Genomic DNA, 144,179 nt, shown 5'->3' on the forward strand with positions numbered 1-144,179 from the left:
TGTGTTGTCCTGATCGTCATCATTTCATCTCCATCGACGAGCACGTCGCCGAAGTGGCGTCAAATCGAAAGACCTGCTTCCGGCGAACAGTCTACCCGACGGGAAGCCCTAGTCACACGACTTTTACATTTTACGTGCCTTGTCGGACACACAAGGTATCCACCACCAGAGGAAACCTTGAGTAAACTGTGGACAATAATAAACGGCATTGCACAGGTGATTATGCCGACCACACTCAAATGCACCCCTAAAATTTTTGTTATTAATATGTTAAGGCGGGCGAATGTAACAAACGCTGGGAGGAAAATTTCCTATAAGCTGTGGTTCTACACAGCCCAACGTTGGCCTGCTTTCGTACACTATCGGATCAAAAGTTTCCAGACACTGTTAAGTGATGCAGAACTGACGACTACATGTCATGAGAGACGGACCCGCCAATATAAAAGCAAATGTTGTCAGCTGACATGTAGCAACAACACGAAGGGTCGTTCAGGAGAGCTACGTGATTAGTGGATTAATCACTGGATGTCATCTGAATAACAAATCGGTCAGTGATATTTTAACCCATCTAAAGCTGCCAGAGTCGGCTGATGGCGATGTGACTGAAGTGGCAACACGAAGGAACTGTCACAGCCAAACCAATACCAGACAGACGTCATGCACTTACGTAAAGAGACCGTCGAGTAACGACAGAAAGTGGTTGTAAAAAAAAAAAAAAAAAAAAAAAAAAAAAAAAAAAAAAAAGCATAATCAGTGGGAGCAATGAGTCGTGAGTTCCAAAGAGCTACCACTATTCCGGCTAGAACAATTATCTTGCGCAGGAAAGAAAAAAGAATGGGATACAAAGATCGAGCAACTTCTCACAAGCCACACATTTCTGTAAGGCAGCGCTAAGTGACGCCTGAGATGCTGTAAAGAAAGACGTCACTGGACAGTGGAAAACTGAAAATACCCGCTATAGCCTATGGAAATCAGATGGAACAGTTTGGGTTTGGCGAATACCTGGAGAACGTTACTTGCCATAAACGTGTATTATCAACAGTGAAGTATGAAGAAGGTGATGTTCAAGCGTGTGTGTGTGTGTGTATGTGTGTGTATGTGTGTGTGTGTGTGTGTGTGGTTTTCATGGGTATGGTCCGCTCATCGCGCCTAAGAAAACGCTGAAAGGGAAAGGACATGAACACATTTTGTAGCGTTGTAGATCCTGTTCTGTATACAGAGGAGGAACAGTTCGGAGACGACAATTGTTTGTATCAGCTCACAACATACTGTCACAAAGCAGCATCGGTGAGCCAATGGTTTGTGTGCAGGAACAATCCTAAAATGGACTGGATTGTCCAGAGTACCGACGTGAACCCAACGGAAGACCTTTGGGATGAGTTTACCACGTCGACTTCTCTCCAGACGCCAGCGCGCAATATAACTATCTTCTCTGGTTTCTACTCTTGAGGAAGAATGGTCTGCGATTCCTCCACAGACATTCATACGCCTTACTGAAAGTGTCCCTAGCAGAGATCAAACCATCTTATATGCGTGATGACACCACACATTAATGTAAATGTCTACTAATTGGTCTCGCGATGCTTTTGGTTAGGTAGCGTAAGAAGCATCGTCTGCGTGGATGATACGCTGTGGTACGTAGTGATGAGCGAGACAATCTTTACGTATGGAGTCTTCCAGTTCCACGCAACTATTATTCGCCTAATGCCGTCGCGTAGTACCATCAGAAGGGGACAACAGACATCAGATCACAGTCATTGAAACAGTTGTTGAAGGCGTCTTGGTGGGATACTGCTCGAAAGTGGCGAAATTGGACTGCGCACAGGTTGGGAATTTGGACGGGCGCTGATAACCGCGCACTTGAGCGCCCCACGAACCAAACATCACCATAATCATCATCAGTTGAACTCGCTGTGGAAGAAATTAATTATCGCTCGTTACACCATTTTTTTGCTCTCCGGTTTTTAGGCGACTCTTACGGTTCCCTCATTGCACCAGTATTAACATTAATGTAACTAACAACACAACAATCTACAATGATTTTGTTTGTCAAAATCCTATGCTGTTGCTCAGCCTGTTTTTTACTGATTTTTTACACCTTTTGATAATTCTTGTTTATGAAATACATTGGTCCTTAGCGCATTGTGATCTCCTCTTCAATATGACGTGAACGTCGCACGATACGAAAAGGAATGTGTCGGCTGTTTGGCCTGGGAATCTTTCGTTGTCTAGTTACTATTGATAGAGCACTGTAAAGGGTAGCCAAACAAATTTGTCCCAGTAAGTTTTTTTCTGTCTGTAATGACGACATAATGTAGACAAGAGAGGTATCATTGTAAAGCGATATTAAAGGAGTCCAGCACCAGAGAACGTTTATCACCTCATAGGGCAGGGAAGCCCAGCAAAATGATTCCGTTCACCGTCCCTGAAGATTATTACGTAGAATCTGCGTCTATATTCTTACAAATTTACTATTGTGCGTAAATTAGAGTTCCTGACAAGTTATAGCAGTGGACAGTGGTTTCTAACCGAATTGTTATCGGTATATTCTCCGGTTTTTAATTCTTCCGATATTGTTCATATTCCCTGGGTATGTAACTAACAGAACACTCACCATTATCACGACTAAGTTGAACAGCCGTTCAGTAGTACTAAGGTTGCTATTTGGTGCACGATTTCTGGGCAAATTTTAGTTTGGTCACTCTGCACAACTGTATTTTATACATTTTCAAGGTTTATCTCATCGGAATTTTTCACAATTGATTGATAAACAATTTATGTTTTCAGAGGGCTGATCTGTCCGATACTCCACCGCCCTATGTTTACAATTCTGTCATCTTGCAATAACTAACGAAAGTTTCAAAGGCATCGTCTCTTGTTTTTATACATATATGAACCCATCGACAAACTTTGTCCAATGTTATTGATAGCAAAGAGTACGAGAGGTACAAAGAAATCATTCGGTCGTCTTGATATCCAGAGAACGGCAAAGTTGGTTTCAACGACTTTTATGACTCCTGCGAAAAAGAAGCACAGAAACACCGTTGGTCGTTGGAAGATCATACTCTATCGTTATTAATCAATGAGTGAACGAATGACTATAGAAATGCTAACAGACGACAAACCATTGGTCTGTTTGTGCTACAACCACGAATGTAGACATCGAAGGCTTGCCTTCACAAAAGTATCAAATACGGAGCAATGTTTCATGACATCGTCACAACAGAGTTCCTTTGACACATGACGGATAGAAATGCACTTGATAATCTAGTGAAAGCGCAGACCACAACTGCAACACAAATGGGTATGATCTGAATACGCAACAGAGGAAACGAGTTGAGGTGAGGTGAGCGAAGGCTCTTGGCATGACACTTTCTTCAGGAGAATGCCGGCTCGACTAATGCCCTGTGCAAGCTACAGACGCCAGTGGTGGCAGCACTCTGCAGCTGGTGGCACTCATCTGGAGATTCCTCAGAACTGCAGTTGTTTCGAGACTGGGCCACGGGCAGTGGCGTCTTCTTGTGGCAAATCTCTTTCTGAGTGCAAACGGCAGTTTATGGCCAGGTAATAGGTCCTCCAAGATTTTAATCGTGGCACGACTGTTTAAAAATTACTGTAAATATTTTCGGCATAAAGCACATTATTTTCAATAATTTTTTCCACATTGCTGACGTCATCATGTTGTAATAGTGAACAACGTTTCAGTCATTTTTGTCAGAAATTCTTTGTATTGTGCTACGTTCACCCGAAATAGGTCCTTCGTGGAGCTTTCCTGATCTGCATGCAAGAGACCTTCGACCTGTCACACACTTACAGTCTTCATATGTCCAACTTAATATAGTACATTGTTTCCCAGTTCGTGTGAAACGATCTCCATCTCAACAATGTCACTCACTGTCCGACCGCTTTTAACTCCCTGCACTTAATCTTCCTGGCAGTTGTCTTACGCAATAACGTCAGTCCAAAATGAAAAGCGTGCCACATTTGCATGGTACTCGTACTGGCGGCCGTATTTAAATTAATTTAGGCAGTAGTAAATATTGTTGAACACTGGTGCAGAGTTCTCAAGAACTTCCTCCAAGTCACTATGCAGTTGGGACACTGTCCGTTTTTTTAAAATGTAAGCATGTCTAATAATTGCAGTATATTCACCTACATCCGTTCGTAGGAAACGAATGACACTGATCACCTGAACTGGTTGTCAGCAAACAACTGCGCGCTATTTTTGAAATTTAAATAAACCCATTATCTGAAAGCCGTGCACGCGCGCTCTTGTGTGTGTGTGTGTGTGTGTGTGTGTGTGCTCGTTCAGTTGTCTTGGTATTAGCGACCTAGCTAGTTAAAGACGAAAATGTCTCAAACAACGCAAAATACCATCGCAGAATCGCTATCAGTCTCTCATTCACGCTCATTTGCATATAATTTTAATTGTTCGGACTGTAACACTTCCTTAAATACGTATATAACAACAAACAGAGAGTTAACGTAACGACATAGAAGAAGGTCGTACCACATTCGTTTCATCCTCTGACATCTCTCATTACCAACACCCCCGTCTTTCATAGATGAAAGTTGGTGACCCATCAAACGGCCTTCTTACCTGTCTGTCTTCATTGTTCCCGGTCTTCTGCATTTCGGAGTAGCTGGCCCAACGTTTGGTTTGCCTTCTCTTTTATCCATTCCATCCATGGTCTCAGTGTTTCTCCTTGTAATCTTTCCCCTTCAGCTTGTAATGTTATGTATGCCTCACTGCTTTCCTTTTAACTAATTTGTGCCTGATTTTATTCTGAGAAGCTCAGTAATGTATGTAAATACTGTAAATGTAAATATGATTATGAACTCTAAAGAAAAGACAATTGATTTATTAAATAAAAAAAGAGGACTGTTAATCTGTATCTTGTGGAAAGAGGGCGTGTTGCTAGGCCGTCGCTCAGAACGTATTGATACATGTAATGAAAATTGACATTTTAGTGATAAAACCGAGTAAAGTATATGTAAGAGTTGCAGAACATTTATGTATACAAATTTTTTGGAAGTGAAGAATAGAAATATCTTGTTTTTGGAAAAAGAGGTGAACTTCATTGTCGTCGCCGTCTATCAATCGACTGAATTGTATGTGTACCAAGTTCACTAAAATACAGGAAAAGAAATGCATTCTCTATAGTTTTCATTCAATAAGTAACAATCTCTCATAATTTCTTAATTACAGTAATTGGTTTATGTTCTCGTACAATAGCATGGTGCCGAACTGCACTGACCAATTTTGATGTAGCAGGACGTGTAGTTTGAAGGAAGTTTGTGTGCCAAGCTATCTCCTTTTCTCACGAAAAGCAGATTGCTGTTTGATCTTATTTACTTACAACAGTGGTCCCTTAGATATGAAAAGCTACGAAAACTTGGGCTCAAAGCTATCCGCGATACGGCCAAGTAACTAATACAGTCGCATTTTAAACCTTAAAGAACAATATCTTACTCCAAATTGTAATACGTCACCAACTGGTGCAGAAGCAGTGAAGAAGAAGACAGCAACCAAAATTCAGGTACCAGTTACGACTTAAAGTAAAAATCTCAATAAAAAATCAGTCTTTCTCTCCAAACACATATGTAAATATTGATATTATTAAGATAAAAGTCATTTTATAAGTTTTGCCTTGGATAATCATCTTTTCCAAGTTATCTTCCTGTTGTCGAACTATGTGACCAGCGAGATGCAGGTTAACTGAAAAGAAGTGGTGGACAGTCTGTTCTCCACCCTAAGTTCATGAAGGATTGATACGTGGTTCGTTCGTCCAGCCATGAAATTGTCACCAGCCTCCTGTATGTCCCCATCTCAAAGCATTAGTTCGTTTGCGATCGCGTTCAGTTATCGTTCAGGTTTCAGCCGGTAAAACAAGAAACCCTCTCAATTTAGTCAGTCTGGTTAGGGTTCGGTCTATCCAAATCACTCATTTTCTATGGAGCATATCTAACCAGAACAGTTCTGCACCGTATTTTCCGTGTAGAACCACCCTCTTTCTGATCCACTTGGTCCAGGTTGATAAAATGATCAATTTCCTCATATACCGAGAGTACCTCAATAGGTGGTAGTAACATACCTCTGTCAATTACCATTATCTGAGGATGAGGGTATACCCAGCAACAACTGGTGTTGTAACCTTAACTGTCGTCGCTGCGTTGGGAACAAATCAGAACTCCACGAGCTACTAGAAATCTCAAATCGTTATAGGTAACCTACTGATAGCTGGCTACAGCCACACATATATTCAGTCGATGTTTCTATAAAGGGCCTAACGGCGCTTGGAAAGGACAGATTAAATGCAGTTAGTCGTGGAGTGCTTACTGATGTCAGAAGTAGTTCACCTTGTAGTGAAATTTATGCAGGTAGTTCCTGTGAGTTACTATGGGCATAGATTTTACTTGACAACCAGTATAAATTGGCGATGTTTTACTGAAGCGGCCGCGCGGGATTAACTGAACGGTCTAGGGCGCTGCAGTCATGGACTGTGCGGCTGATCCCGGCGGAGATTCGAGTCCTCCCTCGGGCGTGGGTGTGTGTGTTTGCCCTTAGGATAATTTAGGTTAAGTAGCGTGTAAGCTTAGGGACTCATGACCTTAGCAGTTAAGTCCCATAAGATTTCACACATATTTGAACATTTTTTTTTTTTTTTTTTTTTTTTTTTTCTGAAGCTCTAAACCTAGCGCGGACCTCAAGAGGAGATGGTTTTAATAGTTTCTGCAACCAATCTCTGTCTCGAAATCTCGTAGGAAATACAAAGAGAGTTTGGCCGTATGTGAAATACACCAAGCTCTAAGACACAATTAATAATTTCACTGTGCAATAGCAGTATTAATGTTACTGATGACATGCGCTTAAGCGAAGTTGCCAAACACAGTTTTCCGAAATTCACTCACCAAAGAAGATAACATAAATATTTCAGAATTCAAACCTAGCTCCGCTGCCAACATGAGAAACTTAGAAGTCGATATCCACGGTGTAGTGTAGAAGCTTAAATCACTTAACAAAGGCAAGGCCTTCGGTCCAGATTGTACAACAGTTACGTTCCTTTCAAAATATGCTGATACAATAGCTCCAAACTTAGCAGTTGCATGCAACCGTTCACTCAACCAAAGATCCGTATCTAAAGATTGTAAAATCAAGAACGGGAACAAGAGTAATTGCAGATCCACGCCACCAACACCAATTTGCAGTAGGATTTTGGAACATATATTGAGTCCGGACATTATGAATTATCTCTAATGAAACTATTTATTGACAAATGGCCAATATGGACTCAGAAAATATCATTCTTGAGATATAGGACTTGGCCTTTTTTCAGACGAAGTAGTGAGGGCTGTCGACAAGGGATCTCAAACTGATTCTGTATTTTTAGGCTTTTGACACCATTCTTCACAAGTGAATTCTAATCAGATAGTGTGCTATGGAGTATCGCTTGAGTTGTGCTAGTGTATTTTCTGGCAAAAAGGTCACACTTCGCATAACTGACAGAAAGTCAACGAGTGAAACGTGAAACCTGGCGTTCCCTGAAGGAGTGTTAGCCCTTCTCCTGTTTCTAATTTAAATAAACGATTTAGGAGGCAATCTGAGCAGTCCTCTTATATTATTTGGAGATGATACTGTGATTTACCGTCTCGTAAAGCCATAAAATGATCAAAAACAAAGCGAAAAGTGGGATTTACACTACATAATGAAAAGTGTGAAGCCATCCATACGAGTACTAAAAGGAATTCGCTAGATGTTAGTTGCACGATAAATCACACAAATCTAATACCGGCTCTCAATTCAACAAAATACCTAGGAATAACAGTTAAGAGCAACTTCAACTGGAACGATAATGTTGTGGGGAACCGAGCCAAGGACTGCGATTTATTGGCAGTACACTTAAAACGTGCAACAGGTCTGCTACAGAGACTGCATACACTATGCTTGTCTGTAGTGCTCTGGAGGGATTCGGGTCAGATAGGATTAACAGAGAATATCAGGAAAGTTCAAAGAAGGGCAGCTCGTTTTGTAGTATCGCGAAATAAGGGAGAAGGTGCCGCGGATATGATACGCGAATTGGGGTGGCAAACTTCCTGGCAGATTAAAACAATAGGCCGGTCCGAAACACGAACTCGGAACCACTGCCTTTCCTGGGCAAGTGCTCTACCAACTGAGCTACTCAAGTGCGACTCATGACTCGTCCTCACAACTTTACTTCCACCAGTTCCTCATCACAGTTTTAACCTGCCATGAAATTCCGTATCAGCACACACTCCGCTGCAGAGTGAAAATTCGTTCAGTTTAAAGATGCTTTGATGAACCCTCTGTCAGACACATAATTGTCGGTTGAAGAATAGTCATATTGACGTAGATCTTGGTCTTTTGTTATTCACTGATAACCCAAGTTTTTCACTTTCTCTTTCAACTCTATCACATAGTTCCTTGACTTTTACTTATACAGCGCATATGGCTCTGAGAACTATGGGACTTAACATCTGATGTTATCAGTCCCCTAGACCTTAGAACTACTTAAACCTAACTAACCTAAGGACATCACACACATCCATGCCAGAGGCAGGATTCGAACCTGCAACCGTAGCGGTCGCGCAGTTCCCGACGGAAGCGCCTCGAACAGCTCGGTCACACCTGCCGGCGATACAGCGCATAGTGTAGTGTATTAGTGAATCTCAAACCATTGATTCTTCTCCCACCTGTTAGGATATCCGCAGTCCAGCCATGAAGATTTTCTCATAGCAACTGTATAGATGCTCGGCAGAACTGGTGCTAAAATGCACCCTTGTCTAATTCCTTTACATGGTTCAAAAGGACTTGAAATTGTCTTATCTAGTCTGATTAGTGCGTTGCTGTCGGAGTAGAGATTTCTGGAAAGATAATAAGGTGATCACGAACACCCTTTACCCTTTTCGCTTAGCACTTACCACAGTTCCTTACATCTATCACAATTGAAGCCCTTCTTATGTCTCAAGAAACAAAGAACTAAAGTAGTATTGAATTCTCAACATTCCTCAATTAGCTGACATTGAGTATCGTGTTTGCTTGTTACACAAAAACCCAGCTTGTTCTGGTGGTATTTCTTTATCTATGTAGAAGCTCAGGCGTTCATGAATGATATGTATTGGTATGTGAAATCAATGAAATAGTTCTGTAGTTATGATAATGCCGTGAGTATTCTGCATCTACGTAAATACTTTCCATGACACTTGACAGTGAATGGCGGAAGGTACATCCTGCTGATAATATAATCAGTTTCGTTTCATACTCCATTCGAGTATTGAGTTAGGGAAAAATGACTAAGTGCCTCCAAGCACATCCTAGTCTCTCATATTTCTCATGATACCTATGCGAGATATGCGTTGTTTGCACCATAATCATCGCACAGTCACCTTCGAATTGAGGTTCGCTAAAGCTATTCAACAGGATTCCGCAAACTCTAGCTTTTCTTCCAGCTATTCCCGTTTTCGTTTCGCAGAGTATTTCAGTGACAGTATCCTAAGGGCTACACCGATCTATTACAAACCTACCAGCGCCTCTCCGAATTCAGTTGATGTGTTTTGTTATAATTACTTCATAAGCAACCCAAATGGTGGAAAAAGATTCTAGACGTTGTGACATGAGTGTGTTATGTGCGACTGAACTGCATTCTCCAGAACTCCTCCAAATAATCTGAATCTGCCATTCACTGATACGGATATGGATTTCATGTGATCGTCCTACCTCACACGGCTGCGACTGAGGACAGAGCTGCAAGTAAAATAACGTCTGTTACCTTGAAGGTAAAATCTTCTGGGTTGTTAGGCCACGTCATATTTCTTCTATTTTATCGCCGTTTCGATCCTTCTTCTGGGTTGTTCTTCAGGATCTTCTGGTGTTCACGGTTACCTGAATGATTACCTGAACGCTTTTGGTGCCCAATAAATGCACTTCTTCAGCATAAAGACGGGAGAACTCCCTTTTATAAGAGAATGATTCACCGGTTTGTGACAGTTTTCAGCTAACTGGTAACACCATAAGATCCTGAAGAACATCCCAGCAGAGGGGTCGAAACGTGGATCGTGTAGAAGACTAGAACAGGCTCAGAAAGTCAAATGAGACAAGTTGTTACCCCTATTGATTGTTCGATCTATTGGACTGCCAAATCATTATCCACTCTCCTGTAATTATTTATAGGAAAAACTCATAATTATATTAAAGACTTTGGTCGTTTTATAGAACGATTAAAATCCTTCAGGCTGTGTACAACCGACATGATCAATTTTAATGTTGTATCACTGTTTAATAATTCCTTTTAATGAAGTGATGTCATAGTTGGAGAGTATTTTCGCTAAGGATATGGTAGATGTCTTCAAACATTGTCTTACATCAAGTTAATTTTAATGGGGCAACAAATTCTACGAAGAAGAAGCCCTCATACTGGTTTTGGTACGTGAATGACACTTTCGTGAAGGAAAAGAAGTCTTTCAATTTCTAAATTTTCTGCATAATATCAGTTCTAACAAAAGGTTCACTGTGGAAAAGGAGAAAGAAAATCAAATTTCATTTTAGGATGTGCACTTACTTAGAAAGTCTGACGGCACTTTATGGCATGAAGACTACTGAAAGCCCACTCACACGGACAGATACCAGCACATAAATTCCAATTACCATCCCAGGCAGAAAACAGGAGTGGTCAAAGCATTGACGAAACGGTTTAAAAGAATACGTGAAAGACAGTACTTGGAGGAAGAACTCGATCGTTTAAGAACAGCCGTTAGAGGGAAACAACTACTCTTACAAAAGATAAAAATGTTACTTCATCCTGAAAGTTCTAAAAATTTTATTAAAAAGGAATTACCCAAAGGGGAAATTTTCCTTCCATTTGCAAAAAAATGTCACAGATGGCATCAGCAAATTACTTAAAAATACAGTACTGCTACAGTGCGTAAACCAACAAGGAAGGTGCGCGAATATTTGAACACCTCAAAGAGGCTACACATGCCGCTTATCACACCATGGGTGTAGAGTGTGAATGTTCAAAGTGGCCTGCATGGGATGTCACGCAATTGTTATGCAGGATACAGATAGTCGTGCTTTGGCTTAAGTAAGTTCGGCGGCCGCATGCCTGGTGCCTCACTGCAGACTGTTAACGAAGGTCCAAGCATACGGAATAGATTCCCATATATGTCAGTCGCTGGAAGACTTCTCAAGTAACTAAACCTGGAGCGTTGTCCTCGACGGCTAGTGTTTGAATGAGACAAGAGTATCGTCTGCAGTAGGCTAGGCAACTGTGATAAGACCGCTGTTATCACCTACATACATAAATGATCTGGCAGACTGAATGGGCAGCAATCTGCTTCTGCCTGCTGATGATGCTGTGGTGTATAGGAAGGTGTAGTCGTTGAGCGAGTGTAGGAGGATACATTAAAGAACTCAATTAGTCTTTCTCCTCTGTTGTTTCGGTATCGTCAGCTACGGTTGACCTATAACACCGTTACGCCATGGTTTAAAGCAGACGGGTGGAATCGGTCGCTTCCGTCGGTCCACATTGTCACCGACCCAATAGTTTTGCCTTTATGCGCTAGGAAAGCTCATGTCGCATCGTCATAAGGCGGTCCGCGAGCATAAGTTAGTATGTGGATCAGGCCCTCGTGTTACGAAAGTTTGTCTATGTCTGCCCTAGACTCTTGCCGGTTCACGAAACTTCCCGCTCTTAGCGGAAGCGTGCGGACCAAGCAGTGGGCCGTAAGCAGCCACAGTTTGAGCGGCCTTCTGAGCACCGCGCTCCCAGCTGCGCCTCTCGTCAGGAGGCAGGTGCAGCCCGCCCGCCTCCGCCGCCCCCGCTACCTACATACTGTACACCACGGCAGCCAGTGTGTCAGCGGCGCATCCTCCACAGTGCGCGCGCGCGACCGCCCTACATAGCCGAGTCCGCTACGTCGCGCAGCTGCTCTCCGACGGACACTCTGTGGCAGTGGCCAAACAGCATTTTACCTAGGTCTCTCCGGAGTGATGCGTCTCTGTGACCGTTTATCTCCAGTGTACATAGACTCTGAGCTGCTACCACACGCAAAGGCAGAGTTCGATCCCTACTTCCAGCCCCTCATTGGATACACACTTTAACTCATTCATTCCTTTATCGTGTTGTGGTGATCGTTAACGCAGGTTATATAAGTTTGTCTTGGCACAAAAAGTATCAGTTTGTGCCTTACTCATCGTATGAATAATGACTTTCAAATAAGTCTGTGGATTCTGGGCATTTGAAGACAGATCCCTTCTCTTTGTCAGTAAAATCCAGAGGGCATATCCATCCAGACTGATGCCGTTTTCCAAGACTCCCGGAAGGTGTTCCGTACAGAGTTTGAACGAACAACAACGTCACCGATTATTGGACTAAATTTGTGGCTCGATACTGGACTTCCTAGCAGATATATCTCGTTGATCTTAGCGGGACCAAATCGGCGGATGTAAAAGTACGTTTTGGAGTACCTTAACATTTTTATTTCTTCTCCCTGAACTTTCATTCCCTTTTGAATTGTTTTCCTTGGATCCCATTACTGCTTCCTCAATGTATTGATTGATTAACACAGGGCAAAATCTGCAACCCTATCTTCGGAACTGCTGCTTCCTTTTCATGTCCATCGATTCTTAAAAGTGTATTCTGGTTTCTGTATAGGTTGCAAATAACCTTTCACTCCCTGTATTGTATTCCTGCTACCATCAAAATGTCAGAATTCTAGTCAATATTGTCCAACCTGTCCCTGTATCTGCAAATACTGTTATCCTTTCCTCCTCTTATCTTCTTAAGATATATTTTGATGGGCCATAAAAACGGCATATTGCCGATGGTACATCTCGAAAATGTTGTCGCGCAACACTGCTGCTACACAACTCCACGTCTACAAGAAGATAGCAGCCACTGTTACACGGCAACACATTTCCAGGCCAGAAATGTTTTTACGGGGCCACACAATTGCCACAAAACGGACGGACGCAATTGATGGAAGTGAGTACGGCTCTATTGTTTATATATCCCCCAAGTAGTAAAGTTTTTGGAAAGAAGAACAAGAGAAATCGGGCCTTGTAGATGCGTTCTTTTGTGAAATATGCGAAATGATTCTGAAATACACTCCTGGAAATTGAAATAAGAACACCGTGAATTCATTGTCCCAGGAAGGGAAAACTTAATTGACACATTCCTGGGGTCAGATACATCACATGATCACACTGACAGAACCACAGGCACATAGACACAGGCAACAGAGCATGCACAATGTCGGAACTAGTACAGTGTATATCCACCTTTCGCAGCAATGCAGGCTCCTATTCTCCCATGGAGACGATCGTAGAGATGCTGGATGTAGTCCTGTGGAACGGCTTGCCATGCCATTTCCACCTGGCGCCTCAGTTGGACCAGCGTTCGTGCTGGACGTGCAGACCGCGTGAGACGACGCTTCATCCAGTCCCAAACATGCTCAATGGCGGACAGATCCGGAGATCTTGCTGGCCAGGGTAGTTGACTTACACCTTCTAGAGCACGTTGGGTGGCACGGGATACATGCGGACGTGCATTGTCCTGTTGGAACAGCAAGTTCCCTTGCCGGTCTAGGAATGGTAGAACGATGGGTTCGATGACGGTTTTGATGTACCGTGCTCTATTCAGTGTCCCCTCGACGATCACCAGAGGTGTACGGCCAGTGTAGGAGATCGCTCCCCACACCATGATGCCGGGTGTTGGCCCTGTGTGCCTCGGTCGTATGCAGTCCTGATTGTGGCGCTCACCTGCACGGCGCTAAACACGCATACGACCATCATTGGCACCAAGGCAGAAGCGACTCTCATCGCTGAAGACGACACGTGTCCATTCGTCCCTCCATTCACGTCTGTCGCGACACCACTGGAGGCGGGCTGCACGATGTTGGGGCGTGAGCGGAAGACGGCCTAACGGTGTGCGGGACCGTAGCCCAGCTTCATGGAGACGGTTGCGAATGGTCCTCGCCGATACCCCAGGAACGACAGTGTCCCTAATTTGCTGGGAAGTGGCGGTGCGGTCCCCTACGTCACTGCGTAGGATCCTACGGTCTTGGCGTGCATCCGTGCGTCGCTGCGGTCCGGTCCCAGGTCGACGGACACGTGCACCTTCCGCCGACCACTGGCGACAACATCGATGTACTGTGGAGACCTCACGCCCCACGTGTTGAGCAATTCGGCGGTACGTCCACCCGGCCTCCCGCATGCCCACTATACGCCCTCGCTCAAAGTTCGTCAACTGCACATACGGTTCACGTCCACGCTGTCGCGGCATGCTACCAGTGTTAAAGACTGCGATGGAGCTCCGTATGCCACGGCAAACTGGCTGACACTGACGGCGGCGGTACACAAATGCTGCGCAGCTAGCGCCATTCGACGGCCAACACCGCGGTTCCTGGTGTGTCCGCTGTGCCGTGCGTGTGATCATTGCTTGTACAGCCTTCTCGCAGTGTCCGGAGCAAGTATGGTGGGTCTGACACACCGGTGTCAATGTGTTCTATTTTCCATTTCCAGGAGTGTAGAAAATCTAAGAAGAGAAACTTTGAACATAGCTGCTACGGTTCAGTGACCGTGTCAGAATTATATTAGAAGAAATAAGCTCTCTGTCACAAATATTAGTCAAAACTGACCAGGTTTCGACGCTAGTATGAGCGTCGTCTTCAGAATTAAAATAACTGTTCTAAAACATAATAGGTATATAAGACATTAATAAACTAAAATGTGTACTGACTGGAAAGAGATGCAGTACTTACAAGTCACATTCTAAAAAAATCTAAGCCGGAAAGGCGACGGCATGAAAAGTTGTAAATAAGATAAGATGGCGAGCCGCTAAGGGCTGCTCGCACCTGAGTGAACACGAGTTGCAACAAATCACTTTAGTTTATTAACGTCTTATACACCTATTATGTTTTAGAACAGTTAGTTTAATTCTGATGACGACGCCCATAGTAGCGTCGAAATCAGGTCAGTTTTTACTTAATATTTGTGACCGAGGGCTTATTTGTTCTAATATATCTAAGAAGGGAATTAATGCTGGATACGTACCTGTTCCAGGATTTCACTGGGATGTCGAGAAACGGTTTCCAGTATCTCGTCCGAAAATTGCCAAAACCAATACAGATATGAGGTACTGTATACCAGTTACATGACTTGCGATCACATTTCGATTTTTACCAACTGGTGATTCGTGTAGAAGCCTGATACATTTATTTAAAACACATTGTTCTTCAGTAAGCATCCTGGCATCAGAAGTATGCAGTGCTTTGGTCGAATCAGTGACGGATTTGATTAAGGTGACATTGAAATAAGAGTACAATTTGTATTTATCTTTTAACTTTTGGATAAGAGCACACTACACGCACGTGAAGATGACAACAAAACTGAAACGTTAATTATTCATCACTGCTGAAGATCATCTGCAATTACGACGGCAGCATTAATAATATCTGCATATGCCTGTCCGTCGTTGCCCAGATTCTTGTGTAGTCGTGCTAGAACCATATGAAGTAGCACTTCCACTGCAAAGCAATGTAAGATCCTCATCGTATAGAAAATTACCAATTATTAATTCCACTTCTGCTCTAATGGAATCATTGTAATGAAGCATTTCATTGGCAACCTTTTCGCCGAAAGCTGAAAACTAGTTGCTTCGCTTCTGAGCCCCATTATGTACTATTTCGACAGAATTCTGAATTGCTTGCTATTTTTCGTTCCCATGACCACCTTTAATGTTTCTTAGGTTCCACTACTTTCATCCTGTGTCATCATTTCAGTGTCAGTCTCTAACTGGGCCTGAAAACAGAACACAAATCATTAATATTTGCTAGGCATAAAACAAAATGCAATAGATTAGGCATTATCTGAAGTACATAATTTACTTTTGAATGTTGCATGATGCTTTTGTATTTGTTGTATTTATTCATTTTTTAGATTCCAATATGAGGTGAAGAATGTAAAACAACTGGCAAAGATTTTCCACTTAGATGGAATTTTCCTACCTCTGTAGATTCCATAGATGGGACGCGTATAGCTGCTGCGTGCCAACCTAATAGTGGTAGTAAATATTTTAACTGTAAATAACATAGGCCAACGATGGAAAAACTTTTTTGCTGAAAACACATTATTCTAATGTTTTTTAGTGTGGGAAATCCAAATATTTTATAATTATTTTAGGTATTCTATTAACCTTTGTAATAATGATTTACCTTGTAAATTTATTAAAAGGAACTTGGCAAAACTGAATTCCACCTGTTTATCAAAAACAAGTCCTATTGAAAATATTTTGAAGTCTGGCCTGCTCACTGAGTGAAATTTTAAAGAGCCGCGGTATTTTTACTGTGTAAAGGTAACATAATCATTAGTCTCTTAATTAGTGGCTGGAATGAATGGCCTGATGAGGAGAAATCATCTGTCTCTTAATAAACTTATGAATTTAACTTTTGAGTCAAAAGGCTTAAAGTCTTCTCTGGGACGATAAGACCCTATAGAGCTTAACGTTTTACTTTTATATAGTTTTTTGTTTGTCTTTCTATATTTAATGCTAATGTTTTGTTGGGGTGACATGAAGAATAGATAATCTCTTCATTATCATATCATTGATTTATGTTTGTTGTTTTGATCCATAATTTATGATCATAAGATTAAGTTACCTCAGGGATAACAGCGTAATTGTTTTTGAGACATCATATCGACAAAGCAGATTGCTACCTCGGTGTTGGATTAAGAACAATTTTGGGTGCAGGAGCCCAGTAATTACGTCTGTTCGATCTTTAAATTCTTACATGATCTCAGTTCAGACCGGCGTGAGCCAGATCGGTTTCTATCCTAAAAATATTAACCCAAATTAGTACGAAAGGACCATATGGTTAAAATATTTTTATTATATTGATTAATTTACTATTTTGACAGATTAATGTGTTGAATTTAGAATTCATTTGTGTAGAGATTTTCTACAAATAGTATTGATACTTTATGATTTATTTATGTTTATTTTAAACTTTATTTTGTTAGTTATTCGTGTTTTAATTAGTGTTGGTTTTTTAACTTTGTTGGAGTGAAAGGTTTTAGGTTATATTCCTATTCGTAAAGGCCCAAATAAATTAAGATTTGTAGGGATTCCACAGCCTTTTAGTGATGCTATTAAGTTGATTTGTAAGGAGCAGCCTGTTCCTATTATATCTAATTACTTGCTTTATTATTTTTCTCCTGTTTTTAATTTAATAATTTCTTTGGCTGTTTGAGTAATTTTTCCGTACTTAATTTATATATGCTCTTTCTCTTAGGGCTTTTTGTTTTTTATGCTGTAATAGATTAGGTGTTTATACTGTTATAATTGCTGGTTGGTCTCTTAATTCAAAATATTCTTTTAGGTTCCCATCGTTCTGTTGCTCAAACAATTTCTTATGAAGTTAGATTGGCTTTGATTTTATTATCTTATTTTGATTGGTTCCTCGCTGTCTGTTAGAATCGCCAAGTCATCTGCAAACGCTAAGTATGGAATGTTCAATTTTCCTTGGCCGCTTCCTAATTCGACTGTCTTCCAACAGTTTTGTTTTCTTAGTTCCATTTCCCATTCTTTCATTACTTTGTCTAAAACTATGTTGAATAATAGTGGCGAGATTCTATCTCCTTATCTTATTTCTATTTGAACTAAGAACAGTTCCGAAATTTCATCTATGAATTTAGTTTTTGATTTGGTTTCTAACTGTTTTGGTGTCTAGTCCGCGTTCTTCTAGAATACTGCTTTCTAGAATATTATGCTTTAGAGTATTGCGTTGTTCATCTATAGAATCGTATGCTTTTTTAAACTCAACAAATGGTTTCAACCTGATTGTTTTAATTTTGAAAATAGTTTTAAGATCGAAGATCTGTTCTGGGTACGATCTATTAGGTCGGTAGCCTGCATGGTTATCTGAAATTGTTTGTTCTAGTTGTTCTTGTGGTCTCTTTTGAAGACACACGGATAAAATTTTGTAAGTCACCGGCAAAAGTGAAATGCCTTTGTAATTGTTTACAAGTGATCTGTCTCCCTTTTTGTGCAATGGACGAATTAGTGCGCGTTTATAATCCTCTGGGATTTTTTCTGTGTGCTAAATCTATTCGATGATTTGACTGATCTCTTTTAAGGAATTTGGACCGAGGTTCTTCAGTAGTTCAGCTACAATTCCATGTTCTCCCGGTAACTTATTATTTTTGAGCTTTTAGTGTGACAACAAATTTCTGCTTGAGTTGGCGGTAGTGAAGTTTCATTCATGTGTTCTGCTTGTAATGTGGGGAATCTCGTACTTGGTTGTGTACAATTTAGAAGTTGTGAGAATTATTTTACTAATTCTTGACTATTTTCTTTGTTAGTTAGTGCAATTCACCATTTTGTGTCCTGACACAGAGGTTTCTGAAGTGTATCATTTGATTTGATTTGCAAACGTTTTGTAAAAGTCGTGTGTTTTGCGCTTCCTAAAGTCTTCTTCAATTGAGTTTAGTTGTTCTTTAAGATATTTTATTTTAGTTTGTCTAAATATTTTAGCTGTTTGTTTTCTGATTTAAAAAAATTTCTCTTGTGTAGTTTCTGATTTGCCACAGTTATAGTTTAAGAAGGCTCGTTGTCTCTTTTCTGTGGCATTATCACAAATTGAATTTCACCATCGGTGCATCGATTTTTTTCTTTAGTGGGATCAGTTCTCTTGCTTTCTGTATACCTTTTGTTTGGAAATCTTTCCAGCTGTCTGTAGTTCGTTTTTTCCCAGTATTCTGTAATTTTCGATTCTTGGTTTTTTTTTTCAAATCAAATTTGGGAATTAGTGGTGTTTTCGTTCGGCATTTCCTTTATGGTGTGAATTTAATTTTGACTCTGGTAAGGTAGTGGTGAGAATTTATATTTGCCCTTCTGCGGACTTGAACGTCATATATATTATAATCGCAGGAGATGGGAACACGGTCTGTTTGAAATTCACCTAACTGAAAGATAGGGGATCTCCACGTTTTTTGCTTCCTAGGGTTCTTTCGAAATGGTATTGACATGATGTTTAGGTTGTTTTGTTGGCACGAACTGATTAGGGTGACGCCATTCTCGTTCGTGAATTTATGTGGAGAGTTATTGTCAACTGTTTTTTCTTTTTTATATATTTCGTCTCTTTGCCAAATTGTACGTTGAAATCACTGAGAAGAATTTTACATCCTCCTTCGGTATTCTGGACATTCCAATTTCAAGTGTTTCCCAAAATTTTCCTGTCTTCTCAGGTTCTTTTTTTGTTGCAAATGTTAGTAGGTGCGTGAACATTAATAACTGTATATGTTTTACTGGTGTGCTTAATTCGCTTGGTCATTAGCCAGTTGCTGTCTCATTTACAACTGTAACAGAAGCAAGGATGTCCTTATCCACGATAAAGGCCATACCAAATAATGCAGCTCCTTTGCATATTTTCTTGTCTGTTTTGCTTTTAAAGGTGCAGTAGTTGTTGTAGTATGTTGTTTCCGAATCGGTGAATCTAATCTGTTGGAGTGCGAGGACTTGAATTTTCTGTCTCTTGAGTTTTGTAGTAAGAGTGTACAACTTGCCAGTCTGAACAAGTGTTTGGTTGTTGTGCCAGTATACGTGTAAGATTTAGCTGGGACCTAATTACAAGCAGAATGATTTGTGCAAGTAATATTAAAATTACCCCAGGCGGTCAATCCACTTGCCCTGTGAGACGACAACCAAGCTATCGGATTCTGGGGAGCTTGGGCACGTACTATAGAGAAAATTTCGTTATCTATTATCGTTCCTGTTGTTGCACATTCATTAGCCAGTAGTGTGCTTGTGGGAGAGAGATCCAGCGAAGTCTGCGAGGCGCTGGAACCCGTGCCGCAGTACACACCCAGAATCCAGTGAGTGACGGTGCCCGGAGGCACAGCGGGAAGCCGAGCTGCCGGCAATATTGCCCGACACAATTGGCGCCGAGGCGGCGTCTGACAAAGGGGACGCACCGCTGCGCGGAAAGGCTCGCAAACACGGCTGCCCTCCTCAGCTCTCCGCCTCGCACCTTAACCCTCTGCCGGCAGCTGCGGGGGCGGCAACACGGCCGCCTGCGCCCTGCCGCGGCGCCCCGAGCAAAAGGCGGGAAGCATGGAGGAGAGGGGGGTGGGGGTGGCAGGGGGGCAATCGCAGACCGCCCTGAAAGCGGGCTGATAAATGAGTTTCCCCAACTGTGTTGCAGGCCAGCTGCGCAGGGCCGCGCACCCTGCTCCTTCATTTGTCCGCTCCGGCGTGCAAAGTGCTCGTTCCGCCGACGCAGCTGACTTCGCCTACTACTACGTGTTTGACTCTTCGTCTGCCGAGGCTACAGCTGGGCAGATTCGTTCATCTTTGGGAACTATTTCACTGATAGTACGACATTTTAAGACCTGTTCCCTTTTACACATTCACCGTTTCTTTTTTTTCTAATCATGCAATACTTATTGATTGTTTAAAGCCACATTTATTTTCATATGACTAATAATTAAAAATAGAAAGACGTTGTTTTTGAAAAATTTAACTCTATATTTGTTAATTAACATTTTCATTCGCTAATACGTATGGAATATAAATAAGAAAAAAAGCACTTTCATCGACAGTTTCGAACCAACGGCCTCACGTTTGCAAAACTACTGCCTCACACAAAGACCTACTCGCAACTATGTTAACACTTTTCAATTGTTCAAAGCCGATTTATGGATTATTTTGAGAATTGGGTCGTATTGCTTTAGAAAACTGATGTCTGCGCACTCAGCTTCAGCTCCTACAAGTAGAAGAAAGTGGAAGAGAGCTATCCGTAAGGTCGGTCCCCCTGTTAGGTAAATAACGTGTGTATGTCAAACTCCAGTGGGATCAGAAGTTATGGAAATTCGAATTAAAACGTTAGTAACGTGAGCCAAAGAAACAGATTACAATGGGCTCTGTGCGATTGGTCCCGGCGGAGGTTTGAGTCCTCCCTCTGGCATGGGTGTGTGTGTTTGTCCTTAGAATAATTTAGGCTACGTAGTGTGTAAGCTTAGGGACTGATGACCTTACCAGTTAAGTCCCATAAGATTTCACACACATTTGAACATTCGAACAATGGGCTCCAAGTAATCCGACCGCCTTCGACCCGTTCAGAAGACTACCAGCTATGCCTCATAAATGAAAATGCTGTAGGAAACGGATTTGATAGATTCAGTCCATTTTAAAATTTTACTTTTTGCCAGTTCGTACAAGACATTTCTTGCCTCTGATAAAAAAAATTCTAAATGTCGGGAGTTAGTATGCTAATTTAAATATATTATTATACGGGGTCGTCCATTGATCGTGACCGGGCCAAATATCTCACGAAATAAGCGTGAAACGAGAAAACTACAAAGAACGAAACTTATCTAGCTTGAAGGGGGAAACCAGATGGCGCTATGGTTGGCCCGCTAGATGACGCTGCCATAGGTTAAACGGATATCAGCTGCGTTTCTTAAAAAATAGGAACCCCCATCTTTTATTACATATTCGTATAGTTCATAAAGAAATATGAATGTTTTAGTTGGACCACTTTTTTCGCTTTGTGATAGTTGGTACTGTAATAGTCACAAACATGTGGCTCACAATTTTAGACGAACAGTTGGTAACAGGTAGGTTTTTTAAATTAAAATACAGAACGTAGGTACGTTTGAACATTTTATTTCGGTTGTTCCAATGGGTTACATGTATCTTTGAGAACTTATCATTTCTGAGAACGTATGTTGTTACAGCGTGATTACCTGTAAATAACCATTAATGCAATAAATGCTCAAAATAATGTCCGTCAACCTGAATGGATTTGGTAATACGTGTAACGACATTCCTCTCAACAGCGAATAGTTCGCCTTCCGTAATGTTCGCACATGCATTGACAATGCACTGACGCATGTTGTCAGACGTTGTCGGTGGATCATGATAGCAAATATCCTTCAACTTTCCCCACAGAAAGAAATCCGGTGACGTCACATCCGGTGAACGTGCGCGCCGTGGTATGGTACTTCAACGACCAATCCACCTGTCAAGAAATATGCTATTCAATACCGCTTCAGCCGCACGCGAGCCATGTGCCGGACATCCATCATGTTGGAAGTACATCGCCATTCTGTCATGCAGTGAAACATCTTGTAGTAACATCGGTAGAACATGACGTAGGGAATTAGCATACATTCCACCAATTAGATTGCCATCGATAAAATAGGGCCAGTTATCCTTCCTCCCATAATGCCGCACCATACATTAGCCCGCCAAGGTTGCTGATGTTTCACGTGTCGCAGCCATCGTGGATTTTCCGTTGCCCAATAGTGCATATTATGCCGGTTTACGTTACCGCCGTTGGTGAATGACGCTTCGTCGCTAAATAGAACGCGCATAAAAATTCTGTCATCGTCCCGTAATTTCTCTTGTGCCCAGTTGCAGAACTGTTCACGACGTTCAAAGTTGTCGCCATGCAAGTCCATAGAAATATGGTACGGGTGCAATCGATGCTGATGTAGTATTCTCAACACCGACGTTTTTGAGATACCCGATTCTCACGCAATTTGTCTGTTACTGATGTGCGGATTAGCCGCGACAGCAGCTAAAACACCTACTTGGGCACCATCATTTGTTGCAGGTCGTGGCTGACGTTTCACATGTGGCTGACCACTTTCTGTTTCCTTAAGTAACGTAACTATCCGGCGAACGGTCCGGACACTTGAATGATGTCGTTCAGGATACCGAGCAGCACACATAGCACACGCCCGTTGGGCGTTTTGATCACAATAGCCATACATCAACACGATATCGACCATTTCCATGGTCCATTTTAGCACGGGTAATGTATCACGAAGCAAATACCGTCCGCACTGGCGGAATGTTACGTGATACCACGTACTTACACGTTTGTGACTATTACAGCACCATTTATCACGAATCAAAAAAGTGGTCCAACTAAAACATTCATATTTCTTTGCATGCTACAGGAATATGTAATAAAAATGGGGGTTCCTATTTAAAAAAACGCAGTTGTTATCCGTTTGACCTATGGCATGCGCCATCTAGTCGGCCAACCATAGCGCCATCTGGTTTCTCCCTTCAAGCTAGGCGAGTTTCGTTCTTTGTAGTTTTTTTCGTTTGATGCTTATTTCGTGAGATATTTGGCCCGGTCACTATCAACGGACCACCCTGTGCGTCTATTATCTAAGGTTAGTCCACGATGTATTTAACATGTCACGCAAACATGAACAGATATATAAATGGGCATGTTATTGTATATCGTGCATTTCAATAAGAATTAACAAGCCTCTGTGAGTGCTACGTATGAGAACATGCCTGTCCACGAGGAGCTTTTGAAGTGCCAATCGTTTTACTATCGGCAGACCTTAGTACAAAGTGCTGTGTTTTATCCACCGTAATGATAACACTGCTTAAGGTACTAACTCACAATTGAACACGTTCTATAAAAAAATCACATTTTTTACGTATGTATATGGACAGTTTCCAGTTCCGTACCTGTAATGTCAAACAAAACGAAGAAGTCAACATATATCAAACAAAAAACATTTTTCTAATTTTTTTTAAAAATCGTACACTATGTGATCAAAAGTATCCGGGCACCCCCAAAAACATACGTTTTTCATATTAGGTGCATTGTGTTACCACCTTCTGCCAGGAACTCCATATCAGCGACCTCAGTAGCCATTAGACATCGTGAGAGAGCACAATGGGGCGCCCCGCGGAACTCAACGGACTTCGAACGTTGTCAGGTGATTGGCTCTCACTTGTGTCAAACTTCTGTACTCGAGATTTCCACACTCCTAAACATCTCTAGGTCCACTGTTTCCGATGTGATAATGAAGTGGAAAAGTGAAGGGATATGTAAAGCACAAAAGCGTACAGGCCGACCTCGTCTGTTGACTGGGTCGTTATGTGTAACAGGCAGACATCTATCCAGACCATCACACCGGAATTCCAAACTGCATCAGAATCCACTGCAAGTACTATGACAGTTAGGTGGGAGGTGAGAAAACTTGGATTTCATGGTTGAGCGGCTTTTCATAAGCCACACATCACACCGGTAAATGCTAAACGACGCCTCGCTTGGTGTAAGGAGCGTAAACATTGGACGACTGAACAGTCGAAAAACCTTGTGTGTGGTGACGAATCACGATACATAATGTGGCGAACCGATGGCAGGGTGTGGGTATGGTGAATGCCCGGTGAACATCATTGCCAGCGTGTGTACTGACAACAGTAAAATTCCGAGGCGGTGGTGTTATTGTGTGCTAGTATGTTTCATGGAGAGGACTTGCACCTCTTGTTGGGTTGCGTGACACTATCAGAGCACAGGCCTACATTGATGTTTTAAGCACCTTCTTGCATCCTATTGTTGAAGAGCAATTCGGGGATGGCGATTGCGTCTTTCAACACGATCGAGCATCTGCTCATAATGCACTGCCTGTGACGAAGAGGTTACACGACAGTAAGATGTCTGTAATGGACTGGCCTGCACAGTGTCGTGACCTGAATACTATAGAACACCTTAGGGATGTTTTGGAACGCCGACTTCGTGCCAGGTCTCACCGACCGACATAGATACCTCTGCTCAGTGCACCACTCCGTAAAGGATGGGTTGCCATTCCCCAAGAAACCTTCCAGCACCTGATTGAACGTGTGCCTGCGACAGTGGAAGCTGTCATAAAGGCTCAGGGTGGGTCAATAACATACTGAATTCCAGCATTACCGATGAAGGGTGCCACGAACCTGTGGCCAGGTGTCCGGATACTGTTGATCACATAGTGTATGATCCAAGTACGTGCATCATGTGACAGATCAGAGGATGACAGTTACACTTGTCGAAACAGGTTGTCAGCAATAAAGATTAATTTATGCGATCTTGGAGACTGAAAGTTTTTTCTGAAGTAAAACATAGATTGCTCCATCTAAGTTCTCAGTGTGAGAAAACTTATTTATGCAATTGTAACAAAGCTATAAATAACCAGTCGAGGACGTAGACAAACTACAGGGTGCGCGAGAATCATTTCACATTTTTTTTTTTTTTTTAGAATTAGTGAGTGAAGCTATTTCTTAAAAATAATATTTCGTAAGTGTCCAACATCCAGAATAACACATTCATGTAGTCTGTCTGGGGTAGATAACATAATTCGTTTCAACTCGTCGTTTGGAATCTTCCGAATGCACTAACGAATTCGGTGTTTTAGCTCGTCGATACTGGCTGCTCGTTGGTCTTAAATTTTCTGTTTACGATGCACCCCTCCTTCTAATAGCGTGAATCTATGTGTGATACCTGTCACTGTCGTGTTCGCAACGGTTTGGTCACACCTAAAAAGTAAATTAAATTAGCCCTGCCACAGACAACCGGCGACCAGAAGTAACGTGTGAGTTAACTGCCCAAGTTGTGACAGTACTCTAACTTGATCAGAATCGGTACTTCGAGTCTAATCCCAAGAGGAGTAGAACAACTGGGCACTGATAATATGTTTATGGTAAAAATAACTCTCAATGAAACATATGAAACGTGAAAAAGTATAGACGCACAACGTTAATTCCTCCTCATTAATAGAAATTTTAGATTGGCAAAGCGTACATGATGGGACTTGAAATGAAGCCCCCGTTTATACGACGGAAGCACTAAGCGGTTGATAGTGATTAGTATCGAAGTTAAGAAAGCCTCCACCCTGACTGGCACTGACGGCAAAGGGCTCTGCGACCCAAAAAACGGACTTTAGCACATTTTCTGTTAAAGATTCCCTATCTGGCGAGACGTGGTGCGTATATCACGGAATTCAGTGCGGCGAAGACTAATTCTGCAGTGATGGCCCGCTCGGTGTTGCCGGCGGTTGTGCAGACGAACTGCACTGCGTAGCTGGAAAAAATTCTGACTACACAGAGCACGTGATACAGCGTCCGCAAACTCCTAGGGTCGAAGCTACTTCCGTGCAATGTCGGACACGAATCAAAAATTGTGCTTGCAAGCAAGCCAGGAACAGAGACTTAAACTGTGTGGCAGTAGAGAAGCACTTTGTAATGTCTCACTCTCCACTGACGCCTTGCCAGAAAAGTCTCAGAAAAAGTTTTCCAGCGAAGCGTGTGGTACCAATTCTCGCCAGAGAGTCCTTCTGCTACGAAGAGCACAGTTTAGAACAAACCTCGCCTCGTTAGCGGGAGGTCTCCGTGCAGCCAGTCGTTGCCCCCGTTACAAACAGAGTACTTGCATTCTACGCGTAATTAAACTGTCATTCAGCTGCCTTCAGCTCATACTGTGTTCGCCAGAAACTTGTAGAACAAACTGCGACCCTTCCTCCGTCTACCATTCTGCCAACCAAGTTTCTGTGTCTTTTAATGGGAATATGACATAGTGTTTGGCATGAGAACTTCTGCAACTGTTGGCCCACACCTGCAGCAGACATTCCAGGTGCATTTCCCCTGTTAAAAAAGGTTCGTCATGGCGCTTGTAAGATACTGTCTACACTATCTTAGCTTTCAGCATCAACTCACCCCCGCCTCCTTAGCGGCCACAGGTGTAATATTACAAGCCCTTTCTAGGGACCACACTACTGGGCTACGGTCTTAGGCAGTAAACGCCACTCGTTCTCTTTTCAGTGTCTCTACGGTCCTTGCTCCGTGTCTATCATGGGGACTGCGAAGGTCTACGTTCGCCCTCCTGTTAGAGACAGTGCCTAATTACACTCAAAGCGTGCAACTCTACAAAAATGTTAGTATACACTACCCGGTATCAACCTATAAATAAAATACGAATTGTAAAAATTATTCATGTATGGTGGCAAAATCTTGGCGTCTTACAACAATAGCCCACAAAAAATACTCAGGTGATATCAGGTCAGGCTAACGAGTGGGCCAGTTGATGTCTCCAAAGCGAGAAATAACTCTGTCTCCAGAGATTTTACTCAGGACTAGCATGGAAAGATGTGCAGCGTATGCTGTTGCTCCGACTTGATAGAACCACATGTGACAACGGGGATTCACTAAACCACACAGATATGTTTGCAACATGGCTGTGAAGCGCTCAGAGCTTTCTGTTACTTTATGGTCCTCATCTAAAAAAAATATTGTCCGATAATGCGCTCGGAGGGAGTGGCACCCTTGTACTGTGCATACGGTGCCCCAGCAGTTCACACATGGTGTGTGCAATTCTGTTTGTTTACATACCGATTCAATGGTAAACAGGCCTCATCTGATGTCAGTATCGTAGCCACAATGTACTCTTCAACTTGCAGACGTTCCAAGAACAAGCTTGCTGCTGAAATGACGATTGAGGACTACGCAAGATCGCGTCCCGACACGATTCTCATTTTGCGGTGTATGTACCGAATGAGGACGTCCTGCGGATTTACAGCCCTCCACAGTTCCATCTTGATGCCATCGCGATACCCATAACAGCACAGTATTGCGACTAGAAGCATCAAGTAAACCAAACGTCGAAAGCTGCGGCTTACACCTGTGATAGATGGTCTCTACAAACTTCTCTCCCGTCGCAATGCGGTGTTCTGCAGACCAGCGCTCCGTGTCAACCAACTCCAGAGAACAGTACCCAACATGTCGACTAGTGTTACAGCGCGTCGTGGTGGCTGTCCTGCGAACGAAAGTTTAGAAATCTACATGTATATCCACACCATTACTCTGCAAATCGCAATTAAGTGGCTGGCAAAGGGTTCATCGAACGACCTTCAGGCTATTTCTCTACCATTCCACTCCCAAAAATAACGCAAGAAAAATTTGAATCTTTCTACGTCTTTCTACGAGAGCTCTGATTTCTCTTATTTAATTATTATGATCGTTCCTCCCGATGTGGTGGGCGCCATAAAAATGCTTTCACCCTCTGAGGAGAAACTTTGTGATTGAAATTTCTTGAGAAGATCCTGCCGCAACGAAAAGCACCTTTGTTCTAACCATTGCCAACCCAATTCACGTATCAAACGAGCTGCCCTTCTTCCAACTTTTTCGATGCCTCCATCGATCCTATCTGATGCGGATCCCACATCGCACAGCAAAACTCCAGAAGAGGACGTACAAGTGTAGTGTAGAGGTGGCCTCTTTAATAGACCTGTTGCATTTTATCAATGTTCTGCCAATAAATGGTAGTCTTTGGTTTTCTTTACCCGCAACATAATCTACGTGGTCGTTCCAAATTAAATTATTCGTAATTGTAATCCATAAGCATTTAGCTGAATTTAAAGTCTATAGATTTGTGTGAATTATCGTGTGACCGAAATTTAGCAGATTCCATTTGGTATTCATGTAGATGACTTCACACTTTTCATTATTTAGAGTCAAGTGTCACTTTTCATACCACACATATACCTTGTCTAAGTTGTTTTGCCATTTATTTCGGTCATCTGATGACCTTATAAGACAGTAAATGACAGCATCATCTGCAAACAATCTAAGAGTTCTACTCAGATTGTCTCCTAAATCATTTATGTAGAACAGGAACAGTAGAGGGCATATAGAAATTCTTTGGGGAACACCGGATATTACTTTTGTTTTATTCGATAAATTTCTGTCAGTTACTACGAGCCGTTAATGTTACTGGTTAGCCGGCCGTTGTGGCCGAGCGGTTCTAGGCGCTTCAGTCTCGAGCCGCGCTACCGCTACGGTCGCAGGTTCGAATCCTTCCTCAGGCATGGATGTGTGTGATGTCCGTAGGTTACTTAGGTTTAAGTAGTTCTAAGTTCTAGGGGACTTATGACCTCAGAAGTTAGGTCCCATAGTGCTCAGAGCCATTTGAACCATTTTCGACGTTACTACGAACTGTGACCTTTCTGACAAGAAATCGCGAATCCAATGGTACAACCGAGGCGACAGTCCATGGGCACGCAATTCGATTTGAATCGTCAGCTGTTTCCGGGGCACCCCACAGAAGTCGATATTTTGGCAGTGGTTTGGGAAAAAAAAAACAACACAGGCGACCACAGTGGTTGAAAGGATCTCTAAGCTGAATGGTGGATCTGCAATGTGGAACCGGGAATCACACGAAAAAGAACGAGATCGGCCGAACGAGACCCAATCGAGAATAGTGGAATGAGGAACGAGACCGAAGGGAATGGTAAGCGACCGATCCTTAGAAGTATTTCCTGGTTCTTTTCGTTCAGTTTAGTTAGCCGTTCCTTTGGATCCGTTCCTTCACGAACGGCCCCTTCTCTACCTCACACAAGGCCACTAAGACGTTTGGTAGTAGCGGTCTCAATGTTGCGACCATTAATCAAAGCGGATTTAAGATATAATAGCTACGAAACAGCATCCAGCCGAGTTGTGATTTAGAACTGTTCTGTGGCCAGCAAGAACTACGTCTTTGTCTGCTCAGTTCTCAGGTCTTCTGTGACGTTTCCATTTCTCAGCAGTATCGCCAAATCCCGAAAAATCAGTCCCTCACAACAGCGGAGCTACTAGGTTTCTATAGCCATGATCCACTAGAATTCAATTTCCCTGTCGACTCATACTGATAGAAACATGCCTATACGAGAAATTATTTTTATGCAGTCTCTTTCTGCTATGACAGCAGCTCCTTATGATACAAGACAATTCAAAACAATTATCTGGGTCAGCCACATGTTTCATTAATATCCGCAATGTCTTTGGAGGGTTTGCACCCTCGTCCTCATATTGTAAGTAGGCTGTTTAGGTTTTTTTATTGGTAACACCGCCGCCACGTAGCGCTCTGTATGAAAATCACTGGCTGTGCCGTGTGCAGTCTGTGGCTGGCTTGCATTGTTGTCTGCCACTGTAGTGTTGGGCAGCGGCTGCTGGATGCCAACAGCGCGTAGCGTTGCGCAGTTGGAGGTGAGCCGCCAGCAGGGGTGGACGTGGGGAGAGAGATGACGGAGTTTTGAAATTTGTAAGAATTGGTGTCATGAACTGATATATATATATAATGACTATTAAGGTAAATACATAGTTTGTTCTCTATTAAAATCTTTCATTTGCTAACTGTGCCTATCAGTAGTTAGTGACTCCGTAGTTTGAATCTGTTAATTGGCTGGCAGTAGTGGCGGTCGCTGTATTGCAGTAGTTCGAGTAACGAAGATTTTTGTGAGGTAAGTGTTTTGTGAAACATATAGGTTATTGTTAGTCAGGGCCATTCTCCTGTAGGGATTACTGAAAGTCAGATTGCGTTGCGCTAAAAAAATATTGTGTGTCAGTTTAAGCACAGTCATGTATAATTGTTCGAAGGGGACGTTTCATATGTCTACCCTTAGCCGACGATACCTCACTGGAATCTTCTGATTTTTTCTTGTAGTTTGTGTAATTAGTGTAGCTTTTGTTTATTGCTAGCGCGTAATTGTAGAGAGAATCTCCTTTGTAGTTGTAGTCTTTCATTGTGGTACAGTAAAACAGTTGTGGCATGCATGTAGATTTGCACCAAGTATTTCGCTGCTGCGCTTGCAATTAACTAGATATTATTTGCTATGTCAATGAGTTCTCTTATTTTTGCTCTTCAAATTGTGTTTTTCTGTGTTGTCGTATGAAATATTGTAACAATATTGGCGTGTGAAAAGCGTAATACTAGGCTACAAAGTAAACTGAGAAATGACAGTGAAGACGAAAGCAGTGTGTTAGAGCCACCGTGTAATGAATTAACTAATGTTCAAAGTAGTAATTTGGTAATTGTGCATAGGGAAATGGAGCGGGCTGCAAATAATGGTGTAGGCAGTGAAACAATTAGTGATCAGGGAAGCATTATCGATCGATCGGTCGGCAGCAGCTCGCGTCAGGAATCCGAAATGACAGGACACGATCTTGCAAATACTGTACATTCAGGTTTTGCGTCCTCACCGTTTTCTCAAATAAGTCAAGACACATTTTCTGCTTGTCAAAACGTGAATGATGCCGGTGCAAATGCACTGCCGAAAAGCATAGAGGAACAGATTCCAGACACTAATACATTGTTATTACAATTAATGCAACAAATGAAACAAAATCAGAGACAAACACAGCAACAGTTAGACACAATGGAACAAAATCTTCAGAAGTTAGACACAACGCTTGAACAAAATCAGAAACAAATGGGACAAAATCTTCAAAAGTTAGACACAATGGAACAAAATCAGAGACAAACGCAGCAAACGCTTCAAAAGTTAGACACAATGGAACAAAATCTTCGGAAGTTAGACACCACACTTGAACAAACACATGAAGATTTAACTACTGAGTTACATAACATTGAATCGAAATGTCAAAAAGTCTGTAATGATGTCTAAACTCAGATTTGTGAGCATTTTCAACCTATTTATTTGCGGCATGAAAATGCATTACTGAATCACCAAGCAGCCATAAAAGAACTGCAAACTGTTGTTCATGAAAATCATGAGACACTGCAAGCCAAAATTGACTCAGTTGCATCTACCGATTTGGTTACGCAACTTGCAAAAACTCAGCAAAACTTAAAGGACAGTAGATACGATTTCAACACAAATGGACACTCTGAAATTTGGTTCAGAAAAACACACGGAGGAAATTAGTTCATTATCAGATAAAGTAGTTGAACTTTCAGATCAGCTAAATAATTTATCTACGAAGGTAGATGATAATCTGAATGACACAAAACCGGTAGTCTTTAATGACACAGAAGAGTGCGAACAAATTAGGAAATTCAAACAAAGTCTGAATCAAATTAGTACACAACACCAAAGAGAAATCCGGAAAGTACAAGACACAGGTAATACAAGAATTACGTATTTCAGAGGACACTCGCCCTGCAATACAGGAAGAGGGACATAGAAATACGGAACTGCATAATAATAACAGAGGGCATTTTGGAGATTATGAAAGAAATTGGCAAAGTACACCGAATTTTGAGATGGAACCGCCGAAACGACGTAACAATGACCGACATGCGACTCGCCGACATGATGATTTTGACTATAAGCTGTTCATTACTACACGTAAATTCAAAATATTTAAGAATTCTGACAACGACATTCATCCACCAGCATGGCTTCATCAATTCTCTCATTGTTTTCCTCCCAACTGGTCACTGCAGCACAGATTAGAATTTATGTGTGACTACTTAGAGAATGAACCAGCTGTAAGAATGCGATCGGTCGTTCACGATTGTCACAGTGAAGGAGAATTTTACCATGCCTTCCTCTCAGCGTATTGGTCTCAAGCCACACAAGACCGAGTAAAACATAGCATCATAATGATGAAACATTTCGAACAATCTGAATTTTCCAGTCTTGTCAAATATTTCGAAGATATGTTGCACAAGAATCAGTATCTGTCAAACCCATACAGCCCCTCAGAACTCATCCGCATTTGCCTAATCAAACTACCTGAACATTTACGACATATTATTTTGGCAGGACGTTGCAAAGATGACATTGAGGCTTTTCACGGATTGTTACAAGAATTGGAAATTGATACTGACAATCGCGGAACGCGGAAACAGGAACACAACTATTACAGGTCACATCGGTCGCAATTCAGCGATGAAAGAAATAATAACTGGACACGACAAGGCTATTCTCACAACACAAATCGTGACCAAAACAGACACCACCCGTATGACAACCACTGGCAGAGTAATAGTTACAGAGAAAAAAGATCGCATTTCCGTAGTAATGAATATGACAGAGACAATCATAGAAACAGACAATTTGGCAACCAGAACAATTATTATCACGGGAGACAGAATAATTTCAGACGCAAGGGTCCACCGCGCAGTGATAATTCAGGGAGAAATTCTCCACCACTTAACCGACAAGAAATAAACTACAGGAACTACCGACATGACGACAGACAATATAATCATAACGACAGACCGGAATTTAATCAGAACTGGCAGGATTCAAACAGGGCTCGGCCCTCTCGGCAAGTTAGGTCTCCTAATCCCAATAACGACGCACGCCAACAAAGAGATATCAGACAATGACTCACACAGCAGGCAGCCACGTGCGCCGGCTGGCTCAGAGAAAAATAACATAGACGCTAACCTTGAGAAAAATTTGAGCATTCCTTACCGATGTACCATATACTACATGATAATTCCGTTGGAGCTAGAGTTCTGCATAGTAGGAAGAGGAAAGGTTTACACCACAGTTCACATGTAAAACCACTTATTGAGAGATAATCTGTTTTTTTTTTTTAACTTAGTCTTTGCTATAAAAATTTTCACTTCACATTTCTAGTATGCTTTGTCAGACTTATAAACTGTTAATATGCAACAATGTTTGAAGTTTACTATCCAGTCTAGAACCTACGGAACATATTTAGACAGTATTTACGAGTGCATTGTTGTAGTGAACAGACGTCACAGTGTTATTGTGTGTGTACATTCTTGCTTGTTAGTTGCACGATTACGTAACGACTATAAGGCTTACATACTTAGAACATTTACCAGTACTGCTAATGAGATTTTAATGCAACATTTTTGTTTACTTGAAAATACATTCTTTATTTGATGTACATTCGGTGAGATTAAAGATGACTTAGCATTTGGTTTCTCTGATAGCTACACGATTATATCACGACGCTACTAATATGTGACACGATTTACATTGTTGCTTTTGCGGTGTATCTGTTTTATATCTGCACAGTTTTTCTGTATTATTCTGGAAAGTAAAACATGTTTTAGTAGTAACTTTTGTGGTATAGCTACAATGAGACAGCCTTTATCATAGCACAACAATACGTTACATTATAGTACTTTCTTGATCACGATAAGGTACGTAATAACTACGATATCTATACGCATAGCAATTCCAAAAGAAATCCGTTGGAATTCGATTACTCGATAAATAGTACAATTCTCAAGGCTGTCAATTCAACTAAGTACCTTGGTGTTAAAATTACGAACAACTTCAGTTGGAAGGACCACATAGATAATATTGTCGGGAAGGCGAGCCAAAGGTTGCGTTTCATTGGCAGGACACTTAGAAGATGCAACAAGTCCACTAAGGAGACAGCTTACACTACACTCGTTCGTCCTCTGTTAGAATATTGCTGCGCAGTGTGGGATCCTTACCAGGTGGGATTGACGGAGGACATCGAAAGGGTGCAAAAAAGGGCAGCTCGTTTTGTATTATCGCGTTATAGGGGAGAGAGTGTGGCAGATATGATACACGAGTTGGGATGGAAGTCATTACAGCATAGACGTTTTTCGTCGCGGCGAGACCTTTTTACGAAATTTCAGTCACCAACTTTCTCTTCCGAATGCGAAAATATTTTGTTGAGCCCAACCTAGATAGGTAGGAATGATCATCAAAATAAAATAAGAGAAATCAGAGCTCGAACAGGAAGGTTTAGGTGTTCGTTTTTCCCGCTCGCTGTTCGGGAGTGGAATAGTAGAGAGATAGTATGATTGTGGTTCGATGAACCCTCTGCCAAGCACTTAAATGTGAATTGCAGAGTAGTCATGTAGATGTAGATGTAGATGTTTATCATGAGGTAAGTACATTGACTTCTGCAGAACTTAGCTTTCGGAGGACGATAACTACGACACCTCCACAGAATTATCTTACAGGAAGACGCACATTTAACGCTACAGGACACACATTTCAGTGATTAATTTTGTACTTGAACCATTTATTTTTCAAGATTGTTGAATTACAAAGGAAGTTTTTTGTGATACATTTCATTCCATTACTGTAATCTGTAACACCTGAGGGTATAATTACATTGACCTTCAGGGGGGTACACGCTTACTTTGTGTACAATGTGTATGGCAAGCACAAGGAGCCCTAGCTAATATAGTATTTGCTTATATAACTTTACACATCGGTACCATATTTCTCTAACACAGAATTACAGAGCTACATGATCATTTAACTGAGAGAGACAAATATCTATTTGTTTACGTAATTACACAGTTGGATTACTTCACACTCATTAAATTGTATTTTTGTCTGTACTTTGTGAAATATTCTTATTTTTTCGGAACCTTTGTGATACTATGAGAGCTTTGAATGATGTATTTGGTATGGGATCATGATTTTTAAAGTACGTTTGAGGTGGATGACACTTTTGACATGAGCAGAGAATTTTTTTTAGGTTTTGAAATTACTGGAGGAAGCTACGACGGTTTTGAGAGTTGACTGAGGTGTTATGATGTTATTATTACGATGACTATGTATATTATGCTGTTGCGGTATGTTTATGACAATAAGCTGATGCTATATGAGTTATTTGATTATGCTATGTATCTGTTATGATGAAATATTGAAGAAGTGTCGACGAATGAGGTAAGGAATAATGAGTAGTGGTTAGGGACTCTGGTTTGTGAAAAAGGTTTTTGGAAACCAAGAATCGTACTTTAAGAGTTATGAAATGTATGTAAATGTGTGAATGTATTACAATGCCGACGAAAATTTTTTGGACACTGTTATATCAATAGGATTTTGTTTCTACAGACGCGTAACTCAAATTCTTGACCTGTGAAATTTTTTTATATGAGACTGTCACTGTAGCGGAAACTGGTGTCGTAAATATTTCGGTAAGAAAGTTAAGTGACCACCTGCACTTAATGCGTCGTGGGCACCCAGCTGGGCGACAGCCACCTGGAAACAAGCCATTAATGTGTGCCTTTCAGAGGCACAGGTAGAAAAAAAAGGCCATTATCTTTGCTATTGACATTCCTTTGTAGAAATCATCGCAAATACGACACGCTCAAACTTGAAAACATATGATTATACTGTGGAGCTCTTAATTTGTGATATTTACTGAAATGAAATGATGAGAAACAATTCACATCTATTGTCTTGCTAGTTGAAAGATAGTTTACTGCATTATGAAATGCCATATGGCTAGTGAAGGACGTTTCACGCCTTGCTTTGCCTATTTTGTTTAATATCTAGTTTCTAGCTGCACTGCAGCATTGGTTAAAATAAAATTTTATAGATGTACTAATATCACTATTTTCTGTCTACAGACCCAGTAAAGAATCGTTTTATGATGTACTTTCTTAGAAAAGAGAACACAAATAGACATTTCCCTTCACAGGAATTGCAAAAATAATTTTTTTACGATTTGGTAACTTATCTGCTAGCGTATGTTCTCGTGATACATCACTCTAGTGTTAAGATGTGACATAGGTATTAAACATTTTTACTGTAATATTTTTCCTGCTTCAGCTTTGTCATGTTTAGATATAAATTATTACATTTATTGCTGCTTGCTTTGCTTACTTGCACTTTTTGTCATTGCTGTTTGTATTAATTGTTTTGTGCTGCTGCATTGCCTCGTCCCTTAGTTTAGCATCTGAGCTCAGTAGATTTAAGTTAGCTTAAGAGGGGGTAGCCTATATAAAAGAATGAGTTGCGATGAACTGGAAGAAATTCACTGAGAAGTAATACAAAAAATGTACTGAGAGCAGGTATAGGTAGGATTTTCTTGGAAATAAATGATGAGATAAGATACTGGAAAATAAATAATAAGGTAAGAAATATGTGAACATATAAATACAAAAAGCATTCTTTGATAGGATTTCAACAAATGTTGAAATAAGACGAAAGATCTATGGAATGAAGTTTTGGGTTGGACTGCAGAACCAAATGTTACACTGAAAACTAACCCTGTCATTTCCTTTTGTGTTTTCCCACTATGTGTTTGTGTGCCCTTGTGTATTTATTTTCTTCCTGTCTCTGTGTACTGTTTCATAGAATTTTTTCTCTTCTAATACTAAGCTACAGTCACTATGATGAGGACTACTGTTATTCTCAAATATAATTTGCATTAAGAACATGTTATTTTTTTTCGTAAAGATGTTTACACATTATTTATTCTGTTTTGTTCTAATGCTCATGTGTGAAGTTGAAGTTTCAAAAGTTATTCTGGTCTTTTATGTATGTATTTATGTCATAATTTTTGTAACACTGATGTATTTGTTATTTCGATTCTTTTGTAAAGCCTGTATTACTGCAAATGTTACCTGTACTATTGTGTTCTTTAATGATATATTTTGTACCTTTGTTATTGTATTCTCATGTTATAAAATTGTAATTGACACCAGTTTATCAAATTAAGTAACTTGTAAATTACATTTCACTGCACACATTTCTGTTAGTCATAGTATATGTACAATATGTGAGAAGAAGAACTGATAGTGTTTGCACGTGTGTTAATAATTCAGCAAGGGACTGGACAACAGCATTGCTGGTTCTAAGGACAATTCCAAAAACTTTGTGCGTGTACAAGTGGTGGTTGATGGACTTGCTATATTCTCCGCAAGACTCTTCGATGGTGATTGTGCACCTGCACAGTCGCAACAGATGGATGCTGGCTATCTCTACAAGGACTGAAGTGGGTCTACACCTTTGATGACTCACCAATACCATTATTTCTACAAGGACTGCAGTGGGTCTGCACCTCTGGTGGCCCACCAATACCGTAATCTCTAGCAGGACTACAATGGGTCTACTCTGTGTTGACCTACCTACCAATATTATTCAAAACTGCGACTGACTCTGCTGTGGGTTTGCTCTGTTGTGGCCCATTACCTATCTGCATGTCAAGAGTCAGCACTGTCTTTCCGTTGGAAGGACAACACTACTTCTTCAAGACTGCATGGATATCCACTGCTTCCGTGTGTATTTTCTTTTATTGCTCAGTCTTTGAGAAAAGCACTGCTATTTTACTGTGATGAATGATCAGGACTGTCTATATGGACTGTGAGAAAATTTTAGCTTTTGACCAACATTGTATCAATAAGTGTGTGCATTTGATTTCTTTGTTATTGTAATCACAATTATAAATTTTTTTTTTCAAATCTGTATTCGCCACTACCCAAAACAATTAGTAAATTTTTTTGTGGGGAGCATGGGGGCTATGTAAGTAGGCTGTTTAGGTTTTTTTATTGGTAACGCCGCCGCCACGTAGCGCTCTGTATGAAAATCACTGGCTGTGCCGTGTGCAGTCTGTGGCTGGTTTGCATTGTTGTCTGCCATTGTAATGTTGGGCAGTGGCAGCTGGATGCTAACAGCGCAAAGCGTTGCGCAGTTGGAGGTGAGCCGTCAGCAGTGGTGGACGTGGGGAGAGAGATGGCGGAGTTTAGAAATTTTTAAGGCTTGGTGTCATGAACTGATATATATATATATATATATATATATATATATATATATATATATATATATATATATATATATATATATATAATGACTATTAAGGTAAATACATTGTTTGTTCTCTGTTAAAATCTTTCATTTGCTACCTGTGCCTATCAGTAGTTAGTGACTTCCGTAGTTTGAATCTTTTTGTTAGCTGGCAGCAGTAGCGGTCGCTGTATTGCAGTAGTTCGAGTAACGAAGATTTTTGTGAGGTAAGTGATTTGTGAAACATATAGGTTAATGTTAGTCAGGGCCATTCTCCTGTAGGGATTACTGAAAGTCCGATTGCGTTGCGCTAAAAAAATATTGTGTGTCAGTTTAAGCACAGTCATGTATAATTGTTCAAAGGGGACGTTTCAATATATACACAGTTACTTATGTCTGTATTATTCACTGATGCAGCCTCTCATTTGCTTTACGATTTGTTTTGCAGTGAAATAGTTTATAAGATAGGATTCAGCGCAACTTTCTGAGTAACATAACTATTCCATAGCTAAATAAAACGCAAAGCAGACGAATTATTGGAAATAACCCACATTTACACTACCATAACCCCATATGATTATGGTGCAAACCATCAAAAGCGTCGTGGGTTTTAATCAGCAATCAACTTCAACATTCATACTCTGAAAACCACTGTAATGTGTATTGGAGAGCGTATCGCGTATTGTACCATTTATTACAGCTTCATGTATGGAGCGTGGACAGGCCGATTGCTTAAACGCCTCTGAGGACGTTGTGATTTGTCTAATTTTGCCTTCATTGCCCATATGGGAGCAATACATAGGGGGTTGCAGAATGTTCCTAGATGCCGTACTTAGAGCTGAGACAGGATAATTGGCATCTATATTCAATGCCCTGTCAGTTAAAGTTTTCGATCATATGTGTGACGTCCTCCTATGGGTCAAGCAAACATGACACTATTAGTGATGCCAATCTTTGAGTAATATTCAATGGGGTGGGTCGTACGAGTGTTTTGCACGTCATCTATGTAGACCTACTTCATTCTTCCAGTATCGTAAAAATAAACCAAAATCTTCAGTCTGTTTTACTTGCGACTAGGCCAATGTGATCATTTCATTTCATATCTTTGCAAACTGTACAAAGGTGTTTGTTGCTTTGACAGTTTCCAGTACTGATAAATTGGTCTTGCATTCATAAGATACTACGATTTTTTGTTTTGGGTAGTACTAAGTTCTAACTGAATACATTTGCAGTCTTTTCAGGCTGTACATTATAGATAAATACATCATTTACGATAATTCTGAGTTACTATTAATAGTGTCTTCTAGGTCATTAATATACAATTTTAATTGGAAATATAGCGACACACACATCAGGGAGTGAGATGTTACTTCTACATCTGTCGATGACTCCATGAAGCGATCTCTTTTCTAAAAAATCCTCAGTCCAGTCTTAAATTTCGCTTCTTACCCATACTGTCGCTCTTCCGCTAATAAAAGTTCTTGTAGCACTGGTCCGCAGCTCGTGGTCGTGTGGTAGCGTTCTCGCTTCCCGCGCCCGGGTTCCCGGGTTCTATTCCCGGCGGGATCAGGGATTTTCTCTGCCTCGTGATGACTGGGTGTTGTGTGATGTCCTTAGGTTTAAGTAGTTCTACGTTCTAGGGGACTGATGACCATAGATGTTAAGTCCCATAGTGCTCAGAACCATTTGAACCATTTTTTTCTTGTAGCACTGATCAAACTATTTTCGGAAGCAAAGAAATACTGCTTATGGCAACTCTCAGCGACTTCCATGATTTCACGCCAGGAAAACTATGTGTGTGACGCACTTATCCGTTGTAATACATATTGCCCTGTCTGCGGACTGTTTTGTCTTCGGGTTGCATAACCTCACGTGACATAAAATGCATTCATTCCGAAGTCTGCGTTTTGGTCGTATGGAGGGTAAACAAAGTCAAATCAGGGAGGAGCTTTTTTGAAGGCCAGTATAGACTGAAGTGACAAGTTATGGGATACCTTCTGTATCATGTCGGACCTTATTTTGCTCGACTTAGTGCAGCAACTCGACGTGCCATTGACTCAACAAGTCGTTGAAAGTCCCCAGCAGAAGTATTGAGTCATACTGCCCCAACAGCCGTCCGTGATTGCGAAAGTGTTGCTACTGCAGGATTTTGGTGAACGAACTGACCACTCGATTATGTACCATAAATTAATGTCGGTCAGTCGCTTAAACTATGCAGAATGTTTTTCAAAGCAATTGCGAACAATTGCGGCGTGATGAGATGGTACACTGTCATCCATAAAATTTTCATCGATGTTTGGAAACGGAGTCCATGAGTGGGTACCAATGGTCTCCAAGCAGCCGAACATAACCATTTCCAGTCAATTATTGTTTCGGCTGGACCAGAGGACCCATTCCATTCCATGTAAACACAGCCCTCGCCATTATGGAGTTGGTTTGGGTTGTTTGGGGGAAGAGACCAAACACTGAAGTCATCTGCCTCATCAGATTAGGGAAGGACAGGGAAGGAAGCCGGCCGTGCCCTTTTGAAGGAACCATCCCGGCATTTGTCTGGAGCGATTTAGGGTAATCACGGAAAACCTAAATCAGGATGGTCGGACGTGGGATTGAACCGTCGTTCTTCCGAATGCGAGTCCAGTGTGCTAACCACTGCACCACCTCGCTCGGTCCATTATGGAGTCACCAGCAGCTTGAACAGTGCCTTGTTGACGACTTTGGTCCATAGCTTCAGGGGGTATTTGATCCTCAGCTCTTACCAACTGAAATTTGGATTCATATGACCAGGCCACGGCCTTACAGTTGTCTACGGTCCGACCGATGTTGTCATTAGCTCAGGAAAGGTGCTGCCGGCGATGTCGTGCTGTTAGCAAAGGTACTCGCGTCCATCGTCTTCTCCCATAGCCCAATAACGCCAGATATTGCCACACTGTCCTAACGGATACGTCCGTCGTACATCTCACATTGATTTCTGCTGCTATTTCACACAGTGTTGCTTGTTTGTTAGCACTGACAACTGTACGCAAACCTCACTGCTCTCGGTCGTTAAGTGAAGACCATCTGTCACTGCGTAGCCCGTGGTGAGAAGTAATGCCTGGAATTTGATGTTATGGGCACAATCTTAACACTGTGGGTCTCACAATATTGAATTCCCTATCGATTTCCGAAACAGAATTTCCTTACTCTCCACCAGTCATTCCGGGTTATAAGTCTGTTAATTCCCGTCGTGTGCCCATAATCACGATGGAAAAAAGTTTTCGCGTAAATCACCTGAGTGAAAATAGCAGTTCCACCAATGCACTGTCGTTTTATAGCTTGTGTATGTGATACTACCTCAATCTGTACATGTGCATATCGATATCCCTTGACTTTTGTGTAAGGATGTAACCGGCGGCTCGTCCTGGACGAAGTGAAGGGCCGAGTGCCAAGCCACCAACACTTCCGTAAGCGGCCGTTTCGCGTTTCGCCCTCAATGAACCCACATGCGGGCGAGCTGCAGGCGTGGCTGTAGCCAGCTGCCAGCTGCTAGCCGTTGCGTCTCCGTGCAGCCCTGACGCATGCGCGCTCACCGGCCAGTTCCAGTGGCAGGCCTGTGAATCACGACATGGGCAGATCGCCGGCGACCGACGCGGAAGCAGTCTTGGCTTCTATAAAGCAGCTTCGTCTAATGAGCAGTAACCACCGATTGTGATACCGGTTTGAAATCGCTTACACTGATATGGCAAGTCAAAATAATCACAGAACGGGAACTAAACTGAATAACATGCCTTTCAGACGAGTTACAAAATCCAAATTTCGGCAGTCGTTCAACAGCTAACTAAGAGAAGAAGTAAGGTATAACTCCTGTATTAATCCCTAAAACACTCTCATTTTTGTAAGATTTGACTCGTGAGTGAAAAAATAAAGTTATCTGACTACTGGTAACGGCCAACAGCCTTGCCGTAGTGGGAACACCTGTTCCCGTCAGATCACTGAAGTTAAGCGCTGTCGGGCTGGGCTAGCACTTGGATGGGTGACCATCCGGTCTGCCGAGCACTGAAGCCAAGCCGGATGCACACAGCCCTTGTGAGGCAAAGCGAGGAGCTACTTGATTGAGAAGTAGCGGCTTCGGTCTCGGAAACTGACATACGGCTGTGAGAGTGTATATGCCCCTCCATATCCTCACCCAGTGACACCTGTGGGCTGAGGATGACACGGCGGCCAGTCGGTGCCTTTGGGCCTTCATGGCCTGTGCGGGAGGAGACCACTGATAACAAAATATATAGTTGTCCGCGAACTTTATAGTGTAACGGAATATGATGGGCTCTTAACATGTGTTAAAGAAGGACAAAATCAGATCCAAGTTCATCTACCATCCTGGTTTTTGTATGGTCTAACAAACAAAGAATGAAGTGCTGGAACGTAGTGTCTCGAAATCTTCATAGCTGATACCCGTCTCTTAGAATTCTCTACAGCCTGCAAAAGTAGTCTAGAACATTACTAAATATTTCACCTGCTGAAGGCATATCGGTCATAGTAAATTGTACTCGCACATGCTACCACTCAGGACAAAGACTACATAAACACGTGGGCCACTATTTATAATAGTTCGTAATCTTAAAGAGTGATATCAGGAGAAAATAGTGCATGTAGGATTTTAAATCAGTTTCAATTATTATTGAAAATGACCATTGAAATTCCAGAACGATAGGTAGAAATTTCCACAAGTCGAGTATGTGTTTGTACAAATACCACACATTAACAAAAACGAAAAAGATTCAAGTATACTTTCAAATCCAAATAAAATTATTAAGTGAATGAGAAAGTTATGTTGTATGGTAGGCTTTACGCACTCTGGGACTTAACTTCTGAGGTCATCAGTACCCCTAGACTTAGAACTACTTAAACCTAAGGACATCACACACATCTATACCCGAGGTGGGATTCGAACCTGCGATCGTAGTAGCAGCGCGGTTCCGGACTGAAGCGCCTAGAACCGCTCGGCCACAGCGGCCGACTATGCTGTATGCAGGGATGACTTAATTAAAGAGCGATATCGATCCTTGCATGTTCGGACAAACCTTGATCGGAAAAGAAACATAACCTTACCCTTATGGGCTGACAACTACTCCTCAAATACCATATAAAATGTGATCACGTAAATGCGGCACAAGCGTGCATTATTCTCACCAAAACTGCTGGAAGCCGCAGTTGAGTAATGTCCATCTCAAATCATTCATTACTAAGTCATCGACGTGCAGTGTGATGTAAACAGCATCTCCATCTCCGGGCGTAGCGAGAAAGGTCGAAGTAGTGAGACTGCTTTGTCCGCGTACGCCATGGGAAAATGAACTCTAATCCAACGGCCTAGAGGGCTCATTGGAAGACAACGATCGGCCTTCAACGTATTGCTTGCATAACCAAAGACGAGACTGTGCAAGCAGGCGAAAGTATGAACATAGCAGTCTTTGCATCAGCCAACTGCCTGACGACCACGGAGTATACGGTGTATGGGTCGTTTGTAACAGATGACTTTCAAGCTCAACAGCGAACAACAAAGCAACTGTTCTTGGATTGAATAACCGCAAGATGGAATATCCAAACTAGAATCATCATAGACCAACAATTACAATAACTCAGAATAAGCATTGCACATTGCTCTTGCCATCCAGAAAACGTTACAGAAGAGGTAATGGAGAGGACGTGAAAGACTCGTAGAAATACTGATTCAGAATCACATCTTCAAATTTTACACACCGCTCCTAAAGGACAACTCATGAGCGTCATGGAATATCTTGAAATCTATGGATATCGGCCGTTAGAAACAACTAAAACACTCAGTCTCCAGTGTAATTTAAGAATTCTGCATACTTCAAGAATTCGGACAACGTACTCAGACGCCCCGCTGAGCAGCAGCACTCCAGATTTACCACGGCTCCACTCTGCGAAAGGCGACAACGCAGCACTAGCATGCAGCTAGGGAGGGCGGTTCAGGCAGACTTAGCACAGAGCACTCAAGTAGAAACACGAACTTCAAGCGGCCTCTGCCCGTAACAGAGTGCACTCGTTGTTTAGAAGCAATATATTAATTTTATTTTTATGTATTCTTTAAATGATATCTAATGTACGAATATTATCTACATTTATCCAAATAGTTCTTTACTTTTAATTAATTTTGGTACATATTTTAAACAATATCTTTGTTACGTTTTAATACTGCAAATTGTCATAATCTACCCACTCCCCCTCCCAACTTCCCCACTATCCATCAACACTAACACATCATCCACGTTCACTGAGTTAATCTGGCAAGATAAAGACCATGAGTTCCTCTACTGCATCTAACCAGGCATTCTACTTATTTTCCATTATATTAATTACATTAAGCGTAAGTTACTCTAGCTCACAACACAATTGAATGTTTATTAATTATTATGATGCATAAAGAGAAAAAAATAAACAGAGTTTACATTCGTTCATGAGTACAAGAACAGAGACAAGTTGGCGCAGTGGCTAGCACAATGAACTCGCATTCGGGAGGACGACGGTTCAATCCCTCGTCCGACCATTCTGATTTAGGTTTTCCATGATTTCCCTAAATAGCTCAAGGCAAATGCCGGGATCGTTCCTTTGAAATGGCGCGTCCGACTTCCTTCCCTAATCCGATGAGACCGATGACCTCGCTGTCTGATCTCGTCCCCCCAACAAACCCCTCAAACCAACAAGTTACAGGGACGCAGTTTTAAACTATGAGGACTAGCAGCACTAGGCATCAGAGAACGGGTGGAAGAGAAGATAGGGGAACATGGTAAAAATACAAGTAATGAAGATGGCAGAGAGGGAAGTACGGTGACTCTTGAAAAGAGAAAGTAGCGAAAGTGGGAGAAGATGGGAGAGTTTGCTTCACTGTTCGACTGAGGGAAAAACTGGACATACGCACTAATTTTCGGGAAACGGTTATGAGCATTTCAGATTCTCCTTAAAAGTGACAGGACATTTAATGGTGCACAGAGTACAAGGTAATTTGTTCCAAAGACGGACAACAACAACGGGAAAGAAGTCAGCGAATGTTTTTATTTTATGGAAGGGCACTGCTAGGAAAATAGATATGTGAGACCCTCCGCTTCGATTATAACTAAATGACACTTACTTTTGTCTCAGATGCAAGATAGTGGGGTTCATGCACACTGAGAAGCCGACGAAGTAAATATAACGTTTGGAAGTGACGCAACTTGTATGGACGCAACCAACGTAAATAGATGCTTGAAGCGCTGACATGGTTATAAGTAGAAGGTGAAAGCCAGTATTGGCTTAGGCAGCCAAGATGATTTAAGCAACGGTGGCTGCTGTGTAAGAGCACAAGAGCACGTGAACACCTTAAGTTTCGGCACCTTGTGGATTTATTGTTATTTTTCTTTGAATCCTATTAAACGTAACATAGAGGCTGCAATCTGAAAGATAAGGCACTTAAATCTACCCCGCTGCTGTTCCTTTAGACTCTGTGAAACTTGGCATCAAGGTCGCGAGTACACCTTCAGTTGCCGGCCGCTGTGTGTGTTGTCCTTAGGTTAGTTAGGTTTAAGTAGTTCTAAGTCTAGGGGTCTGATGACCTCAGACCTCAGATGTTAAGTCCAATAGTGCTTAGAGCCATTTTTGAACACTTTTAGTTGTGCACGTTTTAAGGAGCTTTGCGCATGCGCAACTAGCTTGATGTAATTGACTTACAGGCCAAATTCACGCGGATTTGGTAAACAACGTGCGCGGTTCACGATGTGCACAGCTAGTCCTGGCCACTCAGCTAGAAGTTTACGTCAGTACCACCAGGTGGTAGAACACAGTGGCAGACTTTTACCCCATTCGCTCTTCATAAATCTTGCTAGATAATAAGACACTCCTCAGATATGCTAATTCATTCACCATATACTGTAGCAAAATTATATCGGACATCAGTACTTGTTAAGTTGTACTAACAATAAATCTATTTTGTGGGTTTCTGAATGAGTTACAATACACTGAATTATGAATTTTATCATACAGTAATCCACTTGAGGCACTGCGAATCATATGGGCCTAAGGCACGTCACGGTCGATGTGAGGTTGTAGCATTTACTCATGCTTCTGGAATCTGTTGATCTTATTGTGAGTCAGGTTTATCTGTGCTGTAAGCGCGCACTGACCATATGAATATTTAGGAAAAGCTTTATTACTGATTTCTCTGATAGTCACTCAAATGTCGGATCAACGGCGGTGTGCTTTACACCCTTATGGATCTCAGCGTCTCGTTTGTATTCTAGTCAAGTGAGTATGCTGGTAGACATTACTACTCGAGTTTACAAACGGCACTATGTGTTTGGGAATGGTTGTTTACTGTGCGGAAATCGGGTTTCGTGTGCAGAGTAAACATGGCCAGTGCTAAATTTATTTTGAATTCTAACAGAAAAGTGAAACTGTAAGGACGGCCCGTGAGTTGCGCTTGGGTAGCTCAGTCGGTAGCGTACTTGCCTGCGAAAGGTAAAGGTCCCGAGTTCGAGTCTCAATTTCCACACAAGTTTGATCTGGTGGGAAGTTTCATATCAGCGCGTACTCCGTTGGAGAGTGAAAATTTGGCCCTGGGAACAGAAGAGTAAATTACCAGGAAAAGATAGCTGCAAAGGAACTACGGCATCCGATGACAGATCCTTTGATGGAGAGAGTGACGAAATCAAATAAGCGTGACTACAAGCGAACATTTAACAAGGAAGTTTACAGTTAGTGAAAGTTGTAGTGTGGGTGCAGAGTGAGATTATCTGACTTCCATCCCAGAAATAAATTCGTGAACTAGTACATCTATTACGGATCTTGCACATTTGTCCGAAAAATGGAAAAGCACGAAAACTCTCACTTATACAAAAATTCCAACTGGAGAGTTGTGAAAGCTTGCACATTATGTCGTTATTGCCATAAACTATATTTAATTGTGTACAAACAACAAAATTCCACAAAACAATTCTTTCTTTTGTCAGATAATCTATGCATCTTATTATTGTTATCATTTTTGGCAGTGGTTGTAGCTGTGTACACATATTATACAGCAGATGCTATTAATTTCACATTCTCAAATGTATCTGAATCTAAAAATTTGAGAACACTCGAAAATGCATACTCACGAGCCGCCACTGTCGTAAAGTTCAGGGTGACATCCTTATCTCTGAATCAATACAGGGTCAATGTGCTCAGACAGCTGTCCTCCATGTCTTCAACATCATGGGTCAATGTTCTCCGGAGACAACACTGTCCATTGGTCTCTACAAGCCATCCACTTAGCTTAGCCTTCTTGTCTCATATAAAAACAAGTCAGTTATAATTATTAATTATATGTCAGTCTTATCACTAACATTTATCGGTTAAGTAATGACATGTCATAATTTGTTACTCAATTATAATGATTCTTTATCAAAAAATACGGATATTCCTCTAACATTGCTCTTGTATTACTATCAGACTAACTTCTCACTTGTGTTCAGCACACTGTAGTGAAAGCATCAGCCAAAATAAGAAAAAAGTGAGAAAAACGGGTTTTTTCCTTCCAGTTTATTTCATCAGCTTTAAACTCATTTCCTATACAAATGACTTGTCTTTTTATACATTCATTTGCAGCACAACTGTTACGATTTTTTATATGCAATACAACTACGAATGTGGTTGGGTTTTGAGAACTGAAGGTATCATTTCGTAAATAATAACAAGGAAACAGAGTAACAAATTTTCTGCTTTATTCATCCGCAGTTTGTGTTTAATGTTGTTCACAACGGCATCGTTACTACAATAATAATATATTTTCACCACACAGGCAATTTACGTACAAGCTATAGCGTTTCCGAGGGTTAGCTCAACCTTAACTTCGATGATTAGCACTTTATGGGAAGTCATTTTCTTAACCTGTGGAACAATTTAATAACGCATGTAGCGCCAGCTGATTACCTCCTTCTTTACCTTCTATGGAGGCGCTTTTCGAATGGTATATTATGTCATAAGTTACGTCCTACAGATGCCACATTAGTTACAATTATGTGACTGGCGTTAGTTTAACGGCGCATTACTTGCTGCCAGCCATAAAACAGAGGAAAAGCCGCGCAGTGTAGCCGCGCGATCTGGGCGACTTGTCACGGTGCGCGCGGCTTCCTACGTCGGAGGTTCCAGTCCTTCCTCGGGCATGGGTGTGTGTGTTGTCCTTAGCGTAAGTTAGATTAAGTAGTGTGTAAGCCTAGGGACCGATGACTGGAGCAGTTTTGTGCCATAAGATCTTACCATGTATTTGCCGGCCGGTGTGGCCGTGCGGTTCTAGGTGCTGAAGCCTCTCACTCTGCACCCACACTACAACTTGCACTAACTGTAAACTTCCTTGTTAAATGTTCGCTTGTAGTCACGCTTATTTGGAGCCGCGTGACCGCTACGGTCGCAGGTTCGAATCCTGCCTCGGGCATGGATGTGTGTGATGTCCTTAGGTTAGTTAGGTTTAAGTAGTTCTAAGTTCTAGGGGACTGATGACCACAGATGTTAAGTCCCATAGTGCTCAGAGCCATTTGAACCATTTTTTTTTACCAAGAATTTTCAAAAAGAAGAAAAAAACGGAAGAAGAAAGCACGTGCTCTTCTAATCCTCCGAATGAGCGACTCTCGTATTGTGGCCAAGCCTGAGCTGCGGAGTTTGGTAAGGTGGCGCGCCCGTCACCAGACGTGTTGCTGGGCTGTTAATTAACATGTTACACTGGCAGACGTCTCTCTTCAACAGCCACCTCGCCGGCACTTTGACGCACTCGACACTAATGTCGGCAGCGAAACACAACTATGACAAAAATAAACAAAAAAAAAACAGTAACTCATTCAGGCGTGGTTTGCGCCACTTTGTTTCAACCGTACCAATTTACGAGGTGTGTTCCAATAACTACTGGAATTTTTCTGTTTTGGATAAAATTTTATTTATTAGTGTACATCAATATCATAATCTTCAAAATAGTTCACATTGGATGTCGCGGCGTCTTCAAAAGTTACGGGAATTTTTGAGGTAGTCAACCTAGTCCCTACTGTCCTCTAGACGGCGTTCCACCTACAACACTTTTACATAAAGAATTTCGTAAAAAATTATTATATGCCTTAACTTGCTGTAGCTCTTCTATATACATTTCATAAAATAACTTCCTACTTTATGTATCACCATAACTAGGAAACCGAAGGACGCCTCGAGAATTTTACTGGTTCAGTGGCCCTGAACACTGTGGGACTTAACATCTGAAGTCATCAGTCCCGTAGTACGTAGAACTACTTAAACCTGACTAACCTAAGGGCATCGCACACATCCATGCCCGAGGCAGGATTCGAACCCGCAACCGTAGCGGTCCCGCGGTTCCAGACTGAAGCGCCTAGAACCACTCGGCCACGCCTGTCGGCAAAATTTTACTTCCAACAGAGATACAAGAAGCGGGCGACAGATAAGAAACATTGACTATCCCTGTTCTAAGTCAACATTAGTAACTTCAAAACAGTCACCGTTAGAAATTATACAAGTATGAAAGAACGTTCCCACTCACCGTACACGTCTGCAACTCGACGTTTGGAATAACTTTTAGATGTTCCAACAATGCGTTTTTAATCTCGTCTACGCTTATAGAACGACGTCCTTAAAGGTTTTACATATTTCTCGGGGACAAGCAAATCACATGTGGTCATCTCTGGCGAATATGGAGGCTATGGCATTATTGCAACACTGTTTATCGCCAAAAATACACGAACAAGTAACGAAGTGTAGCAAGTGCATTATCATGCTGCAAAAGCCATAAATGGTTTCACCTCAAATATTGGTTTCTCCGTGAAACGGACGTGACAGTATAATTTTGGTTTGGTCACCACGTTGGTACGGGCATGGAGGGGCCCAATCTCTATTAAAACCTCTCCCTTCTCCCTCCAGCCTCTTACTACCACTGAACAAAATTTATTACTTAATGTAGTTGTTCTGCACGTATTTCTAACCCTCTTCATTTTAAAATAAATATTAATTTTATACCGTTGGAACAATATTTTTAATAATCTGCTGTACTTTATCCTCTGTACGCGGAAATTATTACTCCTAGAGAAAGGAATGAAGAGAACTTTTGCAGTAGAAAACTTAATATAGTTTAATATTGTACTGGGAAACATTTTAACTGGAAGCCGGAGGTTTTCGAGATATTCGAGAAAATCATAGCTCACCCCAAGGCTCATATCCCACTGGTCAGGATTTTTAGTATGTTCGGGACACTCTCTCTTACCATTGTGGAAAAATTTTAAAGTACACAATCGCTTCCCCCACTCGAACTTTTTTGGTCTCTGTTGCGTCTTTGTTGACTTCAGTTTGCTTCTCCTGAGCAACTTGCAATTCACCGTTTTCGTCTGAAAACAATAATTTTGGAAAAATTTTGCTCTCCTGCGTTTAGTACCCAAATATCCTAAGAAATTTCGTCACATGAGCCAACTGATAAGCCGAAACCGGTGACGAGTACTCTGATTGTGGTTCTTCAACATTTGTTCACTCTTCACACGATTTCATAGGCTGATAATATGGTGGGCCGTCCAGGATGATCATGTCCAGCGTCCTCACAGCCTTTCACCAAACGCTTTAACTTCAGACGGAAAATGCTATCCTATTTGCTACTTTGCAGTTTATCTTACTCTTCTCTCAACTATTCTAAATGTCAAGCGACGCAGAGTATTTCAATTGGGAAACCTTTCCGCATACAATCGTGCACAAGCTCTACTATTGATATCTATTTTGTCGCATATACTGATGAATTCGTTACTTGTGTAATGGTGCGTATCATATAACTACCCAGTTATGATGACAACAAAAGATTGAAAAATTCACGTAAATTATAACATACTAATGAGTACTTGTGATTCTTCTCGCAGTTCGAATCCTGCCTCGGGTATGGATGTGTGTGACGTCCTTAGGTTAGTTAGGTTTAAGTAGTTCTAAGTTCTAGGGGATTGATGACCTCAGAAGTTAAGTCCCATAGTGCTCAGAGCCATTTGAACTATTTTTTTTTGTTCTTCTCTGTACGGCTTGTTTACTTGTCTGTAAGGCACAAAACACTACACTAACAGAGTAACATGCAGATGACGTAAAAATAATAATAATGACGCTATACACAAGGTAATCGCTGCGGCGGTAAACAGTCCTACATAGAATGGATTCTCTAAGATTATCAGAATGTCTTTCAAGGACATTTTGCTGTTTCTCAAAGAAAGCAGTAGTCCGCTTTGAAGAAATTGCCGGCCGCGGTGGTCTCGCGGTTCTAGGCGCGCAGTCCGGAACCGTGCGTCTGCTACGGTCGCAGGTTCGAATCCTGCCTCGGGCATGGATGTGTGTGATGTCCTTAGGTTAGTTAGGCTTAATTAGTTCTAAGTTCTAGGGGACTAATGACCACAGCAGTTGAGTCACATAGTGCTCTGAGCCATTTGAACTATTTTTTTTTGTTCTTCTCTGTACGGCTTGTTTACTTGTCTGTAAGGCACAAAACACTACACTAACGGAGTAACATGCAGATGACGTAAAAATAATAATAATGACGCTATACACAAGGTAATTGCTGCGGCGGTAAACAGTCCTACATAGAATGGATTCTCTAAGATTATCAGAATGTCTTTCAAGGACATTTTGCTGTTTCTCAAAGAAAGCAGTAGTCCGCCGGCCGCGGTGGTCTCGCGGTTCTAGGCGCGCAGTCCGGAACCGTGCGTCTGCTACGGTCGCAGGTTCGAATCCTGCCTCGGGCATGGATGTGTGTGATGTCCTTAGGTTAGTTAGGCTTAATTAGTTCTAAGTTCTAGGGGACTAATGACCACAGCAGTTGAGTCCCATAGTGCTCAGAGCCATGTGAACCATTTTTTTTTTTTTTTGAAGAAATTGTAGAACGTGCTTTCATAGTTACACGGGGGTCTTCAGAAAGAAATGCCTCCAATATTTTTTTTTTAGTTTTGAAGAAAAGAGAATGCCACATACATAGAATACCAACTACAACAACCAGATACACCATCTTTGTCTACAGCTTCTATCCACAAGAAACAAGAACTGTGCAGTAACTCAGCCATGTTCAAGAAAATGAGTCAGTCTTGTCTCCAATCACCATAATCGCCAAAACCTACTCACCTTCCACACTGAAGCGCTGCTACAGGATTAGGTGCAATTCTTTTTCCTTTTTTGTTGTGGTCGGACATTTTTTTCGGTACCCTGCGGGCCCAAATATCAGAATAGTCCCGCTGTACAGTAACAGCCATAACACTCACTTTACAGAAGGGTAACGGCAAAATTCATCTGTTGTGACCTTGCGGTCGTCACGCTCACAGGTGATTCGGTTGATGTGACGGATGCGTGACGTCACTGCAATGTCTGTCCGGCCGCTCCTCGTTGCATCAGCCGACTATGTTTGCCCTTCAGCTTCTCTACAGAGATGGACCCACGGTCTCTCACTGCCGACGTCCACACACCTTATTCAGCCTTTAACGAATGCGGTTGGACATTTCACCTTCTGCAGTAACGAATTCCGTCACAGTACACTGCCTTATACGTACTTCAAAGTTGGCCATTTTCGAAACTTATACACTGGTGTCGTCTTTGATGTAGGACGCTGTTACTGAAGCAGAGTGTAGAAGAGGCTTTGCGGAAGTGCACCGAATTCGTGATTAGTACTATATCAACTTAATAAAAGAAAAAAAGTAGAAAAGATTATATTTTTGACTGACACTCTTAGTACACTTCTATGTGAATTCGTGTCATTCGATAATTTTGTAGTCCGGGAATGGTGCCAGCCACGAATTTCAGGTGACTTCTTTATCCTGTAAAGTGCTAGCTACAAACTGAGCTCGACGTTGACGATGGTTATCGGACACAGAACTACAAGATGGAAGATTTGCCTCTTCTGAATTCCCCGATCGTTTGTCCAACGTAAACTGGAATTCCGTGTCATGCCATTAATGAGTCAAACGCAGTGAACGTAAGTACGTAGAGATAATCTCGGCGAAGACGAAAGCTGATAGTTTGAACTGACACTATCAGTCCTGCTGCTGTCGTTAAGATTCGCTGCAGATGAGTTGTATATTGCCGCCGACTTTCAGTGGACTCCACAAAAAGATAATAGCTGTCTCTCTCTCTGCGGTTGCTCGTGAACGAATTTGCTCTTGTCTGTTTCGAGTACCACTTGGTTCCACTCTCCTGAAATTATACAGCGGCCAAGAAACATTTGATACTTCCAGCTGTCGCCGACCACCTGCTACCCTAACAACTGCTCGGCATGCCCCTAATTATTGTATATCACTTTGGTCAGAGCTTAGAAGTGAAAGCAGGCACTAATGCTGACTGCTAGTGGGGTTCCAGTACCTGAACTCTCCTTCCCATGCCGGGCCGTCTTTAAATTCCTACTCATGCACTCAGCAAAGGACGGTTGAGGGTAGTAAAGAGTAATAGTAACATTCCCAACACCATGATCGAAACAAAATCTTCGGAATACCCATGATGCTTCTAGGGGCCTCGGCGGTCCAAAGACGGCAAAGAATTTATACAGATCGGCCACTAGTGACCCCGCGACTGGAAATTAACCAGCTAAAACGGGAAAACCCGTCCACAACCACAGCCACCAAGATGCAATGGTTTCCCTACCCCCCCCCCCCCCCCATCCCCCAAAGTGCTATACGTGGAAGGAGTCGTATGTAGTCCACAAATAGACGATTCGTGGGTCTGCTATCATGTGTAGATTCGAGAAGATCCTTGCATGAGTTAGATTTGGGTTTCTCTTGTTTGAATAACTGATTCCCCCCCCCCCCCCCCCCCCGGACATACACACACACACACACACACACACTAACGGATGTATTTCCTTACACATAGTTGCCCAAACCACATGTTTTCTAATTGTGGCCAAGGTCTTAGGGCAACCGGTGCTGGTACTGCACACGCCAAAAATGCTTGCGCTCCAACTCATGTCTGGTCCTGAGTGAATGCTTCAGTTGAATATGTTATCAGTCTGATGCAAGATCAAACATAATTTGTTTAGTTTTTTAGTCCACCTGTAATAGCGAAAAGTTCCAGAAACATTTCCGCAAACAGCTCGTCGCTGCGTCAAGATCAGAACAGTTTACTCTCGAGGGTTTCCTCGCCCCACAGCAGCTACCGGCGACATGCCATGCGCCTCCTGCCGTCAACGTTAGATGCCTTTCTTATATGAAGTTCTCGTATGTATCTCGTAGCTACGATTTTCAGTTTGCATGACTGATACTTATGAACGTTGTTCATCAGTGGTAAAATATAGTCGCAAGTGGGAAAAGGTCTAACAAACGCTACACGTTGTTCGCTTTGGATTTAGTAGAGGAATTAAGGAAGCAGAGGCAGCTTTGAACCTTTCTATTCTGTGTGAGGCGAGCGCTATTGGGCGAGAAAAGGTCAGAAAATGATTTTTTGCAACAAGAAAGATCGTTCTGGCACGAATGATTTTACAAATTCATGGAGCCTCGATTACAGACATGTGCGATGAAGTGCTATCATTGAAGCGTCGTGCAACTTTTACGTTCAGTAGACATCGTTCAAAAATCGGGAGCAATAGTACTGCATGCTCTAATTTAAAACAAACAAAAAATCAAAGAGGTAACTATTACTGCATTTTTGCTTGATGGTCATCAGTTGTTTCACTGAGAATTCCAATGCAGTATTTCTACAGGGCTCTAGTTATGATGTCTTTATATTAACTTCTGAAGAAGAAATTACGGCTGAGCCCTAAGGGGCAGTGTTAACATAATATTTTGCCTCCGTCGGCTGAAAAAGAGTGTTGTGCATTATGTAAACCTCGCTGGGGAAATTAGACTGCAGCTAATATATTCTGCCAACAACCACTACACATTTCGGTCCCTGTGTAAGAGAAACGACCAAAAATCATCATGTGTTAGTACTAGACAATAATGCATTTTGCCAATTCTCTAACAAATTTATCCAGGAGCCTGAAAAGTCTTACCCCACGCACTTATTTTTCTGATCTCAAACCCTCAAATGTTTATCTGCAAGCTCCATATCGAAAAACAGTCAAGAAAATTCCTGTCTGAACAAAACTATTCTTCAAACCTGGTTTCACGAGATATTCAAATGAGATCCCGTAGGTTTCTACTAGCGTGACGTCGGTAAACTACATGAGCATTTTCAGACTGTTTTAAATAATATGGGATAGTATACTGTAGATAATTTGTCTCCGATGTTTGCTGTTGTGTTCAATGGAATACTGGTCAGTTCTGTTAATATATGCACTTTCCTAATTCAAATGAAATTTAAAGTACTACAAAATCTTTGTGATGGAAGCCCATCTGAAAATAATATCAAGCATCTGTAACAGGAGCGTACCGATATCAACACGAATTAATAAGATGTTACTAATTCTGGACTTCAGAACGGACTGTATTTAGTTTTTGTCCTGCACCACAATGAAATAGTATGAAAATGTGGCATTTCATAAATAAAATTTCCTTGTTGTATTTCGATGTGACTGACTGTAGCTCTGTCGTGAAATGGTTAAAAACGTACTCATCAGTGAGAATGAAACTGGGGACCAAAGCAGCCCCCCTTTTACAAGTGAAGACATTTCCTCACAGCTAACGGATTACTGAAACATTGTGCTCTCCCTTATTCTCCAGTGCCGACTAGGACAGATAAACTCGCAGTTTGAAAGACGAGATGAAGTAAAATTTCAATGTAGAATGACTTTCCCGGACTCAGAAAAGCAAACTGACAACTTTATTTCACACCTCATGTGAAAATCACTCATATTATTTTATGGGAATAATACGAATATGTCAAGTGAATATTATAGGCTAATTCTGTGTCACTCAGGATGTAACTCATAGGTCACAGGGTTGCAAAACATATCCTGCGTTGTTCCCAACCTTCGGTTATACTTCTAGCAGGAAAAACACCACCTTTGAGAGGTCTAGGAAGTGACTACAGTTTTTGTCTCAAAGATATGGTGGCCGGGGGCCAAAATACCCGACGTATATGTCCATGAGCCTTATTTGCATTTCTGTAACCATGTTTAGGAACTACGGCGTCATCACTAATAATACTCACATTCGCTGACTGCGAACTAAACAACACAAATCATTAACTGCCACAATTTTGTTTTTCTGTCTTAAGCGTACTGAAACTAACAACCCCCATCACTAGGCATGATTCACATTACAGGACATCTCTAGTAGTTATACTGTAAACGTTATGAGTAGGCAAAACACCTTTTTTTGTAACAATAGACTCTGAAAATACTTTTCTTGAGTTCGACGTCAATGGCACACAAATGAAGAGACAACAACACAGCATCGATCGCAAAAAGTAACATCAACAGGAAAATTTCGTAAGGTACAAATAACATGAAATTCCAAATCAAGAAAGGCTACTATGCAGAAAACCATAAGAAACGCCAGGAAATGCAGGTTCAAAATTCTTCTGAAGATTAAACTGGCGAATATATGCACCGCAACTTCGATTCCAACGTGTGCTAACGCGAAAGGAGAAGCAGTTAGCACAAAGTGGTACAAGGAACACAAAACACTGACAGTAATGTCTAGAATAAGTCATCTGTGAGTAAAACTGTCATTTAATTGGTGAAATACTAAAAGAAAAACGCGTTTCACCTATTCGTTATGATTAAAATGCATCTGTTGCTTGTGCCATGCCAATAAAAGAAAAAAGCCCTTATGTGAGAGACCTTCCAAACGTTCAATATGTTGAAGGCAGAGAGAACTCGCAATAACAGGTTCACCAAGATGGGCGGGGCGCTGACATTATATGCCTCGCTTGATTTAGCCACTGTTTTAATATTAACGACGCCTCTAGCCTACCACAGTAGTTGTATGCGAGTCATCGAGATCTACTGTGGCTGCACAGTTGGGCAGACGGCTCTAGAATCTGCAGAGCCTAACCTTATGCTGCTTAATCATAAATACAAACTACCTCTACCTAAGATGATGATGTTTGTTGTTGTGGTCTTCAGTCCTGAGACTTGTTTGATGCAGCTCTCCATGCCACTCTATGCTGTGCAAGCTTCTTCATCTCCCAGTACTTACTGCAACCTACATCCTTCTGAATCTGCTTAGTGTTATTCATCTCTTGGTCTCCATCTACGATGTTTACCCTCCATGCTGCCCTCCAATGCTAAATTTGTGATGCCTTGTTGCCTCAGAACATGCCCTACCAACCGGTCCCTTCTTTTTGTCCAGTTGTGCCACAAACTCCTCTTCTCCCCTATTCTATTCAGTACCTCCTCATTAGTTATGTGATCTACCATTCTAATCTTCAGCATTCTTCTGTAGCACCGCATTTCGAAAGCTTCTGTTCTCATCTCGTCCAAACTATTAATCGTCCATATTTCACTTCCATACATGGTTACACTCCATACAAAACCATAGACACCTAAGATGATAGGCCATACTTCAATCCGTAAAATAATTGCTCAGCAGTGGGTGAATAGCATCAGTTTTGCAGTTTTCCAGCAGTTACTGTGGTGCAGTTTCATGTGATACACTTTATATATGTCAGTTGTTGACGCACGAATTAGGCTTGCCAAATTTCATTTGCTTTTTGCCACTCCGGAAGAGATTTGTTGTGAAGTTATATTGTTGCATTGCTTAATCTGACATTACGTCCAAATCAATTATTCCACAGACTCCTTGTTCCTAAACTTAGCAAGCTTGGCAGCGATTAAGAAGTACGTTTTCCACAAAGCAATTGACGAGAGACATAATTTTCCCGTTAGATAACCTTCTTGCAGTTCTGAAGTTGAAATTTCCAACCCATGTTACATATTACGCACAAATCTTTAAGAAAGGTCGCACAACATCAGCAGAAACTTCTTTGGTCTGCTCATGATGGAGAAGTGAATTACTACAACATATTGATGTGCAAGATGAAGTTAGTCATGTATGAACTGCTCCATTTCATGCATTCAAGATTGTGCCTGTTCCGCTTGAAAGGTGATCTTCATAGACACACGGCGGTAAGATAACGCCATTGCATGGAAGAACTTGAAGGAAGGTAGCGACGTAGTACCGCTCGCTAACGTATAAACAAAAACACCTCAACGAAGCGCTGCTCGGTGTGCAGAGCAAGTCGCCTCGTGTCACAGCTACGAGCCGACTATCACTAGACCACGAGCTGCAGACACTGCTCCCTTTGAAACTGGACGAATGGACAGTTGCGAGAGAAGAGAGACAATGTGGATATTACGAGCTTGGTGGCGGTATTGTAGTTGTAAAGGGACTTGTCATCTGAATGTTATAACAGTTAAACTTTACAAAGTATCGAGTTGAAAGAGTTGGTAACGAAGACTTGATCTATGAAGGAAACATAGAGACAAATATAATATAGTCAGGAACAAGAAACTTCAAGACATTTAAAGTGCATGGTGCAGAAGAGATGGTGCATGTCCATTTTCTGTAGGTGACCATTATATTCGGCTGTCCCAGTAAGTGAGGTTGACCAGCGCACCAAAGTAGGCGCTACCTAGACATCCTGGACGGTACCCTTGAGCATAGTTTTCATTTCTTCTCGAGTCAGTATCATCGGTCTGCGGCCATGGTGCCTGAGCTAGTCTACAGCCCCCACAGTGGATGTGGCCTGATCGGGATCTACATTGACTAGACAGATCGACATAGTAAGAAGCTCTTTGACGAACTTAGTCTCGTGCTCAGACAAATAACAAATCATAGTGGCCCAAAACCAAGACTTATACTACAGACCTATAAAGTTTAACAACATCTGGTTTATTGTAAGGAAAGCCACCCGTTGCATAAACGAAGGTTACGTAGGCATACTATGACCACCAGCTTAATAGCGTGTTGCTCCCTCTTCGGAATGGAATACAGCAGCGATGCTTCGTGGTATGGATTCGACTTGGCTTCGGTAGGCTTCTGACGGTATGTCAACACATTGGTCACACAATTCCCGTAACTTACGGACCCGTGGGCACGGAGATGGTGCCCGATTACAAGCCATATGTATTCCATCGAGTTCAGGTCAAAGAATGTGATGGCCAAGACATCATCGAGGGTTCGCCATAGCATGGTTCTGGCCATGTGGCACGGACAGTTATTCTGCTGGAAGATTCCATTTCTGCCAGGAAGACACTATGCCTGCAGGGATGCACGAATTAAGCAATCATTTTCATGTAATCCACAGCTGTCGTGGTGCCTCCAATTACCGCCCAAGGCCCTATGGAAGCTTAGACGAACATCCCCCATAGCATAATGCTGCCCCAACGGCCTGCGTCCATCAAGCGTAGCACATGTTAATAGCAGTCATTTACCTGGATGACGGCGTATACGGACACGACGACCACCGACAAGGTGTAACAAGATACGTGATTGTCCCATCAGGCAACTTGGTTCCATTAAAGCAGAATCCAATCATAATGATCCTGGGTCCTCTGCAGTAGTAATTGACGATGTCGTTGGGTCACCAAGGGAACACGATGAACATGCTCAGCTACGCGTGCTGTACAATGTACTGCGAAACACTTGTACCTGCACCAGCAGTGGTATTATCTGCCACGCATCGCCGCCTGTCCAGCTTTACAAGGTGGACAAACCTCTCAACTGCACGTCCTGTGATGAGGCACGGACTTACGACTTCATATTGCCCAGTCGCCGTTCCACTGTCCTTCGGCCACTTTCCATAGACGCTCACGAGAGCAGCACACAAACAGCGCACCAGCTTCGCCATTTCCGAGAAGTTCATTCACAGGCGCTGGACCGTGACAATTTGCCCTACATCAAAACCACCTGCGTCAGTAAATTTTCCCATTCGCGGCGATTATAACCGCCCGTTCCTTTCTGCTCCGTCAAAATACTTTTCCTAACGTGTCACGTGCCAGCAATACCGCCAGATGGCCTTCACTATCGCGGTGGGCAGCGGCCATAATTTTTTGACTGATCAATGTCCATCGTTGTGTTCCCGAAACGCAGGTAGTCGCCCTGAAGAAAGCTGCTTGCTACGGCAGTGGGAATGTTGGTTTCCATTGTAAGTCGTCACTCCGTCACACTTTGAGAGTTGTTTGATTGATACGAATTTGTCTTCTTTGTCTATTTTCCTTCTTTTTCAGCCGAACGTGTGACACTCTGTGCATCTTTTATGGCTTTGGCGTTTTTTTACCAAACCGTGGCGTTTAGTCGTTTGTCCTTACAGGAAATTCGAGAGAGTTTTGATGCTTCCCTTGATTTTCTTCATATTTCTTGGTCGGTATCTACATAAGTCTTCCCTTCGCGACTTATCAGTTTGGTAATATGGGTCCCAATACATTTCGTTTTTTATATTATCATTATGTTACATGTTTTCCACAGTACGCATTGCACCGTTTCTTCTAGAATGCTCTTACTTTAGCGGCCACCAATGAAAAACTAAATTCGTTCCAAACGGTAGTCCTCCCATCTCGCCCACCAGCCCCAACCATCTGAAATACTCTTTATACACCGTATTCATTTTTAGGTATTTATAGTTATATTTTTGCTGAGATTTTCTGAAACTTTCCTACAAAATGAGCTGCCTAACATATTAAAACAATGTGCCGGTATAAGATTTAAATACAGACCATTAATATTGCGTCAGCTTTCTACATAGATGAATCATTCCAGTGTTCCTAACATTATGACGCAAAGATTAAGCCTGCCTGTGTTTCTAGTACACTGGCACTATCTGCATAAAGACCCTAAAAAACCCCTTTCTCGCTTCCTGGCGCTGTCCTGCTATCGTTATCGAAACTGAATACGTCGCTGGTGTTAGATGTCTGTGGCTCGATGCCTTCCCTGCCGCCACCATATCTAAGAGGAGAAACACAAACTACACTATCCGACGAGCAGTGTGAATTTAATCATGCGTACTTTAGTGGCGTAACTATTTATATGTAATTTTTCTGAATAAAGAATGTGGAACGATCGCAGCGTTCATTTAAGCAGCCATGAAGAACATTCGAAATCCTGTGTTAAAGGATAAATGAGAGACCGAACAAGCGCCCCAGATTGCAGTTCGTTAAAATTCCCGGAGTATAAAGTGACCAGTAAGTACATAGACTATTGGAAGGTTTTCTATGCCAATGAACCATTTAAGCTGGTCCACAGTCTTTAAAACGTACAATGAACCATGATTTTCATTTATTTACATTAATTATGTTGTTATTTAACGTTGTCGAAGAGGGAGACAAGTGACCTTGACAGGATCTTTATCCACATATATTTTCATTAATTACTCTCTCGTGCTTCTAAAGAAACGACTCGGCTTTTATTGAATTCATAATTGGACATTAACATGCTCTTTAATGCAGCTAAATATTATTTAAAACCATCTTTATAGTGTTTTGTGTTATTTCCTTACTTTTCAAATAAGGATATTTTCTATAAAACAGAAGGCATAGGAGAAGGGACGAACCGTCTAGAAACTGAGAATATGTCAAGGGACGCGTAACCCACGGAACATTTTTGTCCTACATAGTTATCCTACCGTCTGTTATTTAAAAATAAACAGTATTTATAGCAAAACTGAAATATTCAATATTTAGTTCGTTTTATTCGAAAATCTTTTATTTGTAATGTTAAATAGAGCTATGTTGCAGTAAAACAAAAAAAATACAGATTGGTCAAATAGCGCTAGAAAACGTAATTTCCTCAATGAAAAGGTAACATAAAAACCACAAAACAAAAATATACCAAACATCGCTTGAATACATCGTCAAAACAAATTTCTGTTATTCATACACAAATTTCGCATTTATCAATGACAATAGGAAACCCTCGCCTCTGATCATGAAGAACGGTATTGAGTACGAAATAACAAGAATAATTATACATATTTTTATGTTTGTACATGTAAACTGCACTTGCACCAAAATTAGCTGATTTGATTACATAAATGCGCAGAAGTTACCTGATCAACTAATTTTATTGCTTATCAAATGTAATTTATATTTTGTGAGGACTTATAACACACAATGAACTAACACTGTACGACATGTGGTTCCAATTATGTCCAAAACAAACAATCAAAAAACGAGTTGTTGGCTTTCAGTTTCTCTCTCTCGCATTCATTTATGTTTCTTTCACCTCAATACTATCAATGCTACTCGTAATCTTGCCATGTACTTCATCATTTATTTATTGCACAAAAGCGACTGAACCATAGTTTTGGTAGAGGCCAACTCTATGTGCGCGACTAGACATTACTGCCTGACCGTTCACTCGTCCGTTGACGCTACAACGCTAACGCTGGAATTTACTATTGATTTAACCTGTTTAATCAAACTGTTGCAGTGAGTGCAACGGACTTCCCAGCGCCGTGTTACAGTGATATTGTTGTAAGGACTCTGCGTGTGTCCTCAGAATTTTAAAATTGGGCTTTCAAGGAGAAAATCAACATTGACGATAACTGGAGTATCTGATGGAGGTATTGCTAATGATGTAGTACTCTGTGGCCAAGCGGGTTAGCCGCGTGGTCTCGGGCGCCTGACCACGGTTCGCACGGCAGCCCCCGTCGGAGGTTCGACTCATCCTTCGGGCATGGGTGTATGAGTTGTCCTTATCGTAAGTTAGTTTAATTTAGATTCAGTAGTGTGTAAGCCTAGGGACCGATGACCTCAGCAGTCTGCTCCCATAGGAAATTACCATAAATTTCCGAAAAGTACACTGTGACACTAATTCACATAATAATAAGGGTTTGTAATAATAATAAACATAACCACCACACATTCGTTCAAGCTAACTACTATGCTAATCACCAACTTAGAAAAGTAAATATTGTTGCATATGACTTCGTACACAAGAGAGGTGGGCTAAAGAATGATTCGGCAACTGTCGTCGCAGAAACGCTGAACGGGAGCAGAAATGATTAGCGAACAAGATAAGACAGTAAACAAAATATTTACTTTGTAACACCCCACCCGTCACTTAGCTGGTTTTGGCGTGTGTTCACCCCAACTAATTGACTAACAGATCAACAGAGAGTGCAAAAACTGCCGCAATATCGGATAACGCAAAAAAGTAATATGGCCCTGTGACTCCTGATTGAACTGCGGTGGCAGTGTTGACATTAATTTATTCTGAATTGATCACTTTTAATTAAAAAGGGTTGCACACTGATGTTTCATTCAGTTATTGAACACCAGATGCAAATGTAGGACAATAAAATTAATTACGAAAGTGACTTTGGATTTCAACTACTTGGTTGAAAACAGATGCAGTCGATTAGCACGAAGTTATTTTAACTCAAGACCTTCAATCATGACATTACAAGACTCTCCTATCACGCAGTGGTAATAAATTGCGTTTGCGTGGAGTAAAGCGCGATAGTCAAAAGAAATTCCTATCGACTGATCCAGGTGTAATGCGAAGTGCGAGAAGAATTATACAATACACAACCCATGAAACCCTCATGGAAACTTTGCCGATGTGATCCAACAAATTAATCAGTGGCCAGAGCGGGCACAATATCACCGAATACAGCGTGGCAGAGCGGCATCATTGTGTGGACGTCGGCCGACCTCATAGTGCTGCAAGGCTACACTCATCTATTCACTCCTAGCTATCTTGCCCAGTACATAGCTGAACCAAAACTTCCTATATCCAAGCTCAATCGTTCCCTTTGTTAAGTCCTAAACTGCAGAGATGCTCACTCTTTATCAGGCAAGCTGAGTCAAGAACGCCACGTCCGCACTCTAGTAGGCAAGCTGGGAATGGAAGACCTCTATGGAGACTTCTCACAGTCTGCTCTTCGCCTCGGTTTCCCCTCCAGCAAAATCACTTACGCCATTTGCAGCACAAGTCATGTTAATTATGCGTCGCTTCCCAGCGCCGACCAATACCTGCTGTGGGAAGTGAACAAATTCCCACAAAATTTCCATTTCTCTCAACTTCTGCTATTTCGCTCCTTCCAGGCCACCATTCACGGTTAGCATCTGCACAAACACCAATTTTTCCGGAATTGTGACTCCCAGGAGAGTACTTCAAATTCCTTGGTCCTACATTCCCATCAGAGGCCGGTGTATTTCATGCTGTTGCTCTTCACCTGATTTACTTCAGGCTCTGTGGACCGTGAATTCACCGTGAAGTTGCTATAGTCAAGAACACGCATATTTTGACCTCTGTTGACTGCTCCACTGTAGCTTTGCGCGGCTTTCTCGCATGTTTCACAGAAAACAGGAATACAGACATTTATCAACAGGCATAAAGTTCTCTGTCTGTTTCCTGGTACAGCAGCATGGAGTCGGGATCAACCACCCACTCACTGTCACTCATCTTAAGGCGGCTGGAGGCCGCGCCGTGTTACCGCTTTCGCAGAGCTTGAACCTCCCTAAGCTGCCTATTGTCGCTTCCCTTAGCCGCTCCCCCGGCGGCCACGGTCAATTCTGAATACTTCCCTGGGGTAAACTAGCCTCCAGTAAATTGGCGCGTTTCCACAAAGTTTTCATGTCGTGTGAATTACTTTAAAGCCATCACCCGACATTAATTATTCCAATACGTCCATACTATACCCTCTACAAGATGTATTGTGCCTTGTCAGTCATTTTTGTTCAGCTCTACTGTTCGCTCAACGTGAATTAGGTGACCTTTAATGAATGACTTCATGTAAGGAGCGTAGTTCTTGCAATCTTACAACTTAACTTGTATTTCTCCTGTTGTACGAAGACTCGTTACAAATAGTGCCGCAGGAAGTTGAGTCCAGCTCTCGATGTCAACAGAGATAAGCTCTCTGCGCTGATGCGCGAAATACAGAGTTGGAGCAGCAACTAGGCGGCATCTGGGTAGCGTAACATTGAGAAGAGGCGGGTGGGATGTGTGGCTGCCGCAAGTTGTCTTATATTGTGGCGGCAGAGGGCTTTCATGGCGCAGAACTGCTGGAGGCGTGGCTCAGTTTGCGTGCACCATTGGATCCCCCATAGAGTATAAATATCTATGGAGTGAGCATTAGAATTTCCGCATTTTTCCGCCATTTTACACTTTAAATCACCGTTTTATCGCCTGTTTTTCTTGTTTCTTTTCTTTTTAAAAGTCTGTAGGCTGTAGAGCAGCGTACTAAGCTGTTGCCAGCCCGACCCCATCGGGGGGAATTGAAAATCAATAAAGGATAAAAATAGCATTCGGATGCTCAGAACGAAACATCTGCCCGCAACATCTCCTGCTGCTAAAGTCCCGTGGTATTTGGACGGCGCATGTTAGTCCGTATAGCGCTTAGCGTATTTTGAGTGTTGTTACTTCGCTAAACAGGTAGCTCACTTTCAGAAGTATCCTGAAACTTTGTGTATGCGTTTTATAGACATCTTAACTATTTTATACCTGGAACTGAGATAGTTTTATAGTTGTGAAGAGCAAGGGTATTGTGCTTTTTCGCCACAGTATCATAGTTCAGTTCCATTTTGCGTACGTTTTTTTTCGGGTGCTGGAAAAGGAGTGACAGCCAACAATACCTTTTTAGGTTTTCTATTGCACTTATTCATGTTGTCGAATCTCCGTTCTAATTAATTACGTCACAGTGACACTGTATTGGGCGCCAGTGCATCACAGGAAAGGGGGGGAGGGGCGGAGGGGCACATGTGTAGCAATGAAATTGTTACAGTAAATAAGCAGTTTACACCACTAACTAGAATACAAAAATTACATGATGTAGGAAAGTGTCTAAAGAAGAAGCACTTAGATACACACAAGGGTTTGAGGACCTGATTAAACTGGAGGAAATTAATCTCACTGCTTTGTATAAATTTTATCTGCAGATGCACATAGCACGAATACGTAAACACTGACTGGCAGCTTAAGCGCACTTGCAAATTTATCTAGTATTTCTCTCATAAACATATGCGGGAAAAAAATCTCAGAAATTTTCTCTACAGTACAAGACATTACAATACCGCGTCTCGATATTTTAATGTTATACAGCGCCTCACATCAATATGATATTCACTATTAGAGATTTGTTGTACGTACCTATGAAAAGTATCTTGTCCTCCTTTCACGTACTTCTCTTTACACCCATAGCAACAACAATACTGCACCATGGCTGTTAATACCACTAAAACGTGTAGAAACGTATGTAAAAACAGATGATTACTTGTAATATTAGAGTTGCGCTGTTACCACTAATTGCAGACAAGCAGCGACGTCCTACTAACACGTGACTAGTCTGGTTTGATGGTTCAAATGCCTCTGAGCACTATGGGACTTAACATCTGAGCTCATCAGCCCCCTAGAACTTAAAACTACTTAAACCTAACTAACCTAAGGACATCACACACATCCATGCCCCAGGCAAGATTTCAAACCTGCGATCGTAGCGGTCGCGTGGTTCCGGACTGAAGCGCCTAGAACCACTCGACTACAACGGCCCCGGTTTGATGCTGAGAACATGTACAGTAGGCTATGCTCACCCCATAGATATTTATACTCTATGTATCCACCGAATCTCGCACTACCACTATCGGCGTCTGACAGAAATTTGTAGTTCTGTTACCAATTTCGAGACGACCGCGAAGTGGTATCGACACATCATACCACAAATACTAATACAGTGAATATCTCTCAGCCACTGAAATCTACTTATTCTACTTTCGTAAAGCTTGTTCCTACAGCTTTAAGTGCAAAATTTACTACTGCTTTATTGTGATAGCTTGTGGAACAGAAGGGAGCGAGTTCACTGCACTGTCTTAAATTTGGGTTTTCGATGAAAGAAACACAAATAATCATTGAGAAGCTGAACTTGACAGTATTTCGAGACAGCTGGTTCCATGCATTGTTGACGTGGAAATTGGGTAATCTTAGTGGATCTCTGTGGTACATTGACATCTCGTCAACCAGTGCAATAAATTAATATATCGTCTCTGCATTTATGACAAGCAGCATACACCACTACATTGGCAAACGGTCACAGACTACTGCTAGATAATACAATAAATAAATAATGTCTCTGCAAAACCTTGTTTCTTTTTCCTACACAATCTATTGTTCATGCTTTTTAACTTCTGAGACACTGCATCGTAAAAAAAAGTAATTGCAGTTACTAGAATGCTCAGAATAAAAGTGATAACATATATGCAAACATTTGCCTACGCTACTAGCAAATGGCCTTAGTTGTTGAATTTACAGAACACTGGCGCATAATCGAAGTACCTAAAACTGAATTATTAAATGAAATTAGTAAATGAACGTACGAAAATTATGCTGTGAATTCTTCTTTGAATCTGCGCGTCTTAAATGTGTGATAACGTCATGACTTAACTGTGTCATCACAACACTTACAATTCCTTTACTCGTTTTGCTGTCACGGCAAACACACACTCAGTCCGGTCCATCAGAGAGTCGTGTTTAGTGTGGCACTCGTTTTTAATCCGAGTGCGACTCACATCCTTACCACTAACATAACTACGTTTACTATTACCATAAAACTAACATATATGGGACGTAGCCCACTCTACCATTTTCCCCACGGTTCTTAGTCTCGCAGCGTTGTTACTTTCAATTTTGGTTCGATAAGAATAACTTCCGGCTACTCAAACCGTGCGCTGCCACCGCAAAAGAATCCAAACTGTGAAGTAAATATGAGAGCACCACTTTGTTACCTGCGAAGTGACAATACATTCTTTATCTTCGGAATTAGATGCGTAACACTTCTCAGGGTGTCAGTTTTCCGGCCGGTGACACATATTATTACACAAAGCAAAAAGTTTCCGATACAAATACGCTTTAATCTTAATGGTTTCTGAGATAAAACACAGTTTTTGTAAATTATGTGTTATCGTTAGCGGAGCGAGGTTCCCATTTTTGCCAAGTAGCCTAGGTAGTCTGAATTTATGTTATTTGTTTGTCCAGAGGATGTTCCGTTCGCCATAGTTCCAGCTCGATGCAACTCCTTGAGTTCCCACCATTCCTGTGAGGCAACACTGCAATCAAACATTTCGTAATGAGTGCATTGCTCGTGATTGCACCATTATCCCCTTACAAAAGTCTCCAGCTCATGGTCTAGTGGTCTCTGACAAGGTAGCTTCGGTCAGGGTACTAGCCAGCCATTGTAATAATAATAATAATAATAATAATAATAATAATAATAATAAAAGAAACTGTGTTAAGTTTTCAACTATGGAATTTGAAACATGTCATTCGGCATCCACACAGAACTACTGACTATAAACGATGTAATAACAGATGGAAAGAATGCGAACATTTTTAGGTTAGGCTTTACCGTGACTGTTATTGACATTAAATGAAACAATAAGTTTACTGTTACCAGTCACTGTTTATTTGTTTCCACGACGCGTTTCAAAGGTTTAAACCTCCATCATCAGGTGGATATACATCAGTTAATATGGCATTTGTGTGTTTGTGTTGTGTTACGATTTCTTTGGAGGAAGTTGTGACACTGTCTAGTGGAGAAAACAAAACAGTATTTCAGAACTTGGTCTGTTTTGACAAAAATTGAACTTGTATCTAGCAGTAAACATAAATTAAGTAAGATAAAGTACCTCCAGTGGTCACAGGATCCTTTCACAGTCGTAACACATCACATGAACACTATCATATTGTATAAACAAATATGGCGTCGTAATCTATTAGGTGCATGGATCGTACAGCAAAAGAGAAAACGTTCTCCCAAAGTCCAGAGAATATACGTCCTAACAACATTATTACAGAAAACTTTTTTGAATGATTTGGAGGTGTTGAATACATTTGTTGGAGTAAATACTTCAGGCAGTAAGTAAATACGATTTTGACAGCTTAAAATAGCATAAAGTTCATACTCATTTATACAATCAGGTGAGGTGTTAGAAACTTTAAGTACAATAATCATATTGGCTACAGTGATAAAATAAAATAAAATAATACACAATTGACAATTCTTATAGGGGTTCATAGGTAGATATGAAAGGCTGGAGGCAGAGGGGAAGGAATATAAAGAGAACATGAGAGGGAGGGAGAGGGTGGAGAGAGAGATTGTATGACAGCAAACTTTACAAGGCAAAGGATCTTAAGATTATATCTGTTGCATGTATTAACTGTCTGAAGGTTGTGGTAATACATTGCTAAATGCTTAAAAAGTGCACATGGATGTGCATTTGTATCAGCAGTTGTCTATATAGTTTCAAGCTGACAAGGGGTACAAACTGTTGGTGTGCTTGTATATCTGTAAATGAAGTCAATCTCCTGTACACTCAGGGCTGTTATGGAAACATAAATAAATATTAGTGGTAAATCTTAGGGTGTGTGTGTGTGTGTGTGTGTGTGTGTGTGTGTGTGTGTGTGTGTGTGTGTGTGTGCTTAGCAATTTTTAATGACGTAGGCAGTTGTTGAAAATGGAGATGATACTACTGTAAATATTGTCATTTTTGTCATTTAAGATGCATTCAGGTTGTTTAGTTTGATGTTTGTATATTTGGAGTGTTTCAAGGATGTCTAGTTTTCTGCCTTTTGGTTGGATGTGTAGGATGCTGATACTTGTGTTGTTAACATGGTGTTTTGTTTCATGCAGGTGGGTGGCAATAGCTGATGTGTGGTATTTTTTGTTTTTTAGTGCTGCCATGTGTTCTTTGAACCTAATCTCAAATGATCTCCCTGTCTGGCCTATGTAGAAGCAGTCACAGTCTAAACATTTAATTTTGTATACGCCTGTGTGATGCAGAGGGTTTTGTGTGCTGATGTTGTGGGGTAATTTCTGTCCGATCCTGTTGTCTGTTGTGAAGGATATGCTTATGCCTTTTCGTTTGAAGACATTGGCTATCTGATAGGAAATCTTACCTAGAAAGGGGATTGTGTGGAAGATGATATTTTCTTTTTGTTTTTTGTGTTGTGATTTCTTTGCCATTATTGAGTGTTTTAGGGTGTCTACTATGGAGCTGTTATAACCATTTGCAATAGCTGTTTGTTTTATTATTTGGATTTCTTGATCACTTTTGTCTTCAGAGAGTGGTAGTTGGATAGCTCTATTGATCATGTACCGGAATGCTGCCATTTTGTGGGCTGTGGGGTGACAGGAGGAGTTGTGGATTGTAGTATGTGTTGTGGTAGGCTTCCGGTAAATTTCAAACTCATGTCTGTTATTCCTTATTCTAACTGTAAGGTCTAAGAAATTTATACTGTCATCTGTTTGGTGTTCAACTGTGAATTTTATGTTCTCATGGGAGCTGTTGAATAACTGGTTCAACTCACTGATGTCATCTTTAGTGCCTTTGATTAAAATGATGGTGTCATCCACATATCTGTAGTAGTAGATGATATTTTTGAGGAGGTGGTGATCAGAATTCAGGATTTTGTCTTCTAAGTTACTTATAAATATTTCAGCTAGCAACCCAGAAAGATTCGAGCCCATTGCTAGGCCATCTGTTTGTATGTAGATTTTATGGTTGAATTTAAAGTAGTTGTGTGAAAGTGTGAATTCGAGCAGGTCCATTAGCTCAGTAATGTGAGTTGAAGGGATTTTTTTATGTTTTTGTGGGTTGGCATTGATTATCTGTAGTGTGGGATCTATTGGCACAGAGGAATAAAGGTTTTGTATGTCAAATGAGGCAAGTGTGGCTCCGTCAGGTACTTCTATGTCTTTGACATGTTGTGTGAATTCTGTTGTGTTTTTAAGTGTTCTCTCATTATTGAATGTGTATGCTTCTTTGAGAATTTTGAAGAGCATTTTGTTGAGTTTGAATGTTGGGCTGTTCCTGCAGTTCACTATAGGTCTTATGGGGGTCCCATTTTTGTGTATCTTGGGTTGTGACCGAAGGCAAGGTACTTGTGGGCTCATTGTTACAATATTTCTTGCTTCTTGGATGGTGAGTAGAAAGTTGATGTTGTTTGAGATGTGTTTAATCTCTTTTTGAATTCTGGCTGTTGGATCTTTATGTATCTCTGTTATGTGGTTGGTTTGGAAGAAGTCTAAAGTTTTTTCTACATATGTTGCTCTGTTCATTACAACAGTTGTGTTACCCTTGTCAGCTTTTACAATTATTGCATTATTCATGTTTAATTTAGTCTTAATGGTACGTGTAAGGATTTCTTCTCTTTTCTTGTATGCTGGGAATGGTTTTGCAATTTCCTTCTCAATAATTTCATTAATTTTGTGGCAGGCTGCTATTCTGTCATTTTGCTTCTTAAGGGCGATGGTTGAGATCTGTGTGGCACTAGTGATGAGCTTTTCTTGGTTCCTTGGGTCCAGTGGAGCTTGAACATTGTGTTTTAAACCTTTGCAGAGTAGTGTTTCTTCTTCTGCAGTGAATATTATGTCTGTGTTGTTGAGGAAAGGTGTGTAGAATGTGAGTTTCCTTTGGCTGTTTTGGTTCAGTTTGGGAGGTAACTGTTGATTTATAAGACTGGCTAGTTTTTTCTTCTGTGTGGTTTTTGTTTTCTGTACAATGAACTCGATGTACTTTCTGACTTTTTCGGTTATGGAATCGTAGTCTAGTCTATGAAGCAACTTTCCCAACTGTAATTCAGCATTATAAAGCTGTGTGTTGAACATTTGTTTTTTAATATAAAGTTCTTTCAGTTCGTTTTTCACCCAGAATTTCCGTGCGTTTATCAGTGTTTTCTTTGCAGTTGTCGTGTTTATTTTGACGTCAATCTTTACATAATTTGGAATGACGTTATTTCTGAGACAATTTCTATTGAAGTGAATATGCTGTGTTGTCATTGCGAGCTTTTCTGCGCTGTTTTTGTACTCGAAAATAGCCTTGATTGCCTGACTGGGCAGATTAACTTTAAATGCGAACATTTTTAGGTTAGGCTTTACCGTGACTGTTATTGACATTAAATGAAACAATAAGTTTACTGTTACCAGTCACTGTTTATTTGTTTCCACGACGCGTTTCAAAGGTTTAAACCTCCATCATCAGGTGGATATACATCAGTTAATATGGCATTTGTGTGTTTGTGTTGTGTTACGATTTCTTTGGAGGAAGTTGTGACACTGTCTAGTGGAGAAAACAAAACAGTATTTCAGAACTTGGTCTGTTTTGACAAAAATTGAACTTGTATCTAGCAGTAAACATAAATTAAGTAAGATAAAGTACCTCCAGTGGTCACAGGATCCTTTCACAGTCGTAACACATCACATGAACACTATCATATTGTATAAACAAATATGGCGTCGTAATCTATTAGGTGCATGGATCGTACAGCAAAAGAGAAAACGTTCTCCCAAAGTCCAGAGAATATACGTCCTAACAACATTATTACAGAAAACTTTTTTGAATGATTTGGAGGTGTTGAATACATTTGTTGGAGTAAATACTTCAGGCAGTAAGTAAATACGATTTTGACAGCTTAAAATAGCATAAAGTTCATACTCATTTATACAATCAGGTGAGGTGTTAGAAACTTTAAGTACAATAATCATATTGGCTACAGTGATAAAATAAAATAAAATAATACACAATTGACAATTCTTATAGGGGTTCATAGGTAGATATGAAAGGCTGGAGGCAGAGGGGAAGGAATATAAAGAGAACATGAGAGGGAGGGAGAGGGTGGAGAGAGAGATTGTATGACAGCAAACTTTACAAGGCAAAGGATCTTAAGATTATATCTGTTGCATGTATTAACTGTCTGAAGGTTGTGGTAATACATTGCTAAATGCTTAAAAAGTGCACATGGATGTGCATTTGTATCAGCAGTTGTCTATATAGTTTCAAGCTGACAAGGGGTACAAACTGTTGGTGTGCTTGTATATCTGTAAATGAAGTCAATCTCCTGTACACTCAGGGCTGTTATGGAAACATAAATAAATATTAGTGGTAAATCTTAGGGTGTGTGTGTGTGTGTGTGTGTGTGTGTGTGTGTGTGTGTGTGTGTGTGCTTAGCAATTTTTAATGACGTAGGCAGTTGTTGAAAATGGAGATGATACTACTGTAAATATTGTCATTTTTGTCATTTAAGATGCATTCAGGTTGTTTAGTTTGATGTTTGTATATTTGGAGTGTTTCAAGGATGTCTAGTTTTCTGCCTTTTGGTTGGATGTGTAGGATGCTGATACTTGTGTTGTTAACATGGTGTTTTGTTTCATGCAGGTGGGTGGCAATAGCTGATGTGTGGTATTTTTTGTTTTTTAGTGCTGCCATGTGTTCTTTGAACCTAATCTCAAATGATCTCCCTGTCTGGCCTATGTAGAAGCAGTCACAGTCTAAACATTTAATTTTGTATACGCCTGTGTGATGCAGAGGGTTTTGTGTGCTGATGTTGTGGGGTAATTTCTGTCCGATCCTGTTGTCTGTTGTGAAGGATATGCTTATGCCTTTTCGTTTGAAGACATTGGCTATCTGATAGGAAATCTTACCTAGAAAGGGGATTGTGTGGAAGATGATATTTTCTTTTTGTTTTTTGTGTTGTGATTTCTTTGCCATTATTGAGTGTTTTAGGGTGTCTACTATGGAGCTGTTATAACCATTTGCAATAGCTGTTTGTTTTATTATTTGGATTTCTTGATCACTTTTGTCTTCAGAGAGTGGTAGTTGGATAGCTCTATTGATCATGTACCGGAATGCTGCCATTTTGTGGGCTGTGGGGTGACAGGAGGAGTTGTGGATTGTAGTATGTGTTGTGGTAGGCTTCCGGTAAATTTCAAACTCATGTCTGTTATTCCTTATTCTAACTGTAAGGTCTAAGAAATTTATACTGTCATCTGTTTGGTGTTCAACTGTGAATTTTATGTTCTCATGGGAGCTGTTGAATAACTGGTTCAACTCACTGATGTCATCTTTAGTGCCTTTGATTAAAATGATGGTGTCATCCACATATCTGTAGTAGTAGATGATATTTTTGAGGAGGTGGTGATCAGAATTCAGGATTTTGTCTTCTAAGTTACTTATAAATATTTCAGCTAGCAACCCAGAAAGATTCGAGCCCATTGCTAGGCCATCTGTTTGTATGTAGATTTTATGGTTGAATTTAAAGTAGTTGTGTGAAAGTGTGAATTCGAGCAGGTCCATTAGCTCAGTAATGTGAGTTGAAGGGATTTTTTTATGTTTTTGTAGGTTGGCATTGATTATCTGTAGTGTGGGATCTATTGGCACAGAGGAATAAAGGTTTTGTATGTCAAATGAGGCAAGTGTGGCTCCGTCAGGTACTTCTATGTCTTTGACATGTTGTGTGAATTCTGTTGTGTTTTTAAGTGTTCTCTCATTATTGAATGTGTATGCTTCTTTGAGAATTTTGAAGAGCATTTTGTTGAGTTTGAATGTTGGGCTGTTCCTGCAGTTCACTATAGGTCTTATGGGGGTCCCATTTTTGTGTATCTTGGGTTGTGACCGAAGGCAAGGTGCTTGTGGGCTCATTGTTACAATATTTCTTGCTTCTTGGATGGTGAGTAGAAAGTTGATGTTGTTTGAGATGTGTTTAATCTCTTTTTGAATTCTGGCTGTTGGATCTTTATGTATCTCTGTTATGTGGTTGGTTTGGAAGAAGTCTAAAGTTTTTTCTACATATGTTGCTCTGTTCATTACAACAGTTGTGTTACCCTTGTCAGCTTTTACAATTATTGCATTATTCATGTTTAATTTAGTCTTAATGGTACGTGTAAGGATTTCTTCTCTTTTCTTGTATGCTGGGAATGGTTTTGCAATTTCCTTCTCAATAATTTCATTAATTTTGTGGCAGGCTGCTATTCTGTCATTTTGCTTCTTAAGGGCGATGGTTGAGATCTGTGTGGCACTAGTGATGAGCTTTTCTTGGTTCCTTGGGTCCAGTGGAGCTTGAACATTGTGTTTTAAACCTTTGCAGAGTAGTGTTTCTTCTTCTGCAGTGAATATTATGTCTGTGTTGTTGAGGAAAGGTGTGTAGAATGTGAGTTTCCTTTGGCTGTTTTGGTTCAGTTTGGGAGGTAACTGTTGATTTATAAGACTGGCTAGTTTTTTCTTCTGTGTGGTTTTTGTTTTCTGTACAATGAACTCGATGTACTTTCTGACTTTTTCGGTTATGGAATCGTAGTCTAGTCTATGAAGCAACTTTCCCAACTGTAATTCAGCATTATAAAGCTGTGTGTTGAACATTTGTTTTTTAATATAAAGTTCTTTCAGTTCGTTTTTCACCCAGAATTTCCGTGCGTTTATCAGTGTTTTCTTTGCAGTTGTCGTGTTTATTTTGACGTCAATCTTTACATAATTTGGAATGACGTTATTTCTGAGACAATTTCTATTGAAGTGAATATGCTGTGTTGTCATTGCGAGCTTTTCTGCGCTGTTTTTGTACTCGAAAATAGCCTTGATTGCCTGACTGGGCAGATTAACTTTAAATGCGAACATTTTTAGGTTAGGCTTTACCGTGACTGTTATTGACATTAAATGAAACAATAAGTTTACTGTTACCAGTCACTGTTTATTTGTTTCCACGACGCGTTTCAAAGGTTTAAACCTCCATCATCAGGTGGATATACATCAGTTAATATGGCATTTGTGTGTTTGTGTTGTGTTACGATTTCTTTGGAGGAAGTTGTGACACTGTCTAGTGGAGAAAACAAAACAGTATTTCAGAACTTGGTCTGTTTTGACAAAAATTGAACTTGTATCTAGCAGTAAACATAAATTAAGTAAGATAAAGTACCTCCAGTGGTCACAGGATCCTTTCACAGTCGTAACACATCACATGAACACTATCATATTGTATAAACAAATATGGCGTCGTAATCTATTAGGTGCATGGATCGTACAGCAAAAGAGAAAACGTTCTCCCAAAGTCCAGAGAATATACGTCCTAACAACATTATTACAGAAAACTTTTTTGAATGATTTGGAGGTGTTGAATACATTTGTTGGAGTAAATACTTCAGGCAGTAAGTAAATACGATTTTGACAGCTTAAAATAGCATAAAGTTCATACTCATTTATACAATCAGGTGAGGTGTTAGAAACTTTAAGTACAATAATCATATTGGCTACAGTGATAAAATAAAATAAAATAATACACAATTGACAATTCTTATAGGGGTTCATAGGTAGATATGAAAGGCTGGAGGCAGAGGGGAAGGAATATAAAGAGAACATGAGAGGGAGGGAGAGGGTGGAGAGAGAGATTGTATGACAGCAAACTTTACAAGGCAAAGGATCTTAAGATTATATCTGTTGCATGTATTAACTGTCTGAAGGTTGTGGTAATACATTGCTAAATGCTTAAAAAGTGCACATGGATGTGCATTTGTATCAGCAGTTGTCTATATAGTTTCAAGCTGACAAGGGGTACAAACTGTTGGTGTGCTTGTATATCTGTAAATGAAGTCAATCTCCTGTACACTCAGGGCTGTTATGGAAACATAAATAAATATTAGTGGTAAATCTTAGGGTGTGTGTGTGTGTGTGTGTGTGTGTGTGTGTGTGTGTGTGTGTGTGTGCTTAGCAATTTTTAATGACGTAGGCAGTTGTTGAAAATGGAGATGATACTACTGTAAATATGATAGTGTTCATGTGATGTGTTACGACTGTGAAAGGATCCTGTGACCACTGGAGGTACTTTATCTTACTTAATTTATGTTTACTGCTAGATACAAGTTCAATTTTTGTCAAAACAGACCAAGTTCTGAAATACTGTTTTGTTTTCTCCACTAGACAGTGTCACAACTTCCTCCAAAGAAATCGTAACACAACACAAACACACAAATGCCATATTAACTGATGTATATCCACCTGATGATGGAGGTTTAAACCTTTGAAACGCGTCGTGGAAACAAATAAACAGTGACTGGTAACAGTAAACTTATTGTTTCATTTAAAGATGGAAAGAAAGAAAACCGAAAAAGAAAAATGTAGTTAGGGATACTGACTTTAGGTCATTGGGTCCCGTGTTCGATTCGCGGCCCCTTTAGATTTTGTCCGCTCGGTAAGAAGATGTAGAGTTGTCCTCATCATTTCATCATAAACGACGTGCAACTCGCCGAAGTGATGTCAAATAGAAAGACTTGCACTAGGCGGCTGAACACCTTCAGATGGCGTCTCCTGGCCAATAACGACATACAATCATTCCATTTTTTTTCCCTTATCGACATCCCTAGGTAGAACACCGCTACATTTCTGTTTACCAGCTTGGTTAAAGGCAGAAGTTAATTCAAGAGAGGTAGATATGTCAGATGAGCTGTGAGACGAACGCTGCACTCAGTGATTAAAGTAGAGATACGCCAAAATAAGCAAGCCAGGCCGTCCTGAAAGTTTTAAAGGAGACTGAAGGTGACTGTGGACTTCGTGTAAAGTTTTCGTGCACTGTTTAAACACTGTTTTTAATTTTATTATGCGATGACGAAAATGTATTGTGAATTATCTGTACTACCAAGCGGGCAATCGTGTGGCCGAGCGGTTCTAGGCGCTACAGTCTGGAACAGCGCGACCGCTACGGTCGCAGGTTCGAATCCTGCCTCGGGTATGGATGTGTGTGATGTCCTGAGGTTAGTTAGGTTTAAGTAGTTCTAAGTTCTAGGGGACTGATGAACTTAGAAGTTAAGTCCCATAGTACTCAGAGCTATTTGAACCATATACTACTAAGCGACTATCACGGAACCCATACAAGTTACAGCCTGCCTACCTAACGGCTTCCAGAGGTAACAAAAACTTGACTCTCAAAATTTCACGTCATTATGGACCGAATTTTAAAAAAAATTCAAATGCTGTCATAATTTCCTCTTAAGAGGTACACAAGTTTAACAAAATAAGACAGTTATTACGGTTAGAAACTGTGTGATGTATTGAGGCAGGGTAACAGACGGCGCGCCAATGTCCGGACTTCATTCATCCAGCATTTGAAATGAGAGCTCTTAACGACCTCAGACAAACTTCACTCTCGATTTAAAATTTTTACGAACATTTTCCTCGCTGACACTTTTCACAAAGGAAAAAAAACCCTATTGTTTATTGCATTTTAGCTGTTCATGCGGTAAGACTTCATCATGAGGCACGACGTTTTACTTTATTACTTCTTTAATACCGACTCTGTTCGCAATTCAGTTTGCAGGCAGTATACACATACCACTGAACACACCTGTACGACACGACAAAGTCGTGAATATCGAGAAGCCACAAAAATCTGCTTTTGCTTAAAATGATGCGCGAATTACCCAGACTACATTCATCCAGTCTTTCGTTTTTTGAGTCATCAGTCTTCTGGCCGGGTTCATGCGGCCCACCACAAATTCCTGTCTTGTATCAACGTATTCATCTCAGAATAGCACTTGCAACCTACGCTCTCAATTATTTGCTAGATGTATTCCACTCTGCCATCCTCTGCAGTCTTTGCCCTCTATAGCTCACTATAGTACCATGGAAGTCATTGCCTGATGCCTTAACAGATGTCGTATCATCCTGTCACTTTTCCTTGTCAGTGTTTCCCACATATCCCTATCCTCTCCCTTCTGCGCAGAACCTCCTCATTACTTCCCTTACCAGTCCACCTAATTTTCAACATTCATCTGTAGCACTACATCACAAATGCTTCGATTCTCGTCTGTACCGGTTTTCCCACAATCCATATTTCACTACCATACAACGCTGTGTTCCAAACGTACATTCTCAGATATTTCTTCCTCAAATTAAGGCCTATTTTGATACTAATAGATTTCTCTTTGCCAGAAATGCCCTATTTTTCTCAGAATTTTGAACATCTTGCATCATTTTACATTTTCAAACGCTTTTTTTTCTGATCGACAGATCCTATGAAGTTGTCTGTACTTTTCTTTACTCTTGTTTCCATTATCAACCGCAGTGTCACGATTTCCTCCCTGGTCCCTTTACTTGTCCTGAAGCCAAACTGTCATCTAACGTATCGTCAATTTTCTTTTCTAATCTTCTATATATTATTTTTGTAAGTAACTTTGATGCATTAGCTATTAAGCTGATTTTGAGATAATTCTCTAACTTGTCAGCTCTTGCAGACCTCGGAACTGTGTGAATGATATTCCTGAATTTCTGAAAGTCAGATGGTATGTCACCAGACTTATACACTGTACATACCAACGTGAATAGTCGTTTTTTCGCCACTTCCTCCAACGATTTTAGAAATTCTCATGGAATGTTATCTATCCCTTTGCCTTATTTGATCTTAAGTCCTCCAAAGCCCTCAGAAATTCTGATTCTAGTTATAGATCCCCTATCTCTTCTAAATCGAGTCATATCTCTTCTTCTATATCATCAGACAAATTTTTCACCTCACAGAAATTCGCAATTCTTCACCAGTTTTGTTTCTGATCATTTCTCCCGTCGTTCTTTCCGGTTGTGGTAGATCTACTGGATATTGTCCTCTAAAACTAGTCAATTCCCTGAAAAAAAAAAAAAAAAAACGCTCAGAGCGTCGTTGCGCGAAAGTGGTAGGGAGACACCACGCAGAATGTTAGAAATGATACCACTTCTGCTTTTAGTGTCACCAGAGGTTGGTTTGACTTTGCTATATGCTCAGTCACTTCTTCCGACAAACATGTTTTTTTCGATTTCTTCACATTTTTCATGCAGATATTTGGTCTAGTTTCCCTGCTCCTGCTATTTATTTCATTCCTCGACTAACTGTATTTTTTTATTGCTGAATTCCCCTGAACATTTCTGTACTTCTTTCTTCGATTAGCTGAAGTATTTCTTCTGTTACCCATGGTTTATTTTCAGTTACCTTGTATCTATGCATTTCTTTCCAGCGTCTGTGATTTCCATTTTCAGACATGTCCATTGCTCTTCAACTGTGCTGCTTACTGAGCTGTTCCTTATTACTGTATTAGCGAAGTTCAAGGGCATCTCGTTATTGCTTAGTGCTTCCGTATCCCACTTCTTTGCGTATTGATTCTTAGTGAGTAATCTCTTAAATATCAGCCTACTCTTAATCACTACAGCATTGTGATGTGGGTCTACATCTGCTCATGGGTACGCCTTACAATCCAGTAGCTAATTACGAAATCTGTGCCTCACAATGATGTAATCCAACTGAAATCTTCCCGTAGCACACGGCCTTTACCAAGTATATCTCCTCCTCTTGTGATTCTTAAATAAAGTGTTTGCTATTAGTAGCTGAAATTTATTACAGAACTCAATTAGTCTTTCTCATCTCCCATTCCTTGTCCCAAGCCCATATTCTCGTGTAACCTTTTCTTCTACTCCTTCCGATATTACAGTGTTCCAGTGACTATTAGATTTTCATCTCCCTGTACGTACTGTATTATCCTTTCAATATCCTCGTGTACTTTCTCTATGTCTTCAACTTCAGTTTGATATGTCGCCATGTATACATGAACTATCGTTCCCGGTGTGTCGGTGTTCCATAATAGCACTTAACGACTTCGAACAAAGTTTAAGAGTAATTTCAAACATTTCCTTAACTTTTTCCCGCTTATATGCTTAACGTCAAATATTGAAAGCATTAACTCATTTCTAAATTAATCAGACGGTTGCGGCTGTTTCATACATCGGAGTTCTATTCCTTAAAGGAATGGAGTATTGCTGGTCTTAAATATGTTGGAAATAGTTGAAAACGTACAATTAACAGTTGTAAATTTATTACAAACTATTGAAACTGCATTAGGAATTGCATTGAAATATTTTCTGTAACGAATAAATGATAGCAGCTTAACACACGAAAAAACAAAACAGGAAAACTTTTTCGGAATGGCAATAAACACTCATAACAATTAGAAGCAAACATTTGTATCATTTATCTTGAGAAGTTTGAATGGGAGCACGAACCTCTCTTGCCTCTGACAAACGCCTCTTCACTCCTCGGGTCACTGACGTTTCGTCCTGGGACAGGCTGTGTGAGCCGGTCTGGATGTTCCGTCTTTTAAAGTGAAGCCCCGGGCCAGTAGGCGCGGCGAGACACCATTAGCAGAGGCTGAGGACCCGCTGGTAACGAGCAGACCTCTGGAGACGGCGGGGCTGATCACCCCACAGTGGAGTGGGGAAGGGGGGGGGGGAGGCGGGCGGGAGGGCGGGGGGAAGTGTCGATCGTCTCCCGGAGCCCCGAGTTCCAGTGGACGAGGCTCTGGAGACATTTACTGCGCTCTGGACATAGTCTGGCCAACAGGCGCCAAAGGTGTCACTCCGGGGTGCCATTATCACGATCGGGGCGCTTTGTTGGCCACTCCCTGACAACTGTGTCATACGCGACCTTTTTTATCTGACTGAGGAGTAATGTTTACTGTTGTCAGATTCTGAACTAACACTCCAGAGGTCACTTGCAGTGCTTGCCGGGAATGTGAGATGTAAAAATCGTTTGTAAATATACAATAACTTTCTTCTGGTTTTTATAAAAATATTGTGATATGCTACTGTGAACTGCTTGAAGATACCTTAAATCCGTAGAGAACAGCTGGTTTCGTAGTGTTAACTGTGCAAAAATATGTTGCAAAGGAATTTTGAATCTTACAAAAGAAAGAACTTTGTAATCGAAAACACTTGTTTCCATGTATTGCTCGTGTGAGGACGCAAGACACGTATGTAACCCAGCATTGCTGTTGTTGTTGTGGTCTTCAGTCCTGAGACTGGTTTGATGCAGCTCTCCATGCTACTCTATCCTGTGCAAACTTCTTCATCTCCCAGTACCTACTGCAACCTACATCCTTCTGAATCTGCTTAGTGTAGTCATCTCTTGGTCTCCCTCTACGATTTTTACCTACCACGCTGCCCTCCAATACTAAATGGGTGATGCCTTGATGCCTCAGAACATGTCCTACCAATCGATCACTTCTTCTAGTCAAGTTGTGCCACCAGCTTCTCTTCTCTCCAATCCTAATCAATAATACCTCCTCATTAGTTATATGATCTACCCATGTAATCTTCAGCAATCTTCTGTAGCACCACATTTCGAAAGCTTCTATTCTCTTCTTGTCCAAACTAGTTATCGTCCATATTTCACTTCCATACATGGCTACACTCCATACAAATACTTTCAGAAACGACTTCCTGACACTTAAATCTATACTCGATGTTAACAAATTTTTCTTCTTCAGAAACGCTTTGCTTGCCATTTCCAGTCTACATTTTATATCCTCTCTACTTCGACCATCATCAGTTTTTTTGCTCCCCAAATAGTAAAACTCCTTTACTACTTTAAGTGTCTCATTTCGTAATCTAATTCCCTCAGCATCACCCGACTTAATTCGAGTACATTATATGACGGATATGACATAAATCAGCAAGCGCTCAACACATTCTCTCGTACAGTTCGTTGTTGACAGAATTTTTTTTTAGTAGTTGTGACAATGAATTTCAGCAACATGTGATGTTTTGAAGTTCCTGTAAGAGTGACATCTAGCGTCGTTGTTTCTACGGGTGTTCAAAAAGTCTCTCCGCAGTGCCTTTGATTGTTAGCTGCGCGTGTCGTATGTTGGTTCGCCTGCCTGGGTTACTTCCGTTGAAGTGGACTCTCCCAACTTTCCACTCTTTCGTTTATCTCAGCCAGCGTCAGTAGTATCGTTGGTGTGTGTCGCTAAATGTTGACGTGAACGTTTAAGTTTGGTTCCTTTGTTCGTTTGTTTCGTTTTTGTCGCTTTTGAAACGCTAACCATTGAAGTGTTCAAAGCTGGCGGCAAATACAGTTTCATTTCGTCAAACATTTAATTCAGTTTTCCCGTAAACAACCCTCCCACATCGCGACACTGTGCGAGATTTAATCAACAAATTTCGAAGTTCGGGTTGAGTGACAGATGCGCCGAGAAGTGCTCGCAATAGTGTTTTGTCTGAGAATAAGCTGCTCGATATTTCCGATAAAATGTTCATAAGTCCCAAGAAGTCAACAAGAAAACTCATCCAGGAAATCGATGTTAGTGTCGGAAAGGACCACACAGCTGTAAGGAAAAAATTATAACTTTTCCCATACAAAGTGAGAGTCGTGCAAGAACTGAAAAATACTGATCATGGCAAGAGACTGCATTATTGTCAACGGTTAAAAAATTTCGTTCAATAAAATGGAAGGGATATTCCTAATGAAACGTTTTTCATTGATGAGGCGTGATTTCATTTATCCGGCTACATGAACACGCAAAATTCTCGTATGTGGAATACTGCAAATCCATTCTGTGAAAATAGAAGTTTGGATTGCAATTTCCAGACGTAGGATTTTGGGGCCCATGTTTTTCAACGAAACAATAAATGTACAACGGTACTGCAGTGATATTCTGTACCCATTCATAGGAGAACTTGTGTTAACTGAAATACTGAACGGTTATTTTCAACAAGATGGTGCAACCGCGCATACAGCAGTTTCAGTGTCACTGCTTACTGATGTTTTTGGTGATCGCATAATTTCACAGGGACGTTGGCCTCCACAGTCGCCTGACCTATCGCCACCTGACTTTTCCTTCTGAGGTGTAGCGAAAGCAACTGTCTATAAAAATCGTCCAAAATCCATCGATGAATTGAAAACTGCAATATCCACTTTCACTGCTTCTGTTACAGAAGAAATGTTACAGCTTGTCTTTGGAAACATGATTAGACGAATTGAACTGTGTATTCAACAACAGGGGGGACACTTTCAACATTTAATGTGAAAATTTGTAATGAAAATGAATATTCAATAAATTAATAACTTGTATTTCACTGAGTTTAATTTCGGTTGCGGCGTACAGCACGCGAGGCTAACAATCATACGGCACTGCGGAGAGACTTTTTGAAGACCCCGTATGTTCTCTGGTCGTCAGACGATCAAACCATTGCTAAGTATAGTGGTTTTATCTGGTCGGTGATATCATCTGTAACGATACCGATATATTTGTCCCGTGGGAGTACGGTATTAAAATTATCGCCGGAGGTCTCGGCTGAGAGTTCTCACGATAAAGGGTCGGTTGCTTCAGACACACGTCTGCAGTCTTCCGTGTGACGATTTCCTGCTGTTGTTGCAACACTCAGTTCCAGTACAGCTGCACTCACGTCTTTCCCACTTCCCGTGGATAAATAATACAACTACAACAAACGCTGTGTTGGAGGATAAAATTCTAGCAAGTCGAGTGAACCATTGCGTGCGCTATGTGGCGTATCGATGACGCGTGCTATCGATACCAAAAAGATGCTCTTCGCTATCGGATCATCGCAGGTCACACCAATGAGACGGGAGTAGGAAGGCACGCTCGCAGATCTCCGCGCCACCATCGGTGCCTATCTTGAACAGCCCGTCACGCGGACACGGGGACACTTCCAGGCTAGGATTCAGTCAACGCGTATTCCATAGCAACAGCGAGAGGAGTTCCGGTTCGTGGCGACAGCAGAGTGAGAGACAACAACTTAGACTCTTCAAGTTAATCTGCAAGTCCTTGCATGTGTTTGCGGACTTTGTCTTTGAGCATTACTATGAAAAATATTTTCTGTCGAACAGTGCTTCAAAAATAGTCCGTTTCATCACAAGAGGTAGTCTGTTTCTATCAATCTATGTAATTGTACCTACACTCTGATCCACAGTAACAGCAAAAAAGACGTTGTATAACAATAGACATAAATTTCAGTTTTTGCAATAAGCGTGTCATTTGTCTCCTGTTTTGAGACAAGTTCATTTGAGACAACCCGTCACAACAAGCTCAGCAGCAATCTGGAACTGAATTTTACAGAAGTTTAATTGTAGGAATGGGTCCGCCAGTTTTGTAATCAAAAAACTCTTGATTATATATCTCAAAATATTACATATTTCAGCAATATGTCTTCTTTTGTTGCCCCATATGCCTTTTCTCGTTTCTCTATGGGATTGGTATTGGAAGTGTTAATGGCATTCGGTGGCCAGATGCCATCACTCCAACGAGGAAAACCTATGGGTGCGCCGCCTGTCGGGGTGTAGTGTAGATCTCATCTGTTACTGTAACAAGCGTTAGTGCTCTCGGCTATCCGGATGGGTTATTGTAAGAAAAGCAGTAATGACAGAAAATTGGGTCTAGCAGTTTCTGTATTTAGAATCGTGACTTCTGTTTTTCACTTCATATGATAGCTTATTTCGTTTCTAGTACATCATTTCTTACTTAAGTAGTTATTTCAGATTCATAAAAACACCATATTAATAATAAGAATTTATAAGTCCGATTTTCGGTCGTCCCTTGGACTGATGAAGTATTATCAAATTTAAATAGTTAAGCTGTAATCTCATTCTGCGATAGAGAAAAAGAGACGCATATGGAAGATGAACCCATAAATGAATTAGAAACGAAAGTTCACTCAATCATTTACGCATACATGGAAGGCCAGTAGCATTCCTATACAGAGATGTATGAAATGGTGCCACTGACAAATGTGAATTCAAAATTGAATCTACTGCAAGATCGGAACTCCTGGATAGCTGCGTGCGTTACTATCCGGCTTCAGGGATTCGGGGAGGTGCATCGGCCCCGGATCGAATGCACCGGAAAGATTAACGACGTGGTCTGGTGCGCCTGCCAGCTTCGATGCTGTTTTTATGCGCTTTTCCATGTCGGACTAGGTGAATACCCGTCTGGTTCAACGTCCCGCCTCACTTACATTACTCATAAACATTGCGAAAACGTCCTCGCACTTCCACACGGGACAGCGCTCGACGCAGACAGTTGGGGTACACATATTCCGTCCCAGGGATGAAATGAGCGTCCGGCCACCCTCTCCCACTAGTACTGCCAAATCCCGATTAACATAGCGACCACGTAAGGATACGGCAAGAGACCCGGAAAAAGAAGAAGGTTCTGTAGCAAGATTTAAACAAGGCAGTGAACGTCTGGAGATGTCATGATGGCCTTTTGGACTCACAAGGAACCAACACCACCTCAACCTCATCCCCAAAGTAGCGTTGAAGGGATTTTCCAGTACCATCATTTCACGAGTTTACCGTATCAGGATGCCGGTAAAACGTGAAAATCTCCAACATCGCTGCGGCCTGAAAAAGATCCAGCAAGAACGGGACCAACGACGACTGAAAAGAATCGTTCATCGTGACAGAAGTGCAACCCTTCAACAAACTGCTGCAGATTTCAATGCTGGGCCGTCAACAAGTGTCAGCGTGCGAAGCATTCAACGAAACATCATCGATATGGGCTTTCGGAGCCGAAGGCCCAGTCGTGTACCTTTGATGACTGCACTACAAAGCTTTACGCCTCGCCTTGGACCGTCAACACCGTCATTGGACTGTTGATGACTGGAAACATGTTGCCTGGTCGGACGAGTGTCGTTTCAAATTTTATCGAGCGGACGGACGTGTTTGGGTAAGGAGACAACCTCATGAATCCATGGACCCTGCATTTCAGCAGGGGACTGTTCAAACTGGTGGAGGGTCTGTAATGCTGTGGAGGGTGTGCAGTTGGAGTGATATGGGACCCCTGATACGTCTAGAAACAACTCTGACAGGTGGCACTTACGTATGCACATTGCCTGATTACCTGCATTCATTCATTCATGTCTATTGTGCATTGCGACGGACTAGAGCAATTCCATCAGGACAATGCGACACTCCACGCGTCTAGAATTGCTACAGAGTGGCTCCAGGAACATTCTTCTGAGTTTACACTTCCGCTGGCCACCAAAATCCCCAGCCATGAACGTTTTTGAGCATATCTGCGATGCCTTGCAACGTGCTGTTCAGAAGAGATCTCCACCGTCTCGTATTCTTACTAATTTATGAACAGGATTCATGGCGTCAATTCCCTTCAGCATTATTTCCGACATTAGTCGAGTCCATGCTAAGACGTATTGCGTGCTTCTAGGGGACCCTACATGATATTAGGTAGGTGTACAAGTTTCTTTGTCTCTTCAGTGTATTATGAAATGAAATTAATTAATTTCAGCTTACTATTTAATCAAGCCAGTCACGTTGAAGAATAGCATATCTGCTACATATGTTCTTCCCTTTGATTGTCAGTTTTAAAATTCAAAGAAAACACTGCACAATACAGATGTCAATAATGAAACAGCGCTCCCCTACTTCTGTCATGACGCACTCATTCCTTCCATTCATTGCGAATAGCGACATAAAGAGTTCAAAGGAAAGAGATCTCTGGCGTGAACTTCAGGTTGGCAGCCGCCTGCTTTGACATAAATGAACAAAACACGTTATCAGCGCCACTCCACTAAATCTAGCAAGATGTAATACAGTGAATACTTTTCAAAACTAGCCGAGGCGGAGAAGTTCAATATATCCTTTAAATAATATACCGCTCTGATATCTCACATGAAGAAAATGATCACAGGACTACTTCACAAACCTCTTTCGCACTTCTCTGTAGAGTACTTTGCGCTGGGAAATTAAGCAACTGCAGTTGTGCGGAGCGAGTAACAGCCAGTGCACGCGAAATATAAAACCTGTACATTGGTCACGAGTGTGTACTATTATAATAATAGCCCAAATTTTCGCGTGACATCGGTTATTCGAACTGGTATCTTCAAAGCGTGTGTTTTTTTTCCCTTTAAAGTATAAGGTCGAGTTGGTGATGTTTCCTGGTGAAAAGCGAATAGCCGTGGTGGCAGCCGCTGTTCACAAATGCTGGCAGCAGAGGCTGCAGCGCGGGAGACACGACCGGAACTGCAGGTTTCGGCCACCGGGAAGCGGGGATACACGCCTCGATTGGCTCCGCAGTGGACTCACCGCGGTGGCCCATGTACGGGCCTCACACGGCTGCGACCGTAAAATGAGGATGTGTCCTGCTGCAGACTCCATACTTAACAGCGCATCAGAAATTAATAAGTTCAGATTTCCGCGAACGGCTACCTCCTATTCTGCTCGACGGTACTCCAATACCATATCAGAAAACAGTGAAGAACTCGGGTGTAACTTTGGATGAGCATCTCAACTGGGCGGAGAATACAGTTGCAGTGTGCCGAAAGACGTCTGCTTGTCTCTATGCTCTCAAAAAGTTTCGGAACCTATTTCCACAGGACTTGAAACGCCAGCTCGCGTAAGTACTCGTTCTACCGAACCTCCACTATTGTGACGTAATTCAACAAGGCATGTGTAGTGAATACAAAAGACGGTTAGAGCTAACCATGAATGCCTGTGTGCGTTACACCTGCAACATTTGCCGATATGATCACGTTAGTGCTTCAAACTCCCAGCTAGGGTGGCTGCGGCCGGACAAATTGCGTGACTACCACACTCTATGTCTACTTCAACGACTCCTCGTCGCGCAAGCACCCCAGTGCCTTGCTTCAGAGATTAAAAACCTGTCATGCCCTCATAATCGAAATACGAGGTCACTCTTATTTGGTATCCAGTGCCCACTCACAAAACAAAAACTTTTGCAAACTCCTTCTCAGTTGCCGCTGTCCGCCTCTGGAATGAACTGCCCCTTACCTTGCGCAAAATTCAATCCCCTGCTGCTTTTAAGAAGAAGTTGAAGCATTTCCCACTATCATCCTCATAACGTTCTCCACAAAATTAATGTACAAGGCCAGTCCTCTCATCTGTCAAATAGCAAAGCTAGCGTCTCCTATCGTGCTCCTGAGATGCCTTCCTCTTCATCTATCTCTATTATCCACGCAATCTTCTTTTCCTTTATATTTCCTTAATTATCTTTCATCATGTCTCTCTATTCTTCTGCTCCCTTCACCATCAGTCTCCCTCATACTCCCTGCTGCTAGCACTCCTCTCTAAAATCTGTCTCTGGTTCAAAAATGGCTTTGAGCACTATGGGACTTAACATTTGTGGTTATCAATCCCTTAGAACTTAGAACTACTTAAACCTAACTAACCTAAGGACATCACACACATCCATGCCCGAGGCCGGATTCGAACCTGCGACCGTAGCAGTCGCGCGGCTTCGGACTGAGCGCCTAGAACCGCGAGACCACCGCGGTCGGCCAAATCTGTCTCTTCAATAATGTCTAATTATAACAGTACTTATGATCTACGAATGTAAACTCTATATGTATGTATTTTTCCAGGTGTGCCTTTGTAATCGTTTATTTCACTTTTTGTACTAAATGTAGCTTAACATGCCTACTAAAACATATGAATGTAAAATGAGTAGAATGCCTGGTTAGATGTAAGAGAGGGCCTGATGGCCCTAATCTTGCCAGGTTAAATAAAGCAATAAATAAATAAATAAATAAAATAAATTCTCCGGAAAATGTGGTCCTCTTCCTTACATCGACAGCGACTCTGTTATCTTCAACAGAAGAAGAAACGTTGACAGTAACGTATACTACTCGATGAAGTGAGAAATTAAGGAGATGGGACCTGGATAAACTGAAAGAACCAGAGGTTGTACAGAGTTTCAGAGAGAGCATAAGGGAACAATTGACAGGAATAGGGGAAAGAAATACAGTAGAAGAAGAATGGGTAGCTCTGAGGGATGTAGTAGTGAAGGCAGCAGAGGATAAAGTAGGTACAAAGACGAGGGCTGCTAGAAATCCTTGGGTAACAGAAGAAATATTGAATTTAATTTATGAAAGGAGAAAATATAAAAATGCAGTAAATGAAGCAGGCAAAAAGGAATACAAACGTCTCAAAAATGAGATCGACAGGAAGTGCAAAATGGCTAAACAGGGATGGCTAGAGGACAAATGTAAGGATGTAGAAGCTTATCTCACTAGGGGTAAGATAGATACTGCCTACAGGAAAATTAAAGAGACCTTTGGAGAGATGAGAACCACGTGTATGAATATCAAGAGCTCAGATGGCAGCCCAGTTCTAAGCAAAGAAGGGAAGGCAGAAAGGTGGAAGGAGTATATAGAAGACTTATACAAGGGCGATGTACTTGAGGACAATATTATGGAAATAGAAGAGGATGTAGATGAAGACGAAATGGGAGATACGATACTGCGTGAAGAGTTTGACAGAGCACTGAAAGACCTGAGTCGAAACAAGGCGCCCGGAGTAGACAACATTCCATTAGAACTACTGACGGCCTTGGGAGAGCCAGTCATGACAAAACTCTACCAGCTGGTGAGCAAGATGTATGAGACAGGCGAAATACCCTCAGACTTCAAGAAGAATATAATAATTCCAATCCCAAAGAAAGCAGGTGCTGACAGATGTGAAAATTACCGAACTATCAGTTTAATAAGCCACGGCTGCAAAATACTAACGCGAATTCTTTACAGACGAATGGAAATACTGGTAGATGCAGACCTCGGGGAGGATCAGTTTGGATTCCGTCGAAATGTTGGAACACGTGAGGCAATACTGACCTTACGACTTATCTTAGAAGAAAGATTAAGAAAAGGCAAACCTACGTTTCTAGCATTTGTAGACTTAGAGAAAGCTTTTGACAATGTTAACTGGAACACTCTTTTCCAAATTCTAAAGGTGGCAGGGGTAAAATACAGGGAGCGAAAGGCTATTTATAATTTGTACAGAAACCAGATGGCAGTAATAAGAGTCGAGGGGCATGAAAGGGAAGCAGTGGTTGGGAAAGGAGTGAGACAGGGTTGTAGCCTCTCCCCGATGTTATTCAATCTGTATATTGAGCAAGCAGTAAAGGAAACAAAAGAAAAATTTGGAGTAGGTATTAAAATTCATGGAGACGAAGTAAAAACTTTGAGGTTCGCCGATGACATTGTAATTCTGTCAGAGACGGCAAAGGACTTGGAAGAGCAGTTGAACGGAATGGACAGTGTCTTGAAAGGAGGATATAAGATGAACATCAACAAAAGCAAAACGAGGATAATGGAATGTAGTCCAATTAAATCGGGTGATGCTGAGGGAATTAGATTAGGAAATGAGACACTTAAAGTAGTAAAGGAGTTTTGCTATTTAGGAAGTAAAATAACTGATGATGGTCGAAGTAGAGAGGATATAAAATGTAGACTGGCAATGGCAAGGAAAGCGTTTCTGAAGAAGAGAAATTTGTTAACATCGAATATAGATTTATGTATCAGGAAGTCGTTTCTGAAAGTATTTGTTTGGAGTGTAGCCATGTATGGAAGTGAAACATGGACGATAACTAGTTTGGACAAGAAGAGAATAGAAGCTTTCGAAATGTGGTGCTACAGAAGAATACTGAAGATAAGGTGGATAGATCACGTAACTAATGAGGAGGTATTGAATAGGATTGGGGAGAAGAGAAGTTTGTGGCACAACTTGACTAGAAGAAGGGATCGGTTGGTAGGACATGTTTTGAGGCATCAAGGGATCACAAATTTAGCATTGGAGGGCAGTGTGGAGGGTAAAAATCGTAGAGGGAGACCGAGAGATGAGTACACTAAGCAGATTCAGAAGGATGTAGGTTGCAGTAGGTACTGGGAGATGAAGCAGCTTGCACAGGATAGAGTAGCATGGAGAGCTGCATCAAACCAGTCTCAGGACTGAAGACAACAACAACAACGAAGTGAAGGTGTTCTGAATGCCTTCTTCGTTGGAGTGAACGATCTAAGCACTTCTTAGATAATGTAAATTTATAGATAATGTAAATTTATAGATAATGAAATTTATAGACAGTGTAAATTTTAGATCATGTAAATTTTTAGACCATGTAAATTTAGATAATGTAACTTTTTCACCTCACTGTAGCCGCAATACTATAAAACTACGTAATCTGTCATCAGTCATTTGGAACCCTTAACCGTCACGGAGAACTAAACATAAATGCCCATTTAATGGGAAAGTGAAAAATGAAAATAATGACGTGCATTCCCCATTGGGCAGCTGTATTTCTTACGTTCCGCATCCTCCAGTCAGTCTGGTTTTCAGTTACTACTTACGTCACTGCATGTAATGCATTTAGCTCGATGGTCTTAGCTTGTACTTTTTTCTTCTCGGTAATCATCCTCGATTTCGTAATGGTTAGTTTGACCATGTCATCTGTTGAGTTTTTGAAGCCACTACAAGCTGCCAACAAGTAGTTCCATACATACCGCTGGAAAACACGGTCTGTTATATAAACTGCTTTGTATTATATTTGTGCTCTTCTCTTTGGATTCAACCAGACATACAATACGCAGTATTGCAAATTATGCTCCTGTGGTTCAGCATTTTCCCCCACAGAGTCCTTCACTTGTTTCCAGTATTTATCTTTGCTCATTCACCGTGTGTAACACGATGCCATTCCTCATTTTATCTGTCCATTTCACACCTTCCATTCTTCTCAAGATCTAATCTCAACAGCCTCTCAGCAAATCTTCACTCTCCGTCGCAGTGTTCATGTTTCGACACCATACAAGGCAACAACCAGGATTTGACATTTGACTTCATTTTATTAAGTGTTTGTTTAGTGAATCAGAGAAAATACTCCGTTTCTGTAAAATATTTCTTTTCGAATAGCTATCCTTACTTTAATTTCTTGATTACAGGTAATGTTACTGTTTATTTTGCGTCGTAGATTCCTCAAGTTAACAACTTGTTCCGCTAACTCATCAGAAATTTTCACTTTTATCTTCACTGATTCCCTTGTAAAAGTCACTGTGCTCTCCATATTTGTTTCCATTCTATATTTCTCATTGTGGTGTTCAGTTCTTTTCAGATAGTGCTAATTACCATTTAATTTCCGCTTAGTAAAACCGTGTAATTAGAAAATCTTACACATATAATTGTCATTCCTCCTAATATCACGCCACTTATTTGTTGACAGCGGTTTCAGTTAACCCATGTAAGTAGATATTAAACAGGGTAGGTGAAATACAACAGCGGTGTTTACCCCTTTTCTTAATTACAATTCTGTTATTTTATCTACTATTCTTTCTTTTAACAATGCAGAGTGCTTATTAGTGTCATTTCCTTCCACTTGCCTTCAGTCTTGTTCAGGATACGTATGTCTTTAGTCTACTGAACTCTCTCAAAGAGCTTAGTCCATATCAGGAAGACTACACAAAGCAGGTATCTCTCCAGTTTGTCGTATCAGTCTTTTGTATCTTGGCCTTCTGAGTCCTAACTATCTAATTTCCTCTCCTCTTTCAGTTGCAGTCGTCCATTAATTGTTCTGAGCAGAATTTTTGCCACATGAAATATGAAACTACATTTCCTTTGCTTCACGTCTATGGCCACAGTTTTTTGTCATCAGAGTACCGATACGGTCTATAATGACCATCTTCAGGTCTGTTTTATAAAAACATGTCCTAATATACTGAAGCCATAGTGGGATCGTCAAATGTTAAACACAATATCCATTAATATTTATCCTATATTCGGGTCACTGCCCAATTCTCGACCATGTCGCAGCTTGTGAAATATCAAATTCCTTGTACTACATATGTTCCGTATTGGTATCATCACCGTTTCTGTGCCGTAATCTGCCCACCCTCGTTTTTCATATATATTCTTCCACAAATACAGTACTCCCGTCTTTTTTTGGCATACAAATTTGATAAGTACAATCGTAATACGACCTCAGGCAGTTGCTCTGTTACGTAAATACACTCCTGGAAATTGAAATAAGAACACCGTGAATTCATTGTCCCAGGAAGGGGAAACTTTATTGACACATTCCTGGGGTCAGATACATCACATGATCACACTGACAGAACCACAGGCACATAGACACAGGCAACAGAGCATGCACAATGTCGGCACTAGTACAGTGTATATCCACCTTTCGCAGCAATGCAGGCTGCTATTCTCCCATGGAGACGATCGTAGAGATGCTGGATGTAGTCCTGTGGAACGGCTTGCCATGCCATTTCTACCTGGCGCCTCAGTTGGACCAGCATTCGTGCTGGACGTGCAGACCGCGTGAGACGACGCTTCATCCAGTCCCAAACATGCTCAATGGGGGACAGATCCGGAGATCTTGCTGGCCAGGGTAGTTGACTTACACCTTCTAGAGCACGTTGGGTGGCACGGGATACATGCGGACGTGCATTGTCCTGTTGGAACAGCAAGTTCCCTTGCCGGTCTAGGAATGGTAGAACGATGGGTTCGATGACGGTTTGGATGTACCGAGCACTATTCAGTGTCCCCTCGACGATCACCAGAGGTGTACGGCCAGTGTAGGAGATCGCTCCCCACACCATGATGCCGGGTGTTGGCCCTGTGTGCCTCGGTCGTATGCAGTCCTGATTGTGGCGCTCACCTGGACGGCGCCAAACACGTATACGACCATCATTGGCACCAAGGCAGAAGCGACTCTCATCGATGAAGACGACACGTCTCCATTCGTCCCTCCATTCACGCCTGTCGCGACACCACTGGAGGCGGGCTGCACGATGTTGGGGCGTGAGCGGAAGACGGCCTAACGGTGTGCGGGACCGTAGTCCAGCTTCATGGAGACGGTTGCGAATGGTCGTCGCCGATACCCCAGGAGCAATAGTGTCCCTAATTTGCTGGGAAGTGGCGGTGCGATCCCCTACGGCACTGCGTAGGATCCTACGGTCTTGGCGTGCATCCGTGCGTCGCTGCGGTCCGGTCCCAGGTCGACGGGCACGTGCACCTTCCGCCGACCACAGGCGACAACATCGATGTACTGTGGAGACCTCACGCCCCACGTGTTGAGCAATTCGGCCACCCGCATGCCCACTATACGCCCTCGCTCAAACTCCGTCAACTGCACATACGGTTCACGTCCACGCTGTCGCGGCATGCTACCAGTGTTAAAGACTGCGATGGAGCTCCGTATGCCACGGCAAACTGGCTGACACTGACGGCGGCGGTGCACAAATGCTGCGCAGCTAGCGCCATTCGACGGCCAACACCGCGGTTCCTGGTGTGTCCGCTGTGCCGTGCGTGTGATCATTGCTTGTACAGCCCTCTCGCAGTGTCCGGAGCAAGTATGGTGGGTCTGACACAACGGTGTCAATGTGTTCTTTTTTTTCCATTTCCAGGAGTGTAAGTCTTTTTACTAAAATAGTTGAGAATGTTATTTTATCGTTGAATTGCGACGTTGCTGGATAAACTGGTAGTTAAATTTTTCTTAGATCTGTCGTACTCTAATATTGCGTATGAAGTACCTCTTGTCGTAGTCGCTCACTCACAGATATTTTCCAAGCAGCAGCGATGCTCTGCATTGTTGGAGAAACGAAGACAGTGCAGACTTGGGATAGGTTTGCATGAGTGTGGAAATTTAAGACAAACTTCGTATTCTAATGGTTACATCACTAATGCAGGAGAAAAGTCTTCAATGGATCTCCATGTTTTACAATCTTGAGTTTTACATACCTAAGCGTGTACTATCTGTTTACAAAGGTCACCCAGCAGTCTTCCAATAGGTCTTCATTCACATCCTTTCTTATCACAACGTACCAATGTTCTGCCTACACGCTGTGTCTCTTCGACATCGAGGACACTAAGGACGGTTCAATAGTAAGAAAAAGAACAACTCAGGAAGTATTCAGTTTGTGTACTGAATATCAGTTCTCTTTAAGTGTAGATTAAACGCGATATGATAGGCATAAACTAGAAAAATCTTGTAGTATCACACACAAATCTGTTCAAATGTGAATTATTTGTGTGTTTATAATTTTTGGTTTTGCGATGAGTCACTTCACTGTGTCACGGTATACTTTTATCTTCATTGTATAGTTCATGATTTTATCTTCTAAATATAACGATTTCTACATTTCGACTAACGTGACGCTGTGAATACCTTCATGTGAATGCATAAAATTCCATTATGTGTGTGTCATTGCGAACATTTACATCATTTAAAAGATTCGTGACAATTTAAGCCCGTAATGTTAATTATGCATTATTTTACTTTGTATATAGGGACCCGATGACAGTCACACGCCTGAAACTGGTTGTGCAAATAAAGTACTTTACCAGCAGCTCAAAGCGGTAATATGACTTCTACTCGCATCTGACAATAGTCATAGGAGTCTATAAAATAATGGAAAAGAATGTTTGGTTATAAAGGTAACTAAAATCTCCATAATGACAAAGATAGTGTGAAAATACTCTCGGACGTAAACAATATAAGATGCAACTCACAAGTCAATAACAAGCTTTTACTGACCGCATGCGTTCGGCTCTCAGTGATACAGTGGGCGCACAAAAATATGGAAACACCGAAAATGCAACACACTACCGTGCCTAAATCGCTGTAGGAAACATGTTTGGCATTCGAAACAGCTTCCAGATGCCTCGGAATGGAAAAATACAAGAGCTGTATGGTTTTCAAGGAAATGGCTCACGTGAAGATTACTGGCAGGTACCATGCCCAGATATCGTGCCATGAATTAAATGACGACCCTCTGCAAGCCCGAAATTTGTTTAAAAATTCAATTTACTGGGGAAATTTTAAAGTTAACTATCTTATACCACTCTTCCTGCAGTAGTGGAAAGTCCAAGTAACGATGATGGAGGTGAATAGCAAATCACGAACTGTTCTCTCCAAAGTACACCACAAAGACTCGGTAATATTGAGAGATGTCACAGTTAATCTTCGTGCTCATAAAACAAACCTTGAACGACTCTAGCTGTATGGGAAGGGGCCCTGGAAAAAAATACCACCGTTAGGGAAGAAACATGGTACCACGACATGGAACGGATCAGTCAAAAGCTCATATAATCTTTGGCATTAATGTGACCTTGCAGAGCATCCATGCCACTGTGGAATACCACGATACGTCTGACCAAAACATAATTGAAACTCGACCTGAAGTTGGAAACAACGTGATACAAGACTCATCCGACGAAATGACTATCTTCCATAGGTAGATAGCCCACGTTTTATGGTTCCGGCACCACATTGTCCTCTTAGGCGTATTTGCATCACTGATGAGTGGTCTCGGCGTTCCAACTCGTCCGTGCGGCTCCCCCCGTCGGAGGTTCGAGTCCTCCCTCGGACAAGCGTGTGTGTGTGTGTGTGTGTGTGTGTGTGTGTGTGTGTGTGTGTGTGTGTGTGTTGTCCTTAGCGTAAGTTAGTTTAAGTTAGATTAAGTAGTGTGTAAGCCCAGGAACCGATGACCTCTGCAGTTTGGTCCGATATGAACTCACCACCAGCTCGCTCTGCAATTCCCTGCTTCTGGAGCTGCCTTGGTGTTTTGGTGCTGACAGTGTTCGCAAGTGCGACATTCAGTTGTGCAACTGCCGTCCTCAAGTTTTTCGTCACAGTCCTCTTCAACAACCGTCTGCTACGATCACTCGATACTCACTTTCGTCTGTGTTGTCTTGCTTTCCCTATATGGGGTATGAATCTTCGATATGATTCATATTAAAACGCCAAACACTTCCGCTACCTGGGTTGCGGAAGCGCCCACCATGTGAGCCCCATTAGTTTTCCCTCGTCAGAATTCACTTAGCTTTAATATGAGCTCCCAACTAGACAGAACACTGCTGTGTCCACGAGCGACACTTGTAACGTGAAGAGGACCCGGGCACAGGTGCCTTTCCCGGTCAAATACAACAGCGCACACTGCAGGCTTGCCTAGCATCTGTATTTATATTCAGACATGCATTTCTCGCAGTGTTCCTATGTTTTTGTCGAATCCCCGTGTCGTGAATACTGTTATTACTCACTGTATCATCTGTCAGGTACGCGTTAATGTCAAGCATTGTGTATCCATCTCCTCAAGTCGTTAACTGTCTTTTCAGTAACAGAACTGTAGAAAATCTACAAGACAATAAGCAGTCGAAGGTTCTAGGCTAAAACTGAGAAATAAGAGAGAATAACGCAGCAATCTGGCAGGATGTGACGATACTGCGCTATCAACGTTTTGATTATTTACTACCAAGGATGTCGGGTAACCACACAAGCAAACGCAGGCTGTTGTGCAGACGTGTGTGGAAACTGCATGCGATATCAATGCACTAGTCACTTCTGCTGAAAACTTGCTGACATAGTGGAGTGAGGGAAGGTCTATGCGAGCGGGCGGAACGGGACAATTTATCGATCTGAAAAACTGAAGAACGTTGCAGAAGTCCTGTAGTAGGATTCAAACGTAGGTACCGCTCAGAAGGAGAATAGTTAGAGCAAGAGCGTTGACGAAATTGCGCCAGAGGTTAAAGTTTGCCTTCTTAGTGAAAATATCCTCGGTCAGTGTGAATAGGCTGGAGGTGGACATAATGGAGACCGTTGCTTGTTACAAAAATACATTTGTAGTATCAAACATAGCGCTAGTTAACGTTATCACGTTGAAGTGTTCCTAGTACTTTCTGGTAATGGACATCACTTTTATTTTTGATTCATCAGTTTTCTGAATGGTTTGATTCGGTATGCCACGTCTTTCAATCCTGTATCTACCTCTTCATCTCAGAGTAGCACTTATCCCAAGGTCCTCAATTCTTATCTGTCTTCCCCTTGCTGGTTCTGGCTCTCTCCTGTTCCACGTAAATTATTCCCTGAGGATGCAGTACATGTTCTACCGTCTTATCCCTTCTTCCATTCAGTTGAGTCATACACTTGGCTACATCGGTTTCTTTGCTAGAGGAAACTCTTTGCCTAGTGTTGTTCAGCAATCGCTTTCTCGGCGTCCCGAGTGGTGGACCCTGTGGCGACCGCGCAAGAGATTTAACCAAGCGCGCAGCTCACACTTCATCCGCTGGGTTTGGCTGTTTTGATGAAGCCTCGCATTGTATAGCGGCTTGTACGTGGGAGCCGTGGCGGTTGCTAGTCATGTCTGCACAGTTGATGATTACGTCGCAGGCTTCGCCTACTGGGGAGTTGCAACTATATCCTGCCTGTGCGGTGATGGGCTGTATTCTGGAGGTGGACGTCGAGCGTGTCAAAAATGGTTGAAATGGCTCTGAGCACTATGGGACTTAACTTCTGATGTCATCAGTCCCTTAGACTTAGAACTACTTAAACCTAACTAACCTAAGGACATCACACACATCCATGCCCGAGGCAGGGTTCGAACCTGCGACCGTAGCGGTCGCGCGGTTCCAGGTTGAAGCGCCTAGAACCGCTCGGCCACACCGGCTTGCCACCTAATTTAATTTTGTTAAATAAAGACATGGTTGGAGACCGTGGCTGTTATACGAAATAAATTGTTGATGGTATACAGCAATTAGCCATAAATTGGTCTTATGTTACTTTATTCAAAAAGTACCGTTTTCGGTTTCGAATTTTCCGCAATTTATCATCAGTCGGACTTTTCATACTTTGATCAAAACAAATCATACATTGGTTTCCTTCGAGTTGCCATAGGATACAATAATTCAGTTCCAAAAGTGTAAGCAAAATGGTTGCGCAAATATTTGTGCTGGAATGTAGCTCACGTGAAATGTCCATCTCGCGCATTTGTTATTGCGTTTTCTTGAAATGAAATACATTCTGAAGGATGCTTGCATTTTCACAATCAGAAACTTTGCACTGTATTGTAAATGTCCACCACATGTTTTGATTTTCAACACACCAAAATGAAAACAGAGTTTACAACGTACATGATTGTCAAAGATGCTACAGTGCAATGATACAAAGATATAGCCTTTTTTTTTTTTTTTTGGAACGGAAGTGTAAATTATTATTGTGTTAGACTGAAAAAGTATTTTAAATTAAACTTAAGGAACTAAATGCAGTCATGAACGATAAATACATGGGATTTTTACAGAACGATACAGATACGAATGTGGCTAAGTAGTGTGTGAAATTCTTATGTGCTATTTGGACATCGATGATTATGATAAATTAAAATTTATTAGTATTTGGTAACATAAATAATATTGACTTTTCTAGGTACGTACAATATTATAAGATCCGTTATGTGATTTGCAGATAGGTGTACAAACATTATTTATATCGGAGAATGGAAAGTACTTGCTGGAAGCTATTCATTTGAGAGGCATGGTAAACCGAATGCGAAAAGTACCTAGGAGTCACACAGGCCAATAAAATGAAATCAGTTTAATTAAAACAGTTTGTCATAATAATGCCTAAGATCCTATAACAATAGACAAAAACCACAACAACTTAAAAACAAAAGCCACAGCTTACTACGTAATTACAGCGTATTTTCTAAAACAAGACTAGTGAATGAGCTTCTATTTATCTTTGGGATACTGTGGTTATATTTCACTATGTTAGCAATAATGCTATTTTATAAGAACTACAACACGTTGGTGGCTATTCGCTGTTATTCAGTAAGTACAAAGTTACTGTGGTGATTAAGGATAGGCGCACACGACCTCTGTGTTTTTAAGGATATGTTTGTAAAATGGCATCAGAATAAAACGACAAGACTTGATTGATGGTTAACTGATGGTCAGGTAAACAACTGTGTACGCATTGCACCCAGAGATGAGAATGAATAAATGAGCTATGCATTACAAACACCTTTGAAAACAGAAATTTAAGTAAACGGGTGCACGATCGTTAGGAATAAAAAGCTGAGAGAGCGTTACTCTGAACAGTTCAGTGATAGGAATGTTCTTACCAGAATCGACAGCAAAACAACACCGTCTACGATAGTTCACGTATACATGGCATCGACGCAAGCTGTTGGTGAAGACACAGGGAAATTACATAAGGATACTGAAAGGACACTACACTACGTAAAGGGAGATGAAAATCTAATGGTCGTGGGGGACTGGAATGCAGTTGTAGGGAAAGGAGTGGAAGATATGGTTACAGGAGAATGTGGGTTTGGGGCAAGCAGTGAAAGAGGAGAAAGACAAAGATGCGTAATAAATTTTAGCTAATTACAGCGAATACTCTGTTCCAGATGCACAAGACAAGGGGATATACTTCGAAAAGGCCGGGTGATACGGAAAGTTTTGTTAGACTACGTCATGATCACGCAGAGATTTCGAAATCAGATAATGGATTGTAAGGTGTACCCAGGAACATATATAGACGCAGATTACAATGTGGCAGTGATGAAGAGCAGGCTGAGGTTTAAGTGATTTGTCAGGAAGAATCAGTATGCAAAGAAGTGGGATACAGAAGTACTAAGGAATGACGAGTTGGACTTGAAGTTCTCTAAGGCTGTAAATACAGCAATTAAGAATAGCTCAGCAGGCAGTATATTTTACGATGAATGGAGATCTCTAAAAAGGGCAATCACAAGTTGGAAAGGAAAAACATGGGAACAAAGAAGGTAACTGCGAAGAAACCATGGGCAGTAGAAGAAATACTTCACTTGATCGATAAAAGAAGGAAGTACAAAAATATTCAGTGAAATTCTGGAAGAAAGAAATACAAGTCGCTGAGGAATAAAATAAATACGAAGTGTCGGGAAACTAAGACGAAATGGGTGCGTGAAAACTGTAAAGAAACTGAAAAAGAAACAATTGTCAGAAGGACTGACTCACCATATAGTAAAGTCAAAACAGCCTTCGGTGAAATTAAGAGCTGGGACGGTAACATTAAGAGTACAACGGGAATTCCACTGTTAAATGCAAAGGAGGGAGCCGGTAAGAGGAAAGAGTACATTGATGACCTTTAAAAAGGGGGAACACTTGTTTGCTGAGATAGAAGAAGAAATAAGAGTCGATGTAGAAGAGGTAGGGAATCCAGTACTAGAATCAAATTTAAGATAGCTATAGAAGACTAAAGATCAAATAAGGCAGAAGGGATGGATAATATTTCCTCAGAATATCTAAAATCATTGGGGCAAGTGTCAAAAAAAAGACTATTCACGTTGGTGTGTAGAGTGTACGAGTCTGGCGAATCTGGGAAATCGGAACAGAAGAGAATCGAAACATTTGAATGTGGATCTATAGACGAATGTTGAAAATTAGGTGGACTGATAACATGAGGAATGAGGAGGTTCTGACGGAATCGGAGAGGAAAGGAATATGTGGAAAACTCTGACAACGAGAAAGGACAGGATGATAGGACATCTGTTAAGACATGAGGGAACGACTTCCACGGTACTAGAGGGAGCTGTAGAGGGCAAAAACAGTAGAGAACAGAGATTGGGATACATCAAGCAAATAATTGAGGACATGTGTTGCAAGTGCTACACTGGGATGAAGAGGTTGGCACAGGAGAGGAATTCGTGGCGGGCCGCATCAAACCAGTCAGAAGACTGATGACACATAAAACAAAGATAGAATAAGCATGTGTATTCTAGCCTGAAGCCTTAGTTGTAAACTTTCACGCACTGCTTTACTCACAGCGTTTGTGTGAAAATATTCTATTGTTATTCTCTAGATTAAAGGGAGTTGAAACCATTTAACGTGTGAAATGATTTTTTCAATATATATGAATAACTACTTTATGTGGGTGAACGGAAGCTGTAAAAGGAAAGGTAAAAGAATTTTGCGTAGAACTATTTGTGGTAGTAGTGGGAATAAAGGATGAAGAGACTTCAGTCATCAGAGTTACTGAGAGTGATCTGGAAAGACAAAACTGTGGAACTCTGTACCGTGAAGTTAAAATAACCACATACTATTGAAAATCTCGGACACAAAGCGGTGCGATAAATATAAAGGTATCTTGGCCCTGTCTACAGTAGGGGCTAAGAAACTTATCAGTTAGTGAAAATTAGTTAGCAGTAGTAAGATGCTTGATATGTTCCACGTGTGCCTCTGACAAATATTTTAGAGAGAGTGCGAAGTTTTGAGTAGCACATGAGATTGGGCTATACTTATTATTTAGAAAAATTCTTGAAAATATAGATTTACCTACTCGTAATTAGTGAGTAACCTCACACCAAAATAGTTATTAAGTCATTATCTGATCTATGAGTAAATGATGGAACAAATTTATAGCTAGAGATAACCGATAAATAAGAAAAGTACATTTATAGTCAGACTTATTTCCATGGGCAAATACTGCTGTTAGGGTGATAATTCATTTATTTCCTTTGGTGATATTGTTTTCTGCACTCGTTGGTGATAGTCATGAGTTGTTTCGTCGGTTAACAATTCATTACGCTTTTTATGTCTTAATAATGGAATGAGCATCATTGTCTTGCTAAGTTTGGGTAACGAGAACACTACGTTTATAAAACTGTGTTCTCGTCTGAGCACAAGAGAGACACAAAACATTGTCAATTACACTAATCGAAGCGTCTCCCCACACAGAGAAGGAAAGTCTTAATTAAATTAAAAATTTGTAGTGCAGTTTAAACATGTCAGCTGAATTATTCAATGAAAAGCAATTCGTGAGTCCTGAAATATATAGTGTGTTCCGGAAGAAAGGCAAAGAGAAACGAATAAAGCTTATTTTATCCAATCTAAGCATTTGCGGTATGTGCATTTAGGACTGCTTGTGGTAAATAAAAGGTGACACGTTGGTAGGTAGTGATGGGAAATAACTGTGGCACCTTCTGAATAAACTACGTAAAAGCGAAAGTGCGTTTCTCTTACCAATGCTGAGATTTTGTGAAGGCGGACGGCAATTACAACCATAAAGAGTCACCGCTGTGCTCAGTCCAGTGGAATAGCTGGTAACACCCCCACATCCCGAACGTCCACTGAAGCGACGCGATGTGCAAGCGCCGGTCGCTCTGGCAGCATGGCTACCTCCGACGCCTTCAATCTTAGCGTTCTACGAACCGATGCAAAGTGATTCAAAGGTGACAAAGTGGTGCAAGCGATGCATTATACGTACTGTTCCTGTGTTTAGTTATTCCTAGTCTGCTTCATGACTAATAAAAGCAATTTTAAAAGGAAAATGCCTACAGTATTCGGTCATAACGTAACATTACGGGCTCAAGTTATACTCAGGAGAATTTCTTACAAGTAAATCCTAATGCAAGTAACAACGATTATAACCAGACGAAGACAAAGTAGATCATCTGTACAAAAATATAAGATTTTCCTGTCGCACACGCTGGTGTTTCACGTGCACAACTACTAATACGAGTCTGTCTCCTTTTTTATGTAATGCAACGAATGTGGATGGCGTCATAATCTCCACGGAATTCTGTCCTGAGAGGTATCCTGTCCACTAACTCCAAGTAACCTTCCTGGATAGCCTGGCTACGACGGCAGGTCTTGGGCTATTACGTGTGCAGTCCTACACCTGGTCCGTCACCTGCAATGCCCACGTCATCAGCCTTACCCAGTTGAGACTGTTAATTAAAACTTTAATAAATAATATAACTAATAAGAATATCCAAATCTTTTAAACAAAAAACTATAAACGAAATTAAATCATTTGTGTTTTAGTGTTGTATTAAGTGACCAATCTAAGTGCAATGAACAATTATCCTCTGTGATAACTATCCAACTACTGTAACTTTAAGAAATTTAAAACCGTTGAACGTTATGAATCAACATAATTCAAGACAATCGCAGCTATTACCTACGTGTATGTAAACAACGTGTGTGTTTGATAACGAGAACAGTGATAACCTTTTTTCTACATATGTATATACTCTCATCTGAACTTTTGATCTGTTTAAGATACTAAGTATTTATGAATCCTTGTGATTTGGAATTAGAGAAAGACTTAAGAATTTCGTCAAGTAAATATCATTTTCTTCATCAATCAATGACGGCTGTGTAACAACATATCAGTATTTTTTCTTATTCTTTTATGCTACTGAAATTACTTTTACGATATATAATCATGTACTGAGTCATTAAATCCATAACGTTCAGACTCAGGAAGAAGGGACGTAAACTATAGCATCTTTGTGAATTTATGTTTATCATTTGTCTGTCTTTCTTGTTCCATCACTTCCTTCATTACCTTTCTTCCTCCAGGCCATGGTGCTTTAAGATTTATATGTCATTGCAAGAGTATTAGTGAAAATAATTAGCTATTTTACACCAGTAATGACTTTCGTTCTATTATTTCCTAGCGTTAATCTATCTCTTATGTTATTAACAGTTACCACGTGAAAAAGTGGTTCAGTGTTTTGATATAAACAGCAATCACTGGCTTGAAAGAAGTCTGCTTAGCCGCCATTACGGGCATCTTGCGGAGATAAGTGCAAATTGCAGTAATCGTTTAGAATTTGCTCTTAATTTTATTAAAAAGTCCGAATGCCAAGTGCGAATTAAATTATCGCACTTGACATGTGTCAAACTTTCACGGCTGCGAAAATACGAAGCCTAGCCAGTTATTCCGAGAAAATAACTTTTTGTGTCCCATTATTTTTTAATCTGTAGACCTTTCGGCAATTTATCCAGCCCAGTTGTTATTGATGTGAGTCAAAACATATTATATACTAGCGACCGACCCAGACTTCGCACGGGCACTTCATTTCCCAGAATCATTCCAAACAAAAAGGTCTTACATTGGTATTCCTTACTACTTACACTATCTGATCGGAAGCATCCGGAACATCGCCTTGCCATGAGAGGCGGCCACAACAGTATGAAAGGACGCGGGGAATATTATGACGTCAGTAGTGAAGCAGTAACAGCAGTCACCTGAGTAACAAATCAATCAGGGACATTTCAGCCTTTCTATACCTGCCTCTTATTTGTGTTTCATAGATCATTTGAACGATTCTCTTATCTAAATGATGTGGAACGAATCAATTTAAACGAAGGTGATGTGATTGTAAGTGGAAAGAGTCACAGACCCACCAAGACCTGGCAGACGCCTTATACTGACGGACATTGCGGAAGGTGGCTGAGAAAACTTGCAGCCGTAACTCATCGCTAGACCAGTGGTCAACATAACGTCAAGACGACCACAGCGCGTACAAAACGCGAAGTCCACGTGTACTGAGCTTGCAAACCGTATCTATTCAGGTGAAGACCTCTAAGTTTATAGAGCCTCCACAGCCGCTGTTGTTTACTCATTTATTATCATTTTAAGTGCAAATTTCATGTTAGCGCATAACTTCTGTCTACGAAAAAAATCCATGGCAGCATCCCCCATCTTGCTGTCCTAATTAATTTTAACTGCAGTAAAACTCTGAAATTCAAACGTTATTTTTATAAATAGCAACAATTTACCTTTGTCAGTGACTTTTATGCACTTCCATGTTTAGACGATTTGCACACTCATCTTCAGACCCAACATTGTAACAGCTGCTTCTTCCACCACCTGTGAATTATATGGGCCAATAATTTGCCACACAACATAAAAATTAACAAAAACAAATTTAACTATGTCACCTACGAAATAAAATGCAGTGGGTGTAACATTCAGTACTTGGGTCAGACGAACTTACATTTTCGAAGTAGATTTAAGAAACACGTACATTTATTTAAATTCAACACCGCAAACTGCCATATTAACGAAACGAGCCATGCTTTTGAAAATATAAATAAGAATAAAATAATACTTTTAAGCTACATAAAGGGCACAAAATGAATCTCTCTGGAGAATAAGAAACCTGAATTCATAACGGAAAATATGGGCAGAACATTATGTCAAAGATAAGACAGTCGCAGTGAACCTTTTTCGTCTATTCTTCAGTGATCGAAGAAGTGGAAACTTGAACTCAATGCTCACACCGTCAAACCGAGCCATTAACAAGTAAGTTGACATTGATGTATATCACCTTGTTTAATATGATTAAGAATATGTAAGACAGTTCTAAAGCTGTAAACTAATATATACGATGTTGTCTGTTTCTCCTATTCGCAAAGTAAGTTGGTAAAGCTCTCTTCCTTTCAAGGCTCTTTATTTTTACATCTTTACCATCTCTAGGCTGTTCTTGCTGCATGTTTTTGCGATATTTAGTGATACAAATGTTATTTTGACCACCAGCGTTCTTTTTGCTGGAATATTTTGTAAGTAACTTTGTTGTAATTTTGATGTTTATAATATATAACTTCATTGCCGTATTCATATAAGAATTGGCTGTACAATAACTTACTTGTCGGAAAATGAAGGTTACGCCACACAGCTGGTTACATCCAGAGGGATGTCTACCTGAAGATAAGGGTGTAAGCTGACGGAAAGTTTCGTGAAAGAAAATAAAAGTGAATGACACTGATGATTGTTTTTCTTTTTTATGTCGTTAACAGTCGGAGTTTCCAAATCACAGTCCAACATGGAGGACATAAGGTTACGTTATTTTTATTTAATTTAGTAAATGGTTCCTATCCAGTCCTTTGTCACTGAAGTTTGAAAGACGTACTAATGTATTTCAGAGCTTGTGAGAGTCCCCCCTCCCCCCCCTCCCCCCTCCCCCCCCTCCCCCTCCCCAGTATATACCTAAAATATGACGACAAGCAGACGAAAGAGATAGACAGTGTTAAGTTCTTAGTAATAACTTGATAATAAATTCAATTAGCAGAAGATTTCCTCAGAACTCTTGAAGCACTTCATCAGATCTTTATTTGCTACGTGGATGTTGGCAGATGTAGACTAAATAAAAATAAAAACTCTAGCGTACTTAGCTTACCTTTATACTAGGTACCACCAGGCGGCATCCAACGTCGCGGTGGGCAGTGATCATATTGTCTTGGATCTTCAGTGTATTCCCTAATGAAACCTGTCATAAATAATACACATCTCATTCGAAACCAACGGCTCAATTCATGGAACCAATACTAGAAATAAGAATAACCTTGGTAAAGATACAGAATCATTTACTTTGGTGCAGAAAGGTGTCCACTGATGAGAAACACACATTTTCAATAACTTGCCAGCAGCCATAAAATGTTAAATTACTAATTAAGTTACCTTCCAGGGGCGACTAAGTAATTTATTGATGGCCATTTCCTCGTATTTCATTACTATATTTCTTAGTGGGACCGAGTGAAGAGTAAACATGATTAATAATAACGTGACTGTTACGTAAAATTTGACTTCTGCACATTTTCTGTGCAGTAATATGATCTACAAAGTAACCGTTGTAAACTGGTTTTTTCTTTGATGGTGCGTGATATACCGTAAGAACTATTACGTCCACCTTACTGCGATGTCTATATACATGTTTTGCCACAAGCTTCGTTATTACTTCCTGAATGAAAATATGTTTCAGATTTTTTTACTTATTCCACCTTCGTGAGGACCATTTAATTTGAAATCTGTGTACGGGGACTTGGCGTATCTTTTTTATTAACAATATGTATTCCATTTTCTTGTTTTATGGCGTGTTTTACATCCTCGTAAATCCCCACAGTACGGATCTATGGGACATAAAGTAGGTCTAATCTAACATATTCGAAATTATATTATAGCTGACAGCAACTTCAGGTGTTGGTCAATGAAATGTGCATATTTTCCCATCAAATGTTCAAAGCATTAAGACAGAAGTAGCCCTCAGATTTATACATTTCGGTAAATATTTCATTGGTGCTCACAGTCCACCGAGACACATAACCAAAGATTTCAAAATATTTCCTGTTTCTTGTGAAAAATTCTAGGTACTGCTCCAACGCCTTTCATTAGTGGGCCATACATCTTCATTCCAGATATACACTATGTGTTCAAAAGTATCCGGACACCCCAAAAAACATACGTTTTTGCAGTCCGCAGCTCGTGGTCGTGCGGTAGCGTTCTCGCCTCCGGCGCCCGGGTTCCCGGGTTCGATTCCCGGCGGGGTCAGGGATTTTCTCTGCCTCGTGATAACTGGGTGTTGTGTGATGTCCTTAGGTTTAAGTAGTTCTAAGTTCTAGAGGACTGATGACCATAGATGTTAAGTCCCATAGTGCTCAGAGCCATGCGTTCTTCATATTAGGTGCAATGTGCTGCCTTCTACTGGCAGGTACTCCATATCAATGACCTCAGTAGTCATTAGACATCGTGAGAGAGAAGATTGGGGCGCTCTGCGGAACTGATGGCCTTCGAATGTGGTCAGGTGATTGGGTGTCACTTGTGTCATACGTCTGTACGCGAGATTTCCACACTCCTAAATATTCCTAGGTCCACTGTTTTCGATGTGATAACGAAGTGGAAACGTGTAGGGACAAGTACACCACAAAAACGTACAGGCCGACCTCGTCTGTTGACTGACAGAGACCGCCGACAGTTGAAGAGGGTCGAAATGTGTAATACGCAGACATCTATCCAGAAAATCACACAGGAATTCCAAACGGTATCAGGATCCACTGCAAGTACTATGACAGTTAGGCGGGAGGTGAGAAACCCTGGATTTCAAGGTCGAGCGGCTGCTCAGAAGCCACACACACATTACGACGGTAAATGCCAAACAACGCATCGCTTGGAGCAAGAAGCGTAAACATTGGACGATTGAACAGTGGAAAAACGTTGTGTCGAACGACGAATCACAGTACACAATGTGGCGGTCCGACGGCAGGGTGTGGGTATGGCGAATGCCCGGTAATTGTCATCTGCCAGCATGTGTAGTGCCAACTGTAAAATTCGGAGGCGTTGGTGTTGTGGTGTGGTGGCATTTTTCATGGAGGGGGCTTGAACCCCTTTGTGTTTTGCGTGGCAGTATCAAAGCCCAGGGCTACACTGATGGTTTTGTTTGAAATGGCTCTGAGCACTATGGGACTTAACTTCTGAGGTCATCAGCCCCCTACAACTTAGAACTACTTAAACCTAACTAACCTAAGAACATCACACCCATCCATGCCCGATGCAGGATTCGAACCTGCGACCGTAGCGGTTGCGCGGTTCCAGATTAAAGCGCGTAGAACCGCTCGGCCACAGCGGCCGGCACACTGAGGGTTTTAAGCACCTTCTTGCTTCCCATTGTTGAAGAGCAATTCGGCGATGCCAATTGCATCTTTCAACACGATCAAGAACCTGTTCACAATGCACGGCCTGTGGAGGAGTAGTTATACGACAATAACATCCCGATAATGGACTGGCCTGCTTAGAGTCCTGACCTGAATCCTATAGAACATCTTTGGGATGTTTTGGAAACCCATCTTCGTGCCAGGCCTCTCCGACCGACATCGATATCTTTCCTCAGTGCAGCACTCCGTGAAGAATGGGCTGTCATTCCCCAAGAAACCATCCAGCACCTGGCTGAACGTACGCGTGCGAGAGTGGAAGCTGTCATCAAGGCTAAGGGTGGGCCAACCCCATAATGAATTCCAGCATTACCGATGGAGGACACCAAGAAATTTAAAGTCATTTTCAGCCAGGTGTCCGTATACTTTTACTCATATAGTGCACATGTCCATTGCGTCATAAACCGAATGAAATAATCTCCTTCTCCAGCTGCTTCTATTCAGGTGCTGATCTCATGCAATTATTGTTGACAGGAGAATAATATCAACGAAATATAAAACACGTCTGGCGCGCTATCTTCCACGATTACATCGTCGAGTGCTCATTTACCTTTCTACGATGAGATATTCCGCCGCCGAGTTATGATAATAAAGAAACGACCGTGCAGGAGTTTTCGCCGTTACGCAACGCGTTCGCAGTCCGTCGGCCGCGAAGGAGTGGAACACAATGTGCAAACTTGTCTGAACGGCACGAGGCGGGGACAGGCGAGGAGAAGGAACCAGGGAGGAGGAAAATGAAGGGGAGCCAGCGAAAGAATGGCGCGTCTGTGTGTAATGAAGGAACCGCCGGAGCATTGTTCGCTTAAGCTGCCCCTTTCTGGACAGTATGTGTCAATGTGCGCCATTATGCTGTCGCACACAGCTCCTCGCGGGCGCTCTTTCCTTCCGCTTTTCCGCCACGGCGGACGAGAGCGGAAGAATGGAGAGCGAGACGTAATGGCTGTAAGGCAGCCTAATGAATGCCGACAGCTCTCTCAAGAAAAATAAATTTTTGGAGCAGCGTCTCCTGCGAAATCTGCCCGCTAGAAAAACGAGTAAGACCGGACCCGACTTCATGCAGACACCGAGAGCGATGCCTCACTGTTTAACCACAACTTACAGCAAAATGAGGAGATATTTCCGAGAGGCCCTGTAATAAGTGCGTCACATTTCTTCCGCGGATGAGATTCAGGCAGCTAACCATTTACGAGATTACATATCTGCGTAACGCATTTTCCTCTTTTTAGCATTGGAGTTCTTCAGCATTTTGGTTCTGATTGCCGAGGAAAGCTATAAAAACTCTCTGACGTGTTTCTGTATATTAAACGACTGCCATTTATCACCAGACGTAATCAAAGAACTTAAAAATATGAAGGACAAAACATGATATGAATAGTCAAATGGCAGTCCTATGAAACCAGTGCACCTAACACAGCAACAATTTCCACTTGTAGTGAGAACGCTTGACGGGTAGGCCTAACCACAAATGCTTCCTTCTGTCTGAAAATGTCAGTCGTTTATGCGCACGGTTAGATTGGTTACGGCCATACAAGTTACGTGACTACCAACAGCATGTCAACCTCACCGGCTCCTCAGAGTCCATACACGAAAGGCCTTAGCATCAGAGATTAAGTGCCTGTCACTTCACAATAACCAGAACAAAAAGTCTTACTTATATAATATCAAAATATCAGTTCGTAAGGGACCAAACTGCTGAGGTTATCAGCCCCTAGATTAGCACACTACTTAAACTAATTTATACTAAGAACAACAAAAACACACACACGCACACAAACACACACACCCATACCCGAGGGAGGACTCGAACCTCCGGCAGGAGGGGCCGCGCAATCCGTGACATGGCGCCCTAAACCAGGCGGCCACTTCGCGCGACTATATTGTATCCTCGCTGGGCGTATCCATAAAATAAGAACATTAGCAGACTTGATCTCTGTTGCTGCCTTTTGATTCTGCAACAAAGTGCTTTGAGCTCTGCGCACAGTTCAATGTCCTGTTGCCTTTAGGAAGAAACTGAAGCATTTGGTTGAGTTGGGCTCTTTGGCGAAGAGACCAAAAAGCGAGGTCATCGGTCTCATCAGTTTAGGGAAGGATGGGGAAGGAAGTCGGCCGTGCCCTTTCAAAGGTACCATCCCAGCATTTGCCTGAAGCGATTTAGGGAGATCACGGGAAACCTAAATCAGGCTCGCCGGACACGGGATTGAACCGTTGTCCTCCAGAAAGCGAGTCCAGTGTGCTAACCACTGCGCCACCTCGCTCGGTTTAAAGCATTTCCACCCTCGTAAGGTTTCCCCAGAAATGAACGTCTATGGCCAGTTTTCTCTCTGTGAAACAGCAAAGCAAACACTCTCATCTTCTCCCAGCAACTCTTCCTTCTGTTTTCATTTCTGTATGCGCATCTACATCAACGTACATATACCGCAAATCACCATACAGTGCTTCACTAAACATTTCCTCTCCTGCTCCACTCACAAGTACATCTATATGTACGTTGGCGACAACAGAATAGTTCGTGAGCCAGCCTCGAATTCCGGTTCTCTAAATTTGCGCAGTAGTGCCTCGCGAAAAGGGCATTATATATCATACGGGGATTCCCTTTTCAAATCCCGAAGTATCTACATAATACTTGCTTGTTCTTCAAAACACGACCGGCCGTTGTGGTCGTGCTGTTCTAGGCGCTACAGTCTGGAACCGCGCGACCGCTACCGTGGTAGGTTCGAATCCCGCCTCAGGCATCAATTTGTGTGATGTCCTTAGGTTAGTTAGGTTTAAGGAGTTCTAAGTTCTAGGGGACTGATGACCTCAGAAGTTATGTCCCATAGTGCTCAGAGCCATTTGAACCATTTTTCAAAGCAAACGGTAACAAATATAACAGCCCGCCTCTGAATTGCTTCGATATCTTCCTTTAATCCGACCTAGTGCGGATCTCAAACACGCAAGAAGTACTTAAGAATGGCTCGTACTAGGGTCCTATATGCATTCTCCTTTATAGACGAATCACACTTTCCCAAAATTTTACCACTAAACCGAAGTAGACAAATATAACAGCCCGCCTCTGAATTGCTTCGATATCTTCCTTTAATCCGACCTGGTGCGGATCTCAAACACGCAAGAAGTACTTAAGAATGGCTCGTACTAGGGTCCTATATGCATTCTCCTTTATAGACGAATCACACTTTCCCAAAATTTTACCACTAAACCGAAGTAGACCAATCGCCTTTCCTACTACAGTTCTTCCATACTGGTTCCATTTCATATTGCTTTGAAACATTACGCCTAGGTATTTAAAAAAATATGGTTGTGTGAAGCAGCACACTACTAATGCTGTATTCGAACATTAAGAGTTCATTTTTCCTACTTGTCTACATTTACATTTTTCTTTATTTAGAGCTAACTGCCATTCATCACACCACATAGAAATGTAGTCTGAGTCAACTTCTATACTCCCACAGTCATTCAACTATGACACTTTCCTGTACACCACAGCATCATTAACAAACAATTCAGATTGGTGGCCACTCTCTTCCCCTGATCATTTTTGTATACAGAAGATAAGAACGGTGCTTTCACGCTTGCATGGGACACTCCTGACGATACTCTTGTCTCTGATGAGCACTCACAGTCGATGACAACAAACTGGGTTCTATTAGATAAGACGTCTTCGAGCTAATTACATATCTGGAAACCAATTCCGTATGCTGGTACCTACGTTACCAGTCTGCAGTGCAACACCGTGTCGAATCTAGGAGTATAGAATCTGCCTGTTGCCCTTCATCCCTAGTTCACTAGATATCCTGTGAGAAAACGGTAAACTGAGTTTCGCGCGAACGACGCATTCTAAAACCGTGCTGATTTGTGGAAAGGTTTTCCGTCTCAAGGGAGTTTATTATATTCGAACTGACAATATGTGCAAGGATTCTGCAGTAAAACGGTGTTAAGGATACTGGTCTGTAATTTTGCGGGTCCATTCTCTTACCCTTATTGCATACAGGCGTCACCTGCGCTTTTTTCCCCATACGCTTGGGACCTTGCGCTGGGCGAGAGATTCCCCTATAACTGCAAGGTAAGGAAGGGGCCGATGCCGCTGAGCACTCTTTGTAAAACATACTTTTCTCTTTCCCTGTCTCCGTTGTTTCTTTTACCACGTTCCTCTTTAGCTCCGTTCTCATACTGCAGTCAGTTCTGATACTGCAGACCTACTTTAGTTCCCTTCATTCCATATCTTCTCATGACTCGTTTTTTTCTGTGTGATAGGTTTTTTCTGTGCTATAGGTGTTTCTAAAAGCTGCATTTTACACTGACGACCCACCCTCTGATTACGATCAGGGAACATGTCGCGCTAAGGAAACATCTAAGCTGTGTGTCTGTGTTTAGAATTGATCTACTATCAAACATTATTGGACAAAGCCGTGATCTATGAACCTACGCTCTGCTGCATTAGTGTTCATAAACGAATATTCAATTTGTAAACGCAGTCTGATCACAAGTAAATAAATGAGTTTATCATCGTACACGCTGTGGTGTCACCGCCAGACAACACACTTGCTAGGTGGTAGCCATTAAATCGGCCGCGGTCCGTTAGTATACGTCGGATCCGCGTGTCGTCACTATCAGTGATTGCAGACCGAGCGCCGCCACACGGCAGGTCTAGTCTGGAGAGACACCCTAGCACTCGCCCCGGTTGTACAGCCGACTTTGCTAGCGATGGTTCACTGTATACAGACGCTCTCATTTGCGGAGACGACAGTTTAGCATAGCCTTCAGCTACGTCATTTGCTACGACTTAGCAAGGCGCCATATTCTTCAAGAATGTATTCTGAACAGATATTGTGAAGCATGTACCGTCCAGAGCGACGTTCATCATTAGTGGACTAAAGTTAAGTATCAAACTAATTACGTCCGCTTTCTGAATTCTAATTCCTTGTCATGTTCCAGACCTCACGTCAGTATAGTTCTTCCCTCCTCACGCCAGCCTGCGTGAGCTAAAACGCGTACATTTCGGCCTCCAGTAGTAACACGGTTTTGGCTCTTCTGCCAACACAACACACGCAGTTACAAGAATCTGTGCAATGGGAGAGAAGAATATGCAAAACTTCGGTAATTACTCATGAAACTCCAGCTAAATTATGTAGTGTGAACACGTTCAGCTTGTAGCCAAAGACACCGAGCGAGGTGGCGCAGTGGTTAGAACACTGGACTCGCATTCGGGAGGACGACGGTTCAATCTCGCGTCCGGCCATCCTGATTTAGGTTTTCCGTGATTTCCCTAAATCGCACCAGGCAAATGCCGGGATGGTTCCCTTGAAAGAGCACGGCCGACTTCCTTCCCCGTCCTTCCCTAATCCAATGAGACCGATGATCTCGCTGTTTCGTCTCTTCCCCCAAAACAATCCAATGTAGCCAAAGGCAGTGCAATGAAGAAAGTTATTCCTTGCTGTAATTACCAATCTTGTATTTAAAAAAATTAACTCTGTAATGGCTCATCAAATCGACAGTATCATAACGTAGTTCAAGGCAGATCTGCATATACTGTTGGAAATGGGGTGACATCACTACCATGTAGCACTCAAGATGTCCAGTTATATCAACATACGCACTGTGAAGTCTACCGAAGGAAACTGCATTCTGGACAACACGTCCAGTTTACCTTTCTGTGCCTATAAGTCACTCATGCACAGTGCGGGCCTCGGGCATGGATGTGTGTGTGATGTCCTTAGGTCAGTTAGGTTTAAGTAGTTAAAAGTTCTAGGGGACTGATGATCTCAGAAGTTAAGTCCCATAGTGCTCAGAGACATTTGAAGCATTTGAACCACAGTGCGGGATATCTGTCATCAATGAAGTGGCAAGCTGTGTACGAGTGAAATGTTTGCTTATTCGCACACTCATTAAACGTTGAAAAGACAAAAGGAGGATCTTGGAAACAGGTGTCTACAAGATGGAGTCATATCAAGGAGCATCTCTCTTACGTGCAGTAATCGAAAAATGGTTTAGGGAGAGCAAAAATAAGTAGCAATAATAGTGAAATAAGATTTCAAATTGGTCAGACAAATGGTGGAAACCACCTCGGCTGCAGTACGCGTGACATGAATCGAAGTTTAGGAAAGCCAAGAGTTACATTGTAACTTCTTTCTTTTATTGTTGTGTTGTCTGTAGTTGTTTCGTATGTAAATTGATTTCCTGTTGTTAACTTTCGTGAGTACCTGAACAATGCAAGCGCTGTGCTTACGTAAACACTATCTGATAAAAAGAATCACCAAATTCTTTGTCACTGTTCAAGTGTCTTACAGTTAACTTTTACCAAAAATAATTAGAAAACGTAAAAGTACACACTAAATAAGCTGTCCTGTGCAGTTTTACATTGCGCAGTACAGTGAACAGTGCTGCCATGCAAGACGTCACAGTGCTTGTCTTACTGTTCCAACACACAAAATTAACAGAATAAAAATTCTCCATACAACTACAAATCGAAATTTGAAGGAATAAATTTCCAAAAATGCTTTAAAATTCCCTTTAATTTTACCTATGTAGACTCACTAAGTAAAATCCTTAACACTAAGTGGCACAATCACGCGCATATGCAACATTGCATTATCAAAATAAGATTGTCTGCCAAGGTGAATCACATCGAAACTAAGCTTTACTGAACTGAATCCTGTAATTATTTTGAAACGCTAAGATTGACAGTGGACGATCTTACTATCTGTGCCACATAATATGTTCAAATGGTTCAAATGGCTCTGAGCACTGTGGGACTTAACATCTGAGGTCATCAGTCCCCTAGAACTTAGAACTACTTAAACCTAACTAACCTAAGGACGTCAGACGCATCCATGCCCGAGGCAGGATTCGAACCTGCGACCGTAGCATTCGCGCGGCTCCGGACTCAAGCGCCTAGAACCGCTCGGCCAGCGCGGCCGGCACATAATATGTTACTGAAACGTTAAATAAGTGATGAGTTTGTAGCTCTGAGTCTATGCTATGTAAGAAGACAACTTTGTCTGATCACGTCTCCACAATCAAACTAATCAACCCGAATCAATAAAGAAAAAATTGTGCTTTTTCAAACTAACAATAGGCAAGCAATGCAGTGACAAAATCACTTGGATATCTTCACATTTCTCAAATCAGCCCTTACAAGAGCATATTTCCAAAAAGCAACATTCTCAAGATTTGTAGCCCTGTGTTCTGCTCGCTATTTCCAAACCGCTCAGCAGCGTGGACCACGCCCTACTCTCCGACTAACTTTCTCGCTGAATGTTGAATGCTCCACTGACAACGACAATACTACTGACAAGAAAGATCACATTGCTTGTTCTCAGAACTTCTGTGGCCTAACATATCAACTATTGAAGATTTCTGTAACTGAAAAATATCCAGTGTGGAGGTATGAAATATGACACATCCAATAAAAAAGAGCTCACATCATTCTTATTTGGTGATAAAAGTAAGCAAGAAACCCTGCATACATTGTCTGTACATGTTGGCTAATCAAGTAATAAGCAATTTAAAGTGCAGGAGAGGATTCTAAGACTGGGAGCACAATGCAATGGACTGAATAAAGTACGACTCGATACCCAAATCACCTTTCAGCTTACGAAAGACAAATTACCTAAGATGATTAGGGTTTAATGTCCCGTAGACATCGAGGTCATTTAAGCTGGAGCACAAGTTCGGATTGTTTTAAGGAAGGGGAATGAAATCTTCCGTGCTAAGGCAAAGGTCACGAGTTCGAGTCTCTGTCCGGCGCTCAGTTTTAATCTGCCAGTAAGATTCACCAAATAAATTGTGGCAAAGTGTTGGTACCTGCCACCGTAGCGGTCGCGCAGTCTCAGACTCAAGCGCCTAGAACCACCGGGCACTCCTGCCGGCATTAAATACTTCATTAGGTTTCGCAAACTGTAATGTTCCATTAAACAATAAACTAGCGCACACAAAATACAGTTGGCTTGTTTTTAGATTATACTAAAAATCATCTTTGTTATTTCTCGCCATTCCTTAAGGATTGCCGGCCGAAGTGGCCTTGCGGTTCTAGGCGCTTCAGTCCGGAACCACGTGCGACTGCTACGGTCGCAGGTTCGAATCCTGCCTCGGGCATGGATGTGTGTGATGTCCTTATCTTAGTTAGGTTTAAGTAGTTCTAAGTTCTAGGGGACTGATGACCACAAATGTTGAGTCCCATAGTGCTCAGAGCCATTTGAACCTTAAGGATTTGCAAAACAAAACTTTATTTGTGTACCTCGGAAAGTCAGTACATTGCCGGCACAATTCATATTCTGTGCCACATGATCTTGTTTATCGGGACGGAATTCATCTATTATCCAGTTTCCGTTAGAAACTGAACCACTATCATCATTCGCTTCATGTGTGTCATTTGGGTCAAGTGAAATGATTGTTAGCGTACCGTTATTATTGTTTCTAATAGCGGAAGTGCCTGACCCAGGTAAAGCACACGCTGCATTTACTGCATTCCACACCATTACACTCTGATTTTTCTGAACTCGAGATCGAGTTTGGACTAGATGGCTGTGTTAGATTTTTAAATAGCACAACGACTTTTCAATCTTCCTAACAGTTTCCTGTTTCTTTATTGCCTTTATTCCGGTATGGAGAACCACTTGCTCTTCTCGGATTGAGTCTCATTTTATTAGCAGCAAAACGTAAATCACAGACTTAAGACTAAACAACTGCAGTCTTCGCAGTTTCAGATTAAAGAGGACTGCCAACGAAGTGGCTGGCTGCCAGAACGATAGGCGGTAGTTTCGTTGCAATGAAGTTTGGATGAGCATTACTGAGTGTCGATACTGGCTACTCCTGTTACAGTGTTAGCGGTGTCTCCCATCACAAAGCTTACGCTGAGGTGACAAACGTCATAGGATACCTCCTAATATCGTGTCTGCCCTTCGTTGTGCAGCTACTCGACGTGGCATGGACTCACCAAGTCGTCGGAAGTCCCCCGCAGGAGTATTGTGCCATGCTGTCACTATAGCCGTCGATAATTGTGTAACTGTTGCCAGTGCAGGATTTTGTGAACAAACTGTCCCGTAAATGACCGATGGGTGGCCAGATCATTCTCTCGAATTGTCCAGAATGTTCTCCAAACGAATCGCCAACAATTGTGGCAACTGATACATCTTGCAGACACAATCCAAGAACAGCGACCAGGAAGACTGTATGGAAATCATGGTACTCCACGATAGGCCCGCCAGCACTCCGTTAGCCTGACAAAAAGATCTGTACAGGTGTTGGATTGGGAAGTCACTCCGCACTCACCTTCTTCATCTTATCCTGCACCCTCAGATTTTCACCTTTTCCGCTGTCTGCCGGACAGCCTCCAACGGACTTCCTTTGCGGATATTCGCGCTCTTAACATAGCTCGACGAGTTCTTCCCCTCAAAACCAAGTGATATATCCAGTCGCGGAATCGAAAAGTTACCCTGGCATTGACAGACTGTTGTAAATAGTGAAGAAGACTACATTATTGATGAATAAAGTCTCTGTTATGCATGTCTGTTGTGCTTATTAATACCCTCACGTATACAATACGAGTTCCTAATACGTTTATTTACGATAGCAAATTATGTGATGTTTTAAGGGATGGAGAGGCATAACCACACACCCGCAAGCGTCACATCTAACACTGAGCTCTGAAGAATGGGAATAACTCGTTGTGCTAAGCAACAACTATAGGCCTACGCTTGAGTTCATCAGTCATAGTGATGGGTGGCGTGTCATTCTCTCTGCAGCCTACCATCAAACGTTTTCAGTTGGTGAGAGATCTGGAGAACGTGCTGTCCAGGACAAAGCTCGAACACCTTTTGTACCATGTAAGTCAGGACAGCACGGGCAGCATGTGGTCTTGCGTTATCTTGTTGAAAAACGACGACGCGGAGACCTCTTAAAAATGGCACAAAGTCTGGCATTATCACGACAGAAGGTTACCACCTGCTGTCCGAATTTCTGGTTATGCTAGCCATAGATGATAGTGTCGCTTAACCACTGCCACCTCGTACTATCACACCAGGCATTGGGGAGATGTGACATTGAAAAAAGTAATCTGGCAACTCTTGTTCTCGTCCGCACCTCTACGTACGGATGCTTTCATCGTCATCCTGTTCGCAGAATCGAGGCTGGTCGGAAAATACATGGCCTAGTGATGTCGTTGGACCTACATATGTGGTCGGACTTTTCTCTGCCGCACGTCGAAGATAGACACTAAAATGGTCGCCATGCTGCCATTTCGTGGAGCTTCATAAGTCGCACTTGGCGTTTGGCCACATGTATTTTTAGCAAGGAAGTCACTTTCTGACTCCAGGCACGTAACGTGGTTGTATGACCTTGCGCAGCCGAGGAAACAATGTATCAGCCCTTTCGTGAGGTAGTCGCAAGGGAAGGGGGGCGGGGTAGAGGGGGGGGGGGGGCGATAAACTGCTGTCTCGATAGCCCATGATTATACAGCTGTTGAATTTCAACATGTACTGGTAGACGTTTCTCCTTATTACAGGACGCATGACGTTACCTTCTCACTGATGTTGTAGTCGCTTTCCGTCCGAATGGTTTGATGCAGCTCCCCTTGCCACTCTATCCTGTGGAGCCTCTTTACCTCCGAATAAGTACTGCAACCCACATCCTTCTGACTCTGCTTACTCATCTCTTGGTCTCGCTCTACGATTTGTACCCCCCCCCCCCCCTCCCAGCAAACCCCCCCCCCCCCCACACACACACTTTTCCCCCAGTACCAAATTGGTGATAACTTGATGTCTCACAACATGCCATACTAACCGATCCCTTCTGCTGGTCACCTTGTCCCACTAATTTCTTGTCTCCCCAATTCTGTTCAGTACCTCTTCATTTGTTACGTGACCTACCCATCTAATCTTCAACATTTTTCTGTAGCGCCACGTTTTGAGAGCCTCTATTCGCTTTTTGTCTAAACTGTTTATAGTCCACGTTTCGCTTCCATAAATGGCTACACTCCAGACAAATACCTTCAGAAAGACTTCGTAACACTTAAATCTATAATCGATGGTAACAAATTTAATTTCTTCAGAAATGCTTTCCTTGCCATTGCCAGTCAACATTTTATATTCTATTCTTTCTACTTCGACCATCACTAGTTAAATGCTGCCAAAATAGCAAAATGCATGTAGTACTTTAAGTGTCTCGTTTCCTAATCTAATTCCCTCTGAATTATCTGATTTAATTCGACTACATTCCACTATTCTTGTTTTGCATTTGTTGATGTTCATCTTACGTCAGCCTTTCAAGACAAAGTCTATTCCGTTCAATTGTTCTTCCAAGTCCTCTGCCAGAATTACAATGTCACCGGAAAACCTCAGAGCTTTTATTTCTTTTCTCTGAACTTTAATTCCTACTCCAAATTTTTCTTTGCTTTCGTTTTGTGCTTGTTCAGTTTACAGATTGAGTAACATCGGGGTGGGCTATTACCCTGTCTCACCCCCTTCTCAATCACTGCTTCCCTTTCATGCCCCTCGACTCTTATGACAAGCAAACAAAATTCAAATTCTGTATCTGAATGGGATACCCACAGCGTAATCATTCCTGCCAAAAAATGTAGGTGGTGTTACTCTTACCAGCTTTGTGCGATAGCGTTGAAATGCCAATCATTTATTTATAAACTAGCTGACAAATCCGGCATTGCTTGGCTATTCATTTTGTCAGTTTTTTATTAGAAAATAAAACAAAAAATTCGTAAACATCTCCTTGGCAACGCCTCTCCGTAGCCCTATAGACAGCTGTTGTTTTCGCCTACAGCTGTCATAAGTGTAGATATCAGGGATTTCCTTGAGTTGAGTCGACTGTAGGAATGTCATAGTAGCAAAAAATAGATCTGTCAACACTTCATGCATGATGAGGCGTTTTTTTTTCACGCATCTCAGTGTTTCTGACGTAATACAACAATTAATTTTGTAGGTACATTCAGCGCCATCTGTGGATACCGTCGGCAAAATGTGTTGCGGAGAGATTTAGTAAAACCGAAGTAATCAACTTAAAGGGCGTACATGTTGCAACAGTTTTTCATGCATAGCATTGTTTACGACGACATATCTCCTGAACTGTGATAGGTGGTTTTTAGCCCCAAAGCGATTGTTGCTTGATAGTAAGCTATGTGGGTACCAAGTTTGGTTGAAATGGGTCCATAGGTTTAGTATAACTATATACACACACATACGCACATTTTGGGGGTTCCGTACATCAGTCGGTGAAAACGGAACGCTTACAAGATCACTTTTTAGTCCCTCCGTACATATATCTGTCTGTCGGTCTGTCTGACTTAAAAATCCCTTTTCTGAAGAAAGGTCATATGTATCAAGTTGACGTTCGTGTCACATAGTAAGATCTATGATCCCTTGACACTGTAAAAAGTATGAGCCTCTGAGTTAACTGCAATCAAAAGATATCACATATTTGGATACTCGCAAACATAGTCATCAAAATTTATTGAGTACATACCGTTGGTCTGCAATCATGGATTCCCCCGCCCGGGTTCCCGGGTTCGATTCCCGGCGAGGTTAGGGATTTTCTCCGCCTCGTGATGGCTGAGTGTTGTGTGTTGTCCTTAGGTTAATTAGGTTTAAGTAGTTGTAAGTTCTAGGGGACTGATGACCATAGATGTTAAGTTCCATAGTGCTCAGAGCCATTTGAACAATCATGGAAATTTGTAAGGAGTAATGTTTCACAGTAAAAGCAACGGAAAAAGTCCGAAAATTGCGAATTTGTAATTATGTCACAAGGAATTTTTTTTGTCTGTCTGTCTGTCTGTCTGTCTGTCTGTTAGTTCGTTCGTTCGTCTGTGAAGACTCCTTTCTCTCAGAAATGGGTAGAAGTATCAAGTTGAAATTTATATCACATACTAATGCGTGTGGTCCCTTGGCGGTGAAATAGATGTAAGTTTCTAAGTCAATGCAGGCAAAAGATACGGTCATTCATATTACAAATTTTGATTCTCGCAGAATCACTCTTCAAAACATATAGGGTACTTCCCGTTGACCTAGAATCATGAAATTAGGCAAGAATCAAGGTTTCGCAGTAGAAGTTAAGGGGGAAAAAATCAGAAAATTGTTAGTTTGAAATTACATCACGCAAAAAAATTTTCTTTTTTCATTTGTTATTCGACTTGTAACTTAAAATTAAAACATTCTAGAACTCCATGGACCGAAATCTTGGCAGTATCAATCTCGAAACAGGCATAAATCGTCAAGCTTCTCGAGTCCTGGGATGGATGAACTGTCTATATACATAATTAAGTTCGTACGGAAGGCTCAGAATGCGAACCCTACTCGCACCTGGTCACTTTTTATAATACGTATGGATTCAGCGACGTAGTACACGTTACGCCAGTTTGATGTTCGTTGCGCCCCGTTTTAATGGTGTTGCAATTTTAATGTACAGCAGTGCAGTTGTAAAAACGATTAGCGACTGTTGCCAAATTTTAATACAGGACAGGAATAGGATAGAGGTCGACTGACAGTAGGTGTATTCTCAATGCAGTAATGACGTGGGGAATATCCCGTTAGTTGCGAGGGGACAGTTAATAGCTCCGTCTTACTGAATGTGGGCGGGAATGCGTGGCTGGCGTGACGTTTCCAACCGTTCGATGCGATGCCCTCGTCGGTAGCGCGTGCCGGAGAGCCTTCCGATAACAACTGCCACTTCCGCGCAGTGGTGCTCTCCTTCATGAGAGGTAGTCCAGTGACATCATGGATTTGTTGGCCCTGCAAGAACCACAGTCCCGGTTCTAACAAGGTTTGAGTCACATCACATTGTTCTGAGTTTTAGATTTCGGCCTGTCATTTGGTAACGCATGTGCATCAAACAAACAGCAGTATGTTCTGCATTGTAAAATTGACCTTGTTATATGGCGGAAGTAGATGTCTCCCTGCGACATTTCAGTCGTGTTGGCGCAACATTTGGCTCAGCAGAAATGTGCCAGAAATAACAGAACTAGTGGTGTACGGCACACAATCAGTTTGCGCGTTGTAGTCCTCCTTCGTAGACTACCACCATCCATGCTCTGAAGAGGACCGCTGCGAAGACGGTCGAAACGTAACCTCTATAGTTGTTTCGGTGTTTTATAACGAATTGGACTACACCCACAACTTTTTTTGTTTGTTCAAACTCTCCTCAGTGTATTATTCCTTGCGAGGCAAAACAGCTTTCGTTAACGCACACTCGGTTCTCAGCATTCTGTCCGGAACTCTTTCGTCCACATCCACTTGACGAACGAAATTTTCAACATCGTCTTTTCTTCTGAATCTTCTACATTCTAGTTCGCTCCCCCGAGACTGTTTTAGGACTGGGAAAAACTGACCGGTTAAAACTGACACCGACATTTTTGTCCTGATATTTTAGTTCAGTATTTTAAACATGGCCGGCCGAAGTGGCCGTGCGGTTCTGGCGCTGCAGTCTGGAACCGTGGGACCGCTACAGTCGCAGGTTCGAATCCTGCCTCGGGCATGGATGTGTGTGATGTCCTTAGGTTAGTTAAGTTTAACTAGTTCTAAGTTCTAGGGGACTAATGACCTCAGAAGTTGAATCCCATAGTGCTCGGGGCCATTTGAACCATTTTTTAAAAAAATGGCGCTAAGCACTATGGGGCTTAACATCTGAGGTCATCACCTAAGGACATCACACACATCCATGCCCGAGGCAGGATTCGAACCTGCGACCGTAGCAGCAGCGCGGTTCCAGACTGAAGCACCTAGAACCGCTCGGGCACACTGGCTGGCTCAATATTTTAGTTCGTTATTTGTTTGGTCTCGTATATAACAAGTTTTTCTTATTTTTTTCTACTAACCAAGTAAAAAACCGAAATATCAATTTACCATAGCACTAGTACTAAAATTTTTCGGTTTTAAAAAAATATGTCTTTAAAAAAGGAGTAACTTTTATTCGTAAATTGCGTAGGTTTGAAATATTGAGTTGTTATAGACAATACTAAAGGCGATCAGTGCTGCTTTATTTAATAAGAATGCAGACAGAAACGAGCAACAAACACATGATATAAGAATTGGTACAGCATCGCTTGGACAATTATGTCGCTGTTACCGTGTGTCGTGGCTTAAGATATGCGTGTACGTATGTGCAGTGAGCAAGACTTGCTCCCCCCCCCCCCCCCAGTCTATACGGTAGGTTTTTGCTGTCGACACTGCACATCTATTGTATCGTAGAATGGTACCAACCATAGCCGGGAAATATTTTTACGAAGTGACATAGCAAGGAAGTATAATGTTTCATTTGCTTTAAAAGATTAAAGATCTGTTTGCCATCTTTACGAAATAATAAAAGAGGAAGAAAAATTACGGCAACAGTCTATCTATCTATATCCGAATCACGCTCCACCTACTGCCGGGTCTGAGTGCTGATGATTCCTCTCCATTTGGCTCGGTCCTCCCACCACTTTTCTTCCTCCACTTGCTGCCAGGTCATACCTCTCCTTTCTACAGATATTCTCACTCCCATTTTCCACCGTGTTCTCGGGCGCCCTCTAGGTCTTTTCCCAATCCATCTTTAGCTCTCCCATGATTTGGGGGAGTCTCTGCCCATGCATCCTCTTAACATGCCCATACCATCTTAATCTCTTTCTTTCAATTTCTTCTCTCATACTTTCTTGTTTAAGGTCCTTTCTAATCTCTACATTCCTTACCCGGTCCATTCTTGTTTTTCCCTTAACTGCTCTGAGAAATTTCATTTCCCCAGCTTGCAGTCTGCTCCAGTCCCTTTCTGTCATTGTCCACGTTTCTCCACCATAGGTGACAACTGGGATGTAATAATTCGTATACATAAGGAGTTTTGCTCTTTCTGAATCTTCATTATTCCAAATCAGGTGTTTTATTGTTTGGTAGAAATTGCCTCCCTTCTGCAACCTCCTATTAATTTCGTTAGTTATTCTTCCATCCCTAGATATTTCACTCCCTAAATAAGTGAAACTTCTAACACTTTGAGGGGTTGTCCAGTCAAGGTAATATTTCCGTTGATCCCTTTCTCTCTTCCAAATACCATTACTTCACTCTTATCTTTATTTATTTTTAATCCATACCTTTTCATTATTTCCTTCCACGCATCAAGCTGTAACTGTACATCTGCCTCTTTATCACCCCATATTACCATATCATCTGCAAAATCATCTTTTTGTCTTTTTCTTTTACTATATCTTTAACTGCCCTGTTCATTCCCGCCACCACAACATTAAAAAGTGCAGAGATAGAATACTTCCTTGCTTAAGTCCTTGTCTTATTTCGAAGTATTCAGAGCTCCCCAATGGTGTTCTAATTCTACAATTGTGTCCTCTGTACATTGTCTTTATAACATTAATGTATCCATCCTCTATATCTATCTTCTTCATTTCTTCCCAGAGTCTTTCCCTGTAAACTGAGCCATATGCCTTTTCTATGTCTATAAAAACCATTATCACCATTTTGTTATACTCCCAACTTTTTTCCATCAGTTGACGGATAGAAAATATCAGGTCGATCGTGCTTCTTCCTTTCCTAAACCCATGCTGTTTTTCACCTAGCTCCTGCTCTATCTTTTCACTTATTCGATTTAGTAAAATGTACAAAACTCTACGGTAACAGTAATAAATTAAAATCTTGAAATAATAAAAGAGGAAGAAAATTATGGTAAGAGTAATAAATTAAAAACTTAAGAGCAATTAAGTCACAGTATTCAATCAGTATTCTGCTGCCTGTGTCTACATAATACGCCTTTATCTGCTTGGAAACGGGCAGATGAACGCGATAAACAGAGTTCTTCAACCTCAGTTTTCACTCTTTAGTACTTTCTGTTTGTAATCCACAAACAGCTGCATGATTCCCGATTAGAGGATACTTTTTGAACAGAGCTTAAAAAATTGGAATCAGTTGGAGAATATTGGTGATTTTTTGTAGTATTCAACTAGTTATCACTTTTCCAGGAAAGCAGCGAAGTGGTACAGATTAAGTTTTATTTTATTTGCCTAATTAATTTAGCACTTTTATTCTCTGTATCTTGAAGGTGATAAAGACTTTTTTCAATCCCTTTTCCGTTTAAATGTTTATAACAGGAAATAATAAGATTAAAAAATCGGAAATCAATTATTTCAGGCTCGGTTATTTTGAGTGGCTTCAACAGTCACGTTAAACTGGCCTGGAAAAAACTGATATAGCCGAAAATTTAATAGTGATGGGGTGATTAGAACACATTAGTAGGAAAAGGAAGAGAAGGAAAAATAGTAGGTGAATAAGGACTGGGGAAAAGAAATGAAAGAGGAAACCGCCTGGTAGAGCATTGCACGGAGCATAATTTACTCATCGCTGACACTTTGTTTAAGAAATCATAAAAGAAGCTTGTACATGTGGAAGAGACTTTAGACGCAGGAAAGTTTCAGTTCGACTACATAACGCCTAGACAGAGGTTTAGGAACCAGATTTTAAATTTTAAGACATTTCCAGGGGCAGATGTGGACTCTGATCAAAATTGATTGGTTTTGAACTGTAGAATAAATTGAATAAATTGAGAAAGGGTAGGAAATTAAGGAAACGACCAGAGGTTGCTGAGAGTTTCACAGGGAGCGTTAGGCAATAACTGTGGATTAGAACAAGGGAAAGGAATACAGTAGAAGACGAATGGGTAGCTTTAAGAGATGAGATAGTGAAAGCAGTTCGCGATTGAGTAGGTAAAGAGACAAAGCCTAGTAGAAATCCTTGGATAACACAAGAGACATCGAAAAAAGTGCAAAATGACTAAGCAGGAATGGCTAGAGGACAAATGTAAGGCTTTGGAAGCATATTTCACTATGAGAAAGATACCGCCTACAAGAAAATTAAAGAGACCTTCGCAGAAAAAGAAGTAGTTGTATGATTATCAAGAACTCGGGCTGGAAACCCGTCCCAAGCAAAGAAGGGACAGCAGAAAGGTGGAAGGAGTACATGCAGGATCTACAAGGGAATTGTACTTAAGGGCACTGTTATAGAAAGGGAAGAGGACGTAGATGAAGAAGAGGCGGGAGTATGATACTTAGAGAAGAATTTGACAGAGCTCTGGAAGATCTAACCCGGGAGTAGACGATATTCCGTCAGAACGGATGATGGCCTTGGGAGAGGCGTCCATGGCAAAACTCTTCCTTCTGGTATGCAAGATGTATGAGACAAGTGAAATACCCTCAGAGTTCATGAATAATGTAATAATTCCAGTTCCAAAAAAAGCAGATACTGACACGGGTCAAAATTATCGAACTATCAGATTTATAAGTCATGGTTGAAAATAATAACAGGAATTCTTTACGGAACAATGGAAAAAACTGGTAGAAGCAGAGCTCGGGGAATATCAGGTTGGATTCTGGAGAAGTGTAGGAACTTGCGAAACAATACTGACCCTACGATTATTTAAGAAGAGAGGCTAAGGAAAGACAAACATGCGTTTATAACATTTAGGGAAAGCTCTTGATAATGTTGACTGGAATACTCTGTTTGAAATTCTGAATGTAGCAAGGGTAAAATACAGGTAGCGAAAGGCTATTTGCAACTTTATCAGAAACCAGACCGCACTTATAAGAGACGAGGAGCACGAAAGAGAAATAGTGGTTGAGAAGGGAGTGAGGCAAGGTTATAGCCTACCACGATGTTATTCAATCTGTACATTAAACAGTCAGTAAAGGTAACCAAAGAAATATTTCGAGTAGGAATTAAAGTTCAGCGAAAAGAAATAAAAACTTTCAGATTTGGTTATGACATTGTAATTTGGAACAGACAGAAAGGGCCTCGAAGAGCAGTTGAACGGAATGGACATTGTGTTGAAAGGAGGATGTAAGATGAATATCAACAAAAGCAAAACAAGATAATGAAGTGTAGTCACATTAAATCAGGTGATGCAGAGAGAATTAGATTAGAAAACGAGACACTTAAAGTAGTAGATGAAATTTGTTGATTGGGCAGCAAAATAAACTAATGATGGCTGAAGTAGAGAGGATACAAAATGTATAATGGCAATGGTAGGAAATGTCTTTGTGAAGAAGAGGAATTTATTAACATCGAATATAGGTATAAGCGTTAGGAAGTCCTTTCTGAAGGTGTTTGTCTGGAAGTATGAAAACGAAACATTGACGATAAACAGTTTAGACAAGAAGAGAATAAAATCTTCTGAAGCGTGATGCTGCAGAAGAATGTTGAAGATTAGATGTGTAGATCACGAAACTAGTGAGGTGGTACTGAAGAGAATTGAGGAGACAAGAAGTTTATATAGCACTTGACCAAAAGAAGGGATCGATTCATAGAACACATTCTGAGACATCAAGGAATCACCAAATTTAGCACTGGAGGGAGGTGTGGGAGGTGTGGGAGGTAAAAAACGTAGAGGGAGACCAAAAGATGAATACAGTAAGTAGATTCAGAAGGTTGTAGATTGCAAAAGTCATTCAGAGATGGAAAAACTCTCACGCGTTAGAGTAGCGTGGAGGGCAGCATCAACAACAGCCGAAAACTGGTTGTTTCAACGATAATCGCGATCTTTGTTTGTCTTTGTGCTCGGAGCAGGCTATGAGCATTAGCCTTGGTCACAGCTTGTTCTTGTAGATCGTACACTGTTAACAGTAGAACACAAATTTTGTGCTCTGCCGTTTACAGGTTCTCCGGTCAGGATGAGCCGAAGCTTTGTGAACGGTGCCACCACTTCATACGCTGTCTGCCCTGTTGTTGGCTTTCTGTTTCACGTCTCCTGAGTCGCTGCAGGTGAATGCCCAGAATCTTGCTCACAGGAAACGCTCCCATTCGCTCCCATTCCTTTGCTGAATGGACCTTTATGTCGAAGGGAACACAAAACTAATTCACTTCAAATTCTCTCTGTTCTTGCGCATTGTATTGTATTGTATGTGAACCGGGGGCCTAGATACGACGGCGAGGCCGCAGCCGCAGTGGTCCACAACCCCACGACGACTACCGCAGTCCACTTCACCCCTCCGCCGCCCCACAACGAACCCAAGATTACAGTGCGGTTCGGACCCCGGAGCTCCCCCCCCCCTCCCCCCCCCCCCCCCCGCGCGCCCTCCCCAGGGAACGTCTCACGCCAGACGAGTGTGGAGGGCAGCATCAACAACAGGTTGCGTGGTAGAGTAAGAAAACAGACTGGGCAGCTCACCGGACCTCGACACAAGTCCGCCGGGCGGATTCGTGCCGGGGACCAGGCGCTCCTTACCACTCCGGAAAGCCGTGCGTTAGACCACGCGGGCTGTTCTCGCGCATAGTAACACACAACTAGGTGATTCTTTTTTTTTTTTTCAAGCCACTTTTATTTTTATCTGTAGACGCGCGCCTTTTCGGTTACCGTTCACTCAACAAACATCACTCGCGTATTGCAGTCACGTTTCGTCTCGCCGCACGTGTGTCGTCATAGAACGCTTCGCAAACGTATGGAGTGGAGGTAACGTGTGTGCGATTCGTCAGTCCTGTACGTTCCCCTCGCTCTGCGTTTGTCAACTGAGTATTCATCGCTCCTCAGCTGTATGTATGTTTTGAAATTATTGCTCGCTGTAAATAGTAATCGTAATGCCCCAGGGGTGTTAATAAAATGGGAGTAAAAGACTTTACAAATAGTGTGTTTAACTGAAAATTATGAGAGTACAGTTAAGATAAGGAAGCTGCTGCTGAACTTCGTACAAATTTTTCAGTGCATTTCGGGAAAGACGATATGGGGCACAGAAACTAACAAAGTTGGCCATATCGTAATATTCTCTCTATCTTCCACAATCAAAATCATTCCTGCTTTTCAGCAACATCTCTGGGCATGGCACCAGGAGCTAAAGAGACTGCTGCGTTTTGATGAGATAGTTGTTAGAGTCAGTATCCAAAATCAGTCACAATTTTAAGCAGAAGAATTCATACCCACGATAATACGCTTGGCTACAAATAGAATCACGAACAGCATCCCAAGTGAGCTGCTGTACGTGGCTCACTGAGGAAAACTGAATCGATTCTACCGCCAGCAGTGTCTCTCCCTCTGTCGTTTGCAATTGAGACTTAAGAATTTTGAGATTTTGAATCTTTCAGCCTGCCTATCAGACTGCTCGTTACTAAGCCCCAGAAGCCTCTGCGTGGAACTAAAATAGCTCGGAAGCTCCCTTCGCCCATCTTTAGCGCTTTCCCAATGACCCAATTCGGTTTTAAGTGGGTTCTCTACGCCATTGGTTCCTTACTTAGCTTGCATTTATTGCAAATTTCTCGCCTAGCGCAGATTCCCAAGCGACTGGAAAAAGGCGCAGTTGACTCCTGTTTGTAAAATGGCCAAAAGAATGGGCCGGCTAAATTGCAGACAAATATCCTTTTCACCGGTTTGCTGCAGAGTTCTTGAACATATTCTGAGTTCGAGTATAATACATTTCCTTGAGACCGAGATGTTTATGTCCACGAATCAGCACGGTATTAGAAAGGCCCGCTCGTGCGAAACTCAGCTTACCCTCTTCTCACAAGATGTACTGAGAATTATAGATGAAAGGCAACAGGCGGATTCCTTATTTCTAAATTTCTGAAAAGCATTTGACACAGTGCGCTACTGCATACTGTTAACGAAAGTATGAGCATATGGAATAAGTACCCAGTGGCTGCAAGACTTCTTAATTAATAGAACCCAGAATGTTGTCCTCGTCGGCGAGTGTTCGTCAGGGATAAGGATATCGTCAGTATTGCCTCAGGGATGTGAGACAGTACAGCTATTGTTTTCTATGTACAAAATTGGTCCAGCAAACAGACTGACCAACAAACAGCAGCTTCTTGCTGATGATGGTGTGGTGCACGGGAAGGTGTCGTCGTTGAGTGACTGCAGGAGGATACAAGACGACTTAGACAATATTTCTAGTTGTGTGACGAATGGTAGCTGGCCCCAAGTGTAGAAAAAAGAAAGTTAATGGGGACAAGTAGACAATACAAACCAGTAATGTTCGGATACAGCATTATTAGTGTCCTGCTTGACACAGTCATGCCGTCCAAATATCTGAGCGTAACTCCGCAAAGCGATATGAAATTAATAGAACCCAGAATGTTGTCCTCGTCGGCGAGTGTTCGTCAGGGATAAGGATATCGTCAGTATTGCCTTAGGGATGTGAGACAGTACAGCTATTGTTTTCTATGTACAAAATTGGTCCAGCAAACAGACTGACCAACAAACAGCAGCTTCTTGCTGATGATGGTGTGGTGCACGGGAAGGTGTCGTCGTTGAGTGACTGCAGGAGGATACAAGACGACTTAGACAATATTTCTAGTTGTGTGACGAATGGTAGCTGGCCCCAAGTGTAGAAAAAAGAAAGCTAATGGGGACAAGTAGACAATACAAACCAGTAATGTTCGGATACAGCATTATTAGTGTCCTGCTTGACATAGTCATGCCGTCCAAATATCTGAGCGTAACTCCGCAAAGCGATATGAAATGAATCGAATATGTGAGGATCGTGGTAAAAAAGCTGAACGGTCGACGTCGGTTTATTGGCAGAATTTTGGGAAAGTATGACTCGTCTGTAAAGGAGAGCGCATATAGAACCCTGGTGGGACCTATTATTGAGTACTGTTCTCGTGTTTGGGAATCGAACCAGGTCGTATTAATGGAACACATCGAAGCAACTCAGAGGAAGGCTCCTAGATTTGTTACCGGTAGGTTTGAACATTGCAGAGATGCTTCGGGAACTCAAATTGGGTACTCTGGACGGAAGGCGACGATCTTTTCGAGGAACCGTATCGAGCACATTCAGAGAAATTGAATTTGAAGCTGACTGCAGAATGAGTCTGCAGCCTCCAAAACACGTTTCCCTTTGCGACCGCGAAGATGAGAGGAATTAGGGCTCTAAGGAGGCGTGTAGACTGTCGTTTTTCTCTCCTCTATTTGCGGATGGAACAGGAAAAGATATGACTAGTAGTGATGCGGTGCATCCTCCGCCACGCACCGTACCGTGGCTTGTGGAGTACGTATGTAGACCTAGATGCACATACATTCCTGGAAATTGAAATAAGAACACCGTGAATTCATTGTCCCAGGAAGGGGAAACTTTATTGACACATTCCTGGGGTCAGATACATCACATGATCACACTGACAGAACCACAGGCTCATAGACACAGGCAACAGAGCATGCACAATGTCGGCACTAGTACAGTGTATATCCACCTTTCGCAGCAATGCAGGCTGCTATTCTCCCATGGAGACGATCGTACAGAAGCTGGATGTAGTCCTGTGGAACGGCTTCCCATGCCATTTCCACCTGGCGCCTCAGTTGGACCAGCGTTCGTGCTGGACGTGCAGACCGCGTGAGACGACGCTTCATCCATTCCCAAACATGCTCAATGGGGGACAGATCCGGAGATCTTGCTGGCCAGGGTAGTTGACTTACACCTTCTAGAGCACGTTGGGTGGCACGGGATACATGCGGACGTGCATTGTCCTGTTGGAACAGCAAGTTCCCTTGCCGGTCTAGGAATGGTAGAACGATGGGTTCGATAACGGTTTGGATGTACCGTGCACTATTCAGTGTCCCCTCGACGATCACCAGAGGTGTACGGCCAGTGTAGGAGATCGCTCCCCACACCATGATGCCGGGTGTTGGCCCTGTGTGCCTCGGTCGTATGCAGTCCTGATTGTGGCGCTCACCTGCACGGCGCCAAACACGCATACGACCATCATTGGCACCAAGGCAGAAGCGACTCTCATCGCTGAAGACGACATGTCTCCATTCGGTCCCTCCATTCACGCCTGTCGCGACACCACTGGAGGCGGGCTGCACGATGTTGGGGCGTGAGCGGAAGACGGCCTAACGGTGTGCGGGACCGTAGCCCCCGCTTCATGGAGACGGTTGCGAATGGTCCTCGCCGATACCCCAGGAGCAACAGTGTCCCTAATTTGCTGGGAAGTGGCGGTGTGGTCCCCTACGGCACTGCGTAGGATCCTACGGTCTTGGCGTGCATCCGTGCGTCGCCGCGGTCCGGTCCCAGGTCGACGGGCACGTGCACCTTCCGCCGACCACTGGCGACAACATCGATGTACTGTGGAGACCTCACGCCCCACGTGTTGAGCAATTCGGCGGTACGTCCACCCGGCCTCCCGCATGCCCACTATACGCCCTCGCTCAAAGTCCGTCAACTGCACATACGGTTCACGTCCACGCTGTCGCGGCATGCTACCAGTGTTAAAGACTGCGATGGAGCTCCGTATGCCACGGCAAACTGGCTGACACTGACGGCGGCGGTGCACAAATGCTGCGCAGCTAGCGCCATTCGACGGCCAACACCGCGGTTCCTGGTGTGTCCGCTGTGCCGTGCGTGTGATCATTGCTTGTACAGCCCTCTCGCAGTGTCCGGAGCAAGTATGGTGGGTCTGACACACCGGTGTCAATGTGTTCTTTTTTCCATTTCCAGGAGTGTACTTCCTGTAGATCAGAGACGCTCATCATGCGAAAGGAGACTGGAGTCTCTTCAGATTCTAATTGGATCCAACAGTTCGTTCACTTTCGTGTCTTTTCCGTTGTTATTCACATCAGTCTATGTTGATCTTAAGCTTTTACTGTCTTTCAGATTACCTAGTTCAATTTATCAAAACCGGTACAATGAACTCCTTAGTATAATGAAGCTAATTCTTCCAACAGAACAAATTAGAACAAAAAGCCCTCTTGATACGCAATCGGAACCGTCGTTCGTACCGATGTAGGGGGCGTAGTGTTTAAAACACTAGAGTCGTAATTCGCAGGAGCAGGTCCGTTGGTCCGACTCTGGTCCTCGTGCAAGCAGTTATTCGGCTTGCTATTGACTGATAGATTCGTTGGACGTCCTCCTGTGGGATTTCGTGCCAATTCTGTCAAATTTCCGTGTTGGATGGTCGAAATCCCGCGCTGATTTCGAGAGGCCATGCCCATAATGCTCCAAACGTTCTCTATTGGTGATAGATACGGTGACCTTAATGGCCGAGGCAGGGTTTGGCAAGAATGAAGACACGCAGTGAAAACGCTCGCCCTGTGCATTGTCTTAATGAGATGGAAGCAGAGGACTGTTTGCCATGAAGGGCAACAAAACCGGGCGTAGAACACCATCGACTTACAGCTGTGCTGTAAGGGTGTCACAGATGACAACTGAAAGGATCCCACATGAAATGAAATGGCATCCAGACCATCAACCCCGGTTATCGAGCATTATGACGGGCGTCAGTCATGTCGGTATCCCACCGCTGTCCAGGGCGTCTCCAGATACATCTACGCTGGTCAGCAGGGCTCTGTTCGAAGTGGGACTCATCGCTAAAAACAAGCTTATTCCAGTCAATGAGATTCCAGGCCGAATGTGCTTGACACCTCTGTAAACAGGCTTGTTGGTGTACGGAGGTCAATGGTAGTCGGTGCAAGGGGCGGCACGATCTCAGCCCCCTTCCAGTGAGTCGCCTTTTAATGGTCCACGTGGTCATTGAAGTACTAGTTTCACCTCAGAATGAATCCAGGGCGCTGAGTGCCTGTCTGTCGACTGCCCGGTCGGCACGTTTTGTCACCGCTTCCTTTTTGACGCTGTGCTAGACTACCCTTCATCCATTCCTAACAACATCGTCGTATAGCGACATCGCTCTCCTGTTCAAATGTCGGCTGATTCGCCGAGTACTCCAACCGGATTATTGGAGCCCAAAAACACGACCTCTCTCAAATGATGACGTCCGTGTATATTGCTCACGTGCACCACTTCGAGGCGTAGTTAACTGCCCAACTGAGTACACGGATTGAAATTCGCGAAGAATGGATGGTCTGGTATCGAAATGTCCCCCGTTAACCATACTTGCCAGCTGAAAGGTGAACTGGGGTGCAATATCGCACATTCATCCACCGGAAACTAAGGTTTACAATTTTGCATTTTCCATCTACACCTGTGCGAATGTCGATTTGTGTCAAAAGTTCGAAACACCTTCGTGGTGCGTCGTCTTTTTCGTCTTAGAGTGTTCAAATGGCTTTGAGCACTATGGGACTTAACATCTGTGGTCATCAGTCCCCTAGAACTTAGAACTACTTAAACCTAACTAACCTAAGGACATCACATACATCCATGCCCGAGGCAGGATTCTAACCTGCGACCGTAGCAGTCGCGCGGTTCCGGACTGAGCGACTAGAACCACTCGACCACCGCGGCTGGCTTCTTAGAGTGTATTTAAAGGTTTAATTGATCCGCAAGTTAGAAATGGAATCTGACAGGTGTAACGGGATATCCTCCTCTAGCAATACATTTCTTCAACAATAGTTGTCGATACCGGTGTTATTTTTTCGAATTTTAGGAAGGTTAATATTATCTTAGTTGCTTTTCTAAAAACTGTCACGCAACTTTATACACCGTATTTTATATTTCAAGCTAAAATTTATGAAAAGAAATTACTTTATAAATAATTTTAGTTTCTATGTTATAATCGATAAGTACTAGTTCTGAATGTACAGTTAATATTATTTTTTTAGAAACAGTCGAAATTACGAATTATTTGCACATTTAAAATTTCTATAATTAATTAGGCAATCCTGTAGAGTTCACTATGTTTATTTCTGGTCTCATTTATGAAATAATAATCGAAATTAATGGTGTAACGAAAACTAGTAGGAACTGATTTTTTAAGAAAAATTGTAAATCCTTTGGAATATTTTTATTCCCTCAGAGTGCGAGAGTTTTAAGCCTACCTCTGATGTGGTGGGACGTATTTTTGTATAACAGGTGCAAACAATGTAATTTCTGTTTGTTAATGTGAAAAATCCAAATACTATATGATATACTAGGATGTGAGAAAATCAGTGGCAAATACATTTACGTAAACAATTCTGCAACAACAATCATCCAATTTATTTAGTTCAAACCAACCGTGAGCACCTAATGTTAAATTTTCAGCTTCAAGGAACAGACACCTAGACAAGAAGAACTGGAGCCACCTCACCATGATAAGCTAAGTAAACCTGAAATCTTTTTATAATTTTCGCTCCTCTCAAATCTTCATAAAAGACTTTGCTTATTAATTACTTTTACTGGGCGTTGTTTAATGTGGACAACAGATGGAAGAAGGAAGGAGGGGGGAGATAACACAGGGATTCCATTGCGGCCTGAAGCATTGTTCGATTTTCAATTTCCTGGTATTTCTCCCATCACTAATATCTATATCGGTCCTATTTGCAGTAGCGCGAGAATTAGATTGGGGCAATAAACATGGTTGTTCATTTCTAAAGGAACATTTGAAAACAGTGTTCAGAGATTCTGGTTCTGCTTTGCTACCCTTAAGTTGAGACACTGTCCCGTCCACGAGGGCCTGGAGTCTACCTTTGTTACCTCTACATCTACATCTGCATCCATACTCCGCAAGCCACCTAACGGTGTGTGGCGGAGGGTACCTTGAGTACCTCTATCGGTTCTCCCTTCATTCCAATCTCGTATTGTTCGTGGAAAGAAGGATTGTTGGTATGCCTCTGTGCGCGCTCTAATCTCTTTGATTTTATCCTCATGGTCTCTTCGCGAGATATACGTAGGAGGGAGCAATATACTGCTTGACTCCTCGGTGAAGGTATGTTCTCGACACTTCAACAAAAGCCCGTACCGAGCTACTGAGCGTCTCTCCTGCAGAGTCTTCCACTGGAGTTTATCTATCATCTCCGTAACGCTTTCGCGATTACTGAATGATCTTGTAACGAAGCCCTCCGTTTGATTTTCTCTCTCTTCTATCAACCCTATCTGGTACGGATCCCACACTGCTGAGCAGTATTCAAGCAGTGGGCGAACAAGTGTACTGTAACCTACTTCCTTTGTTTTCGGACTGCATTTCCTTAGGATTCTTCCAATGAATCTCAGTCTGGCACCTGCTTTACCGACGATCAACTTTACATGATCATTCCATTTTAAATCACTCCTAATACGTACTCCCAGATAATTTATGGAATTAACTGCTTCCAGTTGTTGACCTGCTATATTGTAGCTAAATGATAAGGGATCTTTCTTTCTATGTATTCGCATCACATTACACTTGTCTACATTGAGATTCAATTGCCATTCCCTGCACCATGCGTCAATTTGCTGCACATCCTCCTGCATTTCAGTACAATTTTGCATTGTTACAACCTCTCGATACACCACAGCATCATCTGCAAAAAGCCTCAGTGAACTTCCGATGTCATCCACCAGGTCATTTATGTATATTGTCAATAGCAACGGTCCTATGACACTCGCCTGCGGCACACCTGAAATCACTCTTACTTCGGAAGACTTCTCTCCACTGAGAATGACATGCTGCTTTCTGTTATCTAGGAACTCCTCAATCCAATCACACAATTGATCTGATAGTCCATATGCTCTTACTTTGTTCATTAAACGACTGTGGGGAACTGTATCGAACGTCTTGCGGAAGTCAAGAAACACGGTATCTACCTGTGAACCTGTGTCTATGGCCCTCTGAGTCTCGTGGACGAATAGCGCGAGCTGGGTTTCACAATACCGTCTTTTTCGAAACCCATGCTGATTCCTACAGAGTAGATTTCTAGTCTCCAGAAAAGTCATTATACTCGAACATAATACGTGTTCCAAAATTCTACGACTGATCGACGTTAGAGATATAGGTTTATAGTTCTGCACATCTGTTCGATGTCCCTTCTTGAAAACGGTGATGACCTGTGCCCTTTTCCAATCCATTGGAACGCTACGCTCTTCTGGAGACCTACGGTACACCATCGAAGCCTTCACATTTGATCAGAATTTATTTATGTTTCGTGAGAGCTTCCACACGGTACTCGATTGTTCTCCATCACGAGTTGTCTGGTGCTGGTCTGCTCTGGCTGGTTGCAGTGTAACAAACCGTGAATGGCTGAACCTGGATTGCAGAACTGTAGCGACGGCCGTTCTCTTTCTTTTTCCGCGGAGCAGCCCGTGCCGAGGCAGGCTCGCCCACCTCCCGGGCAGCAGAACTGCCGGCGTGGTAATAATAGGCAGCGCGCCGGACTCGATCTGGCGGCCAGCCGGCCTCACCCACCGCCGTGTTGCGGAGGGGGGGGGGGGGGGGGGGGGCAGGCAGCGGGCCGGCAGTCGGGATGAATGGTGCCCTGGCGCTCCTGCAGCCTCATTCAGGCCGCCGCAGGCTCCGCACACACAGCCCACCAACCACACACACGACTCCGGACGTGCCGGAAGATAGCCGCCTGCAGCTCTGCAGCTGTGCAGTGTGACATGGCGTGCGGAGACACCAGTGTAACGAGTGAACAGACACTGTAGGTAACCAATCTCATGAGGCTGCTCCTAGCCCGGAAATTGGGAACCACATACCAGGTCACACATGTGAAGGCATAATTTTCGTGACAGATTCACAAGAGATCTACAGTTTTTTTTTTTTTTTTTTTTTTTTTTTTTTTTTTTTTTTTTTTTTTTAAAGCAGTTTGGTTTTACTCTGGTTCGAATATACCATATCTTCCCCATTTTTCTGGCTACGACACCCTATTTTTCCACACAATCTCCTTTCAATGCCACGGCTTTAGGCTACCTTACTGGGCGGACCGGTGTGCCAACAAGGTACGACTTACAATGTTTCTTTATGAAACGTCCCCTTAGAAAATTTAGTGATTCACTGTGCTGATAAACCTCTTACATTATTTGATTCTCAAACAGCTGAGCAGAACTGAACGTACTCATACGTTTCTCTCTTTACTTATTCTGATCAACACTAAACTGAAACACAATCTTTTTAGCGCAACGCAGTCTTGGCTTTCAATAATCCCTACAAAAGAATGGCCCTGACTAACAATAACCTATACCTTTCACAAATCACTTACCTCGCAAAAATCTTCGTTACTCGAACTACTGCAAAACAGCGAGCGCCAATACTGTCAGCTAAATAAAAGATTCAAACTACGGAAGGCACTAACTACTGATAGGTATAGTTAGCAAATGAAAGATTTTTATAGAGAACAAACAATGTATTAACCTTAATAATGGGCCGGCCTGAGTGGCCGTGCGGTTCTAGGCGCTACAGCCTGGATCCGCGCGACCGCTATGGTCGCAGGTTCGAATCCTGCCTCGGGGATGGATGCGTGTGATGTCCTTAGGTTAGTTAGGTTTAATTAGTTCTAAGTTCTAGGCGACTGATGACCTCAGAAGTTAAGTCGCATAGTGCTCAGAGCCATTTTTGAACCTTAATAATGTTCAAAAGTCAAAATATGTATATCAGTTCATGATATCCAGTATTACAAATTTACTCTTTCTGACTGACACAGGTCCAGATCGTCCGCTCTTATAATTCTGCCATCTCTCACCCCACATCCACCACTGCTGGCGGCTCACCTCCAACTGCGCAACACTACACGCTGTTCACATCCAACTGCCCAACATTACAATAGCGAATATTCTAACAATGCTAATCAGCCACAGAATGCACACAGCACAGTCAGTAATTTTCATACAGAGCGCTACGTGGCATTACCAACATAAAACCTAAACAGCCTACTTACACTTACTTTAAACTACGTACGATGAGAGTTTAACATTAATTATTTTCATGGCATAGGTGAGACCATTATAAGCTCAACACTTTGTAGGAGGCCAAATAAATGTTTGATTTTGTTTTTGATGAGCTCCAGGCCCCTTACAAGTTTATAATTTCACGAAATAAAGTCAAGACCAGAATTCACATATCTACCCCAAATAGTATCGCTGAAAATATCTAACCTCTCGCAAATTTGAAAATACTCAGACTCAAATTAAGTAAGGATTTGAAATGATTTCGTAGCCTCTGCTATGAATGATAATTGCAACATAACATAATATTTATATCTGCCACGTAATGGCGGCCAATTGTTTGTAATCAGCGATAACGGCTTTTGGGCGTCGTAGCAGCTGAAAAATACTGATTCATCTCTCTCGTCAAGTGAAACATTAAGATTAGGTGCTTGCATTAAATGAAACAACAAGTTTACTGTTACCAGTCACCGTTTTATTTATTTCCACGACGCGTTTCAAAGGTTTAAACCTCCACCATCGGGTGGATTTACATTAGTTAATATGACATTTGTGTGTGTGTTGTGTTATGATTTTTGGAGGAACTTGTGGCACTGCCTAGTGCTCTGAAACAGTGTCTTGTTTCTTCACTAGACAGTGTCACAAGTTCCTCCAAAAATCGTAACACAACACACACACAAATGTCATATTAACTAATGTAAATCCACCCGATGGTGGAGGTTTAAACCTTTGAAACGCGTCGTGGAAATAAATAAAACGGTAACTGGTAATAGTAAACTTGTTGTTTCATTTAATGTCGATAACAGTCACGGTAAAGCCTAAGCTAAAATGTTCGCATTTAAAGTGCTTACATTATCTTGAAATAATATGAGCTGTTTTTATATATGTATTTTAAGCAATAATTTACATACATACCTTAACATCATCTACAAGAGAAAACAATAGTAATATCTGCAAGCATAAAGCGCTACACACAGTCTCTATATAACAAAGGAAGCAGAAGAAGATCGATTTGTTTTGTTCATCTTATATATAGTTACACAAAGATATAAATATTTTATTTCAATTTTTTTTTTTTTACTGTGATATTAATTATCAGTGATAAGATCTTTTTCTCGTCAGAGTATTTACGTTTCAGTTTTCTTGTAAATATTAATCGTACATTTCTTCACAAATGTCTCTTAAGTCTTGTTTGTTACATTTCATTCACGTTTTCTATATGCATTGCCCACGCACTGCCCGTAAAAATCGCCTAAGTGACGCTACACACTGTACTGTTCGACGTCTGAACCAACGTCTGCATCAGTAACCTCTCAAACAAACACGTGCTGCTTACAGTGAAGTGCATCCTTCATTCGGCCCAACAGACGCAAGTCGGAAGGCACGAGATCCGGGCTGTAGGGTGGATGGTGAACAGTCCAATGAAGTTTTGTGAGTTTCCCTCCAGTTCGCAGGTTTGCGTAAGCCTTGCGTTTTCATGGACAAGGAGAAGTTTGTTCGCATTTTTGTGGCGAGTTTCTAACACTGTAGAAGTCATAGGTGTGCGTGGCCTGCCGGTACGTGGAAGATAGGACAGGTTTGCGCGCCCTTGTTACAATGACGGCAGACGCCTCGCCAAGGACTCATCGCGTTTTTCTTCAGTGATAGATCTCTGTAGACATTCTGCAGGCGCCTAAGAATATCTACGAAGCTTTGATTTTCCAGCAAAGGAAACTCAGTGGCACTTCTCTGCTTGAACAGCGCCTCCATTACAGGAGCCATTTTGAAGTTTTCGTATAGCGCAGTCACCAATCGGAACTTCGTGAAACTCTAGAGGCTGAAGCAGGATTATTCCACGATGCCTCCCAACAAGCTCTGCATTTTTTCCAATTGGCTGAGGAAAAAAGTGCTGCATTACTTATTGAACGCTCCTCGTAAATGCTTCTTCCATTTGTTAGCTGTAGTTGTAAATCAGCCCTGGAACAATAGAGTCGCTTGGGATTAGACACCAAATACCCCATGAAAACATACTTAGAAAGTTTCGAGAACCAATACGAAGCATGGAATATAGGAAAATACTGCAGTCACCTACATATTGTTCCCGAACATCCAGTGAAGACAAGATTAGATTAAGTACCGTGCAGAGAGGCATTTAGGCAGTCATTCTACCCGTATTCCATAAGTGAGCGGAATGGGAAGGTACCCCGAGAAGTGTTACATTTGGAAGTACATTCTGCTATGCACGTCACAGTGATTTTCAGAGTATGCATTTAGTTGTAGGTGTGGGTTGATAAACAACAAATTAGTATACGCAAATCGAAAATGTTGTCAAAATACTGAGAATTTAAAAGGGGCTATTCAAGGTGTTCTAGGATTAACACCAAATATGATTCTTATAAGAAACGTTATTGCAACCTGTAACTGCATAGTAAATGGAAATATCTACATCTATATCTATATGCATAAAGCTACCTTATGGTGTGTGGCGGAGTGTATTTCTGCTCCCTGTACCTGTTCCTCCTTCCGTGACCCAACCACGAATAGTGATGGAAAAATTTATCTTCAGAGGGCTCCATACTATCTCTAATTTCTCGAATTTTTTCGTTGTGGTCGTATGTGGGAGACATTAATGTACTGCCCGACTTCTCTTGGAATGTAAGCTCTCACAATTTGAATAGCAAACCTCTCTGTGGAACACAACACGTGTCTTGTAGCGTCTGCGACCGGAGTTCATTGATTATCTCCGAAACGTTCTCCCACCGGCTAAATGATCCCGTGACATAACGCGCAGCTCTTTATTTTGGAATATATTAATTTCTTCATTATAGCTTCATTATAAAATTAGCTATATTTGCAATCATTTGGGCTCCAAATGTAACTGAACTAAGATACTTGTTCAAGTCTAGCGTGTGAGTTCCCCAACTTGATTGACACAGAGGGATGGACAAAAATATATAAATACCAAAACATAACACATTACCACGTCTAAAACGACGCAGCAAAACCGTTGGCATTCAAAACAGCTCCCAGTCGTATCGGAATGGATACATAAAGGTCGTCTATGGTTCTTCCTGATAAATAGTGACAAGTTCTGGAAACAGTGATGTAGGTGGATAGCGATCACCCATCCTTCGCTCGAAAGTAGAGAACAAATGCTCAGTAATATTGAGAGCTGGTGACTGTGGTGGCCAGGGGAGATGCAACAATTGATCCTCATCGTCACAAAACCAGTCCTCGATGTGCGAGCTATCTCAGCAGAAGCCCTGCCCTCTTGGAACACAGCATCAGGATTGGGGAGCAGACGTTTTACCATAGGATGAACGTGATCAGCCAATGTGACCACACAGTCCTTGGCCGTAATCCGACCTTGCAGAGTCACCCTGGTGCCCATGGGATACCACGATATGGCTGCCAAACCATCACCGAAATCCCGACATGTTTCACTCTCGGGACGTAAATTCGACCAGAAGTTGGAAACACTGTGTAAGAAGACTCATCCGGCCAAATGTCTTTCTACCAACAGTCATGGTTTTATGGCTTTAGCACCACGTTTTCCTGTTAAATGCATCTGCATCAGTGATGAGTGGTTTTGGAATTCCAGATCCCTCGCAGTTCTCTTCTTATGGACCTCCCTACGTGTCTTTGTGCTGACGGGTTCGGGGTGCGACATTCAGTTCTGCAGTGATTTTTGTAGCTGTTGTCCTCTTATTTTCGTCAGAATCCTCATCAGCGACAGTCTGTCGTGATCATTCAGCACATATTTTCGTCTGCGTTGTCACTTAGTGGACGTTTTTTTGCCTCCGTGTACCGATAAAAATCTTCGATACGATGTCTTTGGGCAAATCAAATACTTTGGCTCCCTTGTTTACGGAAGCACACGTCACACGAGCACCAAAGATTTGCCCACGTTCGAATTCTCTTAGCTCCGACATAACGCACTCACAAATACACAGAACGCTGATGTCACCACGATTGACAGTTGCAACGTATTGGCGAGATTGGACAGTTGCCTGTCGAGGTCACATACAAGAGCGCAACCTGTAGGCTTAGCTGGCATCTGCATGTATGTTCAAGCATGCATTTCTCGCGTTGTTTCCATGTTGTTGTCCCACCCCTGTAGGTTTATAGTCATGAAATTGATTTCTTTTTCTTTTTGCATTAAATGTCTAAATATGCTGTTAGTTACTGGCCCTGGGACTCTATGAGACGTGCTGATGTGTATGTACTGGGTCTTGTAAAATTTTAACAGTCATCCATTTGCCATATACCATTTTTGTGAGTTGTAGTACGAGCTTGGTCTACTTTTGCACATCAACATTTTCTTACCAAAACGTTTCACCTTCTCTTTGCTCACCCCTTATTTTCACTACATACACTGATGACATAAAAGGTAGTACTCCTGCCTTATACATGACTGAAGGTCGCGTGGTGGTGATGTTGGCACTCGACAAGGTACGGAAAGTATATAAGC

The 144,179-nt window shown here is 41.8% G+C and overlaps 1 long non-coding RNA gene across 1 annotated transcript; it reads right to left on the bottom strand.

The window, feature by feature from the left end:
* Positions 1 to 15,330: 15,330 nt before the first annotated feature.
* On the bottom strand, positions 15,331 to 80,822 carry LOC126336198 (uncharacterized). The gene is made up of 2 exons (XR_007564910.1): positions 80,709 to 80,822; positions 15,331 to 15,817 (listed from the first exon to the last, which is right to left on the bottom strand). It is a non-coding gene; the product is annotated as an uncharacterized LOC126336198 (long non-coding RNA).
* Between the last annotated feature and the right edge of the window lie 63,357 nt (positions 80,823 to 144,179).

Source organism: Schistocerca gregaria, chromosome 2, assembly GCF_023897955.1.
Source record: "Schistocerca gregaria isolate iqSchGreg1 chromosome 2, iqSchGreg1.2, whole genome shotgun sequence".
Classification (NCBI taxonomy): domain Eukaryota; kingdom Metazoa; phylum Arthropoda; class Insecta; order Orthoptera; family Acrididae; genus Schistocerca; species Schistocerca gregaria.